This window comes from Micrasema longulum, unplaced genomic scaffold (assembly GCF_059751315.1).
Source record: "Micrasema longulum isolate JH-2025_06_02 unplaced genomic scaffold, ASM5975131v1 h1tg000242l, whole genome shotgun sequence".
NCBI classification, from domain to species: Eukaryota; Metazoa; Arthropoda; class Insecta; order Trichoptera; family Brachycentridae; genus Micrasema; species Micrasema longulum.
In genome coordinates this window covers 1,015,066-1,154,608 of record NW_028277447.1, presented here as the reverse complement: position 1 = coordinate 1,154,608, position 139,543 = coordinate 1,015,066, and the positions used below count along the sequence as shown (strand labels likewise).

Genomic DNA, 139,543 nt, shown 5'->3' with positions numbered 1-139,543 from the left:
TAAGAATGTCTAGATTGTCCATTTATCACAGCAGTACAGTTCAGTTGTATAAACAAAGTAGCTAGATAATGGACACCGCTCTTTTAAAGTTGACATCTCTGGTCACTGCAAAGACGTCCGTCTTGTTAAGCCCACCGCATCACAGAATTATCATGGCACTAGATAACGGCACCACTTTTTTTAGCAACCATAGCTTAAGTTTTACATAAAAAATCTGGTCAAATGTTTATTTCTTTCAATAATAAAAAACATCAAAATGCAATATGAACTGGTATGGGTAACTCAATTTAAAAAAAGACAATTTGAACGCTTTGAGCTATTGAGCTGTAGCTTAAATTTCTAATAGGTGGCTCACAACTCACAGGGGTACATTGTGAGTTTTGTTAGAATTGTACATGTACACAACGCTTTACAGAAAATTAAATATCATGTCAGCTGACTCAGCGTGTTATCGGTCATTCTGTGAACCATACATTTATTTTAGGGGAACGGTGTGAAATAATGTGAGCTGACTTGCGAGCCGGTTAAAAATGCTGTCATGCAGCTTAAAAAATAATCTTGAGTTACCCATGCCTAATATGAACCGAATTATTCTATACTAAGAATACATATTATATAGGCTGATACATAATATTCAAGACATTTTTTTTCAGGGTGATAAATTCTCCATGCTGATCTTATTACCGAAGGAAGTTGGAGATGTAGATTTAGTAGTTAAAGATTTAAGACATGTGAAAATTGAAGACATAGTGAATAAACTGCAGAAAAGTGACGTTCAATTGACTATGCCCAAATTTAAGATTAATTTTGAGACAGAACTCATTGATGTTCTTAAGAAGGTAAGCAATTATTTTATTTTAAATGTAAATTTTCATGGGATTATTGTTTTTTGCTGAGAATATTCTAATACATAATGGATGGACAAGATGACCATTTTATCATTTTATGTCATTGTTTACAAAATATGTATATGAATTGATTTTATTTGTCTTTTAGGTTGGAATCAATGAGCTGTTTTCTCCAGCAGCAAACTTATCTGGATTAGTAAATGAACTCGGACAAAGCCCCCAGGTCAACCAAGTGATCCATAAGACATTTATCGAAGTGAATGAAAAGGGGGCTACTGCTGCAGCGGTTACCGGAGCAATGGTCGTTCCTCTCATGGGAACTTCAACCGAAATCATGAATATCAACCATCCATTCCTCTTCTTCATTCGAGATAACACCACAGGAGCTATACTTTTCGGAGGACGGGTCAACCAGCCAGATCTCGTTGAGCGACCAGTTATGAGAACTACTCACCGTCCCAAAGTTCAAGCTAATAAAAACACGAATATTCCGACAGGAAATGGCAATCAAAATACAGCTAACCAAAGAGGTCGCAATCCAACTCCCGAAGCTTCCACCAGACCAGCTAGTACTTTTCAAGGATCATACGAGCCTCAAGGAAATGTGAGACCAGCTGTGCAGCCAAGCACCTACAATCCCTCGGGTTCTAATGTCAATGCAGGTAAGCGGGCAACAGACGCGTATACAAATGTTCTTGCCCTTTCTAACACACCATCATCTCAATATTCTGTCGACGCTAATCATCGCAACATGGGTTCATCCCCGCTTATAAATCCTAACTATTCTAGTACTCAGAGAGAAGACTCTTTATTAATTTTCCAGAATTGAAAATCTAAATCGGATTTAGAACAAAGTATTTTATACCAATACAAATTGATTAATTAGTGATATCATTGTGTAAAAAAATCCAATTTAATACAGCATTAGCCTATCGCCTTAATAATATATATAATAACATTAACTGTACATGAAATATTTTACATTTCCCAGTGTCTTAAATTTATATTATCTATACGTATGCAACTGTCTATTTTATAGGTTTTAAAAAAAAGTAACATTAGATAAATACTAATAAAAGTTCTATCAAAGTGTTAAAGACATTTTGAAGAATAATTAACTATCATTTATAGCTTTTAGATTATCACTGAATTTAAAAATTTAAAAAAGTAACCAAATATGCATGAATTTCCATCCTATGGAGTTTTATAAATCCAATAAGTTCCTTTTTACCAAATTTGATATCTAATTGATTATGAATAATTTTTTAGTTTTTGATTCTTAAGACTTTCTTTTTGAGATGAGAGACTGTCGCTTAGCAATATTCCTGATTCTTGAAAAAAAAACATTTCAAAGGATTCATCAGAGTATGTTTTTACAAGTTCCACTCAATTAAAAACCTATGATACATTTTTAAAAGCCTGGTTAAAAATACGATTTGAATGTTTTTTTGCACATGGGAGTCACAGTTTTTTGCACAGTCTTCAGAGATTTACACGCGTTTAAATATGTACAAGAAATAGGCATAATTTGGTAGAAGTGTGTAGATAGGAATAATATTTAAATTATTAATCAATCTTAATTTTAAAATTGAATATATACATAGACTGACGGACATTATACTGTTGACAAATTTTAATATAAACTACGAGTATTTTTAAAAAGGCCCGAGACATGAGATTTTTACTATAAACATATTTTCTGATTTATTTTTGATTTTGAAAATCATTATGAGGAAGTTCAATGGTTTTTAATTGAAAATTGTATATATCGTCTTATTAGACTATCAAACTAAGCCAAACTTTTTTTTTATGTATCGTATCATCGATATTATTTTTTTAAGCATTGTATTTTTTTAATTAATCCCCACGTGATGTCACTATTTCTATTCAGTGAGTTGTCTTGATTGGTGGGTTGGCTTCCCGTAAACCGGAAATCTATCACAACTCTATATCGTCTGTTGATTTAGAAGAACTAGTACCGTCGTTCAAAGTAGTTCATTTTTATGATTTTTTTAATGCATTTTTTAGAAACTTCGCTCTACAGTAAGAAAACATTTTTACATTTAATTTTCTGTAGCACTAAACTTCCTTGTCCACAAATAAAGTGTGTTGATAAATGGACGGCAGATTAAATAAATAAGTTCATTTATCAAACATGGGTTTTGCAATCTAACATCATTACAAGTTGTCATAATGGATATTGTGTAGATTCATATAATCATAATCATTGGGATTATATCAAATGTAGCCAAATGCTTAAGGCACTGATTTCTATCATTCATAAATTTAATTATTCGTTTCATTATAACTGAAAATACAAAGTTTTGAGTACACTGGAACCTATTTTTACATGGAAGATACATTCTGCGCATTATCGTGTAAAAAAGTGAACTAAAAAAAGAACAAAAGTGGAAAGTTTCTTTGCAGAAAAACTATTTTAGTATTTGAAAAAAACAGTTGGAAACAAAATACTTTTAAAAATCCCAACAAATACTATTATTCACTTTCGCCCTTCCCTTACGCATACCTCTCTGGCCTAGTAAGTTAAAGAGCAATGTAGGGAATTGCAAAAACAAGTAGTATTACTATTTATTACGCATTGTTCAAATTTTATTTGTACAACTATCTAAAATAAATACATTACATTAAATAGTTTAATTAATGCTATTTTGAAACTGTGTTAAAAGAGGTTCCAGGGTACTTAAATAATAGTAAGAAAATGTGACATATAAGTTTCAACCTGCGGTACCGTCAAAGTACCATAAATTCCAGATTAGAGGTCCTAGACAAATCTGATTCTGTCCAACTTGACCTGTCTATTTTACTTTCTATCACAGTTGATTTACTACATTCTTCAGGTTTCTGGATCAAGCTGGTGACTAAGAGTTTATTAGTTGTAAGATATTGCACTTTTAAATTTAAAAGCTCATCAAAAATCAACAATTAAAATAAAACAGTCTGTTTAATATTACAAAATATTCTGTTTTGTATTTATCAAATTTTGAAATATTTTTATTTACTTTTTAAGCGATGATTATTTTATGCCAGTTGTGAGGACATCTCATTAAAAAAAAGACATTATCAACATGTTCCAGAAACCTGACGTTAGTATTTTAATAAACAAAAGTATTTTAATAAAGAAAAAATAAAAAAATTGAAAAAAAACTGTTTTAAGATTAATTGCAAAAAAATATAAAATCAAGAATTATTTTTATTTATTTTTTGTTAAAAATAGTTAAAAAGTTTTAAAAAAAATAGCAGATTATCAAACTTAGCTAAAAAAAACTTTTAAAATATTTTTATTCATCATATTTTTAATACTGTGGTTTTATTTAGAGTTGTAATTTAGAAATTTTTCCGGCCGTGGTATCACAAGTATTTGCCGGAGATTCAAATGAATTTGTGACTTTACCCTATTTACCTACGTAAAATAGTTCATTTTTGTTTAAATCATTTAAATTGATTTTTCCGTAGATTTTCCAGAATTTTGCAATCTAATGTATACCGCGCGTAGAAATAATTTTTTTTTGTCCAATTTTCCCATAGCATTGAACTTCCTTTTTATGATAGTGATGTTATAATGTATTTTGTAAATATAAGTTATCTTTATTATACATGTTGAACTTTGATTGATCGATTGATGAATGAATTGAACTTTATTATGTAAACGTGGATAGTAAATATATGTATGCTTTGATTTTCTTATATTAATAGAATTTAAATATTATATTATTAATTCCGTGAGAATACCCCTGTGATCTAGTTATAACATTTTTTAAATAAAAAGTATTTTATGGTATTCAGTGGTTTTTGTGTTTTCTTCCTTCTCATAACATTTTCTAAACTCATACTTCCTCTCTGGGTTTACAAATATTATATATTCATGGAATTCTATCATCTTTACTAACATTATTTACAATAAAGATTAGGATATTTTGAAGAATCTCTAACTCCGATCATCCATTATCTATCGAACTAAACATGACATAATGTTCTGTTTAATATGTCGCCGCCAAAAAGTTAAATCAGCCACTCAATGGAACGTCTAGGCTGTTCATTAAATGCCAGCATTCAATTTAATGGCCAACGAGCGCTTAGCCAAAATGTTGAAAGCAATATTTAATAAAAGGGCTGAACGTTGCTTAGCTTCTTTAATTTCAAAACAACAATAATAATTGTTTAATTTTTAAAATAAATTTTATTATGTGAAGTTAGGTTAGATTAGGATAGGTTGCATTAAGTTTCATTATAAAATAAATTAGGTTTTTCACTTTAACTTAATCCAACCTACCCTAATATAACTAAGCGGCTTTTGGTTTAGCTTTTTCCAAAGGGCTAGTTGTCAACCATCCAACACGTTGAACGTTGAGCTATTTTAATTAATTGAATATTAGTATTTCATGAACAGCCTAGCTGTCCAAACGCATGGCTAATTTAACGATTTGGCAGCGACAGATACACTAACACGCTATTTCCTTCGCTGCTGTATGAATCGAGTGTAAAACTAAAAAAATTGCTAAGTATTATAATTGTTATTTATAAATGAACTAAAATTTTTAATAAAGTGATTAACGCAACATTTTATGTTGATCATTTGAAACATGAAGGTAATGTGATGAGTCTCACACTTCGGGCTCCAGTCCAGGAATGATGAAATATTGTAGTGACTTTCTCTTACCTTACCACTTCTTTTTAAAGTTTATTTAATCAATAAAGTTTGTAAATTTTTTCACACATAAATAGATTTGTATATTTAACGTTTTTACCTTTTTAATGAAGCAAGATGTTTGTGTTTAGAGAGGGAGTTTGTTTTACAATTATTTATATTTCACATTTTTTTGTAATATTTATAAAAATAAATCGATCAATACAGCATGGAAATTAAGATAGAGTGGGTTTCATACAAACATTTAATTTGGATTTGAATAAATTTACATTTTCAACACTTTTAAGTTCTAAAAGTAATTTTAAAACAATATTTCACATCGACCTTACCAGGCCTGGAATTACGAATGGAATTGCGCACGAAGAGATCACTCTGTAAGCGTGTATTTAGTACGTAAGTACGCGTTCGAAATGTGTTTTCTACGAACGCTTTTACGTTCAGAATACCACCACAGGAATCGAAACCGGAAACTTAAGCATGACAGGCAAACAAGTCGTCCACTACTACGAGGTGAGTTTCTCTTCAGTCGATTTCAAGAGTAGAGTTGAGAGTAGCTGACGAGCCAAAAACACTCGTACAGGATTCTGGTTCTATTTCACACACAACTGTATTCTTCACCCACCTGGAGACAGTCAATGTATAGAGAATAGAAAAATTCTCTATGTGAATGTGTAAGTCAACTATTTATAGGCAGAACGGTGATGATTACGCAGTGTGCAAAGTGATCGCTTAATTCAGCTGATGACAGATCAAAAGCTTTGTAAATGCACAGACTTCCATATTCTCTACAATGTCATCTCTGTTAAAAAAATTATCTAAAAATAATGACTTACTTGTATGGTATTTATACATATTCTAAAAAACCCAGTATGTTTCTTAATATCTCAAATACATACTGTGTCTTTCTACCTTTGAATAAGTATTTTTAATATGTTAGTGAATTTGGTGCTTTCCTTGATATATTTACTTGCTTAATATCATACTACGCTCGATGGCAGAACAGTCTCTGGATACTAATAGCTTATTATATGGGAATTAGATTATAAATGCTTCATACAATAGTTTATTTTATGATTTGCTGGGTAATTACTACAACTAGGTAACCATAAAATCAGCATTTGTGAGTTACCGGCTAAAAACATAATTTTTTATTGTCGCGATTCATAAAAAACATAATATGATGATGATTTAAATGCATGACTTGTCTATTTGTAGCATTCATGGAGGAAGATACTAAAAACACCCACTAAAAACACAAATGCATATGTGTTTTTAGTGGGTAACTCAAAAATTCTGATTTTGAAGTTCCTCCAACAATGTTGTGAGTATGTCCAAATGACGGGTCATGGGCCCTGTGAATGCCTAGATTGACATATTCCCTTCTCAAAAATGTTTTCTCTCTCTGTTGCAACCAATTTGAAGTTCCTCGTTGTAGTAATTACCCCACAAATTATTACCATATCAACCGTGTTCAGGTCAAAGGAATTAAACCACAATTCTGGATCATAAGATGTATTAAAACATTCTGACATAAGAATTTAACTCAATAGACGTTTGCAGTTCAAATCTTTTTTTAATTTTTTACAATATACATAAGAGGTAAAACATAGTATTAAAAAAAAAAAGCATAATTACATAGCAATGAAACAATACAACTGAGTTAAGAACACTCGTTCAAGATTCTGGTTTTATTTCACACATCTGTATTCTTTATCTGTATGTGCACAGAATGACCAAGGAACACTAGCATCCATATTAAAAAATTATGTGCGTTAAGTGCATTTGTATTATAAACTATGAAAACAATGAACATTAAGTACCTCTCTCTCCTGGGTCTCAATCTTGGGGATTGATCTGCAACTAGCCTCACTAGTTCACTCCACTTATTCCTGTCCTTTTCGGTCTTTTCATATTCGTGTAGCTGCTACAGCACACATTCCTGACCACTTGGTCCATCTAAGTGTCTCTTTGGCGACTTTTGTAGTTTCTGTCGTCAACCATTCCTACTACGATGTACACATCTACAAAAATACATGTCAATATAGCAATATGCTTGACATAACAAATAAAATCAGGTTCAAAAAACTAAAAAAACTAACAGTAGTCATAAGACCATATAAATAATTTATGTCTTTCCTAGCCGGGTCTGTGTACCGTAGTTTAGATAATATGAACTGGCAGCAGTGAGCATCCAGGATGTGAGAAAGTGACATTTTGGAAATTAGACAAGCTTCGTTCAGGTTTATTGAACAAACTTATTTATGTGAGAGAGACAAGAGAGTTCAATTTTCACATTTTATAATATTTAATTAAGTAACTGCTAATCTTTTGTTTTTTGTAATAATGGATCTATAAGGAAAATCATACCGGAGTTTTCTAGCTAGAAAAAAACTTTTATAAGGGTATGTATAGAGTTATCTAATGCTACCTAATTGAGGATTCAATAATTTATAAATGGAAACAACATCAAAATATATTTTTCAAACGCAAGATGACTACATTATTTATATATGTATATCTGACATATTTTCTTTTTAACCAGATTACATTATTGGCTAGCAAAATTACAAAACAGTTCCATATTTTAAAAAAGCTCTACTATCGTGTAGCTTTCTTGTCAACATTTTGCTCAGCCACGTTAACCCATAGTAAATTGGCGAATATTTTAGATGTTTGGTAAAGAGGGTTAGAGTAGGTTTGGTTTAATCGTTCCTAATATTCCATCAATTTTTCATAAAATACATCTTCCACTCTTCCAAAACATTAAGCTCACTATTAAAACTTGGAGATTCCACGCAATTAGCTCTCACAATATTTGATAATATTGGAGTACAGATTTGCTGCATGACACCATCAACGACATGCCTCAAGCGATGGTAAAAGAACCAGAAAAGAACTTAAAAGAACAATAATGCACGACTTGCATCCATACAAATATTATGGTTGATCATCGGGTCAACTGAAATGTATGAAAACATAATATAGCATTTAATGTAGCTTGCTTGTTCAGCCAAAATGCAATATGGCTAATATACTGAAAGAGATCAGATTTTATGCTCCCAATAATTATACTAAAGCGAAATCTCATGCCCTGTTTTATGCACCCAGAAGCCGTACAAATGCTAGTCAGAATTCACCCATTTAGGGCAATTTGCTTGCTGAATACGGCTTCTGTGGATAATATGGATTTATTTTTCTGTACATATAGGCAGTTTCACAGCTTTCTATTTTCTAATCATTAACTTCTAACTTATATTTACAGTGTGCATTGGGTGATGGGTTTAACAGCCCATAAAGTAATGCATACTACAATTATCAAATAAATAAATATGTTTTATAAACATATCTGTGTGTGTATCTAAACTCAAATAAAAAAAATCTTTGGCTATCTAAAGAGATTGGCAGGTTTAAGGGAACACCTACGTTCTGTGTTCAACATTCTACCTTGAACCACGAATTGAAATGATACCTACTATATTAAAATATTAAATTGCAAATTCATATAAATACGTAAGTATTTAATGTGTAAGTGCTCATTCACTTACATCTTATGGTACATGAGGAACTGGATACAATAGTTATTATTTTGATGCAGTGAAAACGATCATCCCACTTGGTCTTCCTATAAGTTTATTTTATACTAAAAAATATGTTTTCTTGTCAATTGAGTTGATAAAGTGCGATTTTAATTTAACTTAACCCTACCGCTTTCATTCCCTTCTTCACTGTGTGTTTGCCAAATTGATGTACTTCCTCAATCAGAAATCTACTTTCACTGTTGTATTTTATATAAGCTTAACATCAATTTAAACTATTATCTTTATTTAAAAAAAAATATTCTTCTATAGATACAGTTGGCTAGGCCATATCCTAAAAATGCCTCCTGAGAGCCTTAACCACACTTGCCTACTTTACAAGGCATCAGGTTCTAGACGTCCTGGACGTCCACTGCTGACTGTTCGTTGGCAGTTTATTTATTTATTCATTTTTATTTGGGAAAAAAACAATAGTTTTTACTTTGAAATAAGAATACATATAAACGAAAATTGTGAAAACAGTCAATAAAAATTTTCTACAGTGGTGTAAGCTATTGATTAAGTACATTATCGGTATCAAAATAAAAGCAATTAACAATTGTTAGGCACTTAGAAGTTGCAATAAAATAAAAATACATATACTTATATACAGTCATAAAAATAAAGTAAATAGAAACAAAATCAATTTAAATTTAAAGAATAAGAAAAGAAAAAAGTTATACAAAAATAATGTAAAAGGTACAAAAATAGAATAATGAACATACGAGTACATACATAATTACTGACATCGTAAAAGTAAACGTGTGTATGTCAGAACTTTGGTCGAGAACCTGACCTGGGAGGACGCAAAGGAGTTGGAATCCGATAGAGATGAATGGAGCCTCTCTGTAGATACCATATGCTCCAACTAGGGAGCGGACATGGAATTATGATGATTTCTAAGTTATAAAATTACACATTAATTTTATCAAGTCACAGTGAAAGGATTGTTAGTGCTACATATGACAATTACACCACCAAGTGTTAGAAAGGCAACTCTACTTCCCTTTGATGGGAAAGGCTAGCACAAATTATTTGTTCAGTTCATACCCAGAGACATTAGGGAACTTTTGTTTTGATTAGATGATTGATGGTTGGACATTTAGTCTTATTTTTTCTGTTCCAACCAAATACATAACAATGACGAAGTTCAGTTCTACGAAAAATTGGATATGAAAAATGTTTTCTTACACTCGGTAAAAATTAAAGCATTTGATTGTATGGCAAAGTTTCTCGAAAATGTGTGAAGAAATTAATAAAAATGAACTACTTCAAAAGTCATCACTAGTTGTTCCGAATCTACCAATGATAGTGTTGTGATAGATTTTTGGTTTACGGCAAGCCAAGAATTCACAGAAAAGAACTTGTGACTTCATACACGGAGTAACCTTAAAATTACAAAACTTAAAAAAAGGGCTGATAATACGATATATCTTTATCTATTTTATTCCTCTATGTGTGTGATGTCACTGACCTCTTCCTGAACGGCTTAACCGATTTACATTCGGTTTTTGTGTGTTCGTAGATATTAAATTTTTTAATCTAATAGAAGTAAGGAGCATAAATGTTTTATTCATCGATCAACCAAGGTTGCATTTGAGAAGAATAGATTTACAAAAAATGGAAAGATGTTGTTTTTTTGTGTATAAAAAAAATATGCTTTTGAATGTTTACAAACAGCGTTTGTTTTTTGTGGATCTTTATCAGATCCTTTCATTAAATTCCTTATAATTTCTCCCCATTTATTTCTTTTTCCTGGATTTTTGTTAATACTAAAATAATATTAAATTAAACACATTTTTAAAAATAGTTTTCCTACATAAGTACACCCCTCTGTTGGTGAGAAGACCGAAGTTTGACGTTTGCCAAAAGAATGCCATATTTGAAAAAATATTTATTTTATGTTTTGGAATTCAATCATAAACAAGTACCTAGGTACCTACTTAAACTCTATATTTGAATAAAACCTATTTTCAGTTTTGGAATTGTATCATAAAGAGGTACCTAGGTACCTACTAAACAATAAAAGGTCTTTTTCCAAGATAATAGCAGGCAAGTCGGGTCCGCTGGTATAAATATATATATATTTATATTTTAATTGGCTTAGTTTGATACTTAGCATATAAAAAAACATAAAAAAATATTAAAACTACTGAATATTTTTCATTGGAACACTGTGATAAAACGAGCGAGTCTTAAGTTAATCAGAATAAAAAGTATGCAGCATAAGAAATATTTCTAATAATATTCTGAAAAAATATTCCTAAACATTCACTGCCTAAAAACATCATATTGATATAAACATAAGTAAATTGTAAACGTATTAGTGAACAAGAAAGACTAAATAAGCAAAAATACTTATTTTAAAATTAGTTTTTTATGCATTTATTCAGAATTAATACAGGTATCGCTAATGAAGGGAAAAGCAATGTAACAATTTTAATACCAATGTCTTTAGATAGAACTTAACAACTGAATTTTGGCCCTGTGGCCAGTGTCACAGACTCATGGATCAGAAGTCTGAGGATCGAACCCCGGTCTATCAACAACTCGGAAAAATTAAAATACACTTATATGTTTATAAATTTGTATAAACCACATTAATTTTGAGTTACACTTCGACCGGTTTTGAGGTTACTACCTCATCGTCAGGAATTAAACTAACTTATAATTACACGCGTTGCTATATACAGGCGTTGCTATATACACGCGTTGCTATATACACACGTTGCTAAATTGAAATATTTGGGTAAATTATAAGAACGCTAATGTTTCATTTTTTATTAAAAAAATGTGATTTCATTGTATTAGTAGACAATTATATATATTTACATTTTTTTTTATTTATTTACAATTTTAAAAAACTCGTTAGGGTTACATTAGAAATTTAATATTGTCTAGTCATTTTATGTCTTGTCTAGTCTAGTTAGTTCAGTCATCATGTGCTTTTTCAGATTGATTTTAAATTTGTCTCCAGTAAAAGTTTTCAAGTAGTAAGGTAAGTCGTTGTAGTGTTTAAGTCCATTATGTAGTATTTTTGACTGTCCTGTGTTTGTCTTTGCTTTTTCAATATGATAGTGTTGTTGTTGTCTGGTGTTATATTTGTGTATGTCAGCATTTTTGACTAATATTATGTCTCAATTTTAGTCAAGTAGTTTATGTCAAACTGGTGTGTTTCTTTGTACAGTTCAGTCGTAGAGGTCAGGTAGGGTAGGTTGTATGTTAGTTTAAGAATTTTATTTTGTTGTCTTTGTATTCTTGTTATGTCTGTCTTGTTACCAGTTCCCCAGAAGGCGATCATGTAACTCAATTTACTTAAATGCACATGGCCAGGTACACAAAAAATAAGACAACTGTCAATTAGAATGTAATAAGGAGATGATGGGTATAATAGTAATATTAAGAAGGTCCTCAGTTTGGTCTCCTCATTATGTTACACATATGAACAGTGTGGAGAAGGTCCAACACAAGTTTTTAAGATTTATAAATTTCAAATTAAACATTTCTATTGAAGAGCTTAACTATAGATGTTTAATGAAGCAGTTAAAATTAACATGTATTAGTGATGGAAGGGAAATTTCAGATTTAGTGCTGCTTTTCATGTTGTTAAATAATGTTCTTGACACTCCCGAACTTTTAAATTGTGTGAATTTTTATATGAGACAGCGTGGGATGAGACAAAATACTTATTTTGCTGTTGATTGGCATTGTTTAAACTATGCTAAATACTGACCCATTCCACGGTTCCACATGTTAGCAAACAAACACGGACACTTAGATTTATTTAATTTATCTTTATAGCAATTAAAATCATTACTTTTTAATCACTTCTTTTCTAAATTATAAAAATATACTAAGTGTTATACTTGTTTTACTATTTATGCTATGATACATCGCCTCTGTTACTTCAATACTTTTTAATTTAAACCCTTTATTTATTGATAATTTGCTGCTTACCTATGTTATAATTTCTTTTTTAATTTTTCTTTATATTTCCTTATTTTCTGCTGATTTTATTTAATGTATCTATATTTTTTATACTGCGTTCAGGTGTTTTGTTTTATTATAATTGTTTTTCAATGTTATTTTATACTTTGTTAAAGGCGTAAGCCGTCGAAATAAATAAATAAATAATGAGTTACAATAATACCAGTATAAAGTTTTTGTTGTGTTGAACAAAAGCAAAATAAATTGATAATTTAAATTCACCTCAAAGCTAAAACTTTCATAACATCGGTGTTTCTGTTTACTTACAGATTTTGGATCGGCCTTTGTGGACTCTCAAGCAAATAAACCAAAATCCCAATACAGTTCCAGACCGAAGATAGATGACCAGCGACGTCGGCAACAAGATCAAACGAACTACGATACTTCGGCACAATCAGGTTACCAAGCTGACCAGGCAGTTAGAGCTTCAACAAATCAGAAAGACCCAGCGAACAACAGTCCAGCTCACAAACCGGGACAAGAATCAAACTACCAATCAGATAATGATTCTGGAATTCAGTATAATTCCAGATCAAATTTTGGTTCAGAAGAACCACAGACATTCATTACTAGGGATCAGTCAAGCAGTCCGTATGGACAGCGACCTCCGCAGTATACAAACTTTGACACAAGAGGAAAAACCAGTAGTATTTCACCCGTATATCGACCAAATCAGGAAACAAGCCCGGTTACAAGTAAAATACCCGCCTATCAAACAGAACCGCAAAGACACTTCCAAAAAACCAGCATTCCAGTTTCGCATCAACCACAACAAGAAACTAGCTATGAATCTAGAGGGCAAGTAGGCGCGAATCAAGCTGTTTATCAACCAGAAATAAACTACGAACAAACAAGGAAACCTGAAGAAAAAACAAGTTATAATGTAAGAGGTCAATCAAGTAGCCCGGTGGTGTACCAGCCACGACAGAGAGAAAGCTATGAATCTACAAGGAAAACCAGCATTCCAGTAATCTATCAACCAGTTCAACAAACCAATTATGACAACAGAGTGCAAACAACCGCATCACCAGTATACCATCACAAACAAGAAACAAAACCAGAAGATCCACCAAAAGCAAAATATCAGTCGGAGTACGCCTCCAAGTATCAAACGAGTACGGCATCAACTTATCAACCGAAGCAAAGCCAATACGATTCCAGCATCCAACCGTCAAATTATCGCTTAGAAGAAAAAAATTATAGATCACAACTAGATCTTACAAGAAGTCAGCCAAGAAATCTTCCTTCAAATTTGCGTTCTATTAATGTGGGGTATTATCGTTGATTAATTTGTGAAAATTTAACATTATTCATTAAAATTTCACCAGTATTGAGACATAATCATCGACCTATTTACACCCATAGACGTGCCCAGAGCCCTCAAAAATGATGACACCTAACCATTTACATATTGACACACATAGACATGCCCTGAGCCCTCAAAAAAGATGACACTTAACACATGCCCAAACGCTCAGCCATTCCAAAAGCGTATTTATTCGTTCTTCTACTGCCAGCCAGATGTGATGTTTAGAACCAAAACCTAAATGACTGCTTGTGTCATGAAAGCGCGTAAAAACCTTTAGATTTGTAAAACTTTTCATTGGTAAATATTTGCTCATGAGCGATCAACAAAGTTTAAAATAATTAATATTTAAACACAAATATCATTTTTTGAAAACATCAAACTACAATTGCAAAGCTCTTCTTACTTACAGGGGTGCACAGATAGGAATACGTTTAAAAAAAAGAATAAATGTGAATTAATATTATTTTTGCGTTCCCTAAATCCAGTAAAAAGAAATAAATGGGTTAAAACTATAAGGAACTTAAGGCAAGAATTTAATTGAGATCCACCAAAATTGAATGATATATTGTTAAAATTAAAATACTAACTTTTTTATATAGCAAAAATGAGTATTCTCCAATTTTTGGTAGCATATGCACGCTCGTTGAATGCAGCCCCGGTATTAATAAAAGTATGTTTTTGTGTCAGTAGGTACTTTAAAAAATATTTAACACTGTGTGTTAATAGGTAGATGGACATAACTTCATATTTTAAATTTTGAGTGAAATGTCATATCATGGTGATTCCGTACTGATAGAAGACTATAATCAATAGTTATACTCATAATCATTTGTAATTTTAGATAAACTATTTTCGATTATGTCCATTTTTAATTATATTTATATGTAAGATAAGCCATTTCCATGACTCCATAATACAATATAGAAGAGGTTAGTATCCACTTAATGATATTATAATGTATTTTGTATCTGTTGTGGGAAAGATTACCTTTTTAACAATTAAGACGCTTGTGCCACCTTACATAATTAATGTTGTAGCTATTAATTTAACATGTAAGCAGTTTAGTGGCAACAGGGTGGATAATTGTTTGCTACATTAAAATTGTGTAATGTGCGAAGGCTCAAAATATAAGATACATATTGTACTCGTATCATTAAATTTGTAAGATGATTTTCCATACTCGCTGAAAATAAAAAGTTTATATTAAATGTGTTTTGATTTGTAGTTATTTATTTATTTAACACATTATATAATATTATACAATTTTAATACATATTTTTTTAACACTATACTTTATATACATAAACATTAAATATACATAAAAGGCCGGGCATATTGTCTTAAGGCAATTTCTTCCTACCTAATCAAACCCTTCAGTTCACTCCCTCTCACTTCTGTTCAATGTACTTCATAGTCCTAACGCTCCTATATACCTGTGTGAAAAATTTCAACGCTTATCAGTTCATGGTTTACCTCTTCGTTCTCATTCTCAAGGCACTCTCTTAATACCCATACACAATTTCTCTTTCTTCTCTAACTCATATAGTGTCCATGCGGCTCGACTGTGGAATCATCTCCCATCCACCATCAAAGATGTTACTACATTATCTCTGTTTAAATCACGTCTGAAGAAACATCTCCTTTCTCTTCCTTAATCTCTCCTCCTTTCCTTTTTCCTCTTTCCGCTTTTTTCCTTTTTCCCATTGAGTAATAGTTTTGATTTAAGGTAATTTATAAACAAATACGTTTATTTCTATTTTTATATATTTTTAACTTTTTAATCATTTTTTTTTTCTATTGAATATGTTCTGTAACTTGAATTATAAAAATAACACTTTTATTTTATTGGTTGGTTGGAAGAAATTGCCATTTGGCAATAAGCCCGCCAATGTACAAATGACATTATGTACAAAAAGTTAAATAAAAAAGAAAAAAAAAGAAAAAAAAAAGTAAGTATAAAGTATATATAAACATATTCTAAGGAATTATACTGAATCTTATGAATTTATACGAAATTAAAATTAATTCATTCATTCTCCCTTGAGGATGGGAAGTATAGGAACTTTTCTGTATCTGTAGTCATCATTCGTGTTTTAAAGAAGTAAAAACATCGGTAAAATCCGTCAAGATAACGGATTGCCGGTATAAACTAGAAGCTTGATTTTCGAAAGTTGAAGATGGCGTGTGCGGAAAATTTTAGTTGAACAGTCAAATTCAGTTTTTTCAAGTACGAGCCTAGAATGAATTGCTTTGATTTCATAGAATGAGTCATAAAATTTGAACCACTGAGCTTTATTAAATTTGTAATCCAAAGGTGGTATTTTTAACGCAAAAGCGCGCGTAGGAAACGCATTTTGAACGCGTATTTACATACTAAATACACGCTAACAGAGCGATCTCTTCGCGCGAGTCCGTTAGTCCGTCCGTTGTGAGAATACCAGCCCGGGGCCGAGCTATCTTCATTAGTATGTTATACTGAGACGGTATAGACTAATATCTACATTTATGTACGAAAGTGTGTAAACGAGAATTTGTATGAAAATTCAAAGTATCTTCGTCGATAACCGGTAATTGCATATTTAGAAAAAAAAAAAAAAAATATTTTTCATACACAAAACTTAATTTTCCTTTGTAAATAAAATTTAAGATAAATTTTAACATCCCATTAGAATAACCCTAGGGTGCTATTTTAAACCGCTCTCGCGGCAGCAGAAAACACTTTATTTAATATGTAGTTACACGAGATAAATGGTTTTTATACGGCTGCGAGAGCGTTTGGAATATCAGGCTGGTATTCCGAACGCGTTTACAGCGCGCTATAATTATTTCATATTATTTTCATATTATTTTTTTTTGCACCACAACAGGCCAGAAGACCCAATTACAGTGGTGAATTACATCACAGAACATCCAGGCTTGAGAAAAATTACATTTTAATTTTTGTGTTCTCAACGGGAATCGAACCCGGAACCTTCCGTGCATGAGTCAAGCGTCTTGACCACTACACCACGGAGGCCGCCAATGCGTATTTAGTACGTAAAAACGCGCTATACCGCGCTATAATTTCGTTTGGAATACCAGCCCAGGGCCTGCCAGGACCAGCCCAGCCCAGCCCAGGGTCCTGTTTGACGGAATATGATCAGTCATTTTAGAGTAGAATCGTATCTCGTTTCGGTTTTATCTAAATCCGTAAACATCGCCTTAAAATGACTTAATGTTCCACAAATGCATTAACTCGCCCTCAGCTTCTTTGATGCATGTCATTGTAATGTTAAATTGTAGAAATTGTTAATTTTATAATGTTAAATATATTTAAAAAACTTAAAAGATGTGTAATCGAAACAATGATGCTCGAATTCGGGGTTTGAACGGTGCTTTTCGCTATTTTATATAAGTACTTATTTTGTTGTAAACAAATTTATAGGCGTGCGTACTTTACCTATATTATGTGTTACTGTATAATATTTACAGTGCAGATTTTGTATTGATGAATCAGCGGGCCGGGGCTCTGCTCCTAGTAGAGCGGTCGTGTTATTGAAAATTGTAACAATAATCAGTAATGTGTTTACTGGTGAAATGTTTAAAGTTTATTACGTGGTATCGTAGCGTTTATTAAAATATTTACAGTTCTGAATGTAACGATAATTTTGAAAGTGTCGATTTATTACGAAATGATTATATTTTCTTTCGATAAAGAGCTTTTAATGAATTAATTTTACAGCGAAAATATTTTTATATAATTTAGTCTGGTTCGTTTGTTGAGTGGACGCGATTTGAATAAACTAGATAGTGGACTATATTATTATTGGGGAAGCGAGGTTGCATAACTCTACTAACCTGCTGATGATAAGGCGTGACGTGTGATGGAACCTTACTGGAGAAGCTGGCGATCGTGAGACGATGGCACAGCTTGCACGGAGCTGGCGATCTAGATGGACGCAGGCACCGCTCGCTAGTTGAATGATTTTTTTTAAAGCACTTCACTTGTTTGATGTTAGATTAGTACTGAAAAAATAACGTTTTTTCCGGCACACACACGTAGAATTATTATTGTTACCTGAAGTGCGCTAGGAAATGGGCAAACGGGTAGGTAAATATATATTTAGTTGAGAGTTGGGCCTCGATTATAATAGAAAGTTAAAATTTATCATCAATTTTATCTGTATATTAAAATTAAGTTTTCTGTATGAAAAGCAGAATATGCATATAATTTTTTTATCTAAACAAGTTCAGTTATAGGTTACCGACGAAAATATTTAAAATGTTCAGGCAAATATACTCATTTTTGTACACAAATATCGGTTTTTTTTATAGACAGTCGAAAATAACTCTGTTAACTTTCCATTGCAATTGAGGACTGTTTTAACAAAGCGAAATATCTACAAAATGTAATTTTTTCAAGAGAAGGTTTTTTCATGTTAAAAATAAAACTATCACGATTTTAAATTTAAAAAAAAAAAAATTTTATAGAAATATAAAATCCTTACACATGTACTAAAAATAAACAATGTAGAATCAGGGATTTTTTTATAAAAATGTTACCAATTCACGAATTTTCACAAAAAAGAAACATCTACATATTTTTGAGATAGGAATGTATGGAAAATTGATTTATGTTGGGAATTAAATAAGTTGACTTTTGCATGAAATAATTTTAAACAGATTTTTTGTAAAATTATATGTCTACTAACATATCTAAGTACCTATGTAAATATTCACATTTAGGTATTTATCTCCTATATATTTTTTACATACATAATAAACAAATAAAGTGATAACAAAATATATTTCAAATAATATTATTCTATTATTATTATTATACTGCTTTTTCCTTGGCTGAAATCATGTTTTGTTTGTGATTTTTTTTCGATTTTAAAAAACTTAACACCCCAACAAAACAAGTAGATATTTCGCTTTGTGAAAACTCTATGTGGTGTAGTTATTTCGTTTTGTAAAAATTCACGATATTTGAACCGCTACAACTTCGCACATATATCGTTTTGTTGAAGTTTTATTTCACCAATCGATACAGCTCCCATGGAAGAACCCACTTCAGTAGAAAAACGCATTTGGTTTTTTTTGTAGAAATTTAACTTTGTGAAAACCGTCCTCAGTTGGGGCTTTGGTCCGAACTGAGAGTAATCATCAAGTCTAAAACACATGTCCAGGATTCCGGTTTTATTTCACAAACAGATCTGTATTCTTTGGCTGCATGGACACATACGAATTATCGACACACCACAACAAAAAAAGCATCATTATCATTCCTCTTTCCACACCCAGTGGTGAATAGGGCACTGCATTTGTGAAGCAAATGCAGCGCATTTCAATGATCAGTTACATGGGTGATCAGGGTGATCAGATCAGGTGATCAATCCTACGCTTCAGGTACCAGTCCAGGAACAATAACATGTTGCAGTTTAAAGTAATATTTTATTTTAATAAATATACTAGAACTACAGAATTATATAGAATAACAAAAATGCTCAATCTAGAGGAATTGATCTACACAGAAAAAATAAAAATGATATTTAAGATGAAAAAGAATAAAATAAAGACAAATATTAAATTTAATTTTAACTACAACATACATGAAATAAATATAAGAGCATCAAATAATTTAACTTGCGAACATTCTAGGACCAACAGAAAACGAAACAGTTTTTGGTATACAGTAATAAATTTTTACAATTCACTTTCTAATGATCTAAAAAATTTACAAAACATGTACGTACTTAAAAAACACCCAAATAAAACAGTTCTTACAGCCCGTGTGACGAGTGATATGTGATATTATTTTATTGAATTTTTATTTAAACTATTGTGTTATTATATATAATATCCCCTCATACCAGCACTTTTGCTGATTGGGAATATTTCGTACTAATAAAATATGTAATAAAATGTAATATGTAATATAAATGCTTTTTATACATCTTGATATTTTTATGTTTTTTCATTAGGTATTTTTGTATTATTTAATTTAGTACGTACTATTATTTGGCATATTATTTATTACTCCTATTTCTTACTATAGTACTGAGTGAGTTTTTAGAAAACATATCTCAAATATCATTTCATTTATGTTTTTATACATACATTTTTTTTCTGTTGATTTCAATGATACTCATATTTTGATTTTTTTTAAAACTACTATATTTTACTATTATTTTGTTGATTTTAATGATACCATTATTTTGTTTATTTGATTATGTGTAAATCTTAATTTGTATAATTTATATTTTAAAAATTACCTCTGATTATATTTTTTGCATTGTATTCCTTGGAATTTTATTATTTATTACTTATATACTTTTTTCTAGATTGTTATTCTATTGCATCAAATGTCATTATAATTTAATCTAATTATTTTTCCCATGTATCTTTATTGTTATTTATTATGGCTTGACACGGGCATAGCCTAAAAAGCCTTAATAAGTTCATTCATATTTAAACTAGTGTAATTTTGAATGAATAAATAAATAAATAAACAACCTTTTGAATCAGTATTTCAAGTCCTCGTTCCAAGAGGCGAACCCATGATCTCAAGAATAGTAGGAAAACGCGACAACCACAATACAAGGAGGCGGACTTATCTCTGCTTGATTTATTTATTCGGGATTTGTAACTGAGAGCAGCCATCGAGTCGAAAGCATTCGTTCAGGGTTCTGGTTTTATTTTACAAAGAACTGTATTCTTTGCTGCACGGCCACGGACGAATTATAACATTATTGATCTATATTTTTATGTTACGCAGTACGAAAAGATTATGTTTTAAAATACGTATGTATTAGGCGTCAACATAAGTTGTGTCTGTTTTTTTCAAATTTGAATATGAGCACCAAAAGTAGAACAAAATTTTATGTTCTACAAGATGTTTTAGTTTACGCTATGTAAAATAATAATAATAAAATAATAAATCTTTACTAGTCATAATATACAACGTGATACATACAAAGGTTAAAGCAATTTCTTACAGTCTAATCAAAAGTAATAAATAAATACAATAATAAGAATTTTAATTATTTTTTTTGGGAGCTTATTATTTTTTTACTGCTATGCATATGGGGCCCTCTTTGTATAAATTATGAATGATTGTTTCACCAATGGAATTTTTAATTTACTTTTATTCCTGGTGTTATGAAAGTGGATTTTTCCTGTGTATTAAAAAAATATTTTTTTTCGATTACAAGACTACAAAATGGAATGTCAAGAAAAAGAAGGTGAGTATTTTCGGCACCTCCTAGTGTTCGCGTTCAATCGAAGGAATAAAGTTGCTCGCGATATTCGCGCAGGTACGGTGAAGATGCCTGGAATTATTGACTAGTTTGTTGTAACATAATAAAGGAGAATACATTATTGACTAATTTGTTGAGTCCTGTTCTCTCTTAATTTGGAAAAAAACTGAAACAACTTGTTAACACCCAATACATAGGTATAATATAAGGATATTAGAAGCAAACTTAGGAATTTACACCAAAAACGTAAAATTAGTTATCGATGCCAAAATAAACTATACATAAAAATCTACCAACCACTGGCGGCTCCTGACCGAAAACTTCGGTAGTGCATTTTTTTACATTTTGTCAACTTGTATATTATTCAGTTCAATAATATTATAATAATATGATAGATCTGACGTGACAAACGAGCAATATTATGACAGCCCGGGCATCGGAACCAGAAACGCTAAATGCGCCTAACATTATACGCACATTATAGTTAACTAAATTCGTAATAATATCATGTCATTACGCATGTTCAAAGTGACATTACAAACGAACTTTAAATCTGCGCATGCGTTGGCAATGCCCGGAATATGTATATTATCTTCTCTCTCTAACGCACAATTCATCGGTATGAAGCATTGTCTGTCTCGCTCAAATGACGATTTTAGGAGATATGATATATTTCTTACAAATTCAGGGTAAAAGATTGTGCAAAACAGAATGTGCACTGGGACGGTTGCGCATGCGTAGACAAGATGAAAATCGTCCGCTAGAGTCGATTTCGCTAGATCTTTTGGCGCTAGTTTTGAATATTATGATGTTTACGTGTATAATATTGCAACGAATAACTATTTCTTTCTACCTACTTGTAACATATTTTTACTATCAATAATATGACTAATTTATTTACCCAAATTTTTACTTGGCAGTGCACTGCACTTATGCACATACTAAGGAACCGCCTCTGTACCAACCTAAATAATAGCGTAATTCAAAACCGTCTCTAAATCTTGTAAAAACAGATTTCAATTATACTACTTGACACCGCAAACTTATTGCATTCTCCGTTGAGTAGGTGAAGCATAATTAGAAATCTCACAATTCTTTTTTCAAAGTTTTTCCGCAAATATCTCAGTAACTGACAATGGAGGTTTTAAAGTTTGCTTCCCTCATATATTATGTTCTCTTTGACTTCTTTGCGAAGGCTCTTTATTTTACTTTCTTAAATTCCGTATGTTTGAATTCGAATCTTTAGTACCGCTAGGAGGAATATGACCACATTGAGTACCATCGGAATCGCTTCCATGCAAATTAGTCAAGATGACTTATAAAATTGAACAATTAGTAAAAGAGTTTTATTTGTATGAGAGTAAATCTGAAGTCAGAGGTAATGAAAAGTATTTTTTTATAACGGTTACAAAACTGTTTACGGAAACAAGACTGACCTTATGTCTTGGATTGAGTTATGTCATACAAATCTACAAGGCGGGTACAAAATAAGTTGAGGGTGATTATAAAATACCAATAAAAATAACTTGATTTCAATTAACTGATTAAATTCAATAAATTTATACGTTAGGGTTTCATCATCATCATTATTCTCTTTCCGCACTTAGTGGTGCATCGCAGCGTATCTTGATCATTTTTGTTACATGAAGGTAAGATGATCAGTCTCACGTTTCAGGTGCCAGTCTTGGGACAGTGAAATATTCAAGTGTAAAAACGCCTTTTAAAATAAAAATGTCATGTCAACCATGTCGGGAATCGAACTCGAGACCTCTTGCATGGTAGGCAGATGCGCTGACCACTACACCACTAGGCCGACTAAAATGTATTTTTTTGCATTCCTTTTTAAAATTAATAAATGAAAAAAATATATACAATCTGATTGAAATATTTATTTCTTTCGTACGAAAATAATGTACTTTTTTAAAGATATAATCAAATCTGGCTCACACCAGTTAAAACTTTAATTCAAATAAATAAAACAGTGTCTTGTGTGTGTCCTAATCTTTGCAGAAAGGTAGTTGGTTACAGCTAACTGTGAAACTTCCCGGATTCGTTTTTCGCCTGTCGAAAAAAATAAAAATAATCAAAGATTTTTAGGTATTGTATATTTTTCTCTTTTACATTTGTCGACTTGTCGATAGGTTTTTTGTGTGAAATAGAACCATAATGGTTACTAACAGGTAAAAATACCAAAAAATAAATATTATGGATTCAAGTCTGCTTCGTGGTTGGTTAGAGCTTTTGCCAGCCATACATGAGGTACTGGGTTCGATTCTCGGGATGATTGACATGAGAAGTTAATTTCGAAAGGTGTTTTTACTGTAATATTTCATTGTCCCGGGACTGAATCTGTAGCGTAAGCCCAATCATCTTGGCTTTATGTTCTAATGATAAAGATACGCTGCGATTGGAGGTACTAGTGCAGTGCCCTATGCACTACTGGGTGCGGATAGGGAAATTATCATGATTATTATTTTAGTTTTTCTTTCGTCTACACGTACATTATTTTTATGAATATGAAAAATTTCATTATTTTGGTTTAAAAAAAAAAGAAAATTGGTACCTACTTAGTTTTCAAGATGTTGTTTTTTTATTTCAATCCTTTTTAGTTATTGATGTTAAAATCGATGATACATTTTTTGGTAACCCTATATTTTTGGTATTCAAGAAGACCGTACTGTTATACCTGGGATTCAGCAGGCAACAATACTTATTTACGAATCAGTATCAGGCTTTTACGCGAAAAAGCATTTTGTCAAACCAACCTAAGACTCAAACGATGTCTTCATTTCTACCCAGAGCCACGCATTAACGGAACAATTCTCATAAAAAAGCGACTGTTTCGATACAGGGCATTGCAGGCTGCACGTAATATAAAACGAATGGAACAAAGTTTTGAATCAAACAGAATATTCTAGAATTCTAGTTAGACTGCTGCGCGCGCATCTGGCGGGAATATTATTTTTTCAAGGCGAAAAACCTAACCTGTTTTCAAAAGTTTTATTTTGACATTTGTGCTTTGTTTGAGGCGTGATAAAATAATTCAATTTCAATTGTGGGTGTTAAAAAACAGAATGGGGACCAGCAAAACAGGTATTATTATTTTTTTGTTTAGTTTTATTAGTGTACTTTGTGTTTAAAAGGTTTTAGTGAATACTAGTTTAACCCCCCGTGTGGCTATGATGTCATACGAATCTACATATAATACAAGACATGATATTATATGTATCTTTAAAAAACAAAAAAAAACAAATTGTTTTGCTATAATAGACCTAAATTATATGATATGCATATATAATATTACAGTAAATATATATGTAAATATACATATACAAAATTGAAGTTTTAAAATACCTGAATTTCAATATACTTATCTTTTGCTTAATGTAACACGATGTATCCAAAAAGATTTTTTAGTACAGCCTCAAAAGTTAAAACTCTTAAAATATTGAGCAAAAAATCCTTCTAGATATGGTGTTGTAACGTCGTGAAGCATTGTTTTTAAATACAGGTAGGTATAAAAAAAACACGTACGTACTGTTATCTATGGCCCTGTTATAGGTCATGTCGGATACACAGATCAGGGCCCCGCTTACAATGAAAAGTTAACATAGTTATCTTCGACTGACTATAAAAAAAAACGATATTTGTGTACGAAAATGAGTATATTTGCAAGAACATTTAAGGTATCTTCGTCGGCAACCTATAATTGAACATGTTTAGCAGTTTTTTTTTTCATTTTCTGTTTTTCGTACAGAAAACTTAATTTTAATTTGTATATAAGATTAAAGATAAATAATAACTTCCCATTGTAATCGGGGCCCTGGTAGCTCCTAAAAATAATTTCAAAGCTTTCATAAACTTTATCATTTTTTTTTATGATGGCAAAAAAAATATTAGCGATCTTATAATTTACCCAAATATTTCAATTTTGGTAGCCATTTTCAACTCACTATTAGAAAATGGAAATCAAGTTGAGGTAGAGTGGGGTCGACCCTCGGACCTCTGATCCGTGAGTCCGCAATACTAGCCACGGGACCACAACCCGATTTTGTAATCATTTCGGCCAATTGATCATGTCCAATCAATTTAATCCCAGTCAGCGAAGAATTCCCTCCCCTTTTTTCTCAATCAAATGAAGTGCTTATTTTTTATTTCTGAATTACCTTCTTTTAGCACAAAGATGCAAATGCTACCAGATTACAGAGAGCACATTCAGTAAAGAGCAATTTTTCCGTGAATAACGGCATCGCCAAGAAGACTTAGGTCCTCAGATGCGGTGTGCGGTATGTGGTATACCTGCTACATACATACGGTTCAATAATCTGTTTTCCATAATAAGGAAATTAAGAGTTTTTTATAAATAGTTGTTTACAGATTATCAAACTAAACCAAAATAAAAATATTTTTACCAGCGTTATGATTTTTTAAAGTTTTGTATTTTTGAAATCACTCCATGTGTAACGTCACAAGTTCTCTTTGGTGAGTTCTGCTGATTGTTGAAAAAGCTTCCATACGTACATACAAAAGTTCCATACAACGGAAATCTACTACAACACTCTTAACATTGGTTGATTCGGAAAAACTAGTGACGTCGTTCAAAGTAGCTCGTTTTTATTAATATTATATTTTCATCCATTTTCAAGAAACATCGCTGTAAAATTAAATACTCTGTTTTTTATTGTGCGTAAGAATTCATTTTTATATCTGATTTCCCGTAGATAACTTACATGTATATAAAAATAATTGTATAATTTGGGCCCGTTATACCAAAACACGACTTTATTATTTTAAAAAATTAGATACTTTATATCATGTTTTGTATTATATTTAAACTCATGTAACATCATAGCTACACCACACAAGGGTTAAAAATTAACTTGACTTTTTGAATAAGTTGGCGTCATAATAATTAACATGAAGTATCTGCAAATTAGTCATTGCTAAAAAAAACAATGATGTTCCAAGATGTCAAATATAAATAATTTAAAAAATAATAAATGTGAGTCCTCATTGACACTTTACAATATATAAAGCATCATTATAAAACCTCTATTCGGATACGACGGTATTTAAGGCACTGCATTTAAACATACAATGCAGTATATCTCAATCATTTGTAGCATGAAGGTAAGTCTTTTTTAGTCCAAGGACAGAGGAATGTTGCAGTGAAAAAATATATTTTAAACTAATATTTCATGTCAACTCTGCCAGGAATCGAACTTAGAACCTCAAGCATGGTAGGCGAATGCGCCAATCACGACATTACAAGCCGGACTTTTCCCCACTCGATTTCCTTTTATAAGATTTTTACCTGAGAGTAGCCATCGAGTCGAAAACATTCGTCCAGGGTTTTGGTTCTCTTTCACACAGAAGAATTGTATTATTCCTCAACCTGGACACGGTTAAAGTAACTTTACAAAGAAAATTAACATATAAACAATACAAAACGTGTATAAAAAAAAACTATACATTTAAAAAGGAATTTCAAATGCAGATAATTCAGAATTGGTTTGGCCCAAGGACACAATCCATTTTACGTCTACCAACCGTTAGTTTATAGTTTATAGAAAATTATTTTAATACAATCTAGTACACCATTTTGTAAAAAGTTATTTTGTTTGTTGTTTTTTACAGTAAATAATAAATAAATAAATGGTTTTAAAAGTTGTTTGAACCTGGAAAATCTCCCAATCTTGCGTACAATTTTTGATATGGAATATTCAGCTGAATTAATTTACAATGTTTGTATTTAATTTACGTCGGTACTTTAAAAATAATTAAAAATAGTTAATATAAAAAAAAACATTTTATATATAAAATTGCTGAGCAATGATTTTCATATTTTTTCCCTTAAATATCTCATTAAAATTTGGATTGATAACCTTTAGTTGAATATGTGAAAATGACCGTATTAATATTAAATTTTTATATAAAAAATCTATTTCAATTTATGGACAATAACTAAAGATAACTCAAACATTTAAGTTTGTAAGTGTAAATTCTTGATGGAAGTTCATTGTAATATCCAGTGACCGGTCACTGGATATTCCAAATTTGTGGATTAAAGTATCACTCGTCTTTTATTTATATAATAAAAAAATGAAGATAACTCCTTCAACTTCCCATTTTCATAAGGGCCTAGAAGGGAAAAAAATTGTCTTCTTACGAAACCATAATATTATTTTAATAATTTTCTACAGGTGTATACATATTTGTTTCTTTAATAGTATATTTATTATTTGACTCGTGGTGGTAAGTGCATAAACTATCATCGGCAATGAATGAGTTCCCGGGTTTTATTCTCGACAAGATTAAGAGGACATGCGGTGTCAGAGAAATTTCATGGGTGTTTGAACCGAGTTTTTCTGTCACTCTCTCGAATATACTTATACAAATAAAAAAAAGTCAAATACAAACAGCAAATTTTAGAGTACCACAAGGATCTACTTTGGGTCCACTATTATATATTTTATATATTTATAACTAATCACTGTACAATGTAAAGGAATTTTTTTATGTATGTACGACGACATTGGACTATTCTATAAAAATCAAACTGACGTATTAACAAACAATGACATAAGCGAATACCTATGTTGACTAAATGGACAAACAGAAACTCGCTTACATTTCGTTTAAAAAAAAGAAATATTATCCGTTTTAAATCTCGAAAAAAATAACGTAAAATAGATGCTTACATAAATGATGAACGACTAATTGAAATTGAACTTGTTAAATACTTAGGACTAACAATAGACAGACAACTTATATCAACAATTTAATTTATCAAAGTGGCGACATTATCGAGTTTTTTTTTTAAATCAAAAACATTGTTCCAAAAACGGAAAAAAAAACATGAAGCCCATATAAATAATAAAAAATGTTATCTGCAACGACTGTGAGGAACAGAAAATCAAAATGACATAAACAGACTACAAAGATAGCAAATTAAATTTTAAAGTTAGTATATGACTTCCCTTATCTAACAGCAACTAAAGTACGCCTTTAATCAATCATACAATTAAATGTGATTAAACTCTTTCAGCTAGAGTCCTTAAAATTTATTTATAAATTAGCCACTGATGTAATTGTAGACGAAGAACTAAAACTTGAAAAAAATTGTAGTAAACATGGACACAATACAATAATAAGTACAGTCGATAGTCTCGATAAACCAGGTACAGAAATTATCCAATAAACTACCAGACAAAACTAAACAAAAGACCCAGACGACCTATACAAAATATGTTAAGTTCAGTAGAATATAAATTTAAAAAAAAAAAAATATTTTGTTAAAGGCATGTAATTCGTGAGGGTTTTAAAATAAATAAAAAAATTAATAGGAGAACCGATTAACTTTTTTTTTTAAAAAAGAGTTTATATAATTTTTATCAAAATAAAATTTTCTGTGTAAGTGTTTTTTTGTTTTTCAAAATCTTTTATTATATTTGTATACCGTACGTCTGAAGACGGCAAACTGTACCTACGTTTTTTGGGTTTTTGGATGGTCTTAAAAAACAATTGATCAAAAAAGTAAAACACCAAGGACACGTTAGTAGTTAATATCTGTATTGTGCAAAAAAAACACTGCTCTAGTGCCATGATTCAGGGAGAAAATACGGGAAAACGTTGAATGTGAAGAAAAGTCGGACCGCGTTTCCCTCTTAAGATGAAATATTTATAAGTAAAAGTGTTTTCAATATTTCATGTTTCTTCGTCTTGCATCTGCAACGTAAGTTTAATCATCTTAGATTCATTAAACAAATTATTGCGATTTACACTATTCATTTCGTTATGATCAATATTCCGATAGACTGAAATATAGCAGTGAAAATACACGGTCTTAAAAAACAAAAAAATCATAAAATAAATAAAGAATACCTTTGTATTTAACCACTTATTTAATTTTTTTTCTACCAACCGGTTTCAAAGCAAAAAAAAAGTTTTTATCAAGTTAATTATACCTTGATAGAGAAGCTTGTGAAGCTTTAAAATCAGTCGATAAAAAAATACGTGGTTAAAAACATTATTGTATTATTTTTTAAATTATAATGAATAACCACAAAGTAAGTGCTTCGAATATAAATTTTATAATAAGTATTTTGTTTATTTATTATATTTTTTATAAAAACCATTTTTTCCCTTTCGTGCTATTGCCATGAGACATATTTAAAATCATCGTTGATTACTCTGAGATCGATGACGATAATCTCCTCATAATAAATGAAAATAAAACGTTTATAAAGTATTTTATTAAAAGCGGGTAGACACTAATTGAATTCATCCGCACGCAATTTTGAATAAGATAAATCTCCAGTTTTGAAAAAGCTTTTAATGACGTCAGTCTAAAAATAACGTTTTAAGGGAATGTAATTTAAAAAGACATAACTTTGGGTTACTGCTAGAAGTTCGTAAGTTCTTTCACTGAAAAAAAGTTATTTACCTCTTGGGGATCGTATCGAAAGAAAGTAGAAAAATATCACAGGAAGGAATATACGTTGTTTTTATATCTGGTTTTGTGTTCCCACAATTTTTTTAAAATGTAATCAATGAAGTTAAATTAAAGTAAATTTATCAATATTTAAAGCATTATTTATTATAGAAATAAAAGAAGAGTGATACTTTAATCCACAAATTCGGAATATCCAGTGACCGGTTTCATCGCTTTCGCGACATCTTCGAGACTGGTATCTATATTAAGACATTCAATGTATTTATACAAAACAGAGGTAAAGATAGAGAATATAAAATTATATGACAGTAAATTATTTTTTTTTGTCTTAATGATCATTAACAAAATGTTTCAGGTTAAATAATGAGTTGATATAATGTTAAAGTATTGTAAATATATTATTTTTAATTGTCCCATCCTCATTAGTCTCATTATAAATATCATTATATCAACTCATTATTTAACCTGAAACACTTTGTTTATAATCCTTGGGACAAAAATAATTTAATTTAATATACTTTCATATAATTTTGAATTCTCTATGCTTACTTTTGTTTTGTATAAATACACTGAATTTCTTAATAAAGATACCAGTCTCGAAGATGTCGCAAAAGCGATGAAACCGGTCATTGGGTATTTCGAATTTGTGGATTGAAGTATCACTCGTCTTTTATTTCCATAATAAATTAACAAAAACTCCCTTCAAGAATTTTCACTTACAAACTTAAATGTTTAAAACATTAATTTTGTGGTCAAACATTTTACTAAATGTTATTAAATAATTCTATGAAACCACTTACTGACTTTTCCATGTCTACTGGTTTCGAGACGTACTCGCCTCTTTGTAGAACACCGATTGAACCAACATGCAAAACCCACTATACACCTTCACCATAGTTGAACAAAAATATAAAACCAAAATACCATGCATTTTAATAGGTAACCCTTACCAATGCATGTCCATTCGTCCAATTCGTCCAATTATTGCATAAAATCAGATTTATCCAGACCAATACGCTTTTGGGTAAATGCGTTAGAGGCGAACATTCTGATGGAATTTGCGGACCCAGCAATCAAAATTTTTTAAAAAAAACAGCAATAATATTTCATGTAACCAAATCATTGTCGACCAGTGTTATTTTTTTATTATTGAGACTTAAGTTTTCTATTAAAAAAACGTTTTTCTTTTATTGTATTAATTTTTTGTTAGTTTCTTGAGCGTTTAAACTTTATTCTTCTGTTTATTCAATAATTGTTTGTAAAACATTGCATGCTGTGATCAATTATAAATTCTGATTGGTCCAGCAATATTATCGATCTAAAATGACTTGCCTACAGTCTGTATTAAATGCCGCAGCGAGACTTATTTTTGGAAATTCATAAGTTTATTCATATCACTCCACTACTTCGGGAATTACACTGGCTACGTTTTTCACAGAGGACGAAATACAAACTGGCTTATGTAGTCACTGCAGAACTCTGCTCCGGAATATCTAAGAGAATTATGCATTCCAGATGAACTAGCTGACAGACGTTCTACGCTTAGATCAGCTAAATTCAGATTAGATTAAATTATAAATTTCAAGTTAAAATTGAATTAATTTATGTACACAATTATTAATAGAATAACTTTGCAAAGCGTTCTTGAGGTAATATATTGCGAAACTTACGCTTCATAAGTTATTGATAATAATAATCATATGATGTTATAACTTATATTTACATAAAAGTTGCTAATTAAAAATACTTGGTACACTTCCACTTATTTGTTTGACCAATTAATGCTTTCGCCCTCTAATGGGCATCTTCAGGCTGGTGAATATTATATAGTACTAGTGGACCCGACAGACGTTGTCCTGCCCGGACGTTGGCTTGCCTGCTATAATCTTGGAAAAATATTTTTCATCTAGGTACTTGTTTGTGATTAAATTCCAAAACTAAAAAATGTTGAATTTATAATTTAATTATAAATAATATTGAATTTATGTAGGTACTTGTTTATGGTTGAATTCCAAAACAAAAAATAAATATTTTTTCAAATACGGCACTCTTTTTGCAAACGTCAAACTCCGGTCGTCTTACCAACAAAGGGGTGTACTAATGTAGGAATACGATTTTTTTAAATGTATTGAATTTAACATTATTTTGGTGTCACTAAAAATCCAATAAAAAGAAATAAACGGGTACAATTTATAAGGAATTTAAGGAAAGAATCTGATTGAGATCCACAAAAAACAAATGCTGTTTGTTAACATTCAAAAACAAACTTTTTTTAACAAAAAAAAACATTTTTCCATTTTTTACAAATGCATTCTCCTCAAATGCAACCCTGGTAGATCGATGAATAAAACATTGATGCTTCTAACTTCTTATTTACATATTAGATTGAAAAAATTAATATCTACGAACATCCACAGCGCGAAGATCTATATCTTTTCGAAAACCGCACGTAAATCGGTTTAGCCGTTTAGGAGAAGTGCGGTGACATCACACGTACATAAAAATTATATATGTAAAGATAGGACTAAATATTATCTTAACACTTTGAGCACCGGCCGAATACGCATAGAATTTACCCTGTGCCCGGCCCATTTTTTGTGAAATTTCATGCTTTGTAAAGTGTTCTTAAAAGTGTCATAGTTATGAAAATACTAGGTTAAATTAATGGAAACTGCTCTTATTTATTTAAAACAATTTAATTTGTAATTTTTGTATGATAGTGTTGCCAACATTGGCATTTAAGAACAGCCACATTGCGCATTGCAATGTTCGCACATATACAGGGCCTCACTCCTTTTTTTGTGCTTTGTATCTCGGAGCCGTGTAAACACGTGATTATAATAACCATGCGTTGTGTCCCGGTTCCGTGCTTTCACGTGGTTTAACAGCAGCAAAAAAGCCACTAGATGTCAATAAAATGCACTTTTTTAGTCAGCAGATAAACTACGTGAAAACACGGGACCGGGACACAACGCATGGTTATATAATCACGTGTTTACTCGGCTCCGGAATACAAAGTGTTAAGTGTAGGTACATTTAAAAATAAGTTGATAGAGATACAATACGCACTATTTCAATGGAACAAAGCGGGATAAATGATTGAAACATGTGCTGGCGGTGTACTGTAAGAGAGAGTTCTATGCTATAAAAACATTTATTGTTTTATTACAATGTACAGGGTTCAACTAAGGGAGTAATGAGGGTGAGTAATTTAAATCAAATAATAATATGGCTGTTCTGTAATGTAATGTAATTCACCACTGTAGTTGAGTCTCCTGCCCAGTTGTGTTTTTTTTTTTATATATATGTGTGTATAATCTCGCCGGCTTCGTATTTTAATGGTCAGCGCGTTTGCCTACCATGCAAGAGGTCTCGGGTTCGATTCCCGACATAGTTGATATAAAATATTTATTTAAAAGGGTGTTTTCACACTAGAATATTTGAACGTAGTTATACAGAAAGCAGCCAGCCATAGAAAAGTGAAATTGAGATAATCGCACTTTTGTGAAAAGGGTAAATAATCGAATATACACAACAGTTGGAATGCTTTCGACTTTTGGCAAATGATAAACAATGAATACATTTGTTTTTTGATGTTACGAACAAGAATCTAATAACGTATTTGACCTGTTTTTATGATTAACAGTAACATTATTCTAGTGCTGTGGGTGTTTTTTGAAGATTGAGAAATGCCGATTTTGTGATCGATACTATTTTCGGTAGGTGATTATTACAGTTTTTTGTACAAAAGCGACCTGGCAGTTACGGGTACAGAGTTTTATATTTTACACAGTTGGACTTAACTCTAATGAACCAGTAAAGTTTCCATATTATATAATACTTATATGTAAGGTTATCAATGAAAATACAAAAAAAAAAGAAAAAACATTAATGGAAGTTGTTTAAAAATTGAAAATTAAAGTAAATAAAGTTAATTTAATGTTTTTAGTTAGTATTTATATATGGAAATAATATTAAAAATTAAGATTTTTTTGTAAGAGTAATTCAAAGTTAAGAATTAAAATAGAGAATGAAAAACATGCTCAGATGTAAAAAAAAAAACATTTTCAAAAAGGAAAAACATAAATATACACATACATATTTTTTGGGATTCAAAGAAACGCTATGATCGGTTGTTCCAATGCAGTGCCCTATGCACCATTAGGTGCGGAAAGGGAATTATGATGATGTATGACCAGTTGTCTGTCATTGTACCGTGAAAAATAAATAAAAAATGATATTATTTTTGCTAAGTATAGTGAGTGAATATGTGTGAAGCTCTTTCTGTAATATTTTTCTTACATTTTCCTTACAAATTCAGTCATTATAATATAATCAATCAACTTCAAGAATATGACGTAATGTAATAATTCCACAATAGGCTCAATACATAATACTATTCATACTGTTGTACACCCAGGTATTCGTACTTCTAAATTCGAAGAGTAAATAACAAACCTTTTTGAAATTTTTGGCACAACAAAGTTTTTTACCGCGATATGAACTACCAGGTTCTAGATCACAATGTGAGACGATATGAAACTTGCTGATGATTGTCGATATATCTTTGATGGGTGAATATAAGAGTATAACTGCATTTTTGACAATTTTGTGATTTATATTGCGAATTGCGATCTCTCAGGCGAATTTGTGGTAAAACGATGTATGATAGGTGCAAATGTCGAGATCTATGTTAGGTTAAGACAAGCATTATCGACAGAATCAAGAAAGAGGTGCTGCGTTGGTTTGGACATGTAAAGCGAATGGACAGCGAAAGAACGGCTAAAATGATCTACGGAGCGAATGTTGATGGATGCAGAAAACGAGGAATACACAGAAAGAAATGCCATGATCAAGTCCATCAAATACTTGAAGATGGACATGTCAAGAGTAAGAATAATCGACGTGATTCGAGGTCTGTATGCAAAGACAGTGTGATATGGCGTTCTACCCTCTCTGCTTACTCCTACGGGAAACGGCGCGATGGTTTGATTGTAATTAATTTATGTTTGTATAATAAATTTAATTAAATAAATTTCGCAATAGCATTCGGTCGGTTATAATATACCTACAAACTTAAAAAAATTGATCAAAAATAATCTGCGTGCGTGCATGAGTCAAAAATTAAAAAAAAGAAATATTTTTAATAGAAAAAAAAAAATATTGCTCATTGTTAGAAGTCAATTAAAATACAATTTTTCAAATTGGTCACCTCACTTTGCTTCACACTGCTAACTGTTAATATTAAAATATTGAATTTAACTAGGTACCTAGGTACTTGTTTATGGTTGAATTCCAAAATTTGAATTATTTAAAAAAAAATTAAGCATTCTTTTTGGAAACGTAAAATTTCGGTCTTCTCACCAACAAAGGGGTGTACTGATGTAAGAATACAATTTTTGAAAATGTATTGAATTTAATATTATTTAGTATTACCAAAATTCCAGTAAAAGTAAATAAATGGTAAGGAATTTAAGGTAAGAATCTGATTGAGAGCCACAAAAAACAAATGTTTGGAAGCATTTAAAAACAAAATAAAATAAATAAACAAAAAACAAGCTCTTTCTATTTTTTTGTAAATGCATTCTCCTCGAATGCAACCCTGGTAGATCGATTAATAAAACATTTATGCTCCTTACTTTTTTTTTACACATTAGATTGAAGATATTAATATCTACGAACACGCACAGCGCAAAGATCTATATTTCTCTGAAAACCGCTGTCGACAAATCAGTTAAGCCGTTTAGGAGTTCAATGACATCACACGTACAGAGGAATTGTATATTTAAAGATTATTAACAAACATAATAAGAGAAGTTTGTGCGTAAAGATAGAGTGGTGTGGAGTTTTATCCTCTGCTAACCCTACGGGGAAACGACTTGATGTTTTTTTTTTGCTTTTCTTAGTTTTGTTTGTACCTATTTTTTCAGCATAAAAATAACAAATATCTCCTTAGCTCAAAATCCTCGATAAATCCTTACCGGCTCACTGTGGTATTTAACAATATAACTTTGCGGGTTTGTTTTTTAATGAGTTGAATTAAAACAAACTTTGATACGAACCGCCTACTAATTAAATTAATAACTTTGTCGTTTCAGATGGTTAAGAAGTATCGACATAACCCATGTTTAAGAATGTTGAAAACATATCGTATCATTATTTTTATTACGCTAGATATTTTTTATAGCTCTACAAAAAAAATACGTAGGTGTATAGTGGTTAAAAAGAATTTACAAAATTATTTTAGAAAATATATTGTTTATTCTTCCGAGAAATAACCCTGTAAAATGCTTCCAAAACAAAATATAATAAAATGGATCACTATTAAAGGAAGTAAAAAAAAAACAACTGTTATTTTAAAATAGTTCTTTTTCGAAACAGCTAAAATTGTCTCTTAACATATAATTGTTTCTTGAAAAAAAAAAACCGTTTTATTTTGAAAAAAAACATAATAAAAGTTTTAAGAGCAGTGTGTAACTGTTTCTTTAATAACAGTTTCAATAATCCAGTATTTGCTTGTACCAGATTTTTCGCTCACGCTGGTCAAATTTATTAAGATACAGTTAGTTTCTCGAAATTGTTTTATTTTTGAAACGGTAACTGTTACTGTTACTTCTTTTAAATAACCGAAACGCCAATCTCCAATAACTACTCATTTTTGTATCGATTAGTGTCTAAATGAATTGAACAAATAAAATAAAAAAACAACCAGGAAGTTCAGTGTTTTATTTTTTATTCATATCGTGTTATTTTGAAAGCAAATGATTTTTTTAAGATTTTGATTTTTGACATTCACGCTTTAATTTTTACTTAGACGTAAATGTTCCATCGTGGTTGTACGTAAAATGTGATTTTCATCGTCAATTGAGCTTAGTAACAGGTTAATTTATTCGCGAATCAATATACAAATCCAAAAAAAATAAAATATGAGATTCAAATTCTAAATATAATGTAAGAAAAAAACCACCAGAGAGGTGGGTTATTGCAAAAATATTATCAGATTGTAAATCCATTAATTGTAGATATTCAGAGTAGAATAAAGCACCTAAAAATCAGAGAGATGATTATTCAAATATGCTGGATAAGAGGACACGCTGGTATCGTAGGAAATGAGAGGGCAGATGAAGTAGCAAGAGCCGCAACTTGTAAAAGAACGGCACCTTTTTTCTCAGAATTTCCTCTTAGCTTTGCTAAACGCTGTATAAAACAAAATACGCAGCAGCGTTGGGAGGATCATTACCGCACTTCTTCTACAGGTAAAATCACTAAAATGTTTTTCCCATCGCTGGCTGATGCAGCAAACTTCCGTCGTCATCACCAAAGTACTTTCGAATTACTTTAAAAAGTACTTTTTACGAAAGTACTTTTCATATACTAAATATAATATAAGATTCATAATTTATAAAACACATATTTATTTTCTTTTCTTTTTCAAAATGTGTATAAACAGAATTATTTTTGGTGGTTTGATCTAGATAGATTTAGTATTCCTCAGGAATATGTTTGGTCAATTTTTTTATATGCGTTGTCGTCGCTGACAGTCTTCCAGAGCTCCATAGTAGCTGCGGAAGGATAGATGGTTGGATTTAGAATTTCATCATCAGCTAAAACAAGGTCAGGTTATCAAAAATTTTGATTAGACAAAAAAATTAGAAATAAAAAAAAACGATAATCTGAGCAATTTTATGAAATATAAACATGATGTAATTAAATGTGTTACCAAAAAAACTGATCCTAGGATTCTAATAAAGAAGAGTAAAAATCGTAACAGGGAAATATTACAAAAATGTACTACGAATACCGATAAAAATATATGGATGGATTTAGAATAATTAATTGTATTTTCAAAATCAATATGGATATTGTGGAAAAATGTTTTCATACATAAATGTAAAAAAATAAATTTAATAAAAATACGTGGCTCGAAAAATGCAACGTGTTTGGCCTTGGTTGTTGTGACGTTAAGATTCGCAATATTGTTCCGAACAAATTTCAATGGCCAGGAACATTTTTTTATATATATATGTTGAAAAAATCTTGACAAAATAAGTGAAAAATTACAAAATGGTCGGTAGGTACATACATAATTGATAATAACGTTTCTACCTCTCTAATGGAGAGGAAACTCGTCTTTACGTTTCACATTTATTTTTATAAATATATAATTTGGTCCCTTCTAGATCGCATGTTTTAACTTATGAAGTTAGGGAGCATCACAAAATGAATTTTAAATTTTGAACAAGACTATATTAGATATCTTCCGAAGGTTTTATAATATTAAACCAAATACAATTATCAAGTTGCAAGAAAAATGCATAAAAAATATTTACGATGCAAATATGCACAAAACATCTTGTTATAAAATTTAGCTTTAAATTATATCCCAAGGTACTTGTTTTTCTTTCATGACGTAATAATATTGCCATTTCATTTGAAGTTCCAAGTTGGGTTACGAATGCAGACCTTTATAACCCTGCTACGTGACTTTATGATCTGGTTAGCCATGATTTTGGAGTTAGGTCTGCGTTCGTTTACCCAGGGCGATATAAAATCATTATCTTGTCCAATTAGTATATTCACTAAAGTCATAAACCCTGTATTTTTAAAAACATATACCTCCTAGAATTTCTTAGCCTTTGAATAAAGATTTGTTTTAACTTAAATGCTAACACTTTTATTTAATTTACATAGTTACTTAAAATTATACATGTTTTTTTTGTATTACAATCTACGTTTATATATTTAGTAAATGTTATAACTGTAACCACCAACATAAAAAAATGCTCTTTTGCTTGGAGAGTGACTCTCACTGTTATAGTTATTTAGTGATTTGAAGTTATGTTATTTCGAAAATGTATAAATAAAAAATAAAAAAAAGAGATAAAAAGAAAAACAGAAAATAATACAGTTATACTAATTAAAAAAGAAAGCTCTTTTTGTTCGTCTTCAAAAAATTGATACATTTGTTTTAATGTTTTTTAGTTCATTGGGGAGATCATTGAATTTTTTTTTTTTTTAAAAACAAAATAATTTTAACCATGACTTTTATTTAGATATTTGTAATGAGATATTTTGGTATCTGAGTGACTTATTCATTTCAAATTTGTTTATTTTGACTTATTTGTAAATTTTGTTTTGAAAATGGTGTCTACTGAAGGGCAATAAATAATTTATATACATTTCCTGTATTGTATGTTGGGGGTTTCTTTAAAATTACTTTGATAATTAATATTTTTACTACTTTCAGAGGGTTTAATATACTGGCATATGCTCCACCTCATCCAACAATACATTATTGTAATAATGATTGTAATTGATTAATTAGCAATTTTCAAATTATTAATTCTTAAAATATCCCTTTTGTAATGAATATTTTTAATTTTGTAAAAAAAAATTGCGTTCTTGTGATTTATACAAATGTTTAATTTTTATGGCCATTTTCAAAGAGTTGTAAAAAACTCACTATTAAAAAATGGGAATCAAGTTAGGGTAGAGTGGGATTCGAACCACGAAACTTTGAGACGTGAGTGAGTTCGAGATACCTAGCCACGGGAGCACAATCCGGTGTATATATATTTTCTAATACGTTTAACTAGTTCACTAATATGGTATCTGGTGGTCTTTCTATTTTAAGTTTTGGTAAATGTATACACCAAGATTTCAATTTTATCTTTTGTATCTAGTTTTGAACATGTTAGATTGCAGTTTTTTTTTAATTTTTTTTTTTTAATAAAAAGAAATATTTGCGTTCTTATGATTTACCCAAATATTTAATTTTGAGGGCCATTTTCAACGAGTTGTAAATAACTCACTATTAGAAAATGGGAATCAAGTTGGGGTAAAGTGGGATTCGAACCACAGACCTTTGGTCCGTGAGTCCGAGACACTAGCCACAGGACCACAACCCGAGTTAGTTTTGTTGCAATTGCTTTGGTGAGTAATTATTTCTATTACTAAATTTAAATTAGTTTTGTCAATAAAAAATGGGATAATTTTCGTGTTTAAAGATAAAATATTTTTGTCAAACCATAATTTCAATTAATTCATAACTTCATTAGCTACCAAATTTATCAAGTTCCATATAATTTCCCCAACTAAAACAAACGTATCATCGGCATATGATATTATGATATTATTTTTTAATTTAACCTTTGATGAAATATGTCATTGACATAGTGAATAAATATAATAATATATAATTTAATTTCTTTAATTATAAAATCATTTTTATCAAAATGCAGACCTTTTGAGTACTCAGCCAATTCTGCCAATTCCGTCAGTAATGTGCGAGATACTGATGTTATAAAAGATGATACAAAATCATTTAAATACTCACATTTTCATTTTTTATTTGATAATAACGCCAAGCATTTGTAATAATAACGCTAAAATAATAGGTTGGTCTATATGAGATTTCTTAATTAATTTTTAAAAAGCCAATTAAAACTTTGATTGGCTCTTTTGTACCACGTTGCTAAGGAACTTAAGCTTTTCCACCGTCGATATATTGAATTTCTATATGTTAGTGGTTTGAAAAAAAGGAATACACTAGTATATTGTCATATTCTGTCGGGTTTCTGGTGCAAGTTGGTAACTAACATTTCACTTAATGTGGCATATTGCACTTCTAAAGTTAAAAGCTTAACCCAAACAACCATTTAAATAAAACTACAACCAGATTATTATATAACACCTATTTCTTGAATTTATAAAATGGGACCTATTTTTATTTACTTTCTAAATAAATAAGATTTTATGCCAGTTATAAATCAATCTCATTTTTTGAGGATTTGTAGTGACTAACTTATGCCAGATACCCGACGGTTCAATAGAAACCATGTCAAATTCAGAAGTAAAATTTAACAACTTTTAGCTAAGACCCATTACACACGAGCATACGACTTTAGAGGAAATTAATAAATGCATTCGGAACGCTGCAACGCGTTGGATTAATTTCTATTCACAGCGCGTCAGTATGTGTAATATTATAAAGGGTTTTACTGGACTAGGACTGCGGGTATTTATCGAGAAAATGATTTCAATCCAAGGCGCATCATACGACTTTTCAATCTTTGTTTAATTACTGTCATTTTTAAAATACAATATATGGTATTCGCTAACTACTAGAACCTATATTTGTTTTGTATGTGTGGATGGTTATTTTGATATTCCAACCCGTAACACGAAGAATGTACCTTAGAAGCAGGATCACCTGGGATGGTAGAACAAAAAAAGAGAAGTCGACTGCCGCATACATTAAGCAAGGCTTCCGTTAAAAAAAAATCAAAGTATTTTGAGTCAAACAATATAAAACTAAAACTTCGCAAGCTACTTGCCAAGACATATGTATGGATCATATTGATGTACGGTTGTGAGACATGGTGCCTTACCCAAAAATATAAGAAAAGACCACAGGCATTTGAGATGTGGTGTTACAGGAAAATATTAGGAATTTCCTAGAGAGACCACATCACTTATGACGAGGTTCTCACTAGAATCGAAAAAGGGAGGTACCTAATCGAAACCATCTCAGAGAGGCAAGCCTAATGGATCAGCCACATCATGCGCCATGAGGGTCTCCTGCATGATATAATAGAGGGAATGGTCAAGGGGACAAATCAAAGAGGGCGCCCCCGAGGGGAGTATTTGAAGCAGGTGTGCGCAGGATTTGAATTGCGTCTCATATGATTTGAATTGCATCTCATATGATTTGAATTGCGTCTCATATGATTTGAATTGCGTTTAATATGTATAAATCCACAAAATTTTTGAAAAAGTGCTAAATACTAGATTTGTCGAATTTATTAACAAGAATGGAGGTTTCGATCCATACCAGTATGCTTTTTAAAAAAATAGTAATACGTCAGCAACGTTAGTAGACGCTATGAATTACATAAATGATGAATTAGATAAAGGTAAATACGTGATTTCAATTTTTATTGACTTATCTAAAGCCTTTGACACCGTCGATCATTACATAAGATTGGGTTTCAGGGGAAATTCTTTAAAGCTAATAAAAAGCTATATAAAGGAAAGAAAGGCAATGACAAAGAATCTTAATTATATGAGTGATAAGATACTAATAACTAAAAGGGTCCCTCAGGGGTCAATATTAGGTCCTCCATTGTATTTATTGTATATTGATAACTTAAGACATTCAAATGTATCAGGGAGGTATTTTGTACATGCAGATGATACTCTATTGATATATATATAGTGGTGATAGTGAAACTCAACTGCAAAACAACAACAATGAGGATCTGAATAAATTTATGTACTGTTAAGATAATAACTCATTAACAATAAATAGAAATAAGACTAAATAAATATGATAATAAAACAAAAAACAAACGCCCGAAAAAACTTGACATAATAATTAAAGATGAGCAAATTTAACAAACAGAAAATGTAAAGGACTTGGGTTTAGAAGTGGATGAAAAATTAGCACTAGGTCCAATTATTGGAATAATAAGAAGAACAGAAGTCTTTGATAAAAGTACAAAATTAATGATATACAATGCTTTTATACTTCCACACTTTGTATATGAATTAATAATATGGTTGCAATGTAGTAAACAGATGCTAAAAAATCAATACAAAGAACAATGAATAAAGCACTTAAAGCAACATGTAATTTTAATAAATATACTAGAACCACAGATTTATATAGAATAACAAAAATGCTCAATCTAGAGGAATTCATCTACACAGAAAAAATGAAAATGATATTTAAGATGAAAAAGAATAAAACGAAGACAAATGTTGAGTTTAATTTTAACTACAACACACATAGAATAAATACAAGAGCATCAAATAATTTAACTTGCGAACAACCTAGGACCAACAGAAAAAGAAACAGTTTTTTGTATACAGCAATAAATTTTTACAATCCACTTTCTAATGATCTAAAAAATATACAAAACATATACGTACTTAAAAAACACCTAAATAAAACAGTTCTTACAGCCCGTGTGACGAGTGATATGTGATGTTATTTTATCGATTTTTTATTTAAACTATTGTGTTATAAATAATATCCCCTCATACCAGCACTTTTGCTGATTGGGAATATTTCGTACAAATAAAATATGTAATGTCATGTCATATGTAAAGTTTTTTGTTGAGCTGAAGAGGGCTGCAGACAATACAGAGCAGTAGGGGACGAGATGCAGGATTTTTCTGTAAACCAATCCCCAGGATTGAGACTGCAAAGAAGAATATGAGGAAAAAATGGCAATCTGGCCCAGAGTGGAAAAAGGTTGCCCGTGCCTGCTTTAAATGTTAATAAGCATTTTAAAAGACAGAATCCATAACATTACAAAAAAGAAATTTATAAATCCGTCTAACATGCCTATTATCTTTGTTAAAAAACATTTTTCGTATCTTTTTTAGACTCGTAGAAATCAACTTTCATATAAGGTCAAAGTCGTTACATCAAAAAAGAGAACGCCATTTTCATTAAAGCTGGGATTTGTTTTAAACCATAGTTAAGCGCTTGTATTCGTTGGAGATTTTTTTGCTCACAGATTAACTATTGACAAGGAACTGTCTTTGGATTTCATTGTTTTGAAGAAATGTATGTAGGCCGGTCGTTGGCCAAAAATTATACTCAAATATTTGCGGTAATCCTAGCGAAGAAAGTTGTCTTTTCTAGAAATTTAAAACGTCCGGTTTTACGATTTAAATCAATACGGTGATTAGACTTGTCAATAAAATAGTGGAATCAACAAAAGGCATTCCATTTAAAGTGGGAACATGACGTACATTTTGAATTTCCATTTATCACCTCAAATTTACTAATAATAAATTGTAGATAAACGTCTTTTTAAAAATAAATTTAAACAAACGTATTTTTACAAATAATAATTAATGACATAATGTTTCGCCCCACGAGTCGCAATTTTATTTATTTTTTTAAATGTTTTTTTCTGCAACTAGTCTAAACTTCTATTTTATTAAAACATGTTTTAAGTCTAAATTTGTTGCACTATTGCACTCTCTATAGAGGGAAAACATTTTTGAGAAGGAAATATGGAAGTCTTGGCATTTACATGTTAGAGGTGTTGAATATTACATTCTTCACAACACAAAAAAATATCTCATTTTTTTAAAAAGTTAAATAAATATTTGCGTTTTTATGATTTACCCAAATGTTTAATTTTGAGGGCCATTTTCAACGAGTTGTAAATAACTCACTATTAGAAAATGGGAATGAAGTTAGGGTAGAGTGGGATTCGAACCACGGACCTTTGAGCCGTGAGTCCAAAACACCAGCCACGGGACCACAACTCGATTTTAATATTGAATTGTTTGACATAAATTCGTCAAATGTACAAAGGTAGAAGAAGGGATTTTCCAGTGTCAAACGAGTCACATGTATTAAAATAATAATTACCACGCACAGAAGATTCCGGGTACGATTCCCTTTAAAAACACAAAATTAAATGTGATTTTTCTCAAGCCTGGGTGTTCTGAACTGTAATTTGCTACTGCTGTTAGGCCTCCTAGCCTGTTATGGTGTAAAAATAATGTCAAAGTCGCATTTTTCGCACATACATCGTAGTTCTATGATCACGACGATATATTGTCAAATCAATAATTTAATATGTTGTTTTTTCCAGTACATGAAAAATTGGAACAAAATTTACATTCGTAACACATTTTCTTTTATTAAAAAAGATTATTTATTGTTTTCGAAGCGATTTTCTTTTGTTTTCACAGAACAAAAGAATAGACATGTATGTATGTATTACATGAAAAAAATATGTAGATAAAGAAAAAGCGTTATTACAGATCTAGGTAATCAATACATAGGTTTAACAAAGGTGAAACTGAGGGAATTGAAAATATTTAAATGTTATTTTTTTTATTTTTTTGCCTCGTTATTTTATTTAGTCGGCCTCGTGGTGCAGTATTCAACGCGTTTACTTACTATGCAAAAGTACTCGGGTTCGAATCGTGACATGGTAGAAATGAAATATTTATTTAAAAAGGTGTTTGTACACTGGAATATTTCATCAACAATATTTTGAGTTTGTCGAAATTTTTGTAGAAAGGACTGGATTCAACTCCCTGGGGAGCTGTTTATATTAACATATTACCACAGAGATAAAGAACATTTAAGAGAAGGTAATATAAAAGTCTAGGCATCTACAGGGCTTATGATCTGTCAATGGCTGGTTCGAGTGGCTACTTTACACCCTGTAGATGCCTAGACTTTTATATAACCTTCTCTTAAATGTTCTTTATCTCTGTTGTAATATGTTAATATAAACAGCTCCCCAGGGAGTTGAATCCAGTCTATGTCTACAAAAATTTGGACAAACTCAAAATATTGTTGATAAATCCTCCTGGTCCATGAAGAAGTATAGAAATTGAAAAAATAACATTTTCAGGCGTTGCCTAGTATGAAGGTGAAATAATTCAATTATATGAATCTCACCCGCAAAAATAAAGGTTTCAGCTCTTTAACTACACAAACATCAACAGATGAAAGAATTGAAGGAATGTAGATGTTCAAATATGGGCAGAATGGTGAATGTTACACAGTTTGTAAAGTGGCCACTTAAACCAGCCATTGACAGGTCATAAGCCCTGTAGATGCCTAGACTTCTATATTACCTTCTCTTAAATGTTCTTTATCTCTGTTGTAATATGGGAATATTTTATAGTACATGGACTGGAACCTGAAGCGTAAGACTGATTAACTTACCTTAATGTTATAAAAAAATATTAAGATAAGCTGCAATTGGTACCAATGCAGTGCCCTATGTATCATTAGGTGTGAAAAGATGATGATGATTTTTTTTTATAATATGTTTTTTGGTTTTTATCAAAAATATTTATCTGTATAGGTAATGCTTAGTGAAAAAAGGTTAAAAAACATGTAAAATAATTAATTTACCTTTTATTAAGTTTGGTTTTTCACCTCACCTAAGTTCAGTGGTTTTATTTTAAAAAATATATTTGTTAAAACACAGTCTAACTAAGTAAAAAAAAATATTTAAAAAAATCTATTTATTCATTTTAACACTTTATATACATCAAGGCAATTTCTTCCTAACTCTCCAAATCATTGGATTTGAGAAAATAAGTAATATATTATGAACATATTGTACGTAATGTTTTGAATATATCCAAATTTTTGTAGAAAGTCTGGATATCGATCTCAATTATATCCTCTGTTTTGTTCCTAAATTTTGTCTTTTTTTTAATGAATTGTCGTTTACATGAGCTAGAAAATCCTAATTTTATTTACCGTTTTCGGACACACGGTATTCATATTTAATAACAATTTTTGAAAAAAAAAAACGTAAACGAAACATGCAGACAGAATTTTTTTTTCTAATTCTTTCTTTAAAAATAGTCGAAATCGGTTTAGTCGATTTTGTCGATTTTAGCTAGGCATAATCAGAGAGGGAAAACATTTTTGAGAAGGGAACATGGAAGTCTAGGCATTTACAGGGCTTATGACATGTCATTGGCTGGTTTAAGTGGCCACTTTACACACTGTGTAATATTCACCATTCTGCCCATGTTTGAACATCCACATTTCCTCAACTCTTCCATCTGTTGACTTTGTGATGTAAAAGAGCTGAAACCTTTATCACAAAATTATTTTCAGGCGTTGCCTAGTAGGTGATTTGGTTCAGCCGGAAAAATCTCACCCACGTGATAAACGTTTCAGATCTTTTACTTCACAAAAGTTAACAGATGGAAGAGTTGAGGAAATGTGGATGTTCAAACATGGGCAGAATGGTGAATGTAAGACAGGGTGTAAAGCGGCCATTTAAACCAGCTTATGACAGGTCATAAGCCCTGTAAATGCCCAGAGTTCCATATTTCCTTCTCAAAAATGTTTTCCCTCTCTGTTGAAATAAAATTAAATATGAACAACTCCCTAGGGAGGAAATCCAGCCAGTCTGCAAGCATTTGGACATAATCAAACATTGTAAGCTTAATCAGTCTTACGTGCAGTTGTCTATTTCGCACAGTAATCGGGAAGACATCAACGAGATAGTGACTACATAATATATTTAAATACGTATTCATCAAACCGCTCTTCCACCGCAAATTCTCTAAAAACTACGTGCGATCGTTACTGTGGTGTGGATCTTTTTTGTAATTTCGAAATTACTCTGACCGTGACGTCACAAGTTCAAGTCGGTTAATTTTCCTGTCATATAAAAGGAGAACCCCGTATCTATCAAAATACACTAAACGTTGAAAAACATGGCTACCCGGAAATCAAAAAACTATCCCAACATACAACAACGCTGTAATTAATTGGTTGATTCACAAGAACCTGAAAAGGATTTTTTTTAAATACATTTTCGAGAAACTTCGAGGGGCAATTAAATGCTCTAATTTTTACCGCGTGTAAGAAAACGGTTTTTGTATCCAATTTCCCGTAGCACTGAGCTTCCTCATCAAAGTAGGTACCAATGCAATGCACAATTTTTTACTTACTTTTTTATGGTTCTTGATTTAATAAAACGATAAGAGATTTTCTGATATTGGTAGATATTTTTTACTTATTTTTTTGCTCCACTCCGATTGCCCCGATTCCAATGGGAAGGTAACAGAATTATCTTCGATTGTCGATAAAGTAACATAAAATTTTATGTACGAAGAGGTGTATATTTGTTCGGAAATTTAAAATACCCTTGTCATCAACCTGTAATTAAATACGGTTATTTTTTTTTTAAACTTATATTTAATTGCTCAAACAGAAAATCAGTTTTTTCTTTACGTTACAAAATCCCACTGTAGTCGGAGCCAAGAAGGCCCAATTACAGTGGTAAAAAACAGTGCAGAATACCCAGGTTTGAGAAATTTTGTTCGTTCTCACCAGGAACTGAACTCAGAACCTTTCGTGTGGGAGTCAAGCTTCATAGCCATTAATTAGACAACGGAGGCAGCCAATGGGTTCAATTGATTTTCTTAAACATAAAAAAACTGTTTTTTGTAAAATTTCCAGCTGCCTTCGTTGGCTGCAAGTACAAATTAGTAGGAATTAAAATCGTTAAATTTCTCATAGCCTTATTGTTGTACTGGTTCACTATTATTTACAAAGCTTAAAATGGTCATATTGCACTGCAAATTAAATTAGCATAACTAAAAGAACAGAGCAAAAAAGCGAATCACACGAATGCTAAAATTACAACAATATCATAATACTTCAAACATTTTGTAGTAGTGTCTTCATTTTCTGACCATTTTGCTAATATTATTTATCATAAGATGCAATGTGAATGCCCGGAGTTGACCGTCATAAACCAGGTTTATCTTATCAAGTTTAAACTGAAAACCTCGTTTGAACACTGTTAAAATGATGCTAGTAAATGTTAGCAAAATTTGACTTTTATATCCAACGATAGTTTTCAACTATATTAGAAATTTAATGTATTTAAAAAAAATATATTATAAATGTATATTGTTTGGATTTAGCTCCTTTTAAGAGTTGTTGATGCCTTCCTTGTAGAGAAAAGATCATAACTTTAGTTGAGTATAGTGTTTGGAAAATGTGTGCTGGTGTTTGTAGCCAATTCGATAAATATGGCGGCAATCTTACTAAATAAAAGATCTTGATAATAGTGGACTGTATACAATATTTATTTTAAAGCATAGTGCGCTCCGTGACGACCGAAGACTTCGAGAAAAAAAGAAATAGAGAGAGATTATAGCCCCTGAGCTATCTTTATATACTATGCTATAGTACCCACCAGAGTAACAATACTTCGGTGTGGCAATCACAAAAATCAATAAAAATTTAAATTAAGAACTATTAAACAAAAAACTTAAAAGCGTTAATATCTTAGAGTATATGATGTATACATTCTAAGGTTAATATACTGCATTATAATAAATTTGAGATCAATCAAATACACATGGTCAGTATTTTCATCACCATCATTATATCCCTTTTAGTACATAATAATAAGGGCACTGAATGAAGAAGTTCAGCCTTACGGGAAATTTGATTTAAAAAATGTTTTCTTACGCGCGGAAAAAATTAGAGCATTAAATTGAAAGGCAGTCTCTTGAAAATGGATGAAGAAAAAAAAACTACTGTGAACGACGTCACTATTATTAACCAGACATTAATAATCATCCAAATGTCGGCCTCATGGCGTAATAGTCAGCGCGTTTACCTACCATGCAAAAGGTCTCGGGTTCGATTCCTGACATGGTTGATGTGGAATATTTATTTAAAAGGGGGTTTTCACACGAGAATATTTCATAGTCCCTGGACTGGTACCCGAAGTGTAAGACTGATCATCTTACCTTTATGTAACAAAAATGATCAAGATACGCTGCGATTGGATTATCAGTGCAGTGCCCTATGCACCATTTAAGTCCATGGTTTATTAGTCTCGACTGTCCTTGTCTCATTTTGGAAGGTTGTGCATGATATTTTTCTGATATTCTTGTATTGTGTCCATGTTTAGTACAATTTTTAGTTCTTTGTCTACAATTACTTCAGTGGCTAATTTGTGAATAAATTTTAAGGATTCTAGTTGAAAAAGTTCAGTTACATTAAATTGCTTAGTTTGTTTAAAAAGTTATTTAGTGTCTGTTAGATAGGGTGGGTAATATATTTACTTAAACATTTTATTTTGCTGTCTTTGTAGTCGGTTCATGTCATTTTGATTTCCTGTTCTCCATGATTATTGTTATTTTGAAAAATCTTTTATAAAAAAAAATATGGTGAATGTGCAAAACTGAGAAAATACTTACAAAAATTTAAGAGGAAGAGGCGGTGTAATTGTATATTAAAATTGAAAATTATGTTTTAATCAAAAACATAAATGGTACAAGTATATGAAAACTTCATTCTTAAAAATCAAACTCTTTTCCTAAACCCTTCAATTTGTCTCTAGAATCCCCTTTCTTGCTGTGTTTCTTCTACATTAATCACATGGTTCATGAATTATTTATTAAAGTGGATCGTTCTGCTTTTCACTAACTGTGTCCTTTTTAAAACTGCGATAAAATAAATTATGCCAATTATTTTTGTTTTCTTTGTACTATGACAGTTATTTGGGTTTTAAAATGAACTCTTACAAATGAACGAATCTTATTACAGATATGAAAAATTTAATTCTTAAAGCAAGGTACTTATTATTTAAACATTTTTATGTTAATTTATTAAGTTAAATATGAAAGAAAACACTGTTTAAAGGGTTTCTTTTGGGTATAGCTGAACTGTTTATTACTCCTACCAAAATCAATCTATTAAAAGGATTGAATACCTTTTATTCGATTCGAATGCAAAAAATTATACTGCTTCATTATTTAGTGATTAAACTTAAATGCGCGGAGTTTTTGTAATATTGAAGAAATGTTTTTGGCCTAATAAATAATTTATCACAAACTCAATAGCGACAATATTGTTTAAAAAGAGTTCGGTAATGAAATTCATCACTCATCATGGCGTTTTTTGAAAGATATAATTTTGAGAGATCTCGGTAATTAACTCAAAAAAAAATATGAATTCAAGTTTAATTTAAAAATATGTTAATATGATGTTCTATACGATCTAATAAAACTTAATACGAATTGAAAATCTTTTTGTTTTGTTTTAGTTTTGGTGTTGCTGGGACTGGTGACTTTAATAACTGCCTGGCCGAGAAGAGGTAGATCAAACGAGAACCCTGGAAGTTTCATTGGAGAAGCCACTAATGAATTATCTTCAGCCATTTTTCAGGTAAATTCTAAAAATATTGAATAAGACTGTTACACTTTACCATAAACGAATGTATTTTTTAACCACTTACTTTTGGTTTTAGAGCTATGTAGATGACGTATCCAACTTGGCCTTTTCTCCATTGGGATACTCCGTCATTTTAGCTATTTTGGCTGAAGGAGCTCGCGGAGAGACCAAAACTCAGTTGGAAGCAGCTCTTAAGTTACCCAAAGATGAAAAAATTGTTAGAAACATGTACCAAGGTATCATGCAAAGGTTAAATCAAACAAATTTGTATAAAGTAAATACACCAGAATTCAAAAACTGGTTCTACGTATACAAAAACTATACAGTTAATGATGATTACAGAAAAGTTTTGGAAGAATATTATTTGACAGAAGTTAAAAGTGTTGAAAGATATGATTCCAGCTTCTTTCAAATTAAAAAAGAGGCAGTGGAAAACGAAGATAAGGTTGATCAAATAAATCCAATGCCATCAATAGAAATTAAGGATCCTGTCGTTACCGAAATCATTCCTAATAAAGAAAGTGTTGTTGAAATAAACTCCGACAAAACAAAAACAATTGACGAAGCAAAAGAAGAAATTAAAGAAAACATAGATGATTCTGTAGTTGCAGATACAAAGAACGTCGACAAAACACAAAAAATCGAAAATGAAAAAATTATATCATTCGCCATGGAAGACACACCAGAAAAATCTGACTCGGAACTTTATGATAAACAGGATTTGATTAAGCCGGGAAAGAGTAACAAAGACAAAACTAAATTGCTGAACTCATTACAAAAGAAGACTCAGGACATAAATGGAGCGGATGAGATTATGGAAGCGATGGAAGCCAGAACTCATGACAGAAAATCCAAATCGATTTTTGGAAAGGATGACATTACCAATACTTTGTCGGCTAATCGCGTCGGAAGTAAGGATATTCGAGGTAAAGCAGTCAGTAATATACTTTTGCTTTGACTTTTTTATATTTTAAAATTGCTTTTGCAATTCAATGAGGTGTTTGATACTGTTTCGTGCGTTTCGTAATTTTTTTAATTTTACCATAAATTATTGTTATAATACTTCAATTATTTAGTTTTAATATGATTAAAATGGTTACCATCAAATTTACATAAAAAATCACTATAACAAGCATTTACTGCATATAAAAATACTATACAAGATTTTTGAAATATTACAAATGTAAATAATATTTTTCACAAATTAAATATATTTTAATTAATACATTTTACCATCACGCTCTAAAACCAATTGTTACTGTAGAAAAAATTATAATGTAAAATGCAAATTTATCAAATAAGTTGCAAATATTCCATAATTATGAATGATAAACAATCACAGTGTTCAATCAAAACTATTTTTTTTTATGAATGTTTTGATTAGTTTTGGCATTTTAATATCGATGGCAATTACAAGAGAACTGGAGCAAATATCGCAAATCAATGTTATATTGAATTTTTAATGTTTAAATCGTGATTACAGATCCCAACTCTCTCATGATTCTCTTCAACGGTCTCTACTTCAGAGGATCATGGAAAACACCCTTTAAAAACATTCCTTCAGACTCTTTCTACAAGTCAGAAACAGAAAAGAAGTCAGTTCCAATGATGGAAACCAAAGGAACGTTTAAAACTGGATCCCTCCCTGGGTTGGACAGCGTTGCTATAGAAATTCCGTACGAAGTATGTAGAAATTATTATTTTACTTTGAGTATCTTTTTGACATTGAACTCATTTTTTGAGTAATGATTATAAATGTATAATCACATGTATGTGATGTTCGATAAGCAAGTTTGAATTTTGTCCCGATTAATCAGAATTTATTCTAATTATGAAGATAGTCGAATTCAAACATTTGGTATGGCTGCAAGAATATTATATTTCTGAACCTATACCCGTATGCAGAGTCAAACCTTAAGGTGAGGAAAGTACGTTCTATTGCCGCCACCTTCGGGTTATTCTCTGCATATAAAATTAGAATGTACTTTCCTCACCTTAAGTTTTGTCTCTGCATACGGGTATTAGTGTTTACATTTATTTTAAACTCCATATGTAATTCTGCCACCAGCAGTGAAGATGAAGATTATAAATCCGCCCGCAGTAGTGCAGTTATGTATATAATGTGATCAGAAATGTAAAATTATGATAAATATTTGGTTAGGAAAAATGGTCTGTCAAAACTTTCATATTCTTCCTTGGAAATTTTATTTATAGTTGTGAAGGTATTGTATTGTATTTTCAACGTCGCAGATTTTTTCATGGTTGAATTCATGGAACAGACGAGTCTGAAAAAAGTTTTCTGTGTGAAGAAAATAGAATTCGAGTAAGATTATTACAAAAGAGCGGCAAAAATAATTTATGGTTACGTTTGAATTTTCTCAGTAATGCAAGTTGATATTATCAACATAAACATGTGGGGTTGAAAAGCTTTACGTACAAAGATGCCTAATTATTGTAACACGCCAGGGCATAGTTTATTTATGTTCTCGGTAATGATGTGTATTTTTCATAATTTACCCCACAAAAGGCAAGTTCGAGTATTACCAAAGCGTGTCTAATTCAGCTTTCTCACGCGAGAAAGCGACGCGTTGTTTGATTAGTGATTGCGGAATCACAAAAAAAGCAAAAATGTTGTCTGAAATAATACATTATACAAAGTTAAATGAACAAACTTCCTTTTTGATTTAAGGGCACTGGATCGGTTCTCCAAATACAGCCACAGCCGATCATTTGTTTTAAGAAGTGAGGTTATCAGTCTTGCTCTGCAAATGTGTTCTCTAAAAATGTTTTTCAATTTGATTTATTCATATATATGTACATTACAAAATGAAAAGTCTTAATTCATGCATAAAGAAATAATTAAAATAATAAGATGAAATTCGGTATAAAAAAAACACATAAGTATACAGATTATTCAGAGAATAATACGTTAAAAAAGTAAGAGAATCTTGTAACGAAAAACTCCCTCATAGACGTGAAAAATGTCAATGTTCAAAGTAATATTGTTCACATAGAGATTGCCCTTCCAACAGGTATAACTGAGTGAAGCATGTAGACATCACTTACTAGACATCTCCAGGATATCACGTCGTCGACCAACAATCTCACCTTTTCTCAAGTCAGTACTGCTCCATAAGCTTTGCTGAATACATCCGAAGTATTGTTATTGATGGCCCACCAGTACGGCATCCCTTGTCCCTTGGTGCTTTTTCCCAGATCGGATTAATGTTATATTGACTTATTACAGAAAATCTCTCGACCTTTAGTGTAGATAGGACTTAGTGCATTTTTGCAGATTGTAGAGTATTTTTTCAATAGTATAATCTCATAATTCCATTATTAATTCTTAATTACTCTTACAAATTTTCTTCATTTTTGATATTATTTCCATTTGTAAATACTCACTACAAACTACAAACCTTAAAATATATTTTTTTCACTTAAATTTTAATTTTTAAACAACTTTCATTTATGTTTTCTTTTTCCTTCTCTTTTTTATACTTTCATAATTAACCTTACATTTAATTGCTTTTTAATATGGAAACTTCACTGGTCCATTAGAATTAAGTCCAATTGTGTAAAATATTAAACTTTGTAACTGTACTGTATGTTTCCTGAATAAAAGAAAATAAAATTTAAAAAAAAAATTAAGTCAAAAGAGCACAATTTTGACAGAATACTCACGATATTGCAATTACATGCATAAAACGGCACATATCTCGATTCCTTTTCGAGGATTTTTACCCGAGAGCTACTATCGAGTCGAAAAAATTCGTGACTGAAATAGAAACGGAACCCGGGACGAGTGCTTTTGTAAAGAAATGTTTTTTTTTCGATATTTAATACAATACTATTAGGGAATAATTTCGTTTTTCTGGAGTTAAAACGGCACGCGATCCTCTAATTGGGAAGCGCTACACCATGGCATTAGCATTTTTATACCATTACTTTGGCACGGTTACTTAAGCAAGGATTGAGAACTAAAAAGGCAGATTCACAATCCCATAAATGTACGGAAACAATAGACCGCTTTTTGTTACTTCATCATCTGCGAGTGTTACGCTGTGCTCTAGTGATTTCAACCGTTTACAATAACAATTGAGAGATATCACATACTACGAATACCGATAAAAATATACAAAATGGATTTAGAATGATTAATTGTATTTTTAAAATCAATATGGATATTGTGGAGAAATGTTTTCATATTTTTATTTTTTATTTATAAATCATATTACACAAAGTATTTTACAAGTATAATACGTTGAATTACACTCCCAGGAGTTACAACAGGTCAATTCGGGACATAAATAATATTAGCATTTAGAAAATAACACATATTGAGAACAAAAAAGAAACAAAGCAAGTTTATCACCTTTATAACTAAATATACAACAACAATATCTACGCCTAAAACATTTTCTTACACAAGCAGAATAAATATATATATAAAAAACGCTTTTAAGAATAAAAAAAGTAGTGAATCTACTACGGGAGATAAGGTCATTAACATCACACGTCATGCAGATGATGCTGCCATAGTGATGATGAGAACATATCCATCTCAGTTAGTAAACATCTGGATGCCTAAGAAATGTCGTATAGTACAATGAACACATGATTATTGGAAACATAATTCGGATATACCAAACGTGTGTCAGACCAAATCATGGTGTATACAACAGAGGCGAGAATAGATAGAGAGAAAATAAAAAATACGAAAAACCAAGTGGAAAAACTAAATAGAAAAACTAAACAGATAAACCAAATAACTGCTCAGAACGTCAGAGATGAAAGTACTAAAGGCAATCGCAGGGAAACCCAAAAGAGGCAGAATCTTGAGTCAAGCAGTGAGACGGATTTGCGATACCCATTGCAAAGTAATTAGATTATGGAGAGAATACGTCAATAATTCCATTTATCGACAGCTCTAAAATCCATTTATTTACATACATAATTAAAATTTGTTGCAACAGAGAGGGAAAACATTTTTGAGAAGGGAATATGGGAGTCTAGGCATATACTGGACTTATAACCTGTCATTGGTTGGTTTAAGTGGCCACTTTACACACTGTGTAACATTTACCATTCTGCCTATGTTTGAACATCCACATTTCCTGAACCCTTCCATCTGTTGACTTTGTGAAGTGAAAGAGCTGAAACCTTTATCACGCGGGTGAGATTCACCCGGCTGAACCAATTCACCTACTAGGCAACGCCTGAAAACAATTTTCCGATTTTGTATACTTCTTATTTTACCAGGTAGTTAATTCAACAATGTTTTGAGTATGTCCAAATGCTTGCAGACTATCTCTCATATCCCATATTTTCTTCTCAAAAATGTTTTCCCCCACTGTTGCAACAAATTTAAATATGAACAACTCTCTAGGGAGAAAATCCAGCCAGTCTGCAAGCATTTGGACATACTCAAAAAATGGTTGAATTAATTACCCGGTAAAAGTATACGAAATTGGAAAATTATTTTCAGGCGTTGCCAAGTAGGTGAATTGGTTCAGCCGGATGAATCTCACCCGCATGATAAAGGTTTCAGCTCTTTTACTTCACAAAAGTCAACATTGAAAGCATCCACCACATACCCGAATCCATTTTAAAGACTTAATGTCTTTCTTCGAATTCACTCATACAAGCAAGCAATTAAAAATGATTTTTTTTTAAAAGTCAACAGATGGAAGAGTTGAGGAAATGTGGATGTCAAAATATACGCAGAATGGTGAATGTTACACAGTTGCCACTTAAACCAGCCAATGACAGGTTATACGCCCTGTAAATTCCTAGACTCCCATATTCCCTTCTCATAAATGTTTTCCCTCTCTGTTGCAACAAATTTAAATATGAACAACTCCCTAGGGAGAAAATCCAGCCAGTCTGCAAGCATTTGAACATACTCAAAACATTGTTACATACGTAAGTTTATGGTACATTGTTTGAGACAAAAGTCCTAACTCCATTGGACTAAATATCCTGTGTTGAGATGGGACCAGCAATTAGTTGACGCAGACACATGAGTATATCACCACAAATATAGAATCAAAATAAATTAAAATTTTACTGATCACCTACAAATAGACGAACTTAAACTTGACATAGTAAGACGACTGAAAGCAATTGATATTTTCGTGCTAATTAATTAGTTGAAACGCAAGTTTGGGAACCGGCGGAACGTACATAGCAGTAGTACTGAACAGTTAGCTTGAACTTTTAATTACCCTCGGCTACGATGCGAATAAACGGTGATTCTCAAACGATGAGACATTATTTTTACCGACTTTATTTTACTTTTTGTACAATGAAGAAGTTCGGTGTTTTTTTAAAATTTCTTCTGAAGCAAATAAAAATTTGGAAGGAAAACAGAAGTTCATTTTCGCTAATCTCGAACTTTAAAAAAACTGACAACTTCGTTCCTATCGATGTGCAGAAACCAATTACAAACATTTTTCTTAAATGACACCTAAAAATACAATAGTACAATATTGTTTATTTAAAAAGATTGTAAGATTGTTTCTTTTTCTTCTTCACGTGTCATGTCGGGTCCCCCGACGTTGACGACCACTTGGGAGAAAGATATCCCGAGCAGTGCGAAACAGCTTCTCCACAGTTCTAATCCTGGTCCATGCTCGGATGTTTCGAATCCAGGAAAGCCGTTTTCTTCCGACCCTTCTACATCCCTCTATCTTCCCCTTCGTGACAAGCTGAAGTATGGCATATTTATCACCTTTCAACACTCGGCCAAATTATAAAATCTCACGAAGCTTAACAAGGGTAAATAGTTCGCTATTAGTATTGGTTTCACGTAATACTTCGTTGTTGGTTAGATTGTTTAAATTAAGTTAATTTAATATACTGAATAAATATATTATTAATGTCTATATTAGAGGTTTTATAAGCTTGTTATTGGCTTAGAAAAACAAATTCCAATGAGTAAATAAGGGAATACGTTTGTATAAAGAAAAGTGAGACAGCGTTTCTTTTTAAGGCCCGGGGTTCGATTCCTGGTGGGGCCAACGTAAAATATATAGTGGTATACTGATATACTTCATTGTTTCTAGAATAGAATCTAAAGAGTCAGATTAATTTACTCATCTTAATGAAACATCTTCACATGCAGCTTTATGAATACCGACATTTTGACTTATATTAGGAACGAAATAATTCATGAATTTTTACTTGTTTATATGACCGATAAGAACTTACTTGTAATGGTCAGCGCGTTTGCCTACCATGCAAAAGGACTCAGATTCGATTCCTGATATGGTTGATATGAAGTATTTATTTAAAAGGGTGTTTTTATACTAGAATATTTCGTAGAACCTGGACTGGTACCTGAAGCGTAAGACTGATCATTTTTCCTTCATGTAACAAAAATGATCATGATACGCTGCGATCAGTGTACCACAGTGCCCTATGCACCATTCGGTGCGAAAGGGAATGATGATAAGAACTCTTTATTTTTAACAGTTTTCTTTAAATGTATTGTTTTATTGTAAAAAATAACAGCTCAACAAAATATGTGTAACATTAAATGATAACAACAATATTTTGAGTTTGTTCAAATTTTTGTAGACAAAGACTGGATTCAACTCCCTGGGGAACTGTTAATATTAACATAGTACAACAAAGAAAAAGAACATTTTAGAGAAGATAATGTAGAAGTCTAAGCATCTACAGGGTTTATGACCTGTCATTGGCTGGTTTATGTGGCCACTTTACACACTGTGAAAAATTCACCATTCTGCCCATGTTTGAACATCTATATTCCTTAAATTCCTTCATCTTTTGACGTTGACAGTGATGTTGATGTTGACAGTGTTTAAAGTGGCCACTTAAACCAGCCAATGACAGGCCATAAGCCCTGTAGATACCTAGACTTCTATATTACCTTTCATTAGTAACATGTTAATTATATAAAAGCATTAAATGAAACCAATAAAGCGTTTAACAAAAATACAGCAAAAAAAATATTAAAGCCAAGAAAAGAAAAGAAAAAATCAATAAAAATAATTATGTGGGTTTGAATGTGTGCGCGTGTTTAATGGGAGTGAATTGATAAGATTATATAATTATAACGCAAAAATAAATTATTGAGAACTCTTATTTTAAGTAGAGATTAACTAGAATGAAATAAATCTTTTTTAAAAATAAAAAAAATAAAGTGACAACTCTAAAAATTTTAATAATAAAACAAAGACGTAAACAAAGTGCAATATAAAACAAAGAAATAAAAAAAATATTATGAAAATTGCAATGTTAACTATGGTCAAAATTAATATTTTAACGGTTAGTTAAACAAAAGTATTCGATCATTACCCTATCAGATTCCATTATATTCTTATTACGAATTCACTAGACGGTACAAAATGAAATTTTTTGCTTGTTTAACCCTTTTAGTCCGGGTGGTTATTCAAATTAACACGAAATTTAATAATCATTTACTCCCGTACCTACCGAAATTAAAAAGTGGCGAGAATATTTTTTTACTAATGGTATCCCTATCTAAGTACGTTTTTTTTTTACTGTGCACAATTTTTTTTTGTTTGACACCTGAATTTTGGCTGGTATGTTTGTAATATAAGAGTTGTTGTATAAAAGAATTCTTGTCGGTCTGATAAGTAATATTGAAGAGTGTATACGGTGTCAGAGAAATAGGATTAATAGGTGTTGAGAAGTAGACGAGGTGTGAAAAACACCTCGTCCTAGATGGAGAAAAAATTAGTAAGTACACTATATAGTTGGGAAGGAAGGTTGCGCAACTCCACTAACCTGTTGATGATGAGGCGTGATGAGTGCTGGAACCTGGAACCTGGCTGGTTAAGCTGGCGGTCGTGAGACGCTGGCACAGCTTATAAAGAGCTGACGGTCTAAATGGACACTGGCACAGCTCGCTTGATGAAAGATTTGGATGAAAAAAAACGCACTGCACTCATAGAATGTTGTTTGTGTACTGATAATATAAAGTTTTTTCCGGCACTCACACGTAGAATTATTGTTACACGGAGTGCGCTAAGAAATGAGAATGACGGGTAGGTAGATATAGATTTGGTTGCGCGTTGGTCTGAAAAATAAGTATTAGAGCATAGTTTTTTTGTCACTCTCTCGCATATGCCTCCCCAATATTGTTGGAAAAAGAATACTGCACGTCGGACTGATTTTACTTTACTAAAATTGACATAATCAAGGTTTTTTGTCTCGTTTTTCGCATCCGTAAATTAAACTGATTTAAAAAAAAAGTTTAAAATGAAATTTTCTGTGTGGGTACATTTTCCGTTTTATTAATTTTGTATATCGTACGTCCGAAGGTGGCAGATAAAACAGGATGCTTTTATTGGTTTTAGGATACTCTTATAGACGCGCTAATGGTGAATATCTATAACGTGTAAGAAAATCACTGCTCCGGGGTGATATTCCAAACGCTCTCGCGGCCGTAGAAAACACTTCCATCTCTTTATAAAAGTGTTTTCTACGGCCGCTAGAGCGGTTCAGAAAAGCAACAATGGTGCCTTAATACAGACTACAGGGGGCGCTTTTGCCTGGCGAGAATACCCCGAGAATTTATGGGAAGATATTTGCTGCATGTCATATAAAGGCCTAAAGAGGGTCGTACAGGACAGACCGGAATGGCAGAGGAGATGTAGGGCTGTGCCAATCCATCTAAGAGGATTGAAACCAAAGAAGAGAGAAAAACACGTTTTGAAGAATTTTTTTCCTATCAATTTAGCGTCAGTATTCATAAAAACATATTATATAAATATAGGTTAAGTATTCAAAAGGCTTTAAATTAATTTGTATAAAATTTTTTAATATTGTTCTTTATTTACTTTTTTTTTCCTCATGTATATCTATAATAATGTATAAACTTATGTGTATGTATGTGCATGTATGTGTATGTGTATGTATATATATGTACATTGTAAATGGATGTATGTATATGTGTGTGTGTATGTATGCATATGCATGTGTATGTATGTGTGTATGTTTTCATTTGTAAATTTAATAAATATTTTTCTATGTACCCCTATACCTATGTTGGTACATTTCCTTATTTTTACTTATTACTGTATCTTTTAGTTTTGCTCATGTTATCTTTAATTTTAACTAAATTTACATATTTATGTTTCACTGCTGCACTTGAATGTAATTTCTAATATATGTAAAAGCCCGTAGGGCGTGTAAATTAATAAATAAATAAAAATGAACGCCAAACAATTTTTAAAGAGAAAAGATAATATAAAAATGCATTATAATATTTAGGTTTGAAATAGTAGTATGAGTTAATAATAGTTGATTGCACTCTCCAATCCATTACACATTATACAAATTGATTCCAAATAATTACTTTCGGGACCGTTTTCTCCCCTTGAATGATTTCACTCTTGTGTCTCGCTGCAAAAACCAAAACGTTAATTATCTTCTAAATTAGTATTTTCAACCTTTTTGAGTATGCTACCTCTTCACGAGTAAAATTGATGTGGTGACCCCTCGGGACCTTATTTTGTTATACTACGCTACTTGTTGTTAAGTGATTTTATTAACAACGTAATTAATTGTCTTTCTATTAAGACTTAATTGCCATCAATCAAAAATCTGGCCGTAGGCAGCAATATCTAAAAATCTTTTAGGTTTTTCTGGATGATTAATACGTAATTTTATTCGCATAAGAGTACCCAGAGGTGACAAGGGAAACATTAAAAATATTATTGCCATTCGCCACATCTTATCTTTGTGAATTAACGTTCTCCTCAATTTTGTAGGCAAAAAAACGAGAAAAGAAAATATGCTTCGATAATAATCTGGTTATTTGCATTTCAAAAATTAAATCACGATTCGAAAAATTGTTACCGGCTTACATTATGTTACAACTGAAATGATTGAATTTTTTTGGAGTCTAGGAGCTATTTAAAATAACAGTAAAATTCTAACTATCCGGATTGATTATTAGTGCCAGACATTATCTAGTGCCAGACATACTTAAACATGTCCAGTAGCTCAATCACAAATAAATATCGACGAGCTAATTAGCGACGTGATAACAATTTCTCACCATGGTTGTTTATTGTATTCGCGATCACAATAAAACATCCGTGAACACCTAATATTAAATGTCAAAATATTTATGTTTCACGATGTATAATCCTGCTTAACATATTTGAATTTCACCGATGTAAATATGGAAAATATTAGAAAACTGCTATTTTCATTTATGTTTTTATTATTTATCATGCTATTTATCGCATTTAGCCAGCAGTTAGCAAGCCAAATGTCAAGAAAAGCAGTCACTATAGTAATTGTAATTTAATTTTCACCATTTTGTACTAGATACTCCTTACTATTTTGCAAATGCAATATATTGTATTATTTTTTAAAGTAAACGCCGATTTTTCGCCAATGAACTGTATTTATTTTCGGAGAAAACAAAAAAAATAAACCGAAACGAGCGTTGGCTTAGAAATCACACATACGTTGACTTATGACTGCGAAAACTTAAGCATGTTCACTGTGATCGCTCAAATGCTTAGCATGTTTTTAAGCCCGTCGATAGTTATTTGTGATTGTGCCACAGCAAAGTTAATTGCTGTGACCAAAAAACGCGCCCTTTTTTATTTGTTTTTAAAACCTTTTATTTTTTATTTGAGATAAACGGAATTTTACTGTGCATGCGTGTTTAATCAAAGCTATTATTTTTTTTTATACACACATTTCTGCCATGTACAGTGCATTTTTTATTTTGTTTTATTTTGGAGAGTTTAAGAAAAATCAATGTAATATGAGGCAAAACATATATATTAATACTTTCACACGTAAAAGCCTATACATTTTCAATATTTAAATGTAAGATTTTTATGTAAATTTATTTGCAGGGTGACAGATACGCGCTGGTTGTGGTAGTCCCACGGGGTAGGAGCGGGCTGAGGAGGCTCGTGGCGGACCTGCCCGGTCTCCCTCCGTCGAGGGTGGCCGCCGCCCTCTCTCCGCGCCCCCTCACTGTCAGGCTGCCATCCTTCTACGTCGAGGTCACCACCAAGCCGCTCACTGCGCTGGCTAAGGTAGGCTAATTTACGTATACTCGTACATGTAGGAATCTTGCGAAAAAGTTCTAAGGCTATATCTATTTTAATATAATCATATGTAAGGACTTGTATACCGCCTTCCCCTAAAAGTACGTTGTGGTACGTACGCCTAAATCAGCCGTTTTGCAGGAGAGTTAACTACAAATTTGAACAAATTTATCATTTTTCTAATCTTTATGTAAATTGACAATATAATTTCCAGTACATTTGTGGTACAGTGGTCTCTCGGTAATCCAGCAGATATCGAACCGGAGCACTACCGGATTGATGGAAATTACAAATAATGTCGTATTTAAATGGCAGAAGTTATCTTTTATTGTATGCATATATGTGTTGCTTTCTTACTTTTTGTTTTACAGGTTCAAAATAGTTATATGACCAAATACTTTATTTTAAAAGTATTTTTAATACTGGTAATATAATTTTTAAACGGTGTATCTTTTTTTTTGACTCCTTAATTTGTAAATAACTGTTAAAATTTGTTTTAAATACTATATTTTACTTATTTGATTTACATATATATATATATATTTTATTGTATATGCAACTTATATGTAAAAGGCACTAACTGCCGTTTATTTCAATAAAAAAAAATATATATTATGTCATTTTCAATATTATATTATTTCGCCTATTTTATTTATTTATTATCATATCATAAACATAAAATTACACATTTATTCAAAGTTGTTTAAATATCAAACAAGGGTTATTTTCTCCATTTTAAGACAGTAAAAAAAATAAAAAAATCAATACATAGAAAAAATAAATAAAGGAAATAGACAAAATGAAAATATACTGAAAAACATCGTTAATTACAAAATAAAAAATATTTAAAAAAATGTATTTAAAGTCGTAGTAAAAAGCATATTTAAAAACCTAGTAAAATACATAATAAAAACAAAATACATAGTAAAAACAAAATACATATTTAGATATATAGTAGAAGAAATAGTTATATATATATGTATATATGGATAGCAATAAACATAGTAATAACTAAAAAAAAAAAATTAATGATACAATAAAAAAAATCTGTATTTGTACAATAAAAAATGTATCGGAAAAAGCTTTGTAAAAACAGAATAAAAAGTAATAAGAATCTCTAAAAATTAAATCAAAAATTAATATCTGAGGCTATATAAACTAAGCAATGAATATATTTCGATTGATATCTTTTGCTGTTTAATATCGACATTTAAAGAAATACTTTTATTAAAGGTAGAATAAATCAATAAATAAAGGGTATCACATTATGGTTTTTGTGCTACTATTTATGTCATCCTTTTTCCATTTGCATTTTGGTGTTTATTTATTTTATACTGATAATCACTATGCAGTATGAAGTTTAAGCCTACCATGCATATTTTCATAATGTAAACCCACTAGACTAGGACGTTTAAAATGAATGAAAATAACGAATAGAAAAAATACTTCATTATACACTACATTAGAAACACGCAAAGTGTCCACATAAACTAAAACTACAATAATAAACTTGCACGACAGAACTACTGTAGTTTTGTCAGAAGAGTCTATATTATTCCATTGAAGGGGAAAGCATAAAGGAATTTTTTACTTTCGTCTGCTTTTTCTCTTTAAATGAAACTTTAAACACTTGTTCTAGAAGTCGCTTGAATACAAGAATGTCACTCGCGGAGACAACATTATTTAATTTGGTAGCTGCCTGCGTAAAGTGTCAAATTATACAGGGAATTCTTATTTTTATTCTTGGAGGTGGAGGGCAGTGCTATGGAAGATCCTGACGTCACTGCGCCCGGTATAGATCTATTGTGATGGATCCCCGTGAATAGTTCTTCACCTCCAAGCCCAGGTTTATAGAGAGTGGAAGGCGAGAGTTTTTATTTTGCTAAATCTTGTCTCCAAGCCCAGATCCGTAAAGTTAAGGCTATCAAAATGTGAATTGGTGTTTACTCATCTTCACTGCAGAACCTACATCTAGAACTTTCGGAAAGGTTCATTCTAGCAAGGTGTTGGTTCAATCTGCAGTACCCTGTAAAGTTATAGGGGAGTACTGTATTTGACTATTTGACTGTTAAAATATGATAAGAACACTAGTTTAAAACATAATAGCCAAATGTACACTTACCACTGTGTACTCCTAGGGATACGAAAATAGTATGTTGTATAGATATAATAAGATAGCCTTTCTGAAGACAGTTATGAAAACTTTGTGTTCCTTTAACGTTCCACTCGCGGTGGGGTAACTATTTACCTTTTCAACTTAAAGTAAAGAGAAAGTAAGACATCTTTAGTCTAAATATCCTAAGATAATATCCTATGGGGCCTCACACGGGAATCCCCCGTACCCTCTACCCCCTACCCCCTAACACTCAATAATTAATATGTTAAACCCTCTATAATAGCAAGATTTAAAAGGCCTTTTGTTAAATTTTATTTATCTGTTTTTAAGTATTGAAAAATACATTTAAACATAAGAAAACAATTTAAATCATTTGATCCTTATCTTGGCAAAACGAAAAAAGAGCAATCTCTTAATCAATCTTCATTAAAAATAAGTGTTTGTTCCATCTGCCAGTCTGTAGCACTAACTATGCACAACACTCTTTCCTCTATCGTTTTTGCTCTAACTATAATGCTTTTTTTTCATCTATAGATATATTTTACATGCCCCTTAATTTATTTAAAAATAAATTAATACTCCTTATTTTTGGCTGCGATACGATCCCACTTACTATTTAATGATGCTCAAACTTACACACACATAAACACTTACTCCTACACTAATACACATAAACACACATATACACTTACTCTCATACAAATACTCATAAACACACCCTTTTTTTGTAACACAATTTAATAATATGTGTGATTCTCATTTTCTTGTCACCAAAAGTCAAACTTTACTATTTATCAAATTTTCTAAGAACAATTATTATTTTCATTTCCCAATGTCCAAAATGTGTAGATTAGGCAATTCGTCACACAACTTGGAATTATTTGGTATAGATTTCCCGGTTTTTCTTAGATCTCTTTGCCACTTAAACAGCGTGTGATGAAGATGGTTTAGCATGGATTAGCTCGAAATATTATATGTTGATCATGTTTTAAAATTTAATATATATAATTATTTTATTGCCCTTGTTTGTCTTTGTTCTTTTTGTTCAGTTTCTGGTACATATGTTTCTTAATACAACTGTTGGAATTGGCTTGGTCCGTATTCATAATAAATGAATAAATATTGAATACGTTGAGGACACGTGACCGTCACTCCGTTCCTGAAGATGAATTTTTATTATGTAATATTTGCAATAGTTTTATGTAAAATTGTCACCTTTATGACATTATTCTCTTGTTTCGAAATAGAAGCTGAAGAAACGAAACACGATATTTTGCCTGTTAACCATTGAAATAAACCCATTGAAATAAATGTAATTTTTTTAAAGAGTTCATTGTATCATTTGCAGTTTGGTGTAAGTTCCATCTTTGGTCCTGATGCGGACCTGTCTGGTATTTCTTCAGTTCCTGGGCTCTTTGTTCAAGAGATGGTTCAGCATGTCTCCGTGAAGGTGGACGATGGAGGCAATTCCCAAGCTCAGATTTCAGGTAATATAAAATAATTAATCTTATCCTTTATACTACGTGTCCAGGCAGATGAAAAATACAGTTCTGTGTGTGAAATACAACAAAAACTCTGGACAAACGTTTTCGACTCGATGACTACTCTCTGGTTAAAATCTTAAAAAAAGAAATCGAGTTGGGATAAATCGGCGTCGTGGTGTTCTTGAGGTTCCGAGTTAGATTCTTGGCAAGATCAACGAGAAAAACATGACTCAATGGTGATCACACAATCCTAAGACTGGTACCTGAAACACGAGTTTGATCATCTCATCTTTTACGTAAAAAAATCTATATACGCTTCGATTATAGTGCAAATGTAGTGGCCAATGCATAACTGTATGTGGCTAAGAAACTGATCTAAAATCATGGACAAGTGTTATTGATTTACTTTTATTGTTATTATTATGCTACTACTACGACTGCTACTACTACCATCGCGCCATTTCCCCGTAGGGGTAGGCAGAGAGAGTGGACTACCACACACGTCTATCCCGACATATTTTTCCTAGCTTCTTCCACATTCATACATCTTGTCATACATGCCCTTCGGTTCTGTCTGCTTTTGACATAACCAGACTTAAGATTTTGGTTTATTTGATCATGCCACGTCTTCCTTGGTCGTCCTCGTCTCACGTTCCCGTTCATTTTCGCCATATATACTTGTTTTACCATTCTTTCGTCGTTCATTTGTTCTACATGACATACCATCTCAGAGTCCCTTTCTTAATCTTTTCAGTTAAACTTGACTCAGATTTACACTCTCGCCTGATTTCCTCATTCGTAACCCTGTCATACATTGATTTCGTCGAAGAGATCGCATTTCAACCGCGTTCACTCGCTTTTCATCTTTCCTCTGCCAGTTCCATGTTTCACTTCCATGCATAAGTGTTGGGACTAAAACTCCGTTGTGCACAGCCAGTTAAGCTTCGATTGACATCTTTTTATTAGCAATTACTGTGCTTAGTACGCCGTTCATTTTATTACCCGCATTCACTCTCCTTTCAACATCTTTTTCTACTCTTCCATCTAAAATGAAAACATACTTTCTAGATACACACATTCTTCTACTTGTTCGAGACATACATTTATTATGCAGCCAGTAACCTCACTTCTCCTTTCAAATACCATCACTTTTGACTTACTTTCATTCATCGACAATTCACTCTCCAGGCATACATCATACATTATAGAGACTATTTGTTGCAAATCATCCTTGCTGCTTGCTAACAGAACTGCATCATAAGCATACAACAAGCAGCTTAATGAAAAATTATTTATTTTTACTCCAATACCTATACATTCTATCTCTTTCATACAGTTGTCCATGTTATTATTATGGATAACTTAAATAGCGCCATTTTTGTAATATAATACCTCAAAGGCGCTTTACAAAGTGAATCCGTTGACAACTAAATTTTAATGAAGCTTTTAAATTTATAATTTAATTAAAACAATTTATTTTGCTACCACGTGCAACAGATTTATTCAAATGATTTAGAGAACAGGTGGGTTTTAAGTTTTTTCCGAAACATCACTTCACTCTCGCAGCCTCGCGCCTCTGCTGGGAGAGCATTCCATGCCATAGGGCCTGCGACCGCAAATGCGCGATTACTGAATTTAGTGCGCTGTTTGCTGAGGTATAACCTTTTCTCTCGCCGTAGACGTAGCTGATCTAAGTGCAAGACGCCTGTTAGCTAGTTCACCTGGAATGCATAGTTCCCTTAGTTATTCCGAAGCAGAGTTGTGCAGTGATTTATACATAAGCTAACAGTTTGTAATCCACTCTCTTTGGAAAACGTAGCGAGTGTAATTCCTGAAGTAGTGGAGCGATATGACTGAACTTAGAGATTCTGAAAATAAGTCTCGCTGCAGCATTTAATACAGACTTAATTTGATGATTTTTATTATCAAATTAAGTCTGTCTTTAAAAGATGAATCGAAAGACGATTATTCCAGTTTATTGTTCACTAGCTAGCGAATCTGCTTTCCATGCCCGAGTCCAGTACATGCCTAAACCATTCATAAAATGTTCTTCGTCTCTGTTGTAATATGTTAATATTTTTTTTTTTTTGACATGCGCCTGCGAACCATACTCTTGTTTGCAAACTAGTTAAGCTTGTAAACTGACAATAATTATAAAGGCGCAAAGGCAATATAACTTACCAACAATATTTTGTGTCTATTCCAATGTTTGTAGAATCAAGCCACTTAGGAGTTATTAATATTTATGTATTACAAGAGAAATGAGGAATATTCTATAGAAGGGAATATGGAAGAATCGAAGGAATATGGATGTTCAAATATAGGAAGAATGGTGAATGTTACACAGTGTGTAAAATGGCCACTGAAACCAGCCAATCACAGGTCAGAAGTATAACTTTTTATATTAATTTCATAGCTCAATGAAACGAGAGTTTAACAAATAATGAGGAAGTTCAGTGCTACGAAAATTTGGGTATAAATGTTTTAAAATTAGAGCATTTAATTGTTTGACGAAGTTTCTCCAAAATTGTAAAAAAAAAAAAATGCCAATAAAAATTTACTACTTTGAAAGACGTCGTGAGTTTTTGTAAATCAACTTATGACAGAGTTTTCTGATAGATTTCCGGTTTACAATTCACCAAACTCAGAACTCACCGTAGAGAACTTGTGACGTCATAGGCGGAGTAAAATTGCAAAACCTTAAAAAATCAGAGCGCTGATAATACTATACATAAAATAAATAAAAAATTGTCATAGTTCAAATGTGTATTTACAAACATAAAAAAAAACTGAACCCTTTACGAATTGAATTTTTGAAATAATTATTTGTCATTAAAATAAGTCAGCCTATTGAAACTAGCAGATTTGACCTTATTATATTTTATTTTTTTTCAAAATATTTCGAGTACGTCCTAATATTTGTAGACAAGTTCTATTAAAATATATTGCAACATAGATGGGAAATGATTTGAAGATAATTTAGAGAATGTGTTTTTTTTGTTGATTATTGAAAAAAGTCGCTAAAAAAATTCCTTCGAACCGGATTTGAACCAGTGACCTATGGATTACAATTGATACTCTACAGTCCACCGCTCTACCAACTGAGCTATCGAAGGTGTGAAAGTCGTGGTCAAATAATAAAAACAAAATACAGAATGTTTCTTGATTAAATATTATGTAATGGACATGTGTAAAATCTCTGAGCGAGTTTGATTTCTCGTTCGTTACCTTTCTCTTTGTTGCTCCAGTTTGTATTGATTATTTAATCCGTGAATCGTATACCTTCGATAGCTCAGTTGGTAGAGCGGTGGACTGTAGAGTAACACATTGTAATCCATAGGTCACTGGTTCAAATCCGGTTCGAAGGAATTTTTTGGGCCTTGTTTTTTTTTGTTTTCTTAATAAACGTACACATTTTTTAAAAGTAAATTAAAACTAATATAAAAAAAAAACGGAGATCATTGTTGAGAAAGGAATACCTGTGCAGTTACATTCAATCACAAGTGTTGTGACTTATCATTAGCTTGTTTAAGTGATCACTCTACACACGGTGTACAATGAAGAAGTTCAGTGCTAAGGGAAATTGGATATGGAAAATGTTTTCTTACGCGCAGTAAAAATTAAAGCATTTGTACTGTGAAGTTTCTTGAAAATTTATGAAAAAAATAGCATAAATGATTTTATTAAAAAATTAACTAGTTTGAACTAAATTTGTTGCAACGGAGATGGAAAACATTTTTGAGGGGATAATATGAATGTAGTTTTGCAGAAAGCAGCCAGGCATAGGAAAGTGAAACTAGAATAATAGCACTTTTATGAAATCAGTAAATAATCAAATCTTCACAACAGTTGGAATGTTTTTGACTTTGACAAATGATAAACAATGAAAACATAAGCTTTTTTTAGTATTACAAATAAAAATCGAACATTTTTTTTACCAGTTTTAATGATATTTAAAGTACCTTAAGATTTTTCTAGTTTTGTGGGTGTTTTCTGCAAATTGAAAAATTCCGTTTTTGTGATCGACAATGCCGTTTTGGTGATCGACGCTATTTTCAGAAGGTGATTATTACAGTTTTTTGTATAAAAGCGGTCTGACTGTTTTTAGCAGAACATAGAATTGACCTTACTGCACCAGGTAACACCAATTTCAAAATTATGGACTGCGTTCATAACTACGTTCATATGGAAGTTAGGGCATTTAAAGGGCTTATGACCTCTTTTACTTGACAAAAGTCAACGTATGAGAGATGTGGAAATGTGGATGTTTAAACATAGGCAGAATGGTGAATGTTACAGTGTGTAAAATGGCCATTTAAACCAGCTGATGACAGGTCATAAGACTTGTAAATACTCTCTCTCTGTGCAACAAGGACGACGAAGACTAGGAAAGCCCAAAATGCGATGGATGGAATGCATCAGTGTAGATACGACAACGTTGGAAGTGAGTAGCTGGAGAGGAAGGGCAGCAGACCGCCAAGAAAAGTGGAGGAGACTTCTGGGTTCAGCCAACGCCCCCCCAGGGCTGTCGAGTTTTTGATGATGATGACATTCCTAATTCAAATTACGAGCAACTTCTAACTCTTTTTCATTTTGATCCTCTGTTAAAACGCCGTGTCGTTTTCGATATAAAATTTCTATAAAAAATATTGAACTATTAAGTAGATACTAACCTCGTAAATAAAATACAAATATATGCGGAATCGAGAACTCAGATATCGGGTAATATTAAAACTGCCTTTGTTTTCAAGTGATACTACGTACCACACATCCATGGCCTGCATGTGTCGGGAATATAATATATACTGCCGAAACAATAAAATTCATATTTTTTATGATACTCTCTCAGCTTTTGCGAATAATATCTTAGGAATTAATCTTATTCAATAAGTACACACGAACAACTTATTTTTTATTGCATTGTATCCGGTATAAAAAATATAAATATATGAAAAAATATAGATATTACAATAATAGATATTACATCAAAATATATAAATCTATTTTGTGTAATTCTATAATTGAAGATATATATTTGCATGTTTGCAAAATTGTATCGACGAATACTTTCAAATTGTATGTTTTCTAATACGTATTTTTGTTGAATTATCAAATAAAATAAAATAAAATAAAATAAAATAAAATAAAATAAAATAAAATAAAATAAAATAAAATAAAATAAAATAAAATAAAATAAAATAAAATAAAATAAAATAAAATAAAATAAAATAAAATAAAATAAAATAAAATAAAATAAAATAAAATAAAATAAAATAAAATAAAATAAAATAAAATAAAATAAAATAAAATAAAATAAAATAAAATAAAATAAAATAAAATAAAATAAAATAAAATAAAATAAAATAAAATAAAATAAAATAAAATAAAATAAAATAAAATAAAATAAAATAAAATAAAATAAAATAAAATAAAATAAAATAAAATAAAATAATATAAAATAAAATAATATAAAATAAAATAAAATAAAATAAAATAAAATGAAATAAAACAAAATAAAATCTTGTTAGTAAAAAATATTTGATTTAGTTTGATAAATTAATCATACATTCCTAATAATAATTGACATCAAATGAGAAAAGAGTAAAAGGTTATCTATTTAGATAGATAATATTTATGTTTGTACATACGAATATAATAATTTTAAGATTATAATAAAATTAATAATAAATGGGATTATTCCAGACTTTCTGTGTCCGGGAGGATTAAGGATTCAATTTGATTTGTAAAGTTTTTAACCAAATTTTTAGATCAAAAATGTGTACCATATTTGTATCAAAAAATTCAATATCTTCGTCGGTAACTTATAATTAAACATGTTTTGAATAAAAAAATATACAAATATTTGTATTTCCATGTAAAAAAAATAATTTTACAATATAGATAATTGAATATAAATCTCCAATATTTTGAGTTTGCCACAATTTTTGTTGACAAAATAATGGATTTTTACTTCCTAGGGCAGTGGTCGGCAAACTGCGGCTCGCGAGCCGCATGCGGCTCTTTAGGCACTCGAGCGCGGCTCAGCGCAAGTTACACTTTTTGTTCAAATTATTTAGTCTACAGGTTTTACAGAAGTACTTCTAGAACTATTGCCTTTTGAATTATTGAGGATATTGCAAATACTGTAATCGAATGCATAAAGAAGCATCATATTAAAAACTCGATGAAATTATTTAAATTTCAACATATGGAGCTAAAATTATGAACGGTTTTTTTTTATTTTCGAAACAAAAAAAACAAACAAAAATTAATAACGAGATGCTTTTTACCATTGCATCATTCATCAACAGGCAAAAAAATTCAAATGTTATGGATTTGGTGATCAAGACTGTCAACACAATTGTCGTTTACTCAATAACAGATAGTAAATACGGAGATCTTTACTGCATTAAAAGGTTCGTAGACTTTGAATTGGAAACAGTTTAACGAAAAGAAATTTGGCTCTCAAAAGAAATTTTAAGCGTCGTAATGCTGATCTTTGGCTCTTTTGACTAATGAGTTTGCCGACCACTGACCTAGTGTGTTATTAACTTTACAAAAATCAACATACGAAAGAATTTAATAAATACGGATGTTCAAACATAGGTGGGTGAATGTTACGCAGTTTGTAAAGTGGGCACTTAAACCAGCCAATGACAGGTCGGACGCCTTGTATATGCCTAGATTTTTATATTACCTTAACTAATTTTTTTATTTTTATTAAGGTAAATTTGTTTAAATTGTAATAGTCCCCCTGAATCTCGAATATGTGGTTTCGACTCGAAGGCTACTCTTGGGTAAAACTGTCAAAAAGGAAATAGAATAGAGATAAGCCCGCCTAATAGTTTAGTGGTTAGCGAGTTCGTTTATCATGCTTTAGGTCTAGGATTCGATTTTGAACGTGAAATATTTCTTTTAAAGGCAGTCGTACACCACAATATTTCATTGTTCCTGGACTGGCACATGAAGCGTAAAAGTACTCTTGATGCAGTGCTCTATACACTGGGCGAGAATAGAGAAAATAATATTTATTTATTTATGTTTCAATGAACCCTTAACATAATGACAATAAAACCAGTGAAAAAAATACAACAAAAATACCGTAATATTAAAAAAGAACAAAAACATCGAGAAAAGTATACATTGCTAAAGAGTATTTACTATATATAAAAAAGATGTATTACATCTGTAACAAATATGAATATTTATCCAAATAAACAAAAGGTAAATCAAATCAAATAGCAGTTTTAAAAAGAGGAAGAGAAGAAAATAAATATAAAAAAAAAGAAATGTGCTTTAATAGGAAAGTTAAAAAGTCCACTTCATGGTTTACACAAATTTGAATACTAAACAATAATAAGTTTTGAAAATAATTATACACACAAGAGTAAAGAGTTAAAATAAAAGTGAAGAACTGATCATTATTTGAATTTTTAATTTTCAATTCTTTTTCAAAACACAGGACTTGATCATCAGCGGCGTGGTGTAAAATAAATCTAAATCATCACTGTATTGATTTGCAAGTCGTTGCATGCAAATAATAATTGGTGAATTCAATAAATAATTAGTACCGTGACGATGACTGTAAAACAGAAAATTTAGTCTTGTTGGTCTATCTGGAATAGAAAACAGTTCTGGGCAATCTATATTATTATTTAATAATTTATAAATGAATATGGTTTATAAATATACTTCACACATTTTTTGCTTGTAGATTAATGAAATATATTACAACAAAGATGAGAATATTTTGAAGAACTGAATATTGAAGTCTAGGCATTTACAGGGAGTATGACCTGCCGTTGGCTAGTTTAAGTGGTTACTTTACCCATTGTGTAACATTTACGTTTATGCCTATACTTGAACTTTTATATTCCTTCGTCTCTTCCATCTGTTTTTGTAAAATTAAAGAGCTGATTAATGTGCGTGAGATTCATCTGAGTGAATCATTTCACCTAGATACTATCTATGCTAAGAATTGAAAAAATACGCATGTTTTTTTTAATTTGAAAATTGCTTTATTATTTATCTTGCTTATAATATACAAGGTTTATATTTAAAAAGTGGATTATTCTTCAATTAAATTTCTTTAAATTTATCTAAACTGTTAGGGATATACTAATGTGGGCCAATCAAGAACTTCTCAGCATTTGCTGATGTGGAGAGGAAACCACTGAAAACTCTCCAGGAGAAGCCGGCCTTTTGGCAGTAGTCAATAGGCCTTTCGTTCCACAAGAGGAGTGTTCGGCATTTTGTTCCCTACTTTGGTTAATTTTACCAATTGCCTGCAATATGTTGACCATGGTATGATACTACCTCTCGTGTGAGTTCTTTATTACCTATCACCGATGGGATGTCGCATAGATTTTCTCCCAGGCGTCTGGATCGCGCCTCCAGCTGTTGTCTTTGAAAGCTGATAAAGGGGCAATGCATCAACAGGTGAGGGACATATTGAGAAGTTTTATCTCTAGGGGGTTGGATCCGCTCCTTGTCTACAAAAATTTACACAATCCCAAAATACTATTTCTAGAATAATACAGGTAATTCAAATCGCACGGTGATATACAATACCAAGAAAAATAAAAATACTATAATGAAAGATTTTTCAACGGACACGATAGGGTTTGCTTTATTTTTTGAGAGTTGAATTCTGTAGTTGTCTACAAAGTTTGGACACAAGTATTTAAATTATCTACGGTAAAATACAAAAAACGTTATGTAGAGAACACAGAAGAAACTTTTTCGTTTCCTATACATGAGAGACTATGGATACTACCCATTGCAGTACCCAGCATTGTTCCTTTTAGATATGCTTGGTATCACAAGTTTGCGAGCCAGAAGGCGCATTGCCTCGCTTATGATGGCTTTTAAACTTCTGAACGGGTTGATTTACAACCTCAAAATTTTGGATCGCATAAAATTATATGTACCGAGAAACTATTTAAGAGCTAAGCAACACAAATCATTTGTTCTTCAAGAATGCAGGACAAATTTACCGTTGTTGATGCCTGTGGGGAGAATGATTGGTCTGTTGAACAGCCTACCGAGAGAGGTGGATCTTTTCCATGCTGGGATTACCAGTTTTAGACTCTTCCTCTCTAACTATGTATCATAATGTGTATAAGTGACTTATTCGTTTTTGTTCATATGGACCTTAATAATTGATTGTGCATTTTTATCATGTTTTGTGTAGATAGATGTAGTCATCATTATGGTACTAATTATTCATTGAATTCACTAATTATTCGCATGCAACGACTTGCAAATCAATACAGTGATGATTTAGATTTATTTTATACCACGCCGCTGATGATCAAGTCCTGTGTTTTGTTAACAATTAAAAATTCAAATTATGATTAGTTTTTCATTTTTGTTTTAACTCTTTACTCTTGTATTTTACTCTTGTAGTTATTTTTTGAATTTATCATTATTTAATATTACTATTAATTTAAACCATGAAGTCAATATTTTAACTTTCCTTATAAAGCACAATTTTTCTTTTTTTTCTTCTCTTCCTCTTTTTTAAAAACTGCCATTTTTTTATTTACCTTTCTTTTAAAAAGGTAAATATTTATATTTGTTACACATTTAATATTTCTTTTTTTATGTAAAAATACTGTTTACCATTGTATACTTTTCTCGATGTTTTTGTTCTTTTTTTAATATTACGCTATTTTTTGTTGTATTTTTTTTCACTGGTTTTATTGTAATTATGTAAAAGGTTCATGGAATTGTAAATAAATAAATGAATATCCAATTATATAAACTACATACATTGTATGTACATTTAAATAAATATTATCTTAATTTATTGCAACAGAGAGGAAAACATTTTTGAGAAGCGAACACGAAAGTTTTACAGGGCTTAGGATGAGTTGAGGAAATATAGACATTTAAACATGGGCAGAATGGCGAATGTTACACAGCTTGTAAAGCGGCCACTTAAACCACTCAATGACAGGTTGTGTGCCTCGTAAATGCATATGTCGTTCTCAAAAATGTTTTCCTTCTTTTACATTAAATTTAAAAGAAATTTGTTCATTAAGTTCTAGATTTAGTTCATTTTTCCATGAAATACCTCCAAAATCCTTATTTTCATAAGCATTTTGATGATGGAAAATTACCAAAGTGTATTTAAGTGATTTTTGTCTAACTCCAGTCTAAAATCTCTTAGAGATGTCCTGTTTTTTTTTAAAAATTGACCTAATAAAAACGGACAAAACGCAATTAATTTTTTTTCCATAACCGATATTTTTTGACAAAGGCCACTTTAAAAATTAATCGTCAATTTTTAAAAAGTTACTACAGATGTGCAGAATAATGAGTCGATTTCTTTGAACAGGTGTCTCAGCTATTAATTATATAAGACTTGCAATAACGCTTTGATTTATGAGTATTTACAATATCTCAGGTGAATGTGTCGAGATTCGTGCATTATCGACTAAGTCAAGAAAGATGTTCAAGAAGTTGGTTTGGATACGTAGAGCGAATGGACAGCGAAAGAGCGGCCAAAAAAAATTACGATACGATTATGATGTTGATGGATGCAGATATTGAGGAAGATCGAGAAAGACAAGGCATGACCGAATATAAAAAATACTTGAAGATAGACATGTCAAGGTCGGGATAAACAACGCGCGTGCATGAGAAGATGTATGAATGTAGAGGAAGCGAGATCTATGCAAAGAGAGAGTGGTATGGGGTTCTATCCTCTCTGGCTATCCTTGTGCGTGTTTTTTTTAAGCCTGGGTGTTCTGTAATTAGGCCTTCTGGCCTATAAAGTCAAATCGATTTTTATGTACAAACATGTCTTTATTTGTAGAAAAATTTCAGGTATTTTCGTGAATATTTTATTTATTTTTACATTTGTATCAACCACCATGACTTTAGAATTATACGTCGACCGGTTTCGAGGTTACTTCCTAATATTCAGGACGCTAACTTACTTAAAAATTTTAATTTTTAAACCTTTTTGCACATAACGTTAGTTGCATATTGGCGGATTTATTGCCAATTGGCAATTTCTTCCAACCAATCAACAAAATAAAAGTTTAATTATTGTAATTCAAGTTAAAACATATTCAATAGAAAATAACGATTTAAAAAAGCTAAAGAGTCAATAGGAAAAAGGAAAAAAGAGGAAAGAGGAAATGTTTCTTTTGACGTGATTAAAACAGAGATACTGTAGTAACATATTTGATGGTGGATGGGAGATGATTCCACAGTCGAGCCGCATGGACACTATATAAGTTAGTGAAGAAGGAGGAATTGTGGGTTGGTATTAAGAGAGTGCTTTGAGAATTGGAACGAAGAGGTAAACCATGAACTGATAAGCGTAGAAATTTTTTACGCAGGTAGATAGGAGCGTTGAGACTATACAGGACATTGAACAGAAGTTAGATTGAGTGATAGTCTCTCCGCTGTCTAATTTTGAGCCATTCCAGTTGCCTACAACTATCAGAAATGTGGTCCTAAGACTAAAAATATACCTTTTGCATTTTGTATCTGAAGTCGTTCAAGTTTATCGAGTTTCTCACAGCTTAAATCAGTCATGGAAACATCAGCGTAATCTAGAATAGGTAGTTGTAATGCTTGTACCAGATTGCATTTAGTATTAATGGGTAAGAATTTTTGCAATCTTCTCTAGAGTGAAGACTGAAAAATATTTATAAAATATTACTCGCCAATTCAAAAAAGAAGATATATTTGTTAACTTCCGATTATAATTGCCCCCCATGATGGTCTGACCCAGTGCTTATCTAAAAATATTTGGAAATACTCAAAATACATTATCAAAAAAAAAATTAACTAAAAATGCCGACGCTTCCGTAATTTTTACCCTGTGAATGAATTCCTTTGGCTCTAAAGAGTTTTCCATATATTATTATAATAATATAGTTTTAGCATATTGGTTAGTAGTTGTATAGTTTGTATTTGTCCGCTTCGTGGTCAAATGTTCTGTGTCACACAAGAGGTCCTGGGTTCGATTGCCGACATTGTTAACATAATTTTTAAGGTCGTTTTACGTTGGAATATTTCAAAGTCTCTAGACTGACATCTGAAGCGTAAAATTGATCATCTTACTTTAAAAACTTTAAAGATACGCTACGGTTGCTATAATTAAATGGTACCCTATGCGCCATTGAGTGCGGAAATAATTTGAAAAAAACTATTGACTAAAATATCTTGAAAAATTGAACAAAATATTCAACGCGTTAATTTGGGACAACATATCACGTCATAAATCCTTGAGGAATAGCTCGATTTTATGAAGGTATAATGCACTTAAATAGCAAGAGTATTAGCCTCTTAAACATAGTTTCATTCATGTAAAAGACGTCGATCTCCAAAGCAATCATGTTCACCTGCCTAACTGTTCTTCATTTTGACTTGACCAGAAGCAGGGTGGTTCTCAGACCGGGAGGTAAAACAGTCTGTGCTGACGTTGTCGTAGATGTCTAATATCCCCAGGTACATGGAAAACGGTATTACCCAAAATAGCCGAGTTCTCGATATAACTTGTTATCAGCCGGAAACAATGTGTCAGTGTGAACCCAATCCTTCTAAGTTGCTCTCCAATGTAAAGAGATGATAAGTAAGATTTTTGTCTGAGCACTACTACGCGAGGGAATATAATAAAGTATCACCTTATGTGGACATGAAAAAATATGTGATAGTCTTTGTCGCACATACCTACTAAATCAATTATTCTACATAAAACGTATACCTTCGATAGCTCAGTTGGTAGAGCGGTGGACTGTAGAGTAACACATTGTAATCCATAGGTCACTGGTTCAAATCCGGTTCGAAGGAATTTTTTGGGCCTTGTTTTTTTTTGTTTTTTTAATAAACGTACACATTTTGCAATAAATACATTAAAAAAAATAAATTATGTAATTAAAGCATTTCTTTTGATTGACAATATTTTGAGTTAGTCTAAATGTTTATCGATAACTGAATTTCATCCCTTAGTTAATGATAAAAAATAATATTTTACAAAAGAGATAGAGAACATTCGAGAGAAGGGAATATTGAAGTATAAGCAGTTACAGCGCTTACGACTAGTCGTTGGCTGGTTAAATGGACCACTTGACACACTGTGTAACATTTACTATTCTGCAGGCAAAACAATTTAATTAGATGAATCTCATTCGCATCAATAAAGGTTTCAGCCCTTTAGCTTTTATAGAGATGTTTTACTTTTGGTTTTATTTTCAAAATTATATTTAATGCAAATAAATTTATCAAAAAAATTCCTTCGAACCGGATTTGAACCAGTGACCTATGGATTACAATTCTTTACTCTACAGTCCACCGCTCTACCAACTGAGCTATCGAAGGTATACATTTTACGTGAAATAATTTAATTGGAATTTGGCAAAAAAAAAAAAACTAAGTTCATGCATCATTTTGAACAAGTGCATATTTAAATAAAATGTAATGAGCAAATATATGCACATGAAAAAGAGCAATGAACAAATAAATAATATGTAGGTACATTCATTGCTACAGTAGGTTCTAAATTATCTGAAGCTATATTATGTGAATCCAAACTGAATGAATGTAATCTAGCATCATCTATTAATGTCAAGAACATAATGCCATCGTTTCAACTAAATAAAATATCAGAACAAGAAATCATTAAAATTATCACTAGTCTAAAAAAAACGTATTCCAAGGGTCCTGACGTTGTTAATACTTTTATGTTAAAACAATTTAAAAATTTCATTGCCAAACCTCTGTCGCACATTTTCAATCTAAGTTTCTCATCAGGAATTTTTCCAACACAACTTAAACAATCAATAGTGCAACCAATCTTTAAATCGGGTGATCAACAGAATATAGAAAATTACAGACCAATATCGTTGGTAAGTGCATATTCAAAAGTATTGGAGAAAGCATTCAAAAATAGACTAAGCGATTATGTAGAGAGTAAAAACTTACTTAGTGACAACCAATTTGGATTTAGACCAGGTAAAAGCACAGATGACGCAAGAAAAAAATTAACCGGAGCATTAGTAAACAACATTAACAATGGTAAGAAAACACTTGCAATTTTTCTTGATTTGGCAAAAGCGTTTGACACCATATCGCACAAAATTCTTTTAAAAAGAGTTGAAAACATTGGGATCACAGGTAGACCTCTAAATTGGTTACACAGTTTCATTTCCAACAGATTACAGAGGGTTAAAATTGGAGAATGCAGCAGTACTGCTTTAGAAATGAATTTTGGGGTACCACAGGGTAGTACGCTAGGACCTTTGCTGTTTATTATATATATAAACGAATTGTGTAATTTAAATATTAACGCTCGTATAATCACCTTTGCAGACGATACAGTTCTTGTATTTGAAGGTGATAATTGGGAGGAAACACATGTTAAGGCCGAAACAGGAATGAATATTCTTAAAAACTGGCTCAAAGATAATTTGCTGACACTAAACTCAAAGAAAACAAAATACGTTAAATTCAGCCCAAATATAAAAGGCCTACCAAGAATAGAATTAAGGATAAAAATTCATAATACAAATTGTAACACGCTTACCAGCTGTAATTGCTACCATCTGGAATGTGTACAAGACATCAAATATTTAGGAATCTTTATTGACGCACACCTTAACTGGAGAAAACACATTAACTATTTAGTGGGTAGAGTTAGGAAACTAATCTATATCTTTATAACACTGCGTAACATATTGTCCATTGTAGATATAAAAAGTATATACTATGGTTTGTGCAACTCTGTTTTGGCCTACGGATGTATTTGTTGGGGAGGAGCTGCCAAGACTATTCTTGATCCCTTGGTTAAGGTACATAAATCAATATTGAGGATAATATTGCAAAAACCGTACAATCATCCGAGTGAAGGCCTTTTCAAATCCTTAGACGTCCTTGGCTTAAGGCAAATCTACATGAGGAAAGTAATACTTGACATCCACAAAAATAGGAGCACTCAGGTGATTGTGAGTCATGCGCACTTAACCAGGAGTACAGTAAGAAACGATTTGGTGATTCCAATAGCACGTACAGCGGTATTCCAAAAATCATTTCTATATAACGGACCTAAACTATACAACCTGATACCGTCTTTTTGGAAATCTGATAAACCATCAGTTTTGAAAAGAAATTTAAAAATTTGGTTGACAGACATTGGAAGTAAGGAATCGGAGAATTTATTGAAGATAGTAATCTAAATATTATGCTATCCCACTGAATCATATATAAATTTATTGTATTTTCGCATGTGCATATATATCGTGTATGAATGTGTGTATATATATGTATATGTATGTATATGTGTGTATATATGTATGTATGTGTATATGTATGTACGAAGTATGTATGCTTTATATTTGTGTATTTAATTGTATTTTTACATTTAATGTAAACTAAATTTTTTTTTCTTTTCTTCTCTTCTGGGCTATAACGGTTTTTTTTTTATTTCTTCAATATAGTTTTTTTTATTTATAGGAAAAATATTCGTAAACCATATTTGCCGCAACAAATCGGTTTCTTAGAACAGGCATTTGCCCATATAGGAACCGATTGCAACATTAGGCGTATTAATATTTCTGGCTTGCCGACCCTTCATATACTGAGCCTACTCCTAGTACTAGCAGAATTTTGCCAGAGTGTTTTTTGTGCCATTTTGTAACATTGTATGTATAAACTAATAAATAAATAAATAAATAAAAAAATAAATAAATAATTGAAAAATAGTATGTAGAAATAGGCACATCATTTTAAAAGCAGTAATGAACAAATAGGTACATAATTTTAAAAATAGCAATGAACAAATAGGTACATAATTTTATAAATAGTAATGAACAAATAGGTACATACTATATAAGAAAAAGAGTGACGAATAAACATGTACATATTTTTAATAATAGAAGTGAACAAATTGTTAGATAATTTAAAAAATAGTATAGAAAAAATAGGTACGTATTTAAAAAAATAGTACCAAACAAAAATGCACATATTTAAAAAAAATGTAATCAACAAATATGTACATAACTTAAAAAATAGTATTAAACAAATGAGTACATATTTCGAATAATTGTAATTTACAAATGGGTACATATTTTTACTAAATATGTAGCTTTTTGTACAGTTCCCAGCCAACTGTACTTTATGTTTTTATATTAATCCAATGTAAAACCCGTAATGGACCATGTAATTTCTCATTTATTTTATTTTATTCAATAGACAATTTTATAATCGCACAGATATTTATTTTTTTATATCCCGACTTGTTAGAAAATTCCGTGTTAAGTCAGGACTTATATGCTCAAATCAATTCAAAATTATGTAGGTATTGTTTCATTTTGTATGATTTTGTTGGTTTTATTCATTATAAATTAACTAAAACTACATATTATGAAAATTAGAAACGAACAAATATGTCTATATTTTTGAAAATAGCAATGAACAAATAAGTCAATATTTTAAAAACAGTAAAAAAAACAATTTTTTCCAAAAATCTATCAAAATGTTCGTTCTTTTGTTTTCAGTTACAAATCCAGTGGCGTACTTGGAAAGGAGCCAGCCAATCGTGACGTCATCAGAAGAAAAAGAAAATTCGGAAGAATTTGTAGTGGATAAACCTTTCTTATTCTTCGTCATGGATGTCATTGATAATATAGTTGTTGTTGCTGGCATTGTTAGTGACCCAGAACAACCAGAAACATTTTAAACAGTCGATAATAATCATACATTTATCTTTTTTATTCGTAAATACTATACAATAAGCATGAGTGCGAAAAGGATAGCTATCTAGCATAAGTATTTTTAAAAAAAATCTCGGTCTAGAGCAGGATGTCACTAACTAACAAAAAGTTAAACAGTTAAATATTTGTTTTATTTATTTATTATTATAGTAAAATAAATATAAAAAGTACTATAAATCGCATTTAAGCCGTTTGTCATAGGGCTTTTAAGTACATCTTAATATTTTGAGACCAACTATATTTGACTCTCTAGGAAGTTTATCAAGATTGAAAGATATTTCAGCAGAGATGGAAAATCTTTTTGATAATGAAAGTTGAAGCATTTACATGGTTTATGATATGTAGTTGGCTAGTTTGATTGATCAATGTGTTTAATTCACCATTTTTTGTTTAAACGCAGAATAGTAAATGTGTTGCAAATGTTCAAAAGCCAGCTCTAGGCCATAAGGCCTTTAAATGCTTAGAGTTTTATATACCTGCTTAGCTCATAATCTCTGTTGAAATATCTATCAATTAAACATTACTCATAACTCACTAAGATACTTTTTGTTTGACCGAGAAGTATACCAAAAGAAAAAAAATGACAAAAAATGACATTTTAAAGGAATTTTTAGAACGATAAGTATCCATCCGTTGTCTCAAATATTGTTTTTTTACATAGTGACTTGTTGCGCTAAGCCGCAAAATAATATGTTTGTTTCATTAACTCCTAATTAATAATCACGAGTGCAAACAAAATAGTATCACAATGTTTTCAGTTTGTCCAAATTTTTGTAGACTAGGACTGGATTTAACCCCCTAGGAAGCTGTTAATATTAAATATTTGAATTTTCGGGGGCATTTTCAAAGAGTTGTAAATAACTCAGTATTAAAAAACTGTGACTCAGCTATACTAGCCACAGAGCCACAACACGGTTTAATTTGAATTATATAAAGAAAAACAACAAAGTTAATGTTTCAAATACTTTTTTTAAAATCAAACTAGTTAGTGGCAAAAGCATGGGACAATTTACAAAAGCATTTTTATTCATAAAAATATATTAGTAATTATATTCATATGCATATATTTTACTAATCTTTGATTTTTGCTTGTGATATTTTAGATTAAGAAAAAAATATTTAATGTTATTTTATTCCAGAAGCATTTGATTATGAGAAAGTACACAATTTATTTATTTACGTAGATTTAGGTTTGTTACATTGTACTAATGAGGAAATTCTGTGTTTTTTATTTTTTTTTTTATTCTATAGACTATAGACTATCAAATTAAGGCGGAATCAAAAAATAAATATATGTGAATTTATCGTATTATCAGTGCTATGATTTTTTTTAATTTAGAAATTACTCCGCCTGTGATATCGCAAGAGTTAGCAGTGAGCTGTAGAGAGTAAGGAGTAGGCTTCCCGGAAACCGGAAATTGATCACGACAATTTATTGTTGGTACATTTGGAAGAACTTGCGACGTTGTTCAAAGTATGTAGTACTTTTTAGTTAAAATCATTTTATACTCATTCAAATAAGCCAAATTAAAATTAAAGCAAACAAATCAGGCACTGTCTATTTTCACTAGGTATAGTAAATGAAGAAGACAGCATAAATATAAAATACAGCATATTTTTTATTAAAGATGTCCATAGATAATTAATTCAAAATTGAATAATATTTATATGAAAATGTGATAAATATAAATTTGACCGCTTGTAAGAAAAAAATATTTGTATCCAATTTCCCGTAGCACTGAACTTCCTCCTTGATATTTTTTATATTTTAATAAATGCGACGAAGAAAATTTTTTTTGCTTGTTTTTGTATGAAGTTTCTAACAAATATACCCACAACTTTCATTTTAAAGTACATATTTGCGTTGTTATGATTTACCTAAACATTTAAATTTTTGGTCATTTTCAACGAGTCAATATAAGAAAATGTTAACATAGAACTTTGTCTGATTTCTTAAATATTTGTAAGATATTTTGAAACACATTATTGCAATAAAACAAATATAATACAACTTTTTTTAAACAACTTTTTTTTTTTTTAAATGTTGCAACTGGGAGGTAAAACATTTTTGAGAAGCGAATATGGAAGTTTAGGCATTCACAGATTTTATGACCTGTCATTGGCTGGTTTAAGTAGCCACTTTACACACTGTGTAACGTTCACCATTATGCCCATGTTCATGTTCAAATATCCACATTTACTCAATTCTTCTATCTGTCGACCTATTTTTCTATTTTTTCTACCGAACGGTTTCAAAGCTACACAACCTTCTTTATCAAGGTATAATGATCTAATGAATTCCATCCTATTTTATTTTAACAGTGATAACTAAATATTTTATGGATACATATGGAGCTAATAAGTAAAGTCTTTTTGTCATGTTGTTCTTTTAAAAATAAGAAGTATGAGGTGAGATGGATATTATTACAATAAATAACCACAAAGTTTGTACATCAAATAAAAATTTTACGTTATTGCAACTAAAAAAAGGTCAATTTAAATATCATTACAAAACAAATATAGAATACCGACTTAATTTGCATCTTCAAGATAATAAAATATATTCTTGATGTCCCCGAAATCTCGGAAAAAATATATCTAAACATTTGCAGGCTTGCGAATAATGAAATACCTACATTACCTTGGTCATCATTGGACCGATCATGGGATTGAGTCGTTTTTGCCCAGAATTATCAAGTTCTGATGTTTTTTTTCTTTATTTAACTTCTTGTACATTCTCCCAACAAGCCAATAAAATAAAAATGCAATTTAAAAAAAAAATAGTTTCTAAACGTATTCGAGAGAAATAAAAAAAATAGGCAAAAATAGGAATGGCAATATTTGTAGATACATTAATTAAAATAAATTCTTGTATTCAATGGAAAAAATGAATAAGGAAAGAAGAAAGGAGAAGAGATTAACTCTCAAAAGACTGTGGTAAATAATCCCTTTGCGTGCGGTGATGTAACATCGAGTTGCCACAAGCAGAAAATGGAATATTCTAAAACTCAAACATTTGAAAAAAATATGGAAACATACAGTTTAATAATACTTGTTCCATAATTTACAAAAATAAACATATAATTTAGCCCTGTCACAGCAAAAAATGAAAATCATAATTTACGCGTGCATCCCCCATCACTGTCAAAAACCGACTGAATTTGTTTCACACACCACAGGCTACAGAACAGCGTCCTGTCTTCCTTGTATGTGTTCTATCTTCGTGCTCTCTCTCTAATACAGATGTATTGCTGTATTTGCAGACATCATTCTTCGGGTAGCAAGGTCAAATATTTTTTGCGTTAAAATCCAGCATGGTTATAGAAATTTTATTTTCCAAATCCGGGGAGAAAATGTCCATTTGAAGATAAAAAATTAAGAACAACATCATTAAAAAAATATGAGAGATATATCAAATCTTGTATCGTATGTCGACTAGTCTGACATTACAGCCACACAAGACTTAAAAAAGAGAAGTTTCTCCGCCCGTGATTTGAAAAGAGATACTTTTGAATCATCTTTGATAGTGGATTAGAGATGATTCCACGGTCGAGCCGCATGGAGAGTATATTAGTTAGCAAATGATAGGGAATTGTAAATTGGAATTATTAAGGGTGCTTTAAAAATAAGAACGAAAAGGTTGATAAGCGTGAAATTTTTCACGGAGGTATAAAGGAGCGTAAGGACTATGAAGTACAGAGAATAGAAGAGATAGTCTCTCCGCTGTCTAATTTTAAGCCATTTCTATTTCCAACGCATCAGATGTGGTCGTATTTCTGAAGACCAAAAGTATAGCTAATTAACGTATCCTGAGGTCATGTGTTGCCCTATGCACCAATAGCTGCAGAAGGGGTGTGATGATGCGAGGACCTAAAGTATTTCATAGTTTTGCACACATCGTAAAATACTCTCTTATACAAACGCGCAGTTTTTTATAGTTATTTTTTTTTTTTTAGAAAAAGAAATATTTGCGTTTATATGATTTACCCAAATATTTAATTTTTGAGGGCCATTTTCAACGAGTTGTAAATAAATAACTATTAGAAAATGAAATCAAGTTGGAGTAGAGTGGGATTCGAACCACGGACCTTTGATCTGTGAGTCCGAGACATTAGCCACGGGACCACAACCTGATTTGTAAAGCGTCATCAGATTATAATGATATGCGGTGATATAGGTATTTGAACATTGTTTTTCTGTCATTCTCTTGCAAATGCCTTTTCAATACTGTACGATAAGACAAATGTACGCCGGACTGATTGTGCTTAACTAAAACCTACAAATTCGTTGCTCGCCCATGTTTCGTTGCTCTTTTTCCACACCCTAAAACTGAATCGATTTGGTTGTTTTTTTAAAGAAAGAGTATTTTAATAAAAATTTCTATGTCGCTACGTTTAGCGTTTTCAAAAATAGTTATCATATTTGTTTACTGTGCGTCCGAAGACGGCAGATAAAACAGGGCTCTTTTATGATTTTTCGGATGGCCAACCAATTTATCAAAAAAACAAATGGAGACACGTCAATGACCAAATATCTGCAGTGTGTTTACAAAAAATTACTACTCAAGTGCAATAATCCGTAGAATCCGAAGAAAAGTCAGATCACGTTTACTCTTAAAAACTTCGAATAAGAAAATATTTATAAAACATTATATGGAATGAGTGGCAATTCGATAATATTATTCTTGTCTCACCAGTTCGGAAAGGTCATTATGAAAATAAATACATAAACAAAATAAATTCTTGGGTATTTCCAAGTGAGAACAAGTTTGCCAGAGGCGTGTGGAGAATCCATTAAGAAATAATACATTTATTGTTATTAATGTTTAGGTATTGGCGTGATAAAATTATTTAAATAAATAAATTCACACCTAGGCGAATGTGTGGTAAAACTTTGTACGATATATGCACAAATGTTAAGATCAGTACATTATGTAAGGCTGAGATTAGCATTATCGTCAAAATTGAGAAAGTAAGTAAACTAGCCAAGCAGGCAAGGGCGAATCGTCTAAATATGCGATTATGCACAGCTCACCATTATATTTGACTTTCGATAATAATGTCTTATAGTCAGCATGTTTATGGGAAAATAAATAATATAATTGTTATTATTTCTAAATCACCACCACCGTTTATATCTTTCTACAAAAAATATATCTATTAAGTGCGCCCAGCCCCCAACCTGTTCTCAGTGAACGTTGAAACTAGCCGACAATCACAGCTTATTTCTCCATACAAAAAAATACACTATATTTTACGTCTTTAACCTAATCGCGTATTTTTTAGATTTCTGATGATATAAAGTTGAAATGGAAAGACTGAAAATTACGTTATACTTAACGTGTATTATTATTTGACATAATGTAAATTGTACATTGGCGGGCTTATTGCCAAATGGAAATTTCTTCCAACCAGCCAATAAAATAAAACTTGTATATATATCATTAGAGTTACAAAACGTATTCAATAGAAAATATTTTTTTAAAAAAAGCGTAAGATACACAAAAATAGAAGTAACTGTATTTGTATATCATCATCATCATCGTTCTCTTTTCGCACCTAATGGTACATAGAGCACTGCATTGGTACACCAATCGCATCGTATGTTAATCAGTTTTTGCTACATGAAGGTAAGATGATCAGTCTTACGCTTCAGGTACTAGTCTAGGGGTTTGGAAATATTCTAGTTTAAAACACTGTTTCAAATAAATATTTCATAAAATCATGTCGAGAATCGAACCCGAGACCTCTTGCATGGTCAAAAAACGAGCTGAACATTACACCACGAGGCCAACCTTGCAAATTTTGATATAAATTACCTTTAATCAATACTATTACTCAAGGGGAAAAGGAATAAAGAGGAAAGAGAAAAGAATGAGAGATTAAGGAAGAGAAAGGAGATGTTTCTTCAAACGTGATTTAAACAGAGATACTGTAGTAACATCTTTGATTGTGGATGGGGGATAATTTCACAGTCGAGCCGCATGGACACTATATGAGTTAGATACGAAAGAAATTATATGTGGGTATTTTATTTTATTAACATAATCGGCAAATCTGCTTTTTACAAACATTTATAATACTAACATTTGGTTTAATATTTATAATTATTATTTTTTAATTTTTTTTATTAAGAGGGTGCTTTGAGAATTAGAACGAAGAGGTAAACTATGAACTGATAAGCGTTGAAATTTATCACGGAGGTATATAGAAACGTTAGAACTATGAAGTACAGTGAACAAAAGTAAGAGGGAGTGACAGTTTCTCCGCTGTCTAATTTTGAGTCATTTCATTTGCCTACAATAGTAAAAAATGTAATCATTTTTCCTAGAACCAAAAATATATCTTATGTAAGTATTCTGAAGTCGTTAAAGTTTATCGAGTTGCTAACAGTTTAAATTAGTCATAGAAACGCTAGCGTTATCTAGAATGGGTAGAAATAATGCGTTTTTGAGTGAGCATTTTGTTTTAATTACTAAAAAAAATACAATCTTCCAAGTGAGTGTAGACTGAAAAATATCTTGCGGCTTTTTCATTAGTATGAGCTCGCCAGCATAAATGTTCATCCATTAGGATTCCGAGTTTTTTTGTAAATTTCTAGTATTGGATATTGGTATCATTGACATTAAGAGGATTAAAAAAAGATATGTCTAACTTACTAACGAATCTTTGACTACTAAATTCGTGTTTTAGATTTATTTATCAAAATCATTAGTATAAATGGCTAACCGAGCCCAAATTAAGACCCCCACGCACCGTGCTATGACGTCACCTCGCAACCTTCCCTCCGCTTCCAGCAATTATTCCCGACAGTCAATAAAATGGACTACCCATTAATAGTTTTAGATATTCTGTAATCTTTACAGTTTTTGCACACACACTTACACGATACCAAAACGAATCATAAGATTTTTATTTGCATTCACATCAAAGGCGGTTCAGTGTATTTGATTTATAAATAACTAATGTCTTTTGGTCTAAATGTACTTTGTGACACAAAAAAAAACTTACTCAAATCAAATATAAAGCATATTGTTTTGTGCATAGGGTTTTTTTTATTCGCCTTCACTGTCCGCATGCCAGAGCATAAACATCATTTGCGATTAGGATTTTAGATACTAGGTTCTTGGTTTTCCCAATTTTCAAAAAAATTAGAAATTCCAAAAGCCTACGACATAATTAGTCTACGACAGTATTTACTAATAATTTTATGTCATTTAATTACGTGATATAAAATACTTTGTTTTTTTATTTGTGCCAGTGACAGACAAAGTGAGAACACGGTCTCACACAGTTTTTGTGGTATACGGTCTAGAAATTAGATTTTTTTTTGTTGTTATTAATTAAAAAATGCGTAATAGTAATATTATATTCTTCGTTGTTGGAATGCCCTGCATATCTCTTTTACTTACTTGGCGTTTATAATATATGTATGTATGATCATGATGTTCAATAATCATTGTTACGATTTAAAAAAGTATTCTTAATGTCATATTATATTTAACTTATACCTATCAACGATAGTATTGTACATTATCGATTATAAAAAAAAATATTTTTTAGTTCATTTTTCTTAACTAAATTACGAAAAAATGCACATTAAACTGTACAACACGTCTTTTCATTGTTTAAACCATATTGTGATGTAAAAATAAAATTATAAAACCTACAAAAAGTGCCTAAAAGGCGACATTTAAAACAGCAGATAATTTAACCCAACACCGCCACGCACGTAATTTTTTAACAAGCGGACTTCACGAGTTGAGAAACAAGTTAAGTTGTATTAAAAAGTAATTCTGTAAGATCCTAAGAACGCCCAGTTGCATTCCACCGGCAACACTACTGACTAGTCCAACTCGTTAGCGCGTTCAGGTCACGAACCATAGGCAATGGAATCACATTTATTGCGGTGTGATCACAGCAGAAAACGAGAGGATGACAGGCGAGTTTCTGGCGCCTCCAAACCAGAACTAACCAGCTAAGGGAAAGTAACCCCGACAGAAAATTCTACCAGAAAAGGCAACGGGAAACCACTTTGGTCATATTTTCCCAGGAATCACTACAGCGAGTACATCAATAAGCAGTCGTCCTGGCTGCGAAATACAAAAGTAGCGCAGGACAGAAATGCTTTTGCTGCAGTGATCACCAACGTCAGAGGACTCTACAAGGCACCGGAAGGAAAAAAAAAATATATAAAAGTTTTTTTTTTTAAATCCTGAATCGGTTTTAATACGAGGAAACTTATCTAGTAGTGTTTTTGGAGCATTTTTTTTACATGGTTCTGTGTGGAACGTATCCCCAGCGTATTATTTGAACGACCCCTTGGCGCAGTTGGTTAGACGGCCAACTGTAAAACTGGCGTCGCGGGTTAGATTCCCGCTAGTTGCAAGAAAAAAATTCAAGAAATATGGTTTTCTCAATTAGCCAGGGTGTTGTGGTGTATTTTTCATTACCACCTTCCATATTTCCTCTATTCCACCTGCTGACAAGTCTCCAAATAGAGGCTTAGCGGGTGATTACTTTTTGTTTTAAAATGGTTTTTAAATAACTCACGTATACCCAAATGAAATAATTGACAAAAACAATTAAATAGTAAACAAAGTAAAGTAGAAGTAAAATCATCCGAGAACCTACGATTTAAAAGTGCTTTTTCATTCGCCTTCACTGTGCGCATATCAGAGCATAAACAACATTTGCTTAAAACCAGATACTAGGTTCTTGGTTTTCCCGATCGTCAACTAAACGAGAATTCCAAAAGCCTAACGTGACGTCATGGGCGGAGTAATTTCAAAATTACAAAACTTAAAAAAAATCATTGCGATGATAATACGATACATAAAAATAAAATAAAAAGTTTTGACTAAGTTTGAATTCCCCATTAAAAGCTGCATTACGAGCAAAAAATAATTTTTACTAACTGACACAAAATCTGATACTAAAAGGCTTCCAAATATTACGTATTTTCTCGAAAATCCTTATTTTTAATTCTATTAATCAATATACTACATACACGGCACATGTTTTTTTAAAATTAAATACAAATCTACTTTTATAAATCTAGTAAATATTATAACCGCAACTCTCCAAAAAAAGAGACTAACTCTTGGGCTTGGAGAGTGACTTACACTGATATAGTTATTTATTTATTAAAATGTATATAATTTTATTCAAAAAGGAAAACAGAAAATAATAATGTATTCATACTTATTAAAATTGAATGCAGCTTTTATATTTGTTCAAAAAATTTCTTTAAATTTACTTTGAATTTATTTATTGAAATATTAGTATTAATAGTTTTTAGTGTATCTGGGAGAGTATTGTAATTTTTGACACCTTTGAATACGAAGCTAATTTGACCATGGCTTGTGTGGAATTTAGAGATTTTAATATTATTTCGGTGTCTGAGTGATTTATTCATTTCAAATTCTTTTATTTTTTCTTCTGCATAAGTTTGTATAGTGGAATTAATTTTATAAATAGTGTCTACCGTATAAAATTTAAGTAAAATTTCCGTATTGAATGTTGAAAGTTTCTTTAAAATTACTTTAATAATTAATATTTGTACTATTTTAAGAGGGTTTAATATATTGGCACATGCACCATCCCATCCAAAAATACCAAGTTTCGTGTTTCAATTTCAATATTATATTATAATTCTAAATATCAGACAGTCTAGTCGGTCTGGAGGGGACATGGTAAGCAAGTAGATGAATTAGTTCTGGGAACCAAATTTATTATTTACAATTTTGTAAAGCAGGATCTGATGTATTTTCGAAATTACTCCAAGTGTGAGGTCTCAAGTTCTCTTCCGCTTCTGTTCGGTCAGTTTTACTAATTCGTCCGATGAATTACCGTAATCCGGAAATCTTTTACAACTTTCTCATCATTAGTTAATTCATATAAAGTAGTGACATCGTTCAAAGTAGTTCGTTTTTATTGTAAAAAAAACATTGGAAATCATACATTTTCAAGAAACTTAACTTTTTTTTAAAAATCAAATTTCCCGTAGAGCTAAAGTTCTTCATTGTGATTACAGTGGTATTCTTACTTTGAAATTAATTTATTTTGACTTAGGACTCTTTAAAAATTACCCTTCAATTATAAGTTGTAGGAAAATTTCAAATAACATATTATCACGGTGGCCACTTTACGCACTGTGTAAAATTCACCATTATGCCCACATTTAAAAATCTATATTGCTTCAATTCCTTCATCTGTTGATGTTTGTGAAGTTAAAGAGAAAACCTTTATTTATGCGGGTGAGATTCATCTAATTGAATCATTTCACCTACAGGCAACGCCTGAAAATTTTACTTTTTAAATTGCTATACTTCTTCATGAACCAGGTAGATTTATTAACGATATTAACCAACTGTCTAGACGTCTATATTACTTTCTCTTAAATGTTCTTCATTTCTGTTGTAATATGTTAATATTAACAGCTCCCCAGGAAATTGAATCTAGTCCTTGTCTACAAAAAAATGTACAAACTCAAAATATTGTTGAAATTATTTTTTAGTAACCAGCAATCAAATAGGTTTATTTGTTTTTTAAATATGAATATCGAATTTATCTGTCAATATCAATCGAGAACAGATCAACCCCATATTAAAAAAGCTGCCATTTTGAAAGAAGCTTTTGACAGTTTTGTCATAATATTATGGAAAGGGCATCAGGTTTTTCTTAGAGTAATAAGGCGCCATAGCTATTATAGAGACGGCATTTTGCTAAATGAGAAAGGTTTTAATTTGTTATAAGACTATCAAACTAAGACAAGATTTAAAAAAATATACGTATTGAATGCGACAATAATCAGCGCAATGAGTTTTTTAAGTTTTGTGATTTCGAATTTTCGAGTTGTCCCAATTAGTGGTCTGGCTTCGCGGTAACCGGAAATTAATCACAATACTCTGTCATTGGTTGGTTTCAGAGAACTAGTGACGTCGTTCAAAGTAGAAAAATTTTTTTTTTTTCAAAATACATTTTTTTTAATTTTTCAAACCTTTGCGGGAAACTTATTAAATGCTCCAATTTTTACCGCGAGTAAGAAAACCTTTTTTAAAATTGAATTTCCCGTTGCACTTAACTTCCTCATTGTATATAACAAAAGAATTGCTAATTTTTGGTTTACAAACGTGTAACGGACGGTTTCGGTTTGCGTTTGCGATTCTCGTAAGTACCTATGGCCCATTATTTTTCTGTAAAATATAGCTGATTTCGGGATTGATAATCCTTTTATGAAAGTGCTAAATACGAGACAACTGTAACTAAAAGAACAACTTACACACTTCTGGTCGAACAATAAGGAGAGATCGTACGAAGTTTTCCCAGAGCACGAATTATGTCACACCCAAAACCCGTACAACTTTTGATCAGAGACATCTCGCCTTTATCGCGCCGAGAGTGTTCAATATTTTGTTCGTATTAAGCTCTTAAAGACAAAAACTGTTTTCAAGAGAAGAGTTTAGAACTGGATTTTCCTTAGTTTGAGTTTACTGTTTACCATATTGATGTGCCATGTTCGTTTATTTATTGTTATTATTATTGTAATGTTTATGGTCCTACATAATATTTATGATGATATACTTATGTGTCTGTGTCAACTAATCGCTGGTCGCAACTCAACACAGGACTTTTAGTTCCACGGAGTTGGGACTTGAGGTGTCTCAAATAATGTGTAATAAGCTGCCTTTGATTAAATAAAGAAAATAAATGATTTTTTTCCGTATGGGTGGCTCTGCAGCGGGGCCTTATGACTCAGAAATTTTGGCATGTTTTGACTTGAAAACTTTTTAACAGGAGAAAAAAATGACAAGTGTATTCCATTTTTGATGTAATTTTAACTTTAAAAAAATGACAAGTCCATCTGATGAGATTTTTTTTCATATACAAAATTAAAGTTAAATATAAGGTTTTATAATAAAAAGAAAACATAGTTAATTGCTATGGTAAACTAAGTAAAAGTAATGTATAGTAAAAAAAGAATAAAAGATTTATATTAAAACAGTGAAGTATAGAAGAAAAGTAGTAAATGAGAGATGCATTTTAGGTTTGTAAATCTTACTTAAGCACACAAATTCAGCAAAAATAAAAATAAATAACATACAGACTGAATCACTGGTTCATCAGTTATTGTTATTGTTCAAATTAAATAATATCAAAATTAATAAAAAAATAAAATTGAATACATAAAAACTAAAAAACAATCCCCAACGCATCCAACAATCCTTTAGGTGCCAGTCCTGTGACTATAAAATAACCTGAAATAAAAACACATTTTTGAATACATCGTCATAATCATCAAACCCAAATCCGCAGCTGATGGTGCATAGAGCACTGCGTTTAAAAAAGACATTCAGCGTATGTCGTTCCTTGTGTTATGGTAAGGTAAAGTGATGAGTCTTACGCTTCAGGTGCCAATCTAAGGACGATGAGTAATAGCAAATTAAACAATTTTTTTTTATTTATTTATTTATTAATTCATACATATTACAAAAAAATACAATAATAACATATCAAAAACTCTATGAGGCCAAGGGCCCTGTGTTGAGTTGAGATACAATATAATGGAAAGTGGAAGCACGTATATAATTAAATATTAGCAGAATTAATTAACATATATTTCAAAGGGCATCTGGACAACACGCTTAATGGTCCTGCAATGGTCTCTTCCATTAGACAAAATCTAGACTTGTGTACTACTCCTGAAAATGGCTTTCGTTTTGGAGAACTTAATATGTTCGTCCAGGACATTGAACACTCTTAAAAATAAAAATTTTACTTCCACCCTGCCAGTAATTTAACCCAGGATCTCAAGTGTGTTAGAAATACACCAAAACTACCCTACGAAGCGGACTTTTCTTCACTCGTTTTCATATAAAAGGATTTTTATTTGAGAGTAGCTATCGAATCAAAAACACTCGCAAAAAATTCTGGGTCTATTTCACAAACAGATATGTATTATTTATTCGCCTGAACATAGAGAAAAAATACAAAATATTTTTTTAAAAATTAAAAAAAATAAATATTTTAATATATAAAACATATAAAACAAAATGTCCATATTATACTCCCAAGAGTTATAAAAGAAACTCATTTGGGACCGTACAAAAGAAAAAACATTTTTTTTACAAAACATAATATCATACATATTAATACATCTGAAATAGAAAGAAAACATAATTGTATCAGAAACATAAAACACCATCTATATTAATTACATTATTATTATCACTATCAAAAAGATTTGAGAAATATTATTTAATTGCGACACATCTGGATTTTTTATTCTATTTTTCGTGTTTTAGCTCATCGGGCAGTTTATTATATTTGGAATGGCCAATATTTTCCAAAGACCTACTGCCGAACTTTGTTACAAAAAATATCATCATCATCCCTTTCTGCATCTAATGAATGAATGAAAGGGCATGTACTGTGTGCCGTACACCTGTGTACTGAAATAATAAAAAAAAACAAATAATTAATATGATAGTTGGCCAGATATAAACAACAGAAAACCAAAAAAGATTTAAAGATAATAGAACTAAAATAAAATCCTTTTGTTTCCTCTAATTAAAGGCAAAATCCATATTTATGGCGAACTTTCAAAAAGTTTAATGTAATAACAAAATCATTAAGGCTATATAGTCTGGAAAAACGCACGCAAAATAAGGAAATCATATGATTTTGCTATTTTTAAACCATTTTTTTTAAATCGCACAATAATAAAAAAAAATCAAAACACCAATAAGATAAAAACAATGATTTTTAAAGGTATTTCTGTTAAAAAATATACTAAAAAGTTTTATGTTACTAAAATATAATTACTTTTAAACCGGCAGATTACGCCATTTTAAATTTAGACTTAACTTAGGTAACGGGAATCTCAATAAAGACTAAGTATTAAACTAAAATTTGTTCTTGCAATTAAAAGATAATCAATTGAACATAAAAGTGACTGCGGCAAAATCTTAATTTTTTGTTTTTGAAAATAAATACAAGCATTTTAAATCACATACATTTTAAATCACATACATTTCGTGACATTTTCCTTTGTTTCTACGCAAATTATGCCTTCGAAAATACTTTTATTATTATTTATTGAAATATTTTAGTGTAACCTTTTTTATAGAAATAAATTATTAAAAAAAAAAAATGGTTCTGGTTGTAATATTTAATTTATAACAATATCTTATTTACGTTTTTATTACTTTCATACTTGCCCTTACCGGTATCGAAAAGAAAAAAAACAAAAAAATGACTAATGAAAAATTAAGAAGAATGGTGGTTAAACGTCCTGCCTGCGACTCTGAGGCCTGCGGCGGCAGTCCATCCCAGTAAGGAAGTCAAGCAGCAGCAAACATTCCACTCGCGCTACAATTTCGGTACAATGTGTAAATGTATTTTATCATTAATATGTTTATTTCGTTAATATTAAAATCACGCACGTACCTACACACAAACAAAACAAGTCTGTTGATAATTTGTTAATATTCTCGTCCAGTTCGGTAACAATTTCAGACAAGCAACAACTTTACTTTGAAATTGGTGTCAAATGATTTTGATCCTTAACGATATTTTTCCAATTAGCGATTAGCGCCGTATCGCAATCCGCGGTTTGCGTGGAATTGGATTTTTAATATGGAATAAAGTGGCGTGACAAGTTTTCTGGACGTGGTCTTAAATGCAAACAAATGACGCGACGTCTTCCTTGAACGAGTTCATATAATACATACGTGTATGAATGTGTTGATACAAGTATAGGATGGTTTCAAAAATACTGACCTATAGATAAACATAATATTTTCTTCTAAATTTGTTGCAACAGAGAGGAAAAACATTTTTAAGAAAAGGGTTATGAAAGTCTAAGCACTTAAAGGGCTTGTGTAACATTATCCATTCTGCCTATGTTTAACATCCACATTTTCTCAACTCGTCCATCTGTTCACTTTTTTGAAGTTAAGGAGCTGAAAACTTTTTTAATGTGGATGAGATTCATCTTGCTGAATTATTTCACCTCCTAGAAAACGCTTGAAAACAGTTTTTCCATTTTTATACTTTTTCTTATACCAGTTGTTAGTTTTATCAACAATATTTTGAGTATGTCCAAATGTTTGTAGACATGCTCGATTTCCTACCCTCTTCTTTAACGTTTTGTTGTCAGCAAACATATGATCATCATTTCTCTTACTAAATTAGTACGCCAATTTCAGCCTATCTTAAAAATTATATGTAATTTTTTAAACATTGTTTAGCTATGAATTTGAAATTGTTTGTTTGATGTGATATTATTTTATTTTTAATTTATTTATTAGAGATATCAACAGTATTACATGGGAAAAAATAAAACAAATTAAATATACAGAGAATAAAACTAATGACAAATATCTACAGAAATACATGAAATACTCGTACAATACATGTAAATCGTACAATAATGTACAAAACATGTATTATCCATACCAATATTATAAATGCGAAAGTCTGTTTGTTTGTTTGTTTATTTGTGTTTTCTTCACGTCTCAACGGAGCAACCGATTGACAACTTTTTAGACATAGATATAGACGACAGAAATGAGTTAGATGGGAAAAAGGATGGAAGTTGGAATGAATGAAAAGTTGTTAAAGGAATAACGAATTGGTGAAAAATTAAGAGTAATGACGTGTGTAAATGCCTAGACTTCCATCTTCAATTCTCAAAACGTTTTTCTTCTCTGTTGCAACAAATTCATATCTGAATAACTCCCTATAGAGGAAATCCAGTATGTCTGCATACATTTGGACATACTCAAAACATTGTTGATAATATATTCTATTTATTCTTGGGAATATTATGAAAAAATCCATTATGAAATGGAATTTCAAAAATAAATATTTTTTTGATGAAGATTGCTCCTGTTCATTCTGTATACTGGACCTTGTTGTTTGATACCACAGCTTGGTTTTTGAATTTACTAGTCAGTTCATAGTTCTTAGCGGCGCGCGCATCGCAGGCAGTACAAATTTTCATAGTGTTTTGAATAAATAACTACCTTCAAATTAACAAGGTAGGTACTGGTCGATTTTACCGACAAAGTGATAATAAAGGTATGTCAAATCAGATATGGTAAATATTGAATTATGACAAGTTGGTTGTGAAATACGTGAAATGGTGGCCATTTTGAGTACAGTGTCAAAGGTGAAGCGATTATAGTGAACAATAATAACATTATTAATCATTACAGTGTACATATTTCAACGTATTTTTATAAGTGGTTTCATCGTTTAGTATTGTTTTAAAATAGTGCTGTGTTATTTTAGTGCAATACATAAACACAAATGTGGGAACATTGTCTTTTCTACCTACTAATTTGTATTGAAAATACGGATTAACGGATATTATAGTAAACTAAGTCATTTCTAAGTATCAGAGCAAGTTCTAACCGAAATGTTTCATTTTAATGTAAAAGTTTTGCCTTGAAAAGCGTTTTCACGTAATAAGTAAACAATTTAAACATGTCGATAAATAATATTAATTATTTTGTTTACATCATTTAATTATGTGAACAGGTTTCACAGAAACTTACCCATTTTCGAATCGTTGAATAAATGACAATATACAATAAATATTTTTATTAAAAACTTTGTGATTGTCCGTCCATCTATACTGAACTATACTTGCATACTATTTTACTATAAATGCGAAAGTGTGTTTGTTCAAATAGGTGCGTAGGTTTTTGTAATCAAGTGTAAGTGTAAGTTGGATTCGTTTCAGGATCTTCTCGGGATCCCCAAATAAGATACACACTTATATATTTATTTTATTTATTTAATTTTAGAATAATAAAAGTAATAGTAATAAGTAACATAGTAAGTTATAATTTAAAAAATAAACAACACTTTTTTTGTTTACATGTAGAAACAAAAAAGCATGCTGCAATGCAAAATAAAAGGTGAAACTTTGCATAATAAAAAAGAAAAAAAGATAAATATGGATATAAGAAAAATATTAGCATTGAAAAGCAAATTGTGAATAACTTGTAAAGAATTTAAGCAAAAAATGATATTAACAAATAATAAAAATTAGTTTACAGTGAGTATATATAAGATTATAATATAATATATGGTACACAAAAATATTTGATAAATTAATTTTAGAAAGAGATAAGATAATAATAATACAGATCAGAAACAGAGAGAAAATGGCATGAAAAAGAAAATTTTATTACTTTTTTAATAATTAATTTAAACAATGCACTTAAGAACGTTTTAAAATGAATAATTTTTGTATTAAAAATGTCTATAAGTATCACAAGTAAATTTGTTGGCTAAGGAATGTAAACGCGGAATCGGAGAGTTTCGTGCATAGTTAGTACCTACGTATGTAGTTGCAAACAACTCCGAACTTCTAGTGACTCGATTCGGTATTTTAAAGTAAGATTTAGGAGTTCACAACAATCAAGCTCCAAATTTCAAATAAAAAAAGAAGGTCATTTATTTTTCTACGATTTTCTAATAAATTGTGTAATTTATGCTATCCAAGGGAACATTTAATTTAAAATTTACGAATCTCAAATACTTTCTATGAATTCTCTCTATGTTCCTAATGTGTATATTGATAACTGCAAACGTGAAAACCTACGCACCTATTTAAACAAACACTTTCGCATTTATAATAAAAGTATAGACGTATAGATGGATGGACAATCACAATTTTTCGAATTAAAATAAACGTGAAGATCCCGGAACGAATCCAACTTACACAAGATCACGAAAAAAAGGTACATATTTGTGTTTGTTTGTGTGTCCTTCACGTCTCAACAGACCGACCAATCAACTTAATTTTTTGCACAGAGAGCCGGAGAGATGAGAAGTAAAAAAAACTATTTAATTTTCATTCCGAGAATTGAAAAAGTACAGTGAAAAAAATAATGAAACATATTAACATTTAGCAATTCGATTTGAAAATGAGTCGGCATTTTTGTCGGAATTTGAATTAATTCTATAATGAGGAATTCCACTGTTTACTAATTTTTTTTTTCTATCAGCGTACTTAGCAAAAATACATATATATATATATATTTTTTGCGTTATTTACAAAGATATGATTTTTTAAAGTTACATTTATCAAATACCGCGCCAAATGACTGTAATCAGTGTGTCACTTTTCAGTAGTGGCGTCATGAAACGGTTGGCGTTCTTACTTTCACTGACCGCGGTAAGTTGTATTTCTCCAGCCAATAACAAAACTGACAAGATTCTGTGGAATGTTGCTTTGATTACTTCATTTAGTTGATCGTAATTTGCTCATTTCTATGTTATGGCTGTTTTTACGAACGTTTCGATTTCGAAAAACCTAGAAAGTTGACATAATCTCAGGTTGAAAAAAGAGTATGATGAAAATTATACTCTATTTTTTTCTATGGTCAAAACGTTCCTTACAAGGTGCGGGGGCTTTAAAACGGAAACCGGAAATACTACACGGAGATATAAGGGGTGACGTCATTATTTACGATTTTAAAATTAATACTATTTTTAACATTTTTTATTTATTTTTGCGTGCGTTTTTGAGATATTTCATACTACTCCAATTTTTTTAAATATTCACGTGTACACGAAAACATTTTTTAAATTTAATTCCGGTTGGGCTGGAATTCCTCATTGACTTGCTTTATCCACGGTTAGATTAGTTTACTTTTCATTTTTAATTTTGTTGTAAGATTTTTTTCTGCACCACAGCAGACCAGAGGGTTTAATTACAGTGGTGGGCTTACAGGCTTGAGAAAAATCACATTTATTTTTTGTGTTCACACCGGGAATCGAACCCGGAACCATCGAATAGAGACAAGCGTCTTAACTAATACATCACGGAGGCCAGCATTTGTGAAAAGAGTAACAATGCAACGTCACTATAGAATAACGAATCATTATATTTCTTTCATAACGATAGTTAGAAGACCAAACTACTTTTAATCCTGACTAAATATATCACATTTTTATTTATTTATACTTTTACATTGTTTGTATTCTTTTTTTATACAGAATAATGTATCCTCACGGTGTCCCGTGCCGAGGGAAACATTTTACAAAACGTGAAACATGCCTAAGATTAGCTATTTAACAAAGTTAACATAATAATAACAATAAAAAAACGTAATAAATCCAATTAACCTAATTATCATTAACATAATAAACAATAAAAAACTAAAATAATCATAAAAAACATAACCAATTTATATAGATCACTAGAACGAATTTCATAAACAGTACACACATTTTACCTATTTGGCTTGATCCACTCATCGATCCGTGAACAATCCACCTCCACTATCCATGTCTTAATGGCAATTTTATATTGTGAGAACTTACTAATTGTCCTTATGGATAATGGAAGTAGATTGTACATTTTAATCGAGTAGTAGGCCAATCCTCTTTGATCGATAGTTGTTTTTATTTTTTTGCAGCATCAGGGTGGAGTATCTAGTAACTCTTGTATTTGTAACGGAAGGTAGAGAATAATGTTTACGTGCGTTTAGTAACAAAGCTTTTACATAAAATTGTTTAATAGATTTTACATTAAGATTTTCAAATATACCGAGGGAGCTAGTTCTGATTGGGACTCTTAAGATAATTTTTATTAAAGATTTTGGTGCAATTATTATTTGCTTGATCAGCGTGTCATTTGCACATCCCCATCCAATTATCCCATATTCCAAAACTGATTGAGTTATCGCGTTATATATTTTTACAAGTTCTTTTAGGCTAATTATATTTCTTATAGTTTTAAAAAAGTAAATTTGCTTTTTCAATTTATTTTTAATATGATCAATTTGATTAGTCCATCTTAAACCCCCATCTATATAAATTCCCAAATATTTAATTGAATCTACTCTGTCCAACGATTTACAAATACATTCAATATTCGGAATTTGGTAATTATAATTAAGGAAATAGGCTGTGAATAGTTAAGGAAAGATTTGGATTACATGTAGTTTTATTATTAATTTTAAATGTTAGGTATTTTGTTTTCGAGTGATTTAGTGTTAGATAATTTGAGTCTAACCATTTTTTTACTAAGTCATTTTGAGCCTTTCCAAATACAATATAAACCTTGTAAATGCCTACACTTGCATATTCACTTCTCAAAAACGTTCAAAATTTATTTTGAAATATATTAAGTCAATTTTACTACTTCGTGCAGTTTGTTTATACGCCTTGACAGAAAAATATTTGAGTTCCAAAACCAGTTGAAGAAATGAAATTATTTAACTGACATTATTTCGAGTATGCTCAAATTTTTGTTGATGAGTATTAATGGTCACTCCCTAGTTCTATTGCGGAAATGGGGCGGTTATTTTTCAAAAATATTACTAAATGTGTACTATTTTATTATTATATTATAATATATTTTAGTAATTCAAAAAAATAAATAAATAAAAAATAGAAAAAAAGTTTAATTGCAAGAAAATATTTCTACTTACTTGTCTAGGTGCAAAAATCCTGTTATGAAGATACTTTTTATTTTATAATAAACATTGAGAAAATACCCATAAAAAAAATAATTAATAATTCAAATACATATTCACATGCAAAACCATGACCTGGATTTAATTATATAAATTTGTTAGAAATTAGTTACTGGGTTTAGGTCGAGAAAAATCGAAAAGTTTACTAAAAAACATTTTTAAATAATAAATCTTATAATTAATCTTTGTATAACTGTACAATAAATTAACTAGTAGGTAATCATGTTATTGTTTATTTTGCATAAAAATGCAAATGGTCTGCCTTAAAACTGGTTTTACCTAGCTAGGCAGACTAGACATAATCCAGAGAAATCTATTACCTAAAACATGTAGTGGATAAATATTTTTTATTTTTTTAATAAATCGTAATTATTACTATAAAAATATCGTTATTTAGATTATATCAAAATTCATATAATGTAAATACTTTGTAGTTTGAAGAAAAGATTTCTCAAGGCATTCTTATTCAGAACCAATTTTAATAAAGCGAGTATAAAAAAAAAAAAACAGTTTTACGTATGGTGTATCAGACCACTAGCTCAATCACAATGGCCGCACTTGTCGGTAATTACCGAAGAGAAAAAAAAATCTTATGGATAAGTGTAGGCTAAGGACTTTTAATCGGCGTGATAAACATCTGTGATTGATTACCTGGTAACTATTACTATTAAATATACATAATAAAGTAAAGTAATGATAAATCACGTTTCACTGTCAACAAATAGTTACTATCAAGTTTAATAAATTCGATCAAAAATATTACACACATCCACACGAATACACATATAATTATAAACGTGCCTAAAATAAGTTAGCTTCGTGGCGTGCTGGTCAGCGCGCTTGCGTACCTACCATTCAAGAGGTCTCGGGTTCGATTCCCAACATGGTTGAAATAAAATATTTATTTGGAAAGTTGTTTTCAAACTCGAATTTCTCATAATCCCTGGTCTGGTACCTGAAGCGTAAGACGGATTATCTTACCTTTATGTAATACAAAATGATCAATATACGCTGCGATTGGTGTACCGATGCAATGGCCTAAGCACAATTGGGTGCGGAAATGGAATGATGATGATTACAATTTATCTATTGAGAAAATTAATTCTTCTTCTTCAGTGACACCACTGCCACTTTTACACTTTTATGTACACTTCTAGACATTGATAACGGAGAGAACAACACTTTGTTACTTTTTACTATTCTTCTTTTTATCTCTACACCATCATCGTTGTTTTATATAATAGAGCCAAATTATATAAAGTTTTGTTCGGCCTTAAAGGTATATTTGTCATTGAGCGTAACATTACTTTACCAGTGAGGAAGTATTTCTGGTTTGCTACGTACAAGCGTGTAATAGATGGCGTCTCTTAACACAAATATTTCTATGTATATTGTGATTTTTTAACTTTTTTTTTCATTTTGTTGAGGGCAACGCAATATTAACAAAAACTGAGGTGCGTTTAGTAAGAAAATAACATGTTTATTTACAACACATTTTTTCAGGCAATCCATCCTAAGAAGGATGATTTTTATGTTTATTTATTACGCATCGATGAAGTCAATTTGATTCTCACACGCGTGATTATTGTTGCGTGGAGCGGCGTTAGGAAAAAAGAGTAGCGAAGGGAAGCTTGAGACTAGAATGAAGTTGAATAATATTCCAAGCAATAAACGTCTATGGAGTTGGTCCGCCTAACCATTATTTCTATTAGACCAAACCATCAGTGACACTCTTTTAATATTATCTATTACTTAATTTAGAGAATTGAATTTGTAATTAAACAAGTTTTTCCTCACTTTGGCTAAAAATTACCATTATTAATTACTGGACATTTTTTGCCTTAGGTTTTTATTTACCTAACTCGGTCTAGTGGTTGATGCGATTTGATCATTTTGTAACCCTGTCAAACATTGATTTTTCATAATTCGTTTATCTCAACTGTTTGCACCCTGCTTTGGTTTTTCAACTCTCAGTTCTTTGTTTCACTGCCATCTACTAACATTTTTGCATATAATATCTTGAGATATAGTATTTTTGATGTCTGTATATATAATTTGTTTTGCTGATCACTTTTTTGTGTGTTACTTTTCAGTAAGAAAATAAATTAAATGGCGGTACTATTATCAATAGTCGGCAATCTAAGGCTGAGTAATTTAAGGATCCTTATATTAGTTTTATCAACATCACAAGTATTGTCACAAGTATATCAAGATGCAGCCTACTACGATCCACGTTACTCATCGTTTGCAACAAACGTTGCACCGGCTTCTAGAGTGGATCTAAGCCAGCAAAATGACCAACGTGGAAGAACGCACGTGAGTCAAACTACACAGAGGACGGTCAGTGCCCAAAGAAAGGATTCTTCAGAACGAGTCGTCTTCAAAGACGATTTATCGACGTATGAGCAGCCTGAATCAAAACCAGCTTACGCGGAAGGTCAAAGGCGACCACAAGCAGCCCAGGCCTCTTTTGGTCAGGGTGTCCCTGAACAAGGACAGAGTTCAAATCAGTTCGTCGGGGGCTCTACGCAATTTGAACGGACCCCAGTTCAGTATGATAAGGATCCAACTCAACAAAGTCAAAGGCGACCACAAACAGATCAGGTCACTTTTGCTCAGGGCGTCCCTCAACAAGGACAGAGTTCAAATCAGTTCGTCGGGGGCTCGACTCAATTTGAACAGGCACCAGTTAGGTATGATCAACGTCCAACTCAGCATGCTCAGAGCCCAACTCGACATCGTCAGAACTCACCTCAGCATAGCCAGAACCCGACGCAGTATGACCAGGGTTCGTCTCAGCATAGTCAGAACCCCTCTCAGCATGGTCAAGGCTCAATCCAGGGTGGTCAGGACTCGGCTCAACATGGACAGGCCCCAAACCACAATGGACAAACATTTGATCAGAACTCTCAAAACAGAAACTTTGATGCCCTGATAGATTTCTCTCTTAGAATGACCAAGGTAAGATCGCGTTTTTAATATTAAAATGAAAACAAATGTTCAAATGGTAAAATTTATATTTCGAAAATGTATTACCCACTTAATTTCATTCAGATCATTGTTTTTCATTAAATGCGCGAGTTTCAAAAATCTGGTTACCCCCAGGACGTTAATTTGATTATATTACTGTTATTTTGGACTATTTTAATAACGACGTACTGTATTTTCTTTCTATTGAAACCATATTAAAATGTTCTTTTTCGGTGGTGGAAAAATAAAAAAAATGCAAAGAGTTTATTTCTATTAATGCTTTAACTCATTTACTAGAGCTAAAAAAACAGGCAAAAACTATTCGAATGCTTTTTCTAACACTTTATCTTACAGCTTTTTGTCGATATATGATGAAGTCATTTATGCATGTATTGAAATTACTTGTACAGGAAATCGTCAGGCAGGATCCAGGGAATACGGTAATTTCTCCAGTGTCATTATCCACTCTGCTAGCATTGCTGGCACAAGGAGCTGATAGTGACACTCTCTACGAGTTAGAAGCTGTGCTGGGACTAAACAAATTGGATGCAAGGAATACTTACGGAGACTTTGTTACGCGTCTGCAGGTTTGTCCATTTTTGGTGATAGTTGAATTCATATTGTAAATATCCTTGTTTATTTGTTCCCAAATCACCTGTAGTGATCTTTGCTATGGTATGCATAAGTTTAGTGTGCGATAAAAGAGTTACTATTTGTTAAATGGTCTGGTGTATTTATGAGTGCACGTTTTTTAAACACTCTTTTATTATGCAATATGTCCATGGTATCATCATTTTCTCTTTTTGAACCACGAGAATTTTGTAAGGTTTGATAAATTAATTCATATGATCAACAAGTTACTTTGTTTGTATTTGAAGCAGTAAAAAAAAATTGTACATCTCTAGTCGATTTATAAAATTGAAATATTATATTTATTATTTATTTATTTTAAAGAAACAAACAGTCGACAGTGATATAATAACATTTTTTTAAAAATACAGTTTAAAGACAGACCAGCAAAGTTTCTAAATAAAAATCATACATTTTATTAAATTGTGTTACAACAAAAGGATTTTACATTTTTTTATAAATAAGTTATGGCCGCAGATGTTTTCATCGCGCAGATTATTAAGTTGATTGTTTTCTTACAGAAAAGTAGCACCAGAGACATACTTTTTGAGAACGCGGTCTTCGTTGGGAATGGTGTTTTGAACCCAAAATTCAAGGCCTACGCCGGTCAAAACTTCAAGGCGACTGTTGATAAAAGCGACTTCTCCCGTCCTCGTGTTGCTGCTAACCAAATTAATAGCTGGATCAGTGAAAACACCAAACAAAGAATTACCGACATTATATCTCCAGGTAAAATCATGTTTTAATAATTAGTAAGTAGGTCTTCATAAACAGATTACAAGAATATATTAGAGATACTATTTTTTCGAGTTTTCATTTATTCTTTTAGGTTCATTTTTTGTTTCTTATATTGAAATGTTAAATATGTGTTTTTTTTTTTCTTCATAAAATCATGTATGCCACTCACAGGCTATGCCTATGTGAGATTTATTTTCCTATTATTTTATTCTGTTTTATGTTATGTTTGTATGCTATGTAATATATGAAAAAAATACAATAAATATAAAAATCAAAAAAATACATATTTACTTACATAATTACATGTATGTATGTATACGAGTATGTAAATATATCCAATTATTTTTTTAAAATTTGTTGAGTCATCCAAAATATCATCCTTCTATTGGACTAAATTCCACTTGTACAAGCTTGTAAATATCCTAACATGCTTATGATATTCTTGCTCAGATTAACGTTAATGTACCTCACCGTAATTTGCGTACTAACGCTGTCTTTGCTGGGGGACATTATAAAACCAACATCGAATTCTTTTACCCTCTGCCAAGGATCCTAAGAACAGCGAACGAAATCTCACAAAACCGTACTGTCGATGCGTTCCTACAGCAAAGGCAAGCATTCAAGAAGCAAGTGGTGTTGTCATTCCTGACTCGCGATGACACACTTGCCATGTCCGCCTAGATTAGGCCACAATTATACCTTTGTAAATTTTAATAGATTTTAAGATTGTTTAGATTAACTGTTATAATATAAATGTATTCTCATTAATACCAATCTGTTAGGGCTTACAAAAGCCTGTTGATTGGCTTAAAAAAAACAAGACGAAACGCATCAAATTATACGTTTTGAATAGATTCAAAAGAAGAATTCAATCCACAATATCATTTCATTTTGGATACATTATCAAATGTCAATATGGAATTCTACCAATTAACTGCATATACAAGAAAATATTGGTGATTAATTTAGAACATCAATAATGGCTTTGAAAGTTGTTTGTTGATATTTTAAAAAAATGTAAATTGGAATATTGCTCTATTGGAATATTGCTGGAATTTTTTATTTCAGAAAAAAAAATTTTATACAGAATTCTGCAAAGACATTCATTTATTTATTTTTGCACCACAACAGGCCAGGAGGCCTAATTACAGTGGTGAATTACATCACAGAACACCCAGGCTTGAGAAAAATCACATTTTATTTTTTTGTGTTCTCACCGGGAATCGAACCCGGAACCTTTCGTTTGTGAGTCAAGCGTCTTGACCACTACACCACGGAGGCCGGATGTGTTTATGTGTATTTGTACGAGAGTAAGTGTAGACGTGTGTTTATGTGTATTAGTGTGGGAGTAAGTGTTCAGCAGTGTGCATAATTAAATAGTAAGTGGGATCGTATCGCAGCCAGAAATATTAAGTCTTAATTTATTTTTAAATAAATTAAGGGGTATGTAAAATATATCAATAGATGAAAAAAAAAACATTATAGTTAGAGCAAGAACGATAGAGGAAAGAGTGTTGTGCATAGTTAGTGCTACAGACTGGCAGATGGAATAAATACGTCTTTCTTTTCACGCGAAAGGGGACATTAAGATTAATTTTGGAGCGTAGGTTAATATTAAAGTTTATTTTAGTTTTTCTATGGTGAATTGAATCGCAATTATTATAATTGGTATATGCCAGTTTTCAACTTAAGTAATAATAGTACGCATTATAACTCTGAGGTTTTTAATAAATAACTATTCCGACGCTGCTGATATTTTTAACATAAAGTATAGTTCATATAAATCAAATCCATTTAATCATTTTAAAGGTGGTGAACGGTAATTTACATTTGTTAAATTATACTGCCTTTTTAATTGACTTTTGAATGGGTACTATTTTTCGTGTACCATATTTACGTGTTTACATTATTAATTCAGTTGTTATTATTATTACTGTTTTTTTTTGAGATATCAAATATTTTTTTTGCTCTTTGTATTTACTATATTTATATTTTGTACAACTTTACAAACGATTCTTACATGCGCACATTATTTAAATTTTTTATAATTTAAATAAAAAACGAGTGATACTTCAATCCACAAATTTGGAATATCCAGTGACCGGTTTCATCGCTTTTGCGACATCTTCGAGACTGGTATCTTTATTAAGGAGTTCAATGTATTTATACAAAACAGAGGTAAGGATAGATAATTCAAAATCATATGAAATTAAATTAAATAAAGTTATTTTTATTGTTATCAAAAACATAATTTATAAACAAATAAGTGTAAAGTTATTTTTATTTATTTTTATTTTATTTTTTTTTATTCAGAAAACATACAGTTATACAAAACAAGTATTAAAAACAACAATTTTTTAACATAAAAAGACCAACTAAGTATATATTTATATATTTCATAAATTTAAAAGATATTAACATTAAATGTGACAAAAAAAAAAAAAAATAAATAAGAATTTTAAGTGAGAAAAGAATAATTGTTGACATTTGCGTTTTCAATGGAGTTAATAAATTAAAATAAATTAAAATACCGAATGCACACTCCGAGCCATCCACGCACACATGAACGCACATATAAAACACACACAAACATATACATTACATGCGGCACATATACATAGCACAAACCACTCAAGATGCATTTATCTTAAGGATCATTTTTAATTTTTTTTCGGGTTAACTAATGAGTTAATATAATGCTATTTTAGTGAGTTTAAGTATTTTATTTTTAGTGTCCCATCCTACGTGAGTGTGATTTTTGTCAATTATGATTTTTGAAAAACAAAGGGTAAAAGGTCATCAGTAAAAATATATTGCAATGGGTAAAGTAAAAGAGAATGCACGTGTGTTATCTGTTTATTAAGTAATTCTACGTCGGGTTTATTTTTTAATCTATTGATTTCGAGAATTTCTAGTTTGTCAAGTTTATGGCCCTTAGGTGCAATATGAATTACTTTTACATTATTTTTTAATTCGAAGGAATAGTTATTTTCTATTAAGTGATTGGCAAAATTTGAATTATCCTAATTATTAGACCATGATTGTATGTGCTCTTTTATGCGTGTTTTAAAGGATCTACCCGTTTGGCCTACGTAGCATGTATTTTTACAGTCTTTACAATTAAGATGGTAAGTTCCTGAGTTTAAAAAATTATATTTTTTGTCTTTAGTATTAACCAACAAATTAGCTAAGGAATTATTATTGTAAAAAGCTGCGGTGCATTTATTTTTATCTATTATTTGTCCAATTTTATCACTAGTTTTTTCCAATATACGAACGTTTTATTATTATTTACATTATTATTATTATTTGTTGTCAAACCGGTCACTGGATATTACAAATTTGTGGATTAAAGTATAATTCGTCTTTTATTTATATAATAAATTACAATGAACTTCCATCAAGAATGTTCACTTACAAACTTAAATGTTTTTTATTATGTATTTTTGTTTTTATAATCTATATCTAAGCATGTTCTTTATATGAAACTGCTGTGTATTCATGTATGTGTGTATTCATGTAACATAGTACTTTTTTCTTTTTCACATTATTTTGAAATGTTTATATTCTTTTAAATATGTATTTCTGTAAGGCAAATGACACTGCGTGCCATGTATCTTAATAAATAAATAAATAAATAACTTGATCAGTTTTGCATTTTTTTTCTGTTAGATCTGATCGATGCCACGACTCAATGCGTTCTAGTGAACGCTGCTTTCTTCAAAAACGTCTGGAAGACCAAATTCGACCCCAGAAAGACTACGAGCCAGAAGTTTTCTATTGCTCCGAACCGCAAGGTCGACGCGAACTTCATGCGAGTAACGTCCACGTTTCCTTGTAATGAAGATAAGAACATGGGAGCCAAATGGGTCATACTTCCCTTTGCTGTAAGTACAGACCGAATGAAAATCCTAATGCTTCATAATCATTGTTTATAGGACCCTGCATTAATACACCGATCACAGCGTTTCTTGATCATTTATGTTACATGAAGGTTAGACAATCAGTCTAGGCTTCACCGGAGTTTGCTGCGTCCGTTATTTTTTTACATCATTCCTTACAAAGTCAAATCACCGCACGCCCAAGATTCTAATGAGACACTTATTCTCAAAACTCAGTATTTTGGAGTTTTGGGCCCGAATAAGGTGCCACGATTCGCATCCGTGGAGGAGAATAGGTGTTATGCAGGCGTTATGTAGGAGGCATTTGGTTTTCACTGAATAAATATCCAATCTCTAGACAGCTTTCATACTGTTGAATGTGGCACCTGCTACTTATAGCCGCAATTCCAGTTCTTTATTAAAGCTGCCATTTTCTGTAACAAATACTCCCAGGTATTTGAAACTCTCAACCCTTTTGATAATTTGGTTTGTTAGAGTCAGCTTTACAACCACTTCAAAGTAACATCCTCATTTTCACTTTGGGTCTTCGAATTTCCAGTAAATTTTATGCCAACGTACTGTATATTCTCCTATGAATATTTTTTTTTCTATACAATATTCTGATCGTTTTTTTTTTCTTATTTTTTCCTTCCGCAGGAGTCAGATTTCTCTATGGTTTTCGTCCTTCCTACCGAACAAAATGGTCTCGATAGACTAATGGATGGACTCACAACAGAAAATCTACGTACCATCTTCAACACAACTGAGGAACACACAACTGTACTTGCGGTTCCCAAATTCAAAATTGAATACACAACATCTCTCGTTCCTGTTCTTAAAAAAGTAAGTTCCTTATATTGTAAACCCTTTAACAAGAAAAACGCTATCGGTAAAAATCAATGTTTATCTAATAATTGCTACTCGGATCTTGTATCTTGGATCTACTTCTTCTTACGGTGCCTGATCGGGTCCGCCCGACGTTGGCGATCACTACAGCAGAAGCATCTTGGTCCTGGGCTACTCTCATATTCCGCAGCCAGGACAACTGGATATACTCGCCATAGTGATTTCTGGGAAAAGATGACCAGAGTTGTTTCCCATTGCTTTTTCTGGTAGATATTCATGTCGGGGTAACCTTCCCTTAGCTAGTTGATTCTGGTTTAAAGGCGCCAGAAACTCGCCTTTCATCCTCTCGTTATCTGCTGTGATCACACCGTTATGAGTGTGATCTCATTGCCTGAAGTTTGCGACGTGGACGCTAACGAGTAGGACTAGTTAGTAGTGTTGCCGGTGGAATGCAACTTTGCGTTTGCAGCATTTTATAGAATCACACCCTCCAGCAAGATGTGACTCACTGAGACCCTACTGACAGTTTAAACCCTAATCAATAAGAAATGAAAATGATGATTTTTTTCAAAACAACATCAGATATGTACCTACTGGAATAAATAAAAAAATAAATTTTATAATTGAAAATAGTACAAAGTTTATATTTGCAGCTTCATGGTTATCACTAAAAACAAAATTTTGAAAATAAACAAGTCCCAGTATGATTAAAAAGACGAATCTATCAATCAAATGAATGTCTGTGATACAGAAAAGTAGCCAAAAACTAAAATGCACGCAACGCTTCATGGAAAGACATATGCTCGGTGTATATCTAAGAGATATAATAAAAAATAAAGAAATAAGGCGCCGAACCGGTGTCACAGATATCATGGATCAAACAAGCAAGCAAACATTATAATAGCAACGGCAAGACACTTGGCGAGGAAAAATGATGTCAGGAGGACACCCAGAATAATAAAGTGGAGACCATGGGCAAACAAAAGAAGTGTTGGAAGAACACAAAAAGATGGGTCGGTGACATTGCCTCAATAGCCAGTAGAACATGGATGGTAAAAGCGGGTGATGGGAAGAAATAGAAGAGTCCTTTATCCAGCAGTGGAGAGAACAAGTCTGAAGAAGAAGAAATAAGAAAAAAGAAAGAAGAACACGAAAACAACTATGTTTTTAACCAATTATGAATTATTTATTCATTTTCGACCGGTTTAGGAGCAACAAAATCATGTTTCTTTATCGAAGTACGTATAATTGAGAAATAAATAAAAAGTATTTTTTTATAATTTTAACAATTTCTTAAGTCTCATACATATGGAGGTAGTAAATTAAGTAATTTTTTCAAGTATTATTCTGAGATAATGGAGGTATGGGGTTCAAGTAAAACTGATCGAATTTCTACCCCCCTCAAACCTCACTCCATATCTCCACAAGCACAAAATACTACGTAACATAAAGACTTGGGCCTCACTTATAAACGCGGTATGGTTTATAAGTAAGGCCCTAGATTAATTACCTCAATATGTATTAGACATAGGAAACTGTTAAAATTAAAAATCAGATTTATATTTAATTCTTAATTATACCTCGATAAAGGAATACGCGTAGCTTCAAAACTAGTCAGTTATAAAGTAAGTAAACAGTGTAAAAAACAAATTATTTTTATTTTGCTTTTGAGAATCGGAGTATGTCATAATAAATTCAACAGCAACAATGAAGTTCAGTGGTTGTTTAAAACATTTTTATTTGTTAATATACTATTAAAAGAAGTCAAAAAAATTATATCAATTTTTATATATCGTATTTTTAGCGCTACGATTTTTAAAAGTTTTGTATTTCTGAAATAACTCCGCGTGTGACGTCAGAGGTTTATTTCCGCTTATTCTTATTCAGTTCTTCCCATTAGTCCAGAAGCCACAAGCAGACCGGAAATCTTCCATAGCTCTCAGATCATAGGTTGATTCACATGAACCAGTGACGTCATTCAAAGTAGTGCGTTTTAATCAAAATATTTTTTATTATTTTTTCCGTACATTTTTATATAGGAAACTGGCCCTAAGTCCAATGTTCCTAATTTGTATTGTCATTTTTATATAGATATTTATTTATTATTATGTAAGTGAAAAAAAAACAAAATGGTGATTATATTACACGTTTTGCCTTTCATTTTACACAAAGTTTTTTTAAATTTCAGATGCATCTGTCCAAAATATTTACTTCCCAGTCCAGCTTGCGAAGTATCCTCCAGGACCATCCGATCCGCATAAGCGGAGCGGTCCAGAAGGCCGTCATCACCGTTGACGAAAATGGGGCTACCGCTGCAGCCGCCACAGTGTTAGCCGTCAACACTCTTTCCCTGGCCACTTACTACGACGAGTTCCACTTCACGGCGGATCAACCGTTCCTCGCCTTCATCATCAACAAAGACTTAGTCCCTATTTTCGTCTCCAAAATATCAGACCCATCTTTGGCCGCCTGATTTAACGAGTAAAATCGCCAATCCAGAATTATGACGACAGTGGATTGAATCCATTGATCAGAACAACAAAACCAATAGAATATCTAAATAGTATTGTAAAAAGGGCTCAAAAATTATTAAAATAGGTTAGAATTTCGGTTACACTGAAAAAAATATTAATTAGTGCACAAAGATCAATAGTCAAATCTAAGAAATTTTATTAATAATGAGTCGATTAAAATTTATGCAAATGAAACCATAAAGGTGCTGTAATGCTTTCATTTGCCTGAGCTACATAGTTGTTTGGTATTAACTGCATCCATACTTAGACAAACAAATGCAACACTAAATCCGTTGTTTTAACATAATATATTAGATGAAACTCACAGAAAACAAGGTTAGATACCTTTTTGGTTACATTTACAGCTAGTTTTATTATAAATTTTGGCTGTTGATTAATACTTTTTGGTAAATAATAATACCTGAAGTGCTTATGAGAAGCACTATTTAGATGCTAAAGATGCTAAATATTTACCTGGATTATACTCAGTTAACCATCCCTTTACGGTGATATGTAGCTAGTACACATTACATCTAATAACTTAAATATAAATATGATACATACTGGGTTAAGGTTTTTGGTCCTCCTCCGTTACACATTTACGCATCGAATGAAATAATTTATTGTTGAATAATTAATACGTTTTGAACACAGAAAAGGCATTGTATCAGAAATCAGAGATAAATTACAATTAAAAGCATACTGATATGTCAAATTGAGAATGAAGTAATAGAGTACCGAATATATGATTGTTTCACGTACTCTTTACGTCTCACTCTCGATGCTAATATATTCGGGAGCGAGGGTGACAGTTTCACGCGTCACACGCGCGAATAGCAAAGTTGCAAGTCTTTCCCAGATGCCAGTAAACCCAGTAGCTCTTTGAGCTTGGTTAAGGGTGGTTCTCTCGCTCACGCTGCGAGCTTGAGCAATGGTTAAAAAAAAAAAAAGATTTTGAATATTATCAATTTTGACTTAACTGCACATAGTTGAAGCAATTAGCGGTGAATATTCCGTTTCCCCGATTAAAAATATTTCATTTTTGCACGTGTATCGACTTCGCGGCACTGTAATGCAAGAATGTTTTTAGCACAGTAAAGGGAAGGGTAAAGATGATTTTAATTTACGAACATATAATTCAACAAACTGCGACTCAATAACACGCACAAAAATAATATAATCAATAATTGTATTTTCAAGTTTCGCACTTGTCTAGTCGGAAGTTTTAAATCAATATTTAAGTAAAAGTGCGTCGAAGGTTTGTGATTGACTATTAACATTTAAGTCTATCTAGCCTATATAATTACAACGACAATTTTTTATTAGCCTTTTTGGCTTAAAAATAAATACCAAGTGATGAATATTGAAATAATCTACACAATGCATATGTTTTTACCAAGTTTAAAGTATGGTGTATTTGTAATCTGGTTTAATAAAATGTCATTTGATGACTAAGATTTATGCGTTTTTTTCTTAAATTATTTCGTGGATTGTTACATAGACAAATTACTGGCAGAATTTTGATACGCTGACAACAGTTCCAGACCCATACTTAGGTTTGACAAAAAGAAAAATATACTAAAAAAATATGTTTTAATACATGAAACTTACAAATGTATTAAAATTGTATTTATATGAAAAACAATGAATAAAATGCAAATAATGCGAAGATATCCTTTTAGTAAGAATTCTTTATTTAAATTCATGAAATGCTTAAAACGAATACATCTTTATATATAATTCCTCTGTACGTGTGATGTCACCGTACTCTTCCTAAACGGCTTAACCGATAAACGTGCAGTTTTTATAGAAATATAGATCTTTGCGCTGTGCGGGTTCGTAGATGTCAAAATCTTCAATCGAAATGTAAAAAAAAAAAGTTAGGAGCATAAATGTTTTATTCATCGATCTACCAGGATTGCATTCAAGGAGAATGCATTTGCAAAAAAATGGAAAGATGTTTTTCTTGTGTGTAAAAAAAGTTTGTTTTTGAATGTTTACAAACAGCATTTGTTTTTGTGGATCTCAATCAGATTCTTTCCTTAAATTCCTTATAATTTCTACCTATTTATTTCTTTTAATGAAATTTTTGGTAGCACTAAAATTATATAAAATTCAATACATTTTATTACAATTGTAAAAGGTGATCGTGTTGAATGAATTCAAAGACAAGGTAATGTCAATAGTTTTATTCTTAATACTGCGGTGATACAAAAATAATGTACAATGGTCTACGACTACGTCGATCCGGGAAGGAGAAGGAAGTGAAGGCCACCAACGGTCGTTTTCCTGGACTCGGTTCCAGGCAACATGGCGGCCACCCATCACTCTGATTGGCTGTCGCAATCCCTCCTTCTTGGTATAAATGTTGCCATGTTACATTCGACCATCCTGACCCTATGTTGTGACCCCACAACAGAAAAATAAAAAAGACATTAGCATAGAACATTTAATTCGTTCAATAAGCCTCTCCTTCATAGTCACCACGTGACCTTAGCGTTACATTACACAAATGTAAACACGATAAGCCACCGCTTAAGCTAGGGTTTCCTAGGACAGCGGTGCCCGTATTTTAACGGCCGTAGTGAACGGTGATGCAGTGGACAGCCGTCGCAAAGGTGATTAGAGAGTGGTTTCCTAGGAAAACGGTGTTAAATGGTGTTGATAACACCGTTTTCCTAGAAAACCACACTCTAGTCACCTTTACGACGGCTGTCCACTGCATCACCGTTCACTACGGCCGTTAAAATACGGGCACCGCTGTCCTAGGAAACCCTAGCTTTATCCATAGTCACCCAGTGACTTTAGCATTACATTACACAAATGTAATCACGATAAGCCACCGCTTATCCATAGTCACCCAGTGACTTTAGCATTACATTACACAAATGTAAACACGATAAGCCACCGCTTATCCATAGTCACCCAGTGACTTTAGCATTACATTACACAAATGTAATCACGATAAGCCACCGCTTATCCATAGTCACCCAGTGACTTTAGCATTACATTACACAAATGTAATCACGATAAGCCACCGCTTATCCATAGTCACCCAGTGACTTTAGCATTACATTACACAAATGTAAACACGATAAGCCACCGCTTATCCATAGTCACCCAGTGATTTTAGCATTACATTACACAAATGTAAACACGATAAGCCACCGCTTATCCACAGTCACCTAGTGACCTTAGCATTACATTACACAAATGTAATCACAATAAGCCAACGCTTATTCACAATTGCCATAGGACTTACCATTACATTACACAAATGTAATCACAATAAGCCAACGCTTATTCACAATTGCCATAGGACTTACCATTACATTACACAAATGTAATCACAATAAGCCAACGCTTATTCACAATTGCCATAGGACTTACCATTACATTACACAAATGTAATCACAATAAGCCAACGCTTATTCACAATTGCCATAGGACTTACCATTACATTACACAAATGTAATCACAATAAGCCAAGGCTTATTCACAATTGCCATAGGACTTACCATTACATTACACAAATGTAATCACAATAAGCCAACGCTTATTCACAATTGCCATAGGACTTACCATTACATTACACAAATGTAATCACAATAAGTATACCACGTTAGTGATATCTATTATAAATCAGTACTTCCTAGGACCAAACAAGTAAGTTATATCCACTGTAAATACGTACTTTAGAGAACACAAAATTGCTCATATGGACTCTGGACACCCCCATATAGGAGTATTGGAGTCCCCACACAGCCTGTGAATCAATATCCACTAACTTTATTTATATAGCAATTACACATGCTATACTGTAATAATTCTTAAGTTCTCATATAGAGCTTAAATCAGTAGGTGAATTTATATTCACCGTACTTGCTCCCATACAACTGTTTCAACAGCACTAACTCTCCAATAGGTCTATCAGATCATCCCGATCCACCTCACTCCCTTGGGTATCCGACTCACTAGAGTCCTTCGGAGCCCCCTTGTAAGGCCTCAAAGCATCAACTGCTACTATTGCACTGAATTTCTTATAACCGCGCATACCCTTTATGCTTCTGATAGTATAGCGGTCAATATCAGCAAAGATCTTAGTAACCATATAAGGTCCACCATACAACGGATCTATCTTGTGATTGATCCCTGATCCACCTTTAGTAACACCTTGCTTCCACAAAACAAGATCTCCCTTTTTATACTTATGCGCAGCCTTACGATGCTTATCGTACTGCGCTTTCATACGCTCAGCAGCTATCTCAATATTACTCTGAGCCTCTTCCTGCCTCGCTTTCAGCTGTTGCGCCCTATCAACGGGTTCAACATCTTCCATTTCACCTCTCAAATCACCCAAAATGTTACTTTCATGTCCAAACATTAACTGATAAGGAGTGAACTTGGTACTAGCATTTACAGTATTGTTTATCCCCCAAACAATTTCTGGTAAACCTGTATCCCATAATCTAGGATCAGTTCCCGAAGCACGCATAGCGTCAAGTATAGTACGGTTTGTTCTTTCAACTTGACCATTAGCTCTTGGTGTAGCTATCGCAGTTAAAATATGTCTGAACTGCTTCTGCGTAGCAAATTCTTTAAAATGCCTACTATTAAAAGCCAAACCCCTATCAGAGATTACTCTAGTGGGCGTACCAAATGAACTGATCAACTCATTCATTTTTCTAATAGTCTCTACCGAACTCAAAGTACGAGTTGGGTAGACAAACACAAATTTTGAAAACGCATCGGTCAGTACAAGTATGTAATTATTACAAAGTTTACTCTTTGGAAATGGTCCCAAATGGTCCACATGGAGAGTATGCATAGGTTTTCCTGGTTTAGGAATCACATTGAGTTTTCCTTCTTTCTTTCCATACTGACCCTTAGCAAATGCACAACGGATACACGCTGACACATATTTTCTAATAAAGCGAGTCATCTTTGGAAACCAAAATTCGCTTTTAATTAGTTTCTCACACCTATCTAAGCCCGGATGTCCTATATCATCATGATATTTTCTTATCAACATCCATTTGGCCATATTAGGTACAACAAGCCGGTTACCACTCAAAGTCTTACGATACAATCTACCGTCTTGTAAACAAAAGTTAGTGGCAATATCAGCATTGACCTTTCCACTATCAAGCTGTTCTACAATAGATATTAGCTTGCTATCTTGCAATTGTAACGAAAGCAGCCAATCATCATCGTTAATCATTAAGACGTTCATATCTAACGATACTGGATTACGGCTTAATGCGTCTACATGTTTCATACGATGTCCAGGTCGATATTCTATCTCTAAATCATATTCCTGAATCATTAACCACCATCTCGCTATCCTTGGTATCATATCTTTCTTTACAAAGGTTGATCTAACAGCAGTACAATCTGTAACAACCTTAAAATGAATACCAACTAAATAGATACGGAATCGTTTGATGGATTCCACAACAGCTAAAGTTTCTAATTCATAACTATGGTAAAATCCTTCCTCTTTAGAGGTGACTCTACTAAAGTATGCCACGGGCTTTAACTCTCCTCTTTTCTGAACTTGCATTAATATTCCTCCCAAACCCAATTTACTTGCATCGGTATGCAACTCAGTTTCTAGATCACTATCGTACAAGGCTAGAACGGGTCGTGAGGCCAACTTGTCTTTCAACATTTCAAATGCATTTTGTTGTGGAGTCTCCCATGTCCACGAAACATTCTTTTTTGTTAACTCAGTAAGCGGTCGTGCTATACTAGCAAAATTTTGGATAAATTTACGGAAATAACTCGTTAATCCAATAAATTGACGAATTTCGTGCACGTTACATGGAGCTTTAAATTTCTCCACTGCTGAGATTTTATTAAATCCTGGAGCTACTCCGTCTCCGGTTACCTCATGCCCTAGGTAATTAATTTGCGTCTTTAAGAATGAACACTTCTTTATGTTCAATTTTAAATCTGCCTTCGCTAAAAGCTCAAATACAGATCTTAATAAATTTAACCCCTCAGTTACAGTAATGCTGGGTATCAAAATATCATCCATATAAATTAAGATATTTTCACTAGGTATCATCTGTAAAGCTTTTTTGATAATTCTCATAAACACAGAAGGTGCATTAGCTAAACCATAACCCATACGTACGTACTCATACTGCCCATCTGGTGTGATAAAGGCGGTCTTTGGAATGGATTCCTCCTCCATGGGAATCTGATGGTACCCTTGAGTCAGGTCTAAACTAGTAAAGTAAACTTTATTAGCCAACTTGCTAATCTGATCTTCAATGTGAGGTAAAGGGAATCTATCTTTAACGGTAATAGAGTTTAAAGCTCTGTAATCCACACATAGCCTGTAGTCACCTGTCTTTTTACGAACTAGAATAACAGGGCTAGCATAATCAGACTCGGATTCTTGTATAATCCCATTCGCAAGGAGATCTTGAACTTTCCCTTGTACTACCTTTCGCTCAGACACCGATAGTCTGTATGGCTTATGATAAACGGGTTTATCATTAACCGTCTTTATTTTCATTTGACCAAAACTTGTACATCCAAGTTCACTGGTTGAACTCGCAAAGCATGAACTAAAATCGCTAAGTAATCTATATAGTTCGTCTTTCTCCCGAGGCCCGATGTCTCCAACATCCACCTCCAAACTCTCGACATTAAAGCAGAGTGAATTACTCCCCAAGTGTTGAAAATTAGACTGACTGTCGTTAGTAGCCTCGACACTTTCTAAAGCTCTAGTTAGAAGTTGTCCTTTCTTCCAGATAAGAGTCTCTCGACCAAGGTTCTGAATAGAGATTTCAGACTCTTCAGATCCCAGTAGAGTACTAGGGATCATATAACTGGTCCCACCCAGCTCGTAACAGCGAGCTGCTGTAGTAAAGCACTGAGATTCTCTGGTTGCACCTGAAACATAAACCCTGACACGCTTAACGGTGCCCGGTACAATATCAACATCACCCACAAGTCGTACAGGCCACGATTGCACATAATCGGATGGTTCGATCCTCATGCTGCTGAGAGGGTCATCCTCTTTATCCTCGACAATTTTCACCGTGGCGCCTCGTACTACCAATGTTGTTCCTAGTTGATTGACAATAGGTTGACCAATGAGTATGTCAACATCTCCCATATTGCAGTCAGTTACCAATGCTGAAGTCGCTAAGAATAGCCCATCGACTCCCAATACAAATGAAACTACCCCTAAAGCTGGAGCAGCTCCTCCGGCAAAACCCTTAAGGACTGTAACAGATGGTCCCATTTCAAGGTTTGTCGCCTCCTTCGCCCGCAGGGTCATGATGTTGGACTGGCTTCCGGTATCTATATAACCTTTGAATTGGAAACCATTAATAGTAACATTTTTATTGTATGCTGCATTGATCTCAGCTGACTTTATTACCTGGACTTGCTCCTCCTCTCTCTCCACCCGTTTTCTCTTAAAGCATCGGGCCAGAACATGACCCGATTTCCCACAACCATGGCACTTGGGTATATTTCCAGGTCCACTGGTCCCCGGCGCCCTACAATGTTTGGAGATGTGCCCCAATTTTCCGCACTTGAAGCACCTTAGCTTTTGTTTGTCCTGACGTCCTGACACAGCAGTCTGATTGATCACAGGACCCTTTGCTGGCTTCTGAGTTTTAAAATTCTCCTGTGCAGACAGAAACCCTGCATACAGTCGTTCAGGAGTTTCGCAGCTGTAGCTCCGGGCATATGGCTGTAGCTCCGCTGGCAAGCCCCTTATTATACAAGAGATGGCAGCCTCGTTGTCCAGCCTGCACCTCTTGATGAGCAGCAATTTATTGTGGTAGTAATGAGTCATCGTCTCATCTTCTTTCTTCAACCGACCCATCATTTCCTCCAACAAATCTGCGTACTCCACGTGCCGAGGAAAAGCACTCTCCAGTGTCGACTTCCACTCAGCCCACGACAGGTCGTACTCCTCCAGCTGGTCGAACCATTGTCGGGCAGATCCCCGAAGCCTGGTCTGCATGAAGCATGCTTTGGAGTAGTCGGTCCAACCATGTACCACTCCAAGGACGTCGATCTTATGGAGCCAGGCAGACACGGAACATCCCTTGTTGTCTGGGTCGAAGGTCGGAATGACTTCACCTCGCACCGTTGGCACAGGAGCGGAACAAGTGGTAGCGACCGTTTCTCTGGACGGACCTTCACTGCTGCGTCCACTCATGTACCTCTCGAACATACCTTCGAGGCGAGTCTCCAACAGTCTCTCGAAAACTACCCTAGTAGGCTCGGCGTCGTCTTCTGCTTCCCTACGAGCACTAGGGACTGCATCCCTCGGTTCGTCGACGATGCGCACACGCCGCGACATAATAAAAATAAAGCGAGTGCTTTATAAGTTTCAAATCAAACGCAAATATGGCGACAAGCGTCCAAAAAATCACAATGACGGCAAAGCGTTCATTCACAATAACAACAACAAATAATCACTGGCGTATAAAAAAACGTCCAAGTAAACACAAAAATACGTTATTTTCAAAATGGCGTCAAGCGTCCGTAATAAAAACACAAAAATGGCGACAAGCGTCCAAAAGTCACAAAAAATAACACTACACAGCGATTGATGACCAAAAGTGGCGTAAAACGTCCAACACAAAAAGAAATCAACGCAAGGATTGTGAAGTTAACTGCCGATTACATCAACACGCGAAATTTTCTAAAATGGCGGCGCTAACGGACAAAATTCGAGCGCGATTTACCGGACTTTTCAAAATGTCTCTATCACAGTACAACAGTAATCGCGGCTCCGTAATTTATCCCAGATAATCCCACTTCTGATATGTAAAAGGTGATCGTGTTGAATGAATTCAAAGACAAGGTAATGTCAATAGTTTTATTCTTAATACTGCGGTGATACAAAAATAATGTACAATGGTCTACGACTACGTCGATCCGGGAAGGAGAAGGAAGTGAAGGCCACCAACGGTCGTTTTCCTGGACTCGGTTCCAGGCAACATGGCGGCCACCCATCACTCTGATTGGCTGTCGCAATCCCTCCTTCTTGGTATAAATGTTGCCATGTTACACAATATTTGAGTTTGTTCGTAGACAAAAGACTGGATTTCACCCCCTCGGGAGTCATTAAGATTAACAAATTACAACAGGGATAGAGAATACTTTAAATAATGGAATAAGGATGTCTAGGCATTTACAGGGCTTATGACCTGTCATTGATTGGTTTAAGTGGCCACTTTACACACTGTGTAACATTCACCATTTTGCCTATGTTCGAACATCCATATTTCTTCAACTCTTCAATTTGTTGATTTTAGTGAAGTTAAAGAACTTCTTTACATTGTGTAAAGTGGCCACTTAAACCAGCCTATGACAGGTTATAAGCCCAGTAAATGCCTAGACAGCCATATTCCCTTATTTAGGGTACTCTCCATCCCTGTTGTAATTTGTTAATCAATACATTTTTAAAAATTGTATTCCTACATAAGTACACCCTTAGAGTATATACATATATAGAGGGATAACAAAACATTTGACCAATCCAATGCATGTTGCCGGTTATAGCGGACTCATTTTTTACAATATGTTCTAAATGAGAGAAAGGGAGACAAAAAAAATCTGTGGGTACGGTCCTCATTTTTTGTTTTGTAGTCGATTTTAGAATTTTACGATGCTCATTTTTTACGTACGCGGCCAGTATTGTTTCGAACTGTCAAACGCTCTGTCGGTATGACTGTTTAACGTATTTAGTGCTAATTACATCAAAATTAATTATGCCAACTTGTGCCATGAAAAGATGTTCAAATAGAACTGGAAAAGGAAGAAAACGCTTCCGTTATTACAGGTATTTATCAAATATTATAAATTTACAAATTAATACGTTTTTTGGTAGTTTTCAACTTAAATGCACGACGATTTTTGTACTATCATTTGAGCAATTATAAAAGCATTTGTTTCTGTGTAATTCAAATAACTTATACATTGGATTTATGTGATTTAAATAATTTTTTTAAATCGTTTCAATCCAAATATTTCTTTAAATGTTCAAGACATGCAAACTCGACGATCTTTTACCGAGTCAACCGACATCTAGAAATAATTCTTTCTCTTTTTATATCACAGAAAGAATGTGAAATTGTTGTAACATACTATTGAATGTAACTAAAAGAGATGACAATACATCCGCGTCAATTTTGGTATGGTATTTTTGTGACCACTTTTTGGGCGGCTCTTATAATTAAGAATGCCAGAGCTGTGCATTACCTTAAAATATTACGTATTCACTTAAATGCTATTTATTAGTGTAATCATTTTATCATTCAATTTATAAGCATAATATAGTTACATTACTTAAGAGCTTAATTGATAAAATATTAAATCAAAAATAAAAACGCAAACTCAGAAACAAATATTTATATTCGACTCCCACAGTAAATAAAGCAAACCCACCTAAACAATGGAGGCGGATTCTTTTTATGTATGACATTTTTTCAAAACAATTATCTAATTCCCCACCATCAAACATTAAACCAGCTTTCTACACAACTAATAATATGAGAACATTGTTAAAAAATCACAAAGACAAAGTCCATAAATATAATAAATCTGGAATTCACCAATTAAATTGTAATGATTGCGATTCAATCAACATAGGAAAAACTAAAATAAACTTTTATATTAGAGTAAAAGAACACTTAAGATGCATAAATAATAATAATTTTTCTGACTTCGCAAATCATCTGACAGGAAATAATCATAACTTCGATAAAGTCACTGGATTAAAAGTACTTCATGTTAAAAATAAAATATTAAAATTAGACAACTTAAAAATTCGTAATAATAAAACAATAATGAATAACCAAATAAACAATATTTCTTTGATTCATCTCCTGTCTTACTTCGAAAATAATGATATCAAATTACCACCCGTGTAAGGGAAAAACGACTTGATTTATTGGGTCCACGTGCAGTATTTAGTGAACATGATAAAAAAAGGAATCAATTCATTAGTTACGTAAACCTTGACGAAGAAGCTTGTTTGCTTTGAAACTGGTCGGAGAAAAATAAAAATTAGTGGTTAAAAACAAAGTTGTTTATTTATTTCATTACAATGAATAACCACAAAGTTAGTGCTTCAAATAAAAACTTTATATTAAACTAGGTTAATCTGTTCGAAAGTATTTAATAATATTTATGAAGTTTTGATGGCTAGTTAAAAAATCTTAGTGTCCTATTAAGATAATTTTATGTGCGTTGGAAGTAATTTGTTCTTAAAAATGGCTTTAATATACCCCTAAAAAATCAAAACTGCTGTGGTGGAATAATAACAGAGAAAAGCATTACGCAGTACCTCATTAAAATATAAATCAACTAATTTTATTAATAACATTCCCTTGGAAACGCCATTTAGACTTTTCTTAATTCATACTTGCTTCTAATATTATAAATGTTTGTTTTTTGTTTTGTTTTGTTTTTAAATTAATAACACGCTAAGCCTCTATTGGGAATGAGGGGATATGGAAAGAGGTAATAAAAAATACACCGCAACACCAAGACCAATTGAACGTAGTTATGTAGAAAACAACCAGCCATAGAAAAGTGTAACTGAGATAATAGCACCTTTGTGAAAAGAGTGAATAAACAAATCTCTTCAACAGTTGGAATGTTTTTGACTTTAACAAATGATAAACAAGGAATATATAAGTTTTTCCTTTACTTTACACACAAAAAATTAATTATGTATTTGACCAGTTTTAAAGATTTTTAAATTCCTTAAGATTTTCCAGTGCTGTGGGTGTTTGCTGCGAATTGAGAAATACCGTTTTTGTGATTGATACCATTTTCAGAAAGTGATTAAAACAACTGTTTGTATGAAAGCGGTCTGGCTGTTTTAAACAGAACATGGAATTGATCTTACTGCGCCCGATAACATCAATATCTCGTTATTTCAAAATTGTGGACTGGCTGCTTTCTGCAAAACTACGTTCAATTGAGAAAAAAAATTCTTGAATATTTTTCTCGCAACCGGCGGGAATCGAATCCGTGACGCCAGTTTTACAGTTGGCCGTTTAACCAACCGACCCACGTGATTTTTGCAAAGAGATGGCCGAATAGCTGACGACAAGCGTCACATGTTAATTGTCATCCCGAAAAAATATTTCACTCGCTCTGGAAAATTCTCGGTGAAAACATGAATTAATTATTAAAACAGAATACCCGTTCTACATGCGTCACCATGGACTAACGGACCGCCTTGGTATCTTTTGCACAACGATAGTTGAATGTCCGGCAATCGAAACAGGCTACTTTTTATCCGGAAAAATATATTGTTTTATCGGAAAAAAAACTTATTACCAAACAACATAGTTAACTAATTTCTTCGTAATACCACGCGTAATATGATATAATCTAATAAAAATTATACGCGAATCACTAATTTTGTGGTTATTGAATATAATAAAAATTAAAAAAATCTTTGTTTATAGGGTCCTGGGGTATAATTAAATAAAGATGATGCTTCCTAGAACAATGTTTTGAAATAATGTTCAGAAAAATGAGCGTTGTCGTGTGAACATTGCCGTGCAAAACGCGTAGTAGAGTAAAAAAGGCTAACTGTCCGTTTACCGTGAATTTAAAGCTTTATGTCGCGCCTTTTTACGCTGCTTTACGTTTACCGACTACAAGTAAGGTTCCGGAACTTAGATTGAATGGAACACAAGACGGATGCTTAGTGCTGCATCTCGTGTATACATCTATATCAATGTTAAAGCCATTTATTTTCAATTTTATTACCGACCGGTTTCGAAGATACACAAACTTTCATATCAAGGTATACTTTCGTTATAAATATTACCGTATTTTATAATTTTAAGTGTCTACTGAATATATAAAATGTGAAAATATGGATGTAATAAGTCAAATCTTTGTGTCGTGTAGTATTTTGTTTTTGTGAATGTATGTGGTGAAGGGAAAGGGGGGTTGAAATTAGATAATTTAAATTTTTAAAAAATATTAGAGAAAATATTGTTTAATTTCTAAGATTTCGAACTTGAATGTTTTATTTTCAACATGTAAAACTATGAGATCAGTGTTTTTATTAAAATCGTGATCATTTTTTAACAAATGGTTTGCAAATCCAGTAAAATTATTATTGAGTCACCTTAAGTGTTCTTTAACTGTTTGTTTTATCAATATTTCATGTCGACCTTCCCGGGAATCGAACCTGGAACCTGCAATGAAGCATGGTAGACAAATACACCAACCACTACACCACAGTTAGGACTTTCTCACACGATCCTTATTTTCAGGATTTTTACCTACCTGAGAGTAGCCATTGAGTCGAAAACACGCGTCCAGAATTCTAGTTCTATTACAGACACAGAACTGTATTTATTTATTTGTTATTTTTTTAAGAATAAAAATAATTAATTAATTAATAATTTTAATAATAAAAATAAGGTAACCTCACTAGGTACTCGTGCCGAGTGAGGTTACTAAAAATTATAATTTAAAAAAAAAAAAACAAAAAGAAAACTAAATATGCAGAGATAATTAACAAAATATTTAACACAATTGTTTTAAACACAACGTTTATAAATTTATATTTAATTTATGTACACCTATATATTATAAAATGTACAATAAAAGAACAAAAATCTAATATCAACTATACATTTGTGAAGCAGTTTATTCAATACTGGTTTAGGCGAATAATACAATCCATTTTATCATTTACAAATTACAACAGGGATGGAGAATACCTTAAATAAGGGAATATGAAAGTCAGGGCATTTACAGGGCTTATGACCTGTCATTGGCTGGTTTAAGTGGCCACTTTACACACTGTGTAACATTCACCATTTTGCCTATGTTTGAACATCCATCTTTCTTAAATTCTTCCATCTGTTGATTTTAGTGAAGTCAAAGAGCTGAAACCTTTATTGTTGTGAAAAGACTCATCTGACTGAATTATTTCACATACTAGGCAACGCCTGAAAACAATTTTTCAATTTTTAAACTTCTTGGACCAGTTGGTTTCATTACAATATTTGAGTTTGTCCAAATGTTCATAGACAAAAGACTGGATTTGGAAACCCAGTCTTTTGTTTATGAACATTTGGACAAACTCAAACATTTTATCATTATCCATTTTTTTATTAATTGTACGCATAGACTAGTTATTCCTTCTTTATTTTTTCTTTTTTCTCTGCTGCCATTGGCATGTTTTTATACTTGTTATACTTTTAAACTACTTTTGATTACTTATATTATATATGTTAATAAAATCAATATATTGCTGTTCTTACTATAATGTGTCATTAATTTTGAAGATGTTTTTTAAATTGACCTAAATTTAAATTTACTGTCTTAAATTTCACTTAAAGATTCTTCTCATCGTTTCTTTGAATCCCTTAAAATAAATATGTGTTTATGTTTTTCCTTTTTAAAAAAAAATGTTATTACTATTTTATTTTATTTTTACATCTGAGCATGTTTTTCATTCTTTATTTCCATTCTTAATTCTTAATTACTCTTACAAGTTTTCTTCATTTTTAATATTATTTCCATTTGTAAATACTCACTACAAACTACAAACCTTAAAATATATTTTCACTTAAATTTAAATTTTTAAACAACTTTCAATTATGTTTTCTTTTTCCTTTTCTTTTTTATACTTTCATAATTAACATTAGATTTAATTGCTTTTTAAAATGGAAACTTCACTGGTCCATTAGAATTAAGTCCAATTGTGTAAAATATTAAACTTTGTAACTGTACTGTATGTTTCCTGAATAAAAGAAAATAAAAAATAAAAAAATAAAAAAAAATAGACAGACAATTTAGTGTAAAAATAAATATTATATAGATATGCGTATTTCTATAATTTAGTTGCAAATATAATTAATAACCGATGTACAAAATATATTGAGTACATGAAATCATATTAAATCGTGAAAGTAAAAATGAGATAGCAATGAAATGGGCTAACATGATGCACAAATAGGGGAGAAAAAAAAACATTTATCGGTTTGTGACTGTGGTGCCGAAAGGAAAATCATCAAGCATAAAATAAATAAATTATTATTTTAACATATTACAACAGAGATGAAGAACATTTAAGAGAAGGTAATATAGAAGTCCAGGCATCCACAGGGCTTATGACCTGTCAATGGCTGGTTTAAGTGGCCACTTTACACACTGTGTAACATTCTGTAGATGCCTGGACTTCTATATTACCTTCTCTTAAATGTTCTTCATCTCTGTTGTAATATGTTAATATAAACAGCTCCCCAGGGAGTTGAATCCAGTCCTTGTCTACAAAAATTTGGACAAACTCAAAATATTGTTAATTATTATTTTGATAAAATGTTAGGGTTATATAAGAAATATAATAAGGTCTAGTCATGTAATGTCTCGTCTGGTTAGTGTAGTCTACATGTGCTTTTTCTGGTTGATTTTAAATTTGTCTCTAGTGTAATTTTTTAGAGGCAAAATTAGTAGTTCGCACTGGAGTCCTGGTCCCGACCCGGAGCGAAGTATGAACTTGGGAAAACCGGGATGAAAGTAGGCTAAATGCTGACGAAATGCGAACTTTCAAGCAAATGTGTGGTAAAATCTAAAGAGGCTAAATCATTTGAATAAATTGATTTTTGATTTAAGGTAATTTATAAACAAATACGTTTTTTTCTATTTTTATATATTTTTAACTTTTTAATCTTTTTTTTTTTCTATTAAATATGTTCTGTAACTTGAATTATAAAAATAAAACTTTTGTTTTATTGCTTGGATGGAAGAAACTGCCATTTGGCAATAAGCCCGCCAATGTACAAATAACATTATGTACAAAAAGTTAAATAAATAAATCCTTATGTAAAGTACATTGTTTTTTTAACAACAAATTAAAAAGTTTAAATTAAATTTTTATCTTCATATAATCACTTTGTAAAGCGCCTTTGAGGTGTTATATTACGAAAATAGCGCTGTATAAGTTATCCATAATAATAATAAAAATATGAATAATATTAATAATAAAACTATGTACCATAGATGCACAAACGTTGAGATGCGTACATTATGTAAGGCTGACATCAGCATTATCGACAAAATCAAGAGAGGAGCTCTGCGCTGGTTTGGACATGCAGAGCAAATAGACAGCGAAAGAACGGCTAAGAATATTTACAATGTGAATGTTGATGGATGATGAAATAGAAGAAGACCGAGAAAGGCATGGCATCACCAAATCCAACAAATACTTGAAGATGGGCAAGTTAAAAGTCGGAATATTTGGCACGCGTGCATGAGACAATGTATGAATGTAGAGGAAGCGAGATCTGTATGCAAAGATAGAGTGATGTGACGTTCTATCCTCTCTGGCTTACCTTACGGGGAAACGGCGTGATGGTTGGTTGTTGTGGTTGTTTTTATATTTTTTTGAGTGGTAAGGTAAGTCATTGTAGTGTATAAGTCCATTGTTTCGTATTTTTTACTGTCCTACTTTTTGCTTGGCAATCGCGATGGGAATCTTCCCCTTCAGGGAGGGTTACCTTTCTTTTTTTTCCTTCAATCCGTCAGAGCTTAGAATCTTCTTGGGTTATCCCCGATCGCTGGACTACGCAGTTTTTATCAGGTCATGGTAAATTTAATAAAAAATATTTGTTTTAATATTGTTGACTCCCCTTCGTGCTGCTGCGGATATCCTAACCAATCTTCTGAACACATCCTGTGGTCTTGTCCCTTTCCCCTTCTCTATGATTACCGAATGGAACTTCTTGCTTCTATCCGTGGCCCTGTTATAGGTCCTGTCAGATATACAGATCTGGTGGCTTCTAAAAAGAATTTCAAGGCTTTTAAAAAGTTTTGTAATAATTTCGGCGAATTGATCATGTCCAATCAATATAATCCCAGTCAGTGAAGAATTCACTTCCCTCGCTTCTCAATCCAATGAAGTACATATTATGTACTTCTGGATTACTTTCTTTCAGCACAAAGATGCTTAGGCTACCAGATTTCAGAGAGCTCCTTCGGGCAGCTTTTCTCGTTTGACAACGAGCAAATTTTCCGTATGTGAGCACCGCCAAGGATGAATGTCTTATGTCCTCAGATGCGGTGTGCGGTGTGCGGTATGTGGTGGGCAAGCTGTCCTACGTTTGTCTTTGTTTTTGTGGTTGTGTTGCAAGGGCGAATCGTCTAAATAAGCGATTATGCACAGCATACCGTAATATTTGACTTTCGATAATAATGTTTTATAGTAAGCATGTTTATGGGAAAATAAATAAAATAATCTTTATTTATTGTAAATCACCACCACAGTTTATATTTTCCTAAAAAAAATATATTTATAAAGTGAACGATGAAACAAGCCGATTACTTAAGCTTATTTCTCCATATAAAAAATTACACTATATTTTTCATCTTTAACCCAGTCAGGTGTTTTAGTACTAAAACAACCTTGCGGATTACAAATATTATTTAAAGATTCCCAATTTCGAAACAAGTATTTTAAACATTATTTCCGAGGGACTTTTTTGCTTTGATAGGATACCGTTGACATATTATGTATCACATAGGACATGTGGCGTTTGCAGTGGCCGATTTCAGAATTATTCGTTTTCAAAGGAATCGGCCAGTGCTCAGTGTTGACATTTCAATTAGAATGGAAATATCTGCCAAATATCATTTTGGCTTTTTTTTAATAAACCTTTGTACATGTATTGTATCAAAATAGAATAGAATTAAGCTACGTTTTAATAAAAAAAATGTTGCTTTATTATTTGATTTTCACAGAACCACAGAAATAATAGTCATTTAGTACAAAATACCAGTCAGTAAGTACAAATAAATGAGCATTTTTTGTAGATTATCTATAAAATAAATCAAGGTTCATTTCTGGCATTGTAGTGTTGTTAACACTTTGAGTACCGGTCGAATAACCATAGAATTGACCCCGTGCCCGGCCCATTTTTGTGAAATTTCATGCTTTGTGAAGGGTTTTTTAAAAGTGTCACAATTATGAAAATACTAAATTAAATCAATTAAAACTTCTCATATTTATTTGAAATAATTTCATGAGTCATTTTTGTATGATAGTTTTGCCAACATTAGCCTTTATGGAGGGCCACATTGCAATGTTCGCACATATACAGGGTCTCACTCCTTTTTTGTTATTTGTATCCCGGAGCCGTGTAAACACGTGATTATAATAACCAGGCGTTGTGTCCCGGTCCCGTGTTTTCACGTAGTTTACCAGTAGTGAAATAGTACTAATAAAAGTCACTAGATGTCAATAAAATGCAATTGTTTAAACAGCTGGCAAACCACGTAAGAACACGGGACCGGGACAGAGCGTATGGTTATATAATCACGTGTTTACACGGCTCCGGGATACAAAGTGTTAATTTGTCGTCAAAAATTGATCTGGTGATCCAATAGATTTCCCGACTCCGTCTCCTTAATCAATCAAACATATGACTGGTTAGATCTGGAATGAGGAACCTCAGCCTCACAGGAAATTGGATACAAAAAATGATTTTATTCACGCGGTAAAATTGGAGCGTTAAATTAAACAAATTACAACGGGTATGGAAAAAACCTTAGAAAAGGGAATATGGAAGTCTAGGCATCTACAGGTCTTATGAACTGTCTTTGGCTAAGTGGCCACTTTACACACTGTAAAATTCACCATTTTGCCTATGTTTGAACATCCATATTTCTTCAATTACCAGTCTGTCTGTTTGTCAAACATCTGGCCAAACAGCTCTCCAGGGAGTTGAATCCATCTTTGTCTACAAAAATTTGGACAAACTTAAAATATTGTTGATAAAATAATCGTTTTATTTTTTTAATTCAAGTTTCAAAACATTTTTAATAGAAAATAAAGATTTAAAAGCTTAAGGTGCATAAAAATAGAAATACACGTATTTGTTTATAAATTACCTTAAATTAAAAATATTACTCAATGGGTAAAAGGAAAAAAGAGGAAAAAAGAAAGGAGGAGAGAATAAGGAAGAAAAAGGAGATGTTTCTTCAGACGCGATTTAAACAGAGATACTGTAGTAACATCATTAACGAGATTAGCAATTGCTAATTAGCAAAAAATTACAAATCTGCTTTCCTTCCATACTTTTACTTTTATTTGCTTTTTACATATTTTGATATTTTTTATGTTTTTTCATTATGTATTTTTGTATTATTTAATTTAGCACTCAATCTTATATGGCATATTATTTATAACTCCTATTTCTTACTACAGTGTATAGTGAGTTTATAGAAACCATAAATATATATTCTTTTTCTATTGTTTTCAATGATACTATTAATTTGTTTTTTTTTTTTACAATTACACTTTTTTTTTTAGTTATTTTGTATATTTGATTATGTTTGAATCTAAATTTGTATAATTTATAATTAACATTTTATTATTTATGTCTTATTATCTTTTTTAAATTATATTCTTTTGAATTTTATTATTTATTACTTATACCTTTTTTCCTGGATTTTTATTATATTGCATCAAATGTCATTATATTTGAATCGAATCAATTTTACTATGTATTTTTTATTGTTATTTATTATGGCTTGACATGGGCATGGCCTAAAAAGTCTTAAAAAGTTAACTTATATTTATTATCAAAGATTTATTTATTTTTTCAAAATTATACTCATTTGAGTGTAATTTTGAATAAATGAATAAATCTTTGATAGTGGATGGGAGATGATTCCACAGTCGAGCCGCATGGACACTATATAAGTTAGTGAAGAAGGAGGAATTGTGGGTTGGTATTAAAAGAGTGCTTTGAGAATAAGAACGAAGAGGTAAACCATGAACTGATAAGGGTAGAAATTTTTCACGCAGGTATTTAGGAGCGTTAGGACTATAAAGTACATTGAACAGAAGCGAAAGGGAGTGATAGTCTCTCCGCTGTCTTATTTTGAGCCATTTCAGTTGCCTACGATAATCAGAAATGTGGTCATGTATGCATGTATTCTGAAGTTGTTCAAGTTTATCGAGTTGCTCACAGCTTAAATCAGTCATGGAAACATATGCGTAATCTAGAATGGGTGGTAGTTATGCTTGTACAAGAGTGCATTTAGTATTAATGGGTAAGAATTTTTGCAACCTTCTAAGTGAATGTAGACTGAAAATTATTTTGCGGCTTAATTCTTTAGTGTGAGCTCGCCAGCATAGATAGTCCATTAGTACTCCTAGATTTTTTACGGATTTCCTGTATTGAATATTGGTACCATTGACATTAAGAGGATTAAGTGAAGATACGTCTAACTTACTAAGCAATCTTTGACTACCCGTAAACATCATTTGTGTTCAAGATGGGTTAATAAGTACCAATGTATCTTCATGTAGGTACAAGACCAAAAATGTACCTACATGAAGATACATAATGTAGATACATATAACGGGCGGCCTCCGTGGTGTAGTAGTCAAGACGCTTGACTCACGTACGGAAGGTTCCGGGTTCGATTCCCGGTGAGAACACAAAAAATTAAAATGTGATTTTTCTCAAGCCTGGGTGCACTGTGATGTAATTCACCACTGTAATTAGGCCTCCTGGCCTGTTGTGGTGCAAAAAAAAAATGTAAAATGTAAAAAAATTACAATAAAAAAAACAAAGCGCATCTCTAACTTTATGATTATAATATTATTATGATGATTTAGATAAACAATAACGTGGTCACTTGCAAATATTATTGTTACGAGATTATAAGTGTATGACACATTTTTAGAAGAATTCAAACGGGAGAATATTCCAAAACTCTATAAAAGTATTTGCGCGTGCGCATCAAAAGTTTTCCACACTTTACCCGCCAAATCCAAGTTATTTCATCCCATTTTCTGTCAGTTACCACCTAAAGCGACCGAGGGAGGTCGTTGCGAACACCTTACAGTAATCAAATTCGCGAACCAAACCTAATTTCCGAAAAAAATGCAATTTCAATGCCCGTTTATCCAAATTAATTATCGTTTGTGATTCTAGAAAATTTCAGCAAGGCTTGGTGTCTGAATAATATTACGAAACAATCTTAAAACAATGTTTCTTGTAGCAACCGCGTTTTAAAACAGTGATTGTGCAGCAATAAAATAAATTGTACATTTATTGTGGTGTTTATGGATAATGTTTGGATTTTAATAACTTTTGTTTTGTTCTTCAATTTGGTAAGTGCATTTTTTTATATTGATCTTGATTAATTGATTTCTTGAGTTTAATTAAATCAAGAAATAATTTATGAAACTTTTTTTTCTTTGTACTGTTTAATTGGAATAAAAACCCGGATTTTTTAATGTTTGAGATTTCGAAACTAGGTAGGTACAATAAAAAATTTATATGACGAATGAAATATTTTGTACTAGTATTGTTAACTATATTATAATATTGCAATATTTGATAATTTAATTGATAAAATGTATCATTTAAATAATTCATAGATTCGGGAAGAAAATAAGATTAAATGATTCTTTCGATCCCATGGTAAAATATTTATTTTTGCCATAAAAGCGTGGGCACAAAATTATTTTATACATGTACGTACGTAATTATGTTTTTTGGTGGTATAAACTTTTAATAATTTTATATGGTATATCGAATAGATGTTGAGTTAATTATACAAAAATATTTTCATCTCTATTTATTTAAACTGTTTTAATGTTAGTAAAAATAAAACCTTTTTTTTATTGAATTTTTGAAATGAATATTTATTTTCCTTTTAAATTTAACCAAATATTTTTTTAACTTTAAAAGAAAAAAAGAAAGTGATACTTTTTGTTTTATTTATTAATTAAAGCTTCTTATGAAATTTATTTGTTATTAGGTTATGTTGTGCACACAGTGCTATAATATATAAAAAATATTTAAAAAAATAATATTACCTAATACATAACCAATTAAACGTATAAAACACAATCGAAATTTTTAACAAGAATAACAGATGAATGAGAAAACAGATTAATTAATTTTATTTAAAAAAAAAATGTTTTGGCGTTTTTATGATTTAGACATAAATATAAATGTGAGAGTTTTAACCCTTTTCTTTGCAATGAATACTATGGGATACATCGTCGCCGCAAAAGCAAAAGTCCCTAACCGCAAAAACATCATTTCAGAAATCGCAGTTTGAAAGTTTGTAGACCAAGGAAAAATCAGATTTTTGTGTTTTGGATATTGTTTGTTTACAAAATGATTCATTCGTGTCTTTTAAATAAATTCAACTGGTAACTTTTTACTTTTGATACGTTTTAAAATATTTGGAAAGTTTTTGATGGGGCAAGGTGGCTGAAATTTGGTTAAGTGATTATTGTTTGTTTATAATCTGGACACTGCAAGCTTTAAGAGTAATTGAAAGGAAGGAAATATTAGAAATAAATAATATAAGGTTATGATAGAATTTTTTTTTTTTGTAAAATAAGATTATTTAATCAGTTTTTTTAAATGTTTTAATATAAAATAATGTAAATTCATGTGGTAAAAAACAAATACTTCTTTAAAATATTATAAATTAAGTTGCCTCGGCGACGCGACGTTCGCCTCCTTAAGAACATAATTTTACGCTTCAAAGGGCATATTTAACTCAAAAGTGTTATTTTTGGGGTTAGTAACTTTTGCCTAAATGGCAACGATATGATCTACTTTGTATTATTTTTATTTTTATATTTTACACGTGTAAAACAACATTTAGTAAAAACTGCTTTACTTATTTTTTTGTTCGTAAATGCAGTATCACAATTCATAATAAATTTTGATCAAAACAAAAAATTATAATTTTTTTGGATTTTGAAACCTTTTCAAATATGCATTATTTTTTCGTTTTACCAAGATAAGTGTTAAATATATAAGAAAATGAGAATCAGGTTGTAGCAGAGTGAGGTTCGAACCTCGTACCTCGATCCGTGGGTCCGCGACATTACCCACATGACCACAACCTTATTTAAGTTGTTATTGTCTGCAAAACACCTATTTTCCTTTACGGGTGCGAATCGTGGCACCTCATTAGGGCCCAAAACAGCTAAGTCTGAGTTTTGAGGATTAGTGTCTCAGAAGAATTTCGGGTTTGCGGTGGTTTGACTTTGGGAGGAATGCAGTAATAAAAGAACGGACGCAGCGAACTCTGGTAACAACTGTCACTAAGCGGAGGCGATACGGTTGGCTTCGTCATGTGCTGCGGATGCCTCCTGAGAGCCTAAACCTTGCCTACTTTGCAAGGCATGGTCTTCTAATTATAATATTCATATAACGCGGATTGAATCGGTGCAACGTAAATGTTTAAAATCGTAAATATTTAGAATCGGATCAAATACTTTCATAATCAACTAGTTTGATCGTCTAGAGTACTTTCATATCTTTAGTTTAGAATTCAGAAAATTATTGGCTGGTTTGATATTCTTGCACGATATGTAACTGTATTGATGCCCATGATATCCTTGCTCAGATAAACCTTAATGTACCTCGCCGTAACTTGCGTACAAATTCTGTCTTTGCTGTGGGAAATTTTAAAACTAACATCGGATTTTTTTCCCCTCTGCCAACAGCGAACGAAATCTCACTAAACGGTACTGTCGATGTGTTCTTACAGCAAAGGCAACCATTCAAGAAGCAAGCGGTGTTGTCACTCCTGATTCGCGATGACACACTTGCCATGTCCGCCTAGATTATGCCATAATTATACCTTTGTAAATTTAAAATTGTTTAGATTAAGTGTTTTTTTATAATAAATGCCAATCTGTTAGGGTTTTCAAAAGTTTGTTGATTGGCTTGAAAAAAAAAAGTCATCAGGTTATTAACGTCCTGGATGTCCACTGCTGACTGTTCGTCGGCAGTTCGTGTTAGCATCACGGGACGCGAGCCTGACTTGGGATTCTTGGAGGATCTTTGTGGACACCATAATATGCTGCAACTAGGGAGCGGATATGGAATGATAATGAGTTTGTGTTTTTTGTGGAATGTAATGTGTGGAGTGTGGTGTGTGTATTACAGGAGAAGATTTAGAAAACTATTTTTTATTGATATCAATTGTACTCAGTTAGCGTTTGTAATAGAGAACCGAGTCCACAGAATTGAGGATAGTCCAGAAGGAGCGTAGAATAATATTTAAATACATCAGACTGTGTTCAAAAACACCCCCACTATGCCCCACTTTTGCCGCGCGCATTCGTGAAGTCACCGCGTAATGTTGCACGATGGGAAAAAATATAATCATAACACAAATGTAAAGTAAAAAAAAAAATCAATCTGTTAATTTCTGTAAAATTTTATTGTGCACGCGGAAACATTGATTGACACT

The 139,543-nt window shown here is 31.7% G+C and overlaps 3 protein-coding genes and 4 non-coding genes across 15 annotated transcripts; 5 read left to right on the top strand and 2 right to left on the bottom strand.

Moving 5' to 3' along the window:
- The first annotated feature begins 627 nt into the window (after nt 1–627).
- LOC148283418 (uncharacterized) lies at nt 628–15,593 on the top strand. Its single transcript, XM_088223585.1, has 3 exons — nt 628–839; nt 997–1,510; nt 13,346–15,593. Exons 1-3 carry the CDS (start codon nt 669–671, stop codon nt 14,359–14,361), a joined length of 1,701 nt encoding a protein of 566 aa, XP_088079711.1. The 5' UTR covers nt 628–668; the 3' UTR covers nt 14,362–15,593.
- An 8,767-nt stretch (nt 15,594–24,360) lies between these two features.
- Nucleotides 24,361–84,985, top strand: Spn100A (Serpin 100A). Its single transcript, XM_088223584.1, has 7 exons — nt 24,361–24,716; nt 50,667–50,788; nt 50,871–51,720; nt 52,278–52,477; nt 62,668–62,853; nt 66,330–66,468; nt 82,980–84,985. The coding sequence occupies exons 1-7, from the start codon at nt 24,698–24,700 to the stop codon at nt 83,159–83,161; spliced, it is 1,698 nt and encodes a 565-aa protein (XP_088079710.1). The 5' UTR covers nt 24,361–24,697; the 3' UTR covers nt 83,162–84,985.
- On the bottom strand, nt 69,496–69,581 carry TRNAY-GUA (transfer RNA tyrosine (anticodon GUA)). Its single transcript is given in 2 exon segments — nt 69,496–69,531; nt 69,545–69,581. It is a non-coding gene; the product is annotated as a tRNA-Tyr (tRNA).
- On the top strand, nt 69,747–69,833 carry TRNAY-GUA (transfer RNA tyrosine (anticodon GUA)). Its single transcript is given in 2 exon segments — nt 69,747–69,783; nt 69,798–69,833. It is a non-coding gene; the product is annotated as a tRNA-Tyr (tRNA).
- TRNAY-GUA (transfer RNA tyrosine (anticodon GUA)) lies at nt 79,192–79,278 on the top strand. The gene is given in 2 exon segments: nt 79,192–79,228; nt 79,243–79,278. It is a non-coding gene; the product is annotated as a tRNA-Tyr (tRNA).
- Nucleotides 79,720–79,806, bottom strand: TRNAY-GUA (transfer RNA tyrosine (anticodon GUA)). The gene is given in 2 exon segments: nt 79,720–79,755; nt 79,770–79,806. It is a non-coding gene; the product is annotated as a tRNA-Tyr (tRNA).
- Nucleotides 84,986–99,149: 14,164 nt separating the features above from the next.
- LOC148283412 (antichymotrypsin-2-like) lies at nt 99,150–116,733 on the top strand. 9 transcript variants are annotated; one of them, XR_015821863.1, is made up of 8 exons: nt 99,150–99,240; nt 105,792–106,659; nt 107,079–107,255; nt 107,820–108,027; nt 111,709–111,923; nt 112,575–112,760; nt 114,952–116,177; nt 116,356–116,733. XR_015821863.1 is itself a non-coding variant. In XM_088223581.1 (8 exons), exons 3-8 carry the CDS (start codon nt 105,808–105,810, stop codon nt 115,234–115,236), a joined length of 1,923 nt encoding a protein of 640 aa, XP_088079707.1. In that variant the 5' UTR covers nt 99,399–99,513; nt 100,860–100,953; nt 105,792–105,807; the 3' UTR covers nt 115,237–116,733. The 9 variants fall into 9 exon arrangements, 7 of the variants coding, with proteins under 7 accessions (XP_088079702.1, XP_088079704.1, XP_088079708.1 ...); XR_015821864.1 differs by having other exon boundaries at nt 99,150–99,299; XM_088223581.1 differs by lacking the exon at nt 99,150–99,240 and adding exons at nt 99,399–99,513; nt 100,860–100,953 and having other exon boundaries at nt 114,952–116,733.
- The last annotated feature ends 22,810 nt before the right edge of the window (nt 116,734–139,543 follow it).

What these genes read in the sequence shown, in the direction of transcription:
- LOC148283412 (XM_088223576.1), top strand. Translation starts at nt 105,808, where the DNA reads ATGGCGGTACTATTATCAATAGTCGGCAATCTAAGGCTGAGTAATTTA. An exon ending in TCTCTCTTAGAATGACCAAG is followed by an intron (nt 106,660 to 107,078) that starts GTAAGATCGCGT and finishes TTACTTGTACAG; the next exon opens with GAAATCGTCAGGCAGGATCC. An exon ending in TCGTTCCTGTTCTTAAAAAA is followed by an intron (nt 112,761 to 114,951) that starts GTAAGTTCCTTA and finishes TTTAAATTTCAG; the next exon opens with ATGCATCTGTCCAAAATATT.
- Spn100A (XM_088223584.1), top strand. An exon ending in CGGAAGTAAGGATATTCGAG is followed by an intron (nt 51,721 to 52,277) that starts GTAAAGCAGTCA and finishes TCGTGATTACAG; the next exon opens with ATCCCAACTCTCTCATGATT. An exon ending in CTATAGAAATTCCGTACGAA is followed by an intron (nt 52,478 to 62,667) that starts GTATGTAGAAAT and finishes ATTTATTTGCAG; the next exon opens with GGTGACAGATACGCGCTGGT.
- LOC148283418 (XM_088223585.1), top strand. Translation starts at nt 669, where the DNA reads ATGCTGATCTTATTACCGAAGGAAGTTGGAGATGTAGATTTAGTAGTT. An exon ending in TCATTGATGTTCTTAAGAAG is followed by an intron (nt 840 to 996) that starts GTAAGCAATTAT and finishes TTTGTCTTTTAG; the next exon opens with GTTGGAATCAATGAGCTGTT. An exon ending in GGGTTCTAATGTCAATGCAG is followed by an intron (nt 1,511 to 13,345) that starts GTAAGCGGGCAA and finishes GTTTACTTACAG; the next exon opens with ATTTTGGATCGGCCTTTGTG.